This window comes from Drosophila nasuta, chromosome 3 (assembly GCF_023558535.2).
Source record: "Drosophila nasuta strain 15112-1781.00 chromosome 3, ASM2355853v1, whole genome shotgun sequence".
Lineage (NCBI taxonomy): Eukaryota > Metazoa > Arthropoda > Insecta > Diptera > Drosophilidae > Drosophila > Drosophila nasuta.
The window spans coordinates 15,381,736-15,525,914 of record NC_083457.1 but is presented as its reverse complement, the minus strand read 5'-3'; the positions used below and the strand labels follow the sequence as shown (position 1 = coordinate 15,525,914).

Sequence of the window (144,179 nt, the reverse complement as noted above, 5' to 3'; positions counted from 1 at the left end):
ATTATTATCACGGTATTAAATGGTAGCAATAGAATAAATTTTGTTATTAACAGTAGCTTATATAATTTTAACTATTGGCATTTGAGACTTTGAATTCTTCAATAAAAGTAAATAAAAGATTAAAATATATGAATTGTTGTCGTAAATATCTACTGGTTAAAACAGTTTAATATAAATAAAGATTTCATATGTGATTTTTTCATTGCAATTCATGAATGAATGAAAATGAAAAAAATCACGTATGGAAACTACAGTAGAGTGTGATCAACTATGATCACTTAACCCTCTACTAATTTTCAATAAAAGCAAAACAGTACGGTTAATTCTTAAACTATGCCAAACTAATACACCGCACAAAATACTAAAATATACCAAAGTCTATATTTGGTATATTTGTATACTGTAAATTTATATTTATATATAACCATGTGGTATTATTCTTAAAATTACCGAATTAGTAAACCACAAAAATACTAAAACATACCGATTGTTATGTTTGGTATATTTATATAGCATAACCTTCATTATATACCATAGTGCAAAATTTATTTTTGATATTACGGTTATACGAATAACTGTATTAATTTTTCGAGTATACAGATTTTTTCTTGATTGATAAAAAATCCGCTAAGTAAAAGTTAAAAAATAAACCAACAAAATATGATGCACAAATATCAATTTTACTGAGGTATATCATTGTCAAGCAAAGCAGTAGCCAATTTTTGCCGTATAATATTATTTCTTAAATAAGAAATAATTTCTACGATTTTTTATCAAAAACTTATCTAATTTTTTCGAACTAAAGATGCTTCTTTCTGTACAAAGTTCTAATGCTCTTACACCCTATGAGTCGATGGCATAAAAGAAAATGCATAAAAGTGCTATAGTAAATTTCTAATGCCTAAAACATTTACTGAGATTTAACTGAATTTAAACTGCACGATTTTTAGTTTTCTGAATAGCTATACAAAAGAAAAAACAATATTTAAGATGTTGACATTTTAGACATTGCATTTTATAGGAAATTCTTATTGGCTTAAACATTAGAGCTATAGAAATTATTAATTAGATTTTCGGCATTGTTTTAAATACAAATCTTTTTGATCACTCACATTCCCTTTAATTAAAATTGTATTCAATTTAATTTAATGTGAATGTTTAAAAGGATTCGTATTTAAAACAATTAGGAAAATAGAATTAGAAATTATGTTTTTGTTTAAAAAATAATAGTATGATAATAATTTCGTTTGACTAGAAATACTCAATGTCTCCCTCTCCCTCTCTCTCTCTCTCTCTCTCTCTCTCTCTCTCTCTCTTAGGCAATACAAAAACAAAACATATTTGATTCTTATCTATCTTTATACAATTCAATTAACCACTTTGAGTTCGGCTAGTTCTTAAGTCTTTGTATGAGAATTTTCTTCATTTTATTGCTACTTGTTATTCCGCTCGAGTAGCTGGCTGTTTTATGACCTCACAAAAGCATAACTGGCCATTTCAATTATTGAATTACAAAATAATTCAAACAATTATATGGATATAATGGCAGCGAGTTTGTGGCGCCTTCTGCGTTGGAGTGGGTGGCCAAAACAAAAGAGAGAAAAATAAAGGCGGATGTTGAATTGTGTAATTGTAATTGTTAACACAAGCGAATGAATTGAATTTTCATTCAGAGGTCGCCGCAAATAGTCATAAATATATGTTATAATGAATAAATGCATGGCAAATGAGCAAAGCCGACGTCGAAACCGGCTGAAACAGGCATTAAAACATTTTCCCATTTTCTTCTTTTTTTTTTTTGTCAGTTTCCCATTTTCACATTTTTCCCACTTGCAACAAACTTTCATTGGCAACGTTGTTGTTGTTGTTGCTGTTGTTATTTGCGGTGGGTCACAGCGGTGGGTCTCGACACCAATGAACATTATGATGACATTATTATCATTATTTTGTGCCTTTTTAATGTTTAATAGCAACACACACATAACATTAAATAAACATCATAAACATGGCAGCCAATTGAATTTGATTATTATTTCATTTTATGCAAATGCCATTGAGGTGTTTTTTTCTTCTTCAACCAGCCTCAGAGAGCTCAATGAGTGCCGCGCCTCGCTTCGCTGTGGAGTCAAAGTCGAAGACGGACTCCGATTTGGGTTCAGATTCTCATATATGAATTCGAAGCCGAGTTCGAGGTGAGAAGACCAATCGATAAACGACAACGATAGAAGCGCTGAAACGAGCGAAAAAAATAAAATACTTCATAATTATTAACTTGAACCGTGGGTCAAGTTGCGAGTGCCAAATGAAGTGTGAGTTGGTTTGGCAAAAATGTGAGTAGCAACGATTGTTTTATACCCTGTATGAAATAAATAAGTAATTGTCTCCGATATATTATATAAAATATCTATTTTGTTTAAATGTGGTAGATTTGTTGCATAAAAGACTTGATTTAAGACTAAATTTGGAACAATTTTGGTATTCTATCGGTTCATTTTTTTATTCTCATTATTTAAATATAAATTTTAAAATAATCAATTTGAAAAAGAAATTTACAATCTATATGAGCCTAACACATATTGTAAACGATTCCTTTCAAACTGCTTTATTTTGGACTACATGGGAAATAAAAAAATTAAAATTGGTGAAGTTATTCAAGAAAAAATACTATACGGCAGTCGGGTCTTAGATTTAGTTTAATATCTGGCATATTTTGTACTCTTTGATATATTTTTAGTGTAATAGTATAATATCGATAATGACTTTAGTTCCTAGTTCCTATGAAGTTTTCTTAATTTCATTTTGCTTAATTTTGTAGAATAAAACGCTTGATTTTAAGCTAAATTAGAAATTAGTTTAGCATGTGTTGCTTTAAGTTGATATATTTTTATTTATATCTTTTATATTCTTCGTTTAATTTATCGTTTAAAAACTTGTCACTAAATTGGAAAATATAAAAGAGTATTAAATGAAATTCTAAATACATTTTTTCATTTTTTCTTATGCCTGCACTAATAACTATCGGATAAAAATTGTAAAAGTTATTAAAGAAATACTTTGGTATGAAAAATAACGCATACTTAGGTCTGAGCTGCTTTGTCTGACAATTACTCTCTATGATATATTTTGACTGTAATACTATATCAATATACCAATATAGTACAATATACTCTAGGTATATTTAGCTTTGTCTGAATATTGCACTCTATATTTTGACTGTAGTATATAATAATTATACCACATATAGCATTTTTTTTTTTTTTAGTATTTTTTCGGTATTTCAAATGTTTGTTTTTATTTAAAATAAGTAAGTGTGTGTAGCTTTCTTACATCTTTTATAATAATATGAAGTTCAATCCTAACTTTATTGCGATTCTCTTAAATGAATTTTTGTACTTTGGAGTATTCATTAGTTAAAAATGAATTATTTTAAATTTAAGATGGATTCTACAATTCTGAATCTTTTATTTAGTATTTTTGAACTTATTTTGAGAATTTGGCACTTTTCAGACTTATGTTCTTAGTTTTAAACATTTGTTCTTAAAGTGATCTTATTTTAAGAACGCAATTTTTAAAACAAATGTTTTTGATTTTAGAATTTCGATTTTTTTCGGTGTAGAAAATAAAATGAAACATTTTACAATAAATCACAGCAGTTTAGCAATTTACGACTTAAAGTTCTATCCATAGCACATAACGAGCTGGTGAAATGCCTTTCGAACCTTTCAATTAAAACTTTATGATTGGTTGTTATATCGTGTGTGTGTTGGTATTAGGGTATAACGAGCTTGCCACCCAGGCAGTTGTTGGCAATTGAAATGCAAAAAAAAGTTGCATATGCATTTGGCTAATAAGCTGATGCCACATTGGTCTGCTCTCAACGAGGCCTGACTGAGGTTATTGACTTGATCGTGGACTCCAAATGCATTAGCCATGGCTGAAAATGTGTCGCTTGTCTCTTGTCTGTTGTCTGCTTGGCCCCCCAGGAGACGATGGCAACTCCAACAACCAACAACCAGCAACCAACAACATTCAAGATTCAACATCAACTCCAATTGCAAGACAAATGATCGTCAGGCGACTGAGCGAGAGTCGCATCCCGATAATGACAGTATTTTCTTTTTGTCGTTTTTTTTTTTTGGCATTTGAATATGACAAACAATGAGTTTCAACTGCGGCAAAGTGCAACGGAAATTTGTCATTTATCATGCGATGAAATTCGCATAATGCAAACGAACAACAACAACAATAAGTGGAGAAGTTCCCGAAACCAAATTCGTCGCACATTTCACTAACGATCTTTCTCCCCTCATCGAAATTCTGCTGCGATCATATATCAAAATCTCACGTAAGCATCGCGCTTTGTGGGTGGCCAACAACAGCCAAATTTGGTTTAATTAATGAATTAGCTATGCAGTGGAGAGAAGATAGTGAGGAGGAGAGGGAGAGAGGGAGTCGAAGTTCAAGGACGAGGCCGATTGCGATTGCGACACCCAAGCTGAAGCTGGCCTTTAACACAAGTCAATCGCTAACTGACCAAGCCCAAGACAAACAAATTTCGTGCACAAATTAAATCAAAATATTTGCACAATGAAACAAATTTGTTTTCGTATTGTTTCAAGCAATTCATGAACTTTACTTAACGGGTAGCTCAGCTGAGTTACGCATTTTGTGCAGGGAGAATAGAAAAAACTATATACATATATAAAAACTATTTTATTTATTTATCTCATCATCTTTACTTTCGCCATTAAAAAAGTAAATATTTCAAAAATATAACTTAGAATACAAAATCTAAAAAATTATAGGAAGTAAACAGAAAAAAACACTAAATAATTTAAAAACTATTTTAACATATTTAATGGAAATTAAAAGATCTAATTCTCAAAGAATTCATTTTTTTTGGTAAGTGCACAATCAAAAATTACAAATTATTATTGTATTCATTAATTGTTAATATATTCTATTCTATTTATTTCTAGTCATGATATCATAAATGAACTTTTTGCAAAAGGAATTGAATTCAATTACAATATGAGTACAAAATTCTTCAATGTTATTTTTAATTAGGTACTAATCAAAAATATATAATTTCTTTTAAATAATGATCTCAGATTTTATTTTATATATTACCTTTTTGATTTTTGAACGTTTTATTTCTTAATATTCAATTTATAAATTATTTGAGGTCCTTAATTTCAGTTCAATACTTACACGGTCTTATTGATGAATTATAATAATAATATAATGTGATGAAAGTATTTTTCAGTGTTGAATATTCAAAATCTACTTTAAAATAATTAGTTTTATCGAACAAGTAAATAAACTTCTTACCCTGACTTTAAATTGTATTATCCCATTAGAAATCAATCTGTTAATTTTGTTTTTAATTTTTGTTAAATGTATATTATATATAAATAAAAACCATCCTTCAATCTATTTACTTCAAAAATATGATATGTTATACACTTTTTTTTAAACAATAAGTTAAATAAATTTTAAAAAATTTTACAAATTGTATTGATAATTAAATCATATATTCACTTCATATGTAAGTATCATTTTTATCTAGTTAATCAATTTTTTTTTAATAAATAAAATTTCAGGAAAAACGGACACAAATCAAGAATAGAATCTTGAATCAAGATTATTTTATGTCAAAATTAATCCAAGAAGTTTTTTCTTAAATCAAGATCGAAATTCTATAAAAAATCTAGATTGTCCAATCTTAAAATTCAAGATTATACTCTTTCTGCTAGAACGGAAAAATCTCAAAATGAAGCCAAGAAAACAAAAACTTTAATTTTGTTCAATCTATTATAAATTTAAATTATAGGATAATATAGGATTTCATTCTAAACTAGATAGAGAAACTTAACGTTACGGCTAATTCTATAAATATTTCGAAGAGAGCTTGTCTTTCTAAAACCATTCGGTAGTTCTATAACAATCATAAAAAAATAATTTTCATATATGTATTATTTAATTATTAAAACAATCGTAACATTTTATCCTTGTAAATATTTCTGAGTACAACAATTTTGTAAGAGTACTTGACATTCGAATACAACTGAGTTGTTGTTGCTTCTCGTTTTTTTTTTTTTTTTGTTGGTAGTAAAACTTGTTAGCCGGTGTCGCAGCGTGCATAATATTATTATGTATTTCTTTTTTTGCGCAAAACGCGGCCAAAAGTGTTGCGAGTGTCAAAACAAATTGTTTATATGCAAAGCGAGTGCAAAGAGTGAGAGCGAGAGAGAGAGAGAGAGAGCAAGAGAGGGAGACAAGGGTTAATTGGTAAATGTGCGGGCCATAAACAAATGTGGCGCTGATTCCGCTGACGCTCAAACTGAAAGCGATGCAAACAGCAAAGCAAACCAAAACGAGGAGAACTGAAGCGATGAGCAACCCCAAAACAAGAAGAAGAAGAACAACAAACAAACAAACAGCCCTGGGTAACTGTCAGCGGCAGCCAACGAGCACTTGGCAATCGCAATCGCAGTTGGAATCTGTTATTTGGCAGGCACTGTCTGCGCCCTTAACCCCCTTTCCACCCCCTTTCCACCCCCTTACCCCATCTCCATCTCTGTCTAGCAGCCCCTCGGAGTTAAAATAAACATTGTGCGCGCAAGTTGTAAAATTTCAAATTAAAAACGTGATCTCAGCGCGAATTGGAAAGTAAATTATTTGATTCTGCACTTTTCAGTGTACCAGGTGCCCTCCACTTCCCTCCCCTTCACCTTCTCCTTTCCACTTCACCCCAGACAAGCGAAAGTGCTGAAAGCTCAATAAAGCAACAGTGAAGAAACGAAAAAAACGCAAAGGCACAAAAAGTGCAGCTCGAACATTGGCGCAATAAAAAGGAACTCAAAAAAAACAGACGAAAGGATGTGTTGTGTGTATCCTGGCGAAATGTGTTGAAAATAGCGCCCCGCCGTTGGTTATCTCTCCATTCAGCAGACCCAAAGCATAAACGGGAAGCAACGCGAGGCAGGACGCAAGGACGAGGCAAATTTGCCAAACAGTTTTTATCTGCGTTCGTGCAGCGTTGCGAGCACGAACCGAGGCCATAACTCAATGGAGGAAGGAGCTAAGCGGGGACAGGGGAGATTGAACCTTGGGCCGGAAACGGAAATGCGCCACAAGCAAAGTTGAGCTCTTAGTGAGCAGCTTTCGCACCACTGTGCCATGGCAGCCAAGCCAAGCAAAGCGACGCGACGCGACGACGCCTTAATTGAGGTACAAATTGAGCTTTTGCTGCTCGGCTTCTTTTGCTCCTTTTGTTGCCGAGAAATATTACCCTACTACTAGACTACAAAAAAAAGAAACAAGTAAGTAAAGCTACAGTCGAGTGTGCTCGACTGTGAGATACTCGCTACCCATTTTGAATAAAAGCAAAACAATACGGAATTATTCTCAAAATATACAAAATTAATATACTACATAAATACTAAAAACAATTAAGAAAGCTAAAGTCGAGTGGGCTCGACTGTGAGATACTCGCTACCCATTTCGAATAAAAACAAGACAATGCGGTATTATTCTCAAAATATACCAAAAGTAATATACCACAAAAATACTAAAAATCAAACAAGAAAGCTACAGTCGGGTGTTCTCGCTACCCATTTTGAATAAAGGCACAACAATGCGGTATTACTCTCAAAATATACCATAATAATATACCACAAAAACGGTATATTTGGTATATTGATATGGTACTAAATTCAAGATATACTACAGAGTGCAAAATATACCACCTTTTTTAATCAAAGCATCTAAGACTCCTAGTAAGTAGGCATTTTTGCCCATACATGAGTGTTTCTTTAATATCTTCGACTTTTTAATATTATCGCAACCAAATTTTCAAGAATGTTAAAAACTATTGTTATTATTGTATGAAGCAAAAGCGCTGCTCTAGCTTTAAAATTACGCTTATATGTTAATTCAATTACTACTAAATTTGCGGGGGCGGAAGTGGGCGTGGCAAATATTTGAAATAAACATGATCTGCGTGCAAACATAACAAATGCTGTCGAAAAATTATAGCTCTATCTCTTATAGTGTCTGAGATCCAGTGTTTCATACGGATAGACGGACAGACAGACAGACATACGGACATGGCTAGATCGTCTTGGCTGTTGACGCTGATCAAGAATATATATACTTTATAGGGTCGGAGATGCCTCCTTCTACCTATTACATACATTTCCTGCCGGCACAAAGTTATAATACTCTTTCACCTTATGGGTATGAAAAGTGTACTTCACTCCTTGGGCCGCCTCCTCAACCCACTTTGGGAGGGGCGTGGCATGCAAATGCAAGTGAGATTTCGCCAGCGAGATTTAATGTCCATTTTATATGTTGTTGTTCCCTTTTATTCCTCTTTTTTATTTTTATGCTCGATCTGCAGCGGGAACTAAACCTAAAAATGGAACCGAAACAGAAACAGAAAACGAAACCGAAACTGGAACTGGAACAATAAATTAAAGTGCCTCCCTTTCTGCATATGCGGGTAATTGCACTTTTATAGCAACTAGTTTCTGAAACGGATGCGATTGATGTGATTTTTATGGCACGTAATTCACAAGTGCAGCTCACCCAACAGGAGAGAAAAGGAGAGAGAGAAAGAGACTAAGAACGAGAGCGAGAGCGAGACAGAGAAAGGTGGGGAGACAGAGAGTGCGAAATAAGTACTCCAAATGTAATTGCTCCTCGTGCGTTGAATTTTCCTATTTAAAACACTTAAATCATTTAATTCAAGGCAAAGAGGAAGTATTTATTTTGTGGATTTTTAATAGCTGCTGTCCAGGTTTTCATTATATAATAAAATATAATATAATAATAATATAACATAATATAATAAATTAATTAGACCTTCAATTTGGATTAAGTGAAGTGATTTTTGTGGAAACCAAAATTCGTTTTATTAAATCATGATATGAACAAAATGAAATGAAATGAAGTTGAACAAAATGAAACTACATATTATTGTTTTTCCTATAACTAATATTTCTTTTAATAAATATTCCAAAAACTTATTTATTTTGTATAATTTAGTTATTCCTTTATATAATATATTAACAAGCAATGTTATGTTACTTAAGTGATATTTCTTTTGGAATTATTTAAAAAGAATTTGTTTTAAATATTAAAGTTTTCCATATATAATAAAAAGCTAAAAAAAAAAATGAATTTAATAATGTTCTATGTTTAACTTCAATTGATATTATATTCATTCTTTGAAAATTAATGAAATTGTCTTTTGCGTACAATTTTAAAATTATAAATTTTAATTGGCGTCTATTAAGTTCTGCTTACATTTACATATTTGTATTTGGTGCAATCTTAGAAGTGAATCCCGTTACAGTTCTGAGGTGTAATAAGTATCTTTTATTTTAAACAACTGATAAGCAATAAAAGTATTGTTAATGTTGTAATACACCCCAAATTCAAAGTTTTTAAAAGGCTGTAGAATGTATTTATTAAAGAAAATATAAAATGATTCAATGTACACCTTCTTCGCTATTCCCTATACCATCCTCGCTATACCATCCTTTAATCCTATTTCAAAATTCAGTTGTAATGAATCAGTTTTAGTAAAAAATAAAAATAAAAAAAAACAAAAATTTATAAACGATTATCAAATAAAACCAACATTTATAAACGATTATCATACTTAACAAGTAATTAATAAGTAATATTTTTATTTCGTTTTTTCGTTTTATTGGAAGACCAAAATTTGGGCGAATGTGTAAACGTCTTTTTTAATAAAACATTAGTAAACACCGTTGCAGTTTTCTGATTAAAATCTTACTTAACATATCTGTTTACAGCTATGCTGGACAATCAACTTGTGCAATAAGTGTAGTATAAATTATCGAACCATTTGCAGGTCGACAACTTGAATGACTCCATTGCGAGTTACTAAATCTATTTGGCAGATAAGGATTCAATTGTGAAAATATCCCCAGTGCGTCGCTCAATTAACTGCATTTTGTAATTACCGTTGAGGCTGATGCCCAATCCGTGGATCAGTGCATGTTTCCTGGCCATTTTCCAAATATCTCATGGAGCAATTAATCCAGCTGAATGCGCTTCAGTCGCTCAATTTGTCAGTTAGGCAGTCAGTCAGACAGTTTAGCAGTCTTTAAGTCTAGCAGCAAGAGCAGCTTTTAAACTCGAAGTTGAGCTCAAAACTCTAAAGGAACTTGCTCTCTTAGGCTGCTTCTCTTGGGGATTTCTCTTGGCTCGAACTGATCTTTACTGTCTCAGTCTTTGCCTCTGTCTTTGGCTTTGTGGATTGCCTGACTGAAGATCATAACAGCTTCGCCTGCTAAACGTTGTTTTACTTTGCTGCAATTTGGCGCCGCACCGCGACGATCATCATGATGATGAAGTGGATGATGATGATTAGGATGAAGTTGCAGCTGATGAAGATCGTAATGATCATGATGATGAGGTTCCATTCACAGGGGAATGAGGCAAACGTAACGAGCCGCAAAACTACTGTGGCTCCTCTTCTGCTTCTTCTCCTTGTTTGTTGCCTGTGGCGCAGCTTTGGACGTTGCCTCGTCTGTGGCCTGGACCTGGACTTTGTTGGACTTCGTGTGTGGTCCACAATGTGGCAATGTCTTCTTTTGAGGCGAGCGCCTCTTTCTTAAGAGAGAGAGAGCATTAAGTAAAGAGCGGCACAGTGATGTTGCCACACACAGTAGCACGTTGCACGTAGCAAAGTGTCAATAATTTTAAGTGCTGGGCATTTTTGCTCTTTGGTGGCATCTCTTCGCTGTTGCTGTGGCATGGCAACGCTCTGCGCTTTCGAATCGCATACATATTAATCACTCCTAATGGACTGCAATTGAATTTCAAGTAATCATCGAGTGCCTCAACTTGGGGCAAGCTTAATAGCCGCTGCCGTGGCTGCTGCTGTTGTTGAACGTCGCAACGTTGCAACGTTGCTGGGTCTTAAGCCAGCTTGCAACTTGGGTGGTCCAGTTGCTGCGGCATGTCCAAGAACACACACACACACCGAGATGAGAGGCAACTGTGGAAGAGGCAGCGACTGTCTTTCGACTCGATTTTGTTGCTGCTGCGCCTTTTGCAACAGGGCCAAAGGTTTCGTGTGCTGTGGAAATGCAGCCGCATGTCCAGCTTTGGACACACTTTTGGAAAACTCAATTTAAAAAAAAAAGATACTACAACAACAACAAAAAAGTCGCATTTAATGATGGCAATTTTTCATATTACTCGCAGCTAATTAAGTTTGGAATGTTTCGGTTTTATTAACTCAAATTAATTTTCATTCACTGTCGATATTCCACGGAAAAGTGATCAGCGATCATCAGTCGATGCAGATGCAGATCGAGATGCAGATACATTTTACAGTAGCCGGAGTAGCTGAGCAACTGATGAGCATCATTAGTTAAGCGTCGCGATTCCACGTAAAACTGAGAATTCAGAAGTGGAAAGAGAAAGGGAAGGGAACAAAGGAGCGGAGTGGGGGCAGCTCACCTGCACAGCGCATGAACTTCTTCTCTGGGGACACCTTCGCATATCGTCGTGTGTCGCACTGGACAACATGTGTGTTGTGTCCGTTCGAGAAATTGAAAAATTTGAATCGACAGCAACAACCACTAAAGATGCAGGCAGGAATAACAGCAACAGCAGCTCGGTAACTTCCTGCAGCTCATGTATTCGCATCGATCACAAAAACCTACAGCAAAAGCATGTGAACCAGCTGCAGTGGAGTGTGCACGACTCAGAGATACCCGTCACATATTTAAGAGAAGTAATAGAATTGGAATTTGGATCTTGATTTAAGAAAAAACCTTCTTGGTTTATTTTGACATTATATAATCTCGATTTAAGATTTTAGTAGGTTTTTTTTATGTGTAGTTTTCAAAAGTTTAGGTTTAGGTAAAAGTAATATTTTAATATAATCAGACTATATATAAATATAATCAAATAGTAGCCAATTCGACTGTAATATTTTCTTCATAATTATAAAATAAATATAATATTCTTTTTATGCTCTAAGGATAGTACAATCTTCTTTTATTTCATAAGAATGTTGACTAGAAATTTCACCTCTGTAGCTCTAATAACAACTGAGATCTCATTATGAATACCAACGGACAGACAGAAAGACAGTCCAAGAGACGTACACAACTTCATTGATCTGCTGGTGCTGCTTGCTAATACCTTCGACTCTTTATTTTCGAACTTTCAAATACTTATGAGCCAATCAGAGTGTAGATATGCTCAGTAATATAGTCATTATAATCATTTTCTTTAAAGTGAGAACTTCAACTCGTTTTATTCTCTTTGAGCTAATGAGAAAAATGGGACCAAGTTCCTATCTTTCTTAAATTCATAATAAGCTTTAATGTCCACTGTGATCTCGTTATGAGTATAAACGGATAATCAGAAAGACGGTCTAAGAGATGTATTTAACTTCATCGACATGCTGCTGCTGTTTACAACGGTCAACGATTTATTTTTGTTTGACTCCAACAAAATACTTGAAACCAATCTATATTTAATTTTAATAATATGGTTCTGGTTACTGATACCTTCGACTCTATATTATTTAACTTAAAAATACTGCTCAGCCAATATCATCCTCATAACTTTTTACTTTAAATTGAGAACAACAATTCGTTTTATTCTATTTAAGGTTATATGAAGGGCGACTAAAATTTACAAAAATTTTATATCTTCATTGAACTCATTAGAATGTTGTCATTAAATTTCAGTACTCAAGCTCTAATGACAACTGAGATCTAGTTATGAATACAAAAGGACAGACAGATTGGTGAACAAACGTAATTAACTATATCGTCTTGACTTCTTACTGAACTCGATACAGATATATAAATCTTAGAGATATATATACCCTACAAATATATATACCTTAACCTTTGTAAGATTACAGTTGCCTTCTACTTGTCTGTTCAATAAGTACTCAGTAAACACTAAAATGGCATGCCCTTCTCCCTTATTATCGTTGCCGGGTATAGCAAAGGGAGCTCGAGCCTGAGCAAGTAACATGACATGCTTGCAGCTTCCCCTGAGGTGGCCGCTTGTTGCAGTCGAGCTAATTGACAAGATGATTTCTAATTAGACCACCCGAGTTAGTCTCAGAGTTAGCCTCAGAATTATAGCCATAGTTCGAGAGCACGAACTGCGGCGGTCTTAGCCAGGCTTTGCATATGGCTAAAAGTGTCGCATGCTGTAATTGCCAAAGCCAAAGTCAAAAATGTGCTGCGGCCAATTTACACGCGCAGGTGTCAGACTGTCGACGGCCCAAAGCGAGTTCGAGTTCGAGTCGGAGTCAGGCTAAAAGACAGAGATAGAAAGAGAGGGGACAAAGGAGAGAAAGAGAGGCGACGTCGAGTGTGGCCCTTTTTTTTTGCTGGGCTGCGTGTCCGCGTGCTGTTGGCCATAAATTATGGCTTAATTAAACTAAGAACAAAAAAATGTTTGTATTATAGTTAAGTATGCATAATTTGCCTGCCTCTCTTCCTTTCCCACTCTTTCTCTCTTTCTCTCTCTGTCTGTGGCTTGGCTTCAATCGACGCCTAGCGCAATTATAGCGTCTAGCTGCAACATATTAATCAGCCGCTTATCGGCAATTAAATCGCTGCATGCCCTGCGACAAGCCAATGCACTCTACTCTGACTCTGACTCTAACTCTGTCTCTTTCTCCTACTCCTTTTTCCACTCCCCGTCGAAGGCAACAATTCGTGTGCTGTCAACGATGCCAATCGTCAATCGTCAATTGTCAAGCGTGGCTCATTGATCAATCAGTGACCAAAGTGCAGCTTAAATGGACAGCAATGCATCAATTGTCAACTGCTAATTACCTAACGAAAAGTGTTGAGACTCGGTTCGTGGCATGCCACAAGTGAGTCACAGTTTTGTTGATCGGCCACTTATCAATTGAACCGATCGACACAAAATCTAACTAGATCCTCGGCCCAACCCAAAAAAAAGAGAAAAACATATCACTTTGATGCGAGTTTTGTACACTGACAAATGGGCGACAACTAATCACAGTCACTCGATGGCTCGATCATCATCATCATTATGCGAGAACTCATTTAGAGGCTTCTCAGAAGCACATCTGTGAACAGTCAGAGGAATTAATTTCTAGCCTAATTTTCGCTTATTTTGAATATTGCCAAATATAAAAGAGTTTAGCAGACTGATGAACTACAACTTACTCTATAAGAAAATATTGTTGTGAATTTGAAAACTGTTGTAGAATGATAAGAAAGTAAACATATTTAAAAATTAATATAGAAAAAGAGTACAATCAAATTTGGTCTTTCAATAGTAGGGAAAGCAATTTTACATGAAAATTAATGAAGAAAAGGAATACAGACAAATTTAGTCTTTCAAACTTAAACAGCTTAAATTAATGGGGGAAAATGTAAGGGGCACAATATATAATTTTAAAGGTTGAATATTTGCAAGAACTTTATAAATATACATTTCTAAATAATAATATTGAAAATATTCATCTAGTTTTAACTATTCGCTGAAGGATAAAAATTGCAATTTATAGCCACATATTGTAGGCTTTAGAGTTGCCATATATTCATAAGAGATAAAGCAACAGTCGTGAGTGCTCGTCTATTAGATACCCATTTTCAATTAAAGCAACATATTGAGGTATTATTTTTAAAGTATACCCAACCAAAAAGCACTTAAAAATACAAAAGATTATATTTGGTATATAGATATACTGTTACATTCAAAATATACCATAGGAAATTATACAAAATATCTAATATATTTCAACTAAGATTATTAAGACAACCCGAAGCAAACGGTTTCCCTATATCAAATGATGTCCTGAACAACTTTTATGATTTTTATCTATTCGCAACCACATTTTCAGGAATCATAAGAATTGTAGATTTTTTTAAGCGTTCAAAATTCATATTTAATTTTATATTAATTTATTCATATCTAATTTTATTTTAATTCATTTATTTTTGTATATATTTGTTTTTAATTTTATATTATTGATTTATTATATATTAATGTTTTTTTTATCAATTTTATAATCATTTTTTTACTTTTTATAGTATCTATATATAACTTAAAGTGTTTAAGAAATATATCATACTTCTGTGCACTTGTCTACGATTCCCTTTTCGCTCAACGTATTGCCGTTAGGGTATTATTAGAGGTGGTCTACATTAAAGAGGCCACCGAAAGAGCTATCTATAAATTTCAATCACTGACCGCTGATCTGTGAACTTGTGATCTACATTTCGTGGCAACTTGCCGTGTGGTCCTCGCAATTGAGCCATCAGCATCAATAACCAAACAGCCGAGCAAAAAGGGAGAGAGAGGTGAAGAGTGAGGTCAACTGCCAGCTTTGATTAACCCAGAAGACAGCAGACAGCAGACAGCAACAGCAGCCACCACAATAGAGGCAGCGACAGCGTCAGCAACAGGGAGTGGTCAAGCACTCAAGTGCCAAAACATGACATGGCACATGGTCCCCAAGCAAAGAAGCAAGCAAGCACCCAGCTCCAGATCGATGATCCTGCAGTGCGCGTGTGGCCCTGCGATCGCCATATGATGATCGAAGCGCCTGCTGCAAAAGTACCAGGAATCTGGCACTCAACGGCTTAAGTGTGCGCCACAGAAATCTTAGCTCTTTACCCAAAAAAATAAACATAAAGTAACCAAAATTCCCAGCCTTGTTGAAAGGGAACGGTAACATAAAGTGGACTGAGCGAAAATTGTAACAAGAATTCTTCAATAATTAAGGAAAATCAAACAGCAGTCAAATTTAAATACTTTTATTGAAAATAAATATTTCAATCAATATACAAAAAAACTTTGGAAAAAATTTCAATCTTAAATAGTTCTTGAAAAAAGATTTTAGTCGAATAATATTATTCAAATTATGTAACGAGTTTAACAAGAATGAAATATTCTTAAAGAAAAATCTTAAATTTTGTCAATTTTAAATTATATAAAACAAATATTCAAACAATATTTCAATATTACAAAAGTTATTGAAATCCTGAAACAAGATTTAAATCGAATATGTTCTAAAACTTATTATTTAAAATACATGTATAGAAATCCTTTACCTTTACAATTTTCTGGAATTAAAATTTCAATCTAATTACGCAGAGTAGAAAAATACTTTTACTGAAAAGTTCTTAAAACAATATTTCAATCAAATCATATTATAAAATTTTTGAAAATATTAAAAAACAATTTTAAATTTAAAATTTTCAAAAAATACCAAAAACCATAGAAAAAATTTAAATCTTATAAATATCTCGAAACAAGATTTCAGTCGAATAATGTTCAAAATTTGTAACAAGTTGTAGCATTTCGTAATTAAATAAAAATCTATAATTTAACAACTTTAAAATATGTAAAATCAATTATTCAAATAATATTTCAATATTACAAATGTTCTTGAAACAATATTTAAATCGAATTAATACCCATTATTTAAAATATAATATATACAAATCCTTTACTTTATCAACTTTCTTGAATCAATCAATCAAATAACGTTAAAAGATTTACTTATATTTCCTCCTTAAATGATTTTAAATGGATTCCAAGGTAAATAATTATTTTCATTTAATTAACAATAAATAAAATAATAAAAATGAGTTTCCTAAATCGTTTTTATTTCTTTTATTTCTAATTCAAGTTTTTCCATCTTTTGAAATATTTTCTTAATAAATTCATTTGGTTCTAGTAATATTATGAATCACCTGAAACGAACTCAATTAAAATCCAATAGAATTTTTCTCAGTGTAGAACAAAAAAAGTCGCACGATCATCGACTTGGAGACTGGGCGATCGACGCAAGCAAATCTCAGCCAGCTGCAGCCTCTTAATTTGACACAAAACAAGATCAAATGTCACTCATCATAAGTAAGGCAACCCTGCCTGCCTCACCTGCGTGTGGGGCAACCCTGTCGCTGCAGTATAGAACAGGACACGCATGCATATGAGCACGATGTTGTGGGTTCAGTTTTAGTTCTCTTTTTTTTCAATATATACGCATATTTGTGTGTTCTTTGTGGTTTTCGGTTTGGCGATCATCGCCTCTTAATATGCAGGCGCGCATGCTTCGACCGACTTAAGATTGTCATTGTCATTTGGCTTGCAACTGCCACAGCGCAACTGCTGCAACTGTCACTCGCCGGTGGGTCTTTGCACTTGCCCCCAGATGTGAAGAAAGGATCGTGCCTCGCGGTCTGCTTCTAATGCGCACGCCCTTAGCATAATTAATGCAACAAGCGCATTGGGGCAACTCTACTCATCATCAGTCCGTCCTGTCTGTCCGTGTGTCTTTGTGCTTGCCACTCGCAAACCTGAGACCCTAGTGAAGTCAGCGCAGTTGAAACCGAAACCTGAACCTTCATAATTTTTGGTGACATTTCCTTTTTGTTGGCTTTCAACGACTTCCACAGCCGATTTATGACTTTTCATTTGTATGTCCGACTCGATGCCGTTGCCGTTGCCGTTGCTGATGTCGATGTCGGACTCGATTAATTGGACCTCCACGAAGCGGCAGCTACTGTGCATATCATTTGCAGCAAATGCTTGAGGATCTGTCGGCCCTCATTTAGGGCTCATTTTTATTATTTAATTATATGCAATGTGAACGAGGAACACAGCGCGACAAATGGACAGACGAAATACGAATAGATCGATTCGAGCTCCAGCTGACTAGCTAATTGACTGACTGACTGATTGACTGGGAAAATTGTCTATTCTCGTTCTAAGTAGTTTATTCTGATGGTGAAAAGTGACAACGGGTTGTCTTGGAGATAAGGCAAATAACTTTTTTATTCTCTGAAATGTGACAACGGGTTGTCTGAGAGATAAGGCAAATAAGTTTTTGATTCTCTGAACAATTAGAATCTTCATTTGACTATTGATAATTTGCTAATATTTCAGTATATGACTGATTGACCAATAGATTGACTGATTGACACAATTTGTTATGCTTTAGCTACTTTATTAAGTTGCTAAGAATATACTAAATTATTTGCTGATTGAATGATTTATGTACATATTAACAAGCTGAAAACTTCTCTTCCTATAAATAATCTTTTACTTTAAATGATTGAGGAACAGTCTGCGTGATTGATCGATTTAATCGTTGATTCATAAGCTAAAGAGTTCCGCATTTACCAGATGAAATGTCTAAGTATCTGAATAGCTACTAAACTATTGCTGTATATTTCATGAAATATATGATTGATCTATGATTGACCGATTCAGCAACTTCTCAGCTGCCTAAATAAGCGGTTGCCCAAAAGATTTATTTGCTGACACACATTATTATTAGCTGTAAAAAATAGCTAAGAATTTGGTTCAACCATCCTTACTTCTCGATTAAAGAACGTACAAATAAAAAATTGATTGTGATTGAACAACAATTTGATTGACAATGAAATTTACTAAAGTAGATATACATTTACTTAATACTAATTACAACTCAAATATTGAAGTATTCTTATTGACAAAATAAACTCTTTTCTAGGTTGATTGAATGGGAAACGAGTCATTAATAAAATAAAACTGATAGTGATTGAACAATAGTTTGCGCGATTGACGAAGAAATTGACGATTTGAAAATTAAATTTGCAGTGGAAAATATTATTCTTAATAACTGCTTATTACTGCTTAACTATTGGTGTATTATTAATGACTAAATAATCTGTGATCAAGTTGATTGACCGATTGAAAGACTTGTCCACTGACAAAGTAAACAACTGATTGATGAATGCTTCTTTTTTACTAGAACTGATTGATTGACTGACTGCCTGGGAAAGAGTTTGGCTGCCAGACTGTGTGTCTGGGGTGTGTGCCATTAAAACCGTAAACAGTTGCAGTTGCAAACTATTCTAGGAATACGTGCAACATGTCTGTGCCTCACACACACGCACACACACTGCCTGCTGCGACCTTGCCACTGTTTTGTGTTGCAGTTTCGATTCGCTTGCGGTTCGCATTGTTCATAATTTATGCAAGTAATGTTTTGATTTCAGGTGTGCACACCCACAACACAACATAGTACTTGCAACATGCTGTGGCAAGGGCAATCCCCCAATGTGTCCCATTGCCATTCCCAATCCCAGACGCAATCAATTTCTGTTTTGACAGTTGCACAGTGTCACCAGGGACTTGAAGTGTGTCTAATTGATGTTTAGCACTGCGATGCATGCCACAAACAGTAGCAACAACAGAGGCGGAGGCGGGGGCAGGCAGCTGGCTGTTGAACTGTTTGTTGGTTTGATCAGAAACCAATATCAAGCAAAAGGACATCTGGTTTGTGAGCTCGTTGTCCTGGTGACACTTTTATAACACTTTAAATGTGCTTTCGGTTTTGCGTTACGTGTTTATTGCCTGTTCAAGCGGGGGGGATGGTTGGGGGAAGGGTGAAAGGGGTTGCTGGTCGCTGGACATGCGTGTCCAATCGCGTTAAGCTTAGTCAACAGCTAGACTAAAGGGTTGATAGCAAAGAGTTTTGGGTTGGGTCGCATTGATACAATTAAAATTGCTGCAAATGTGGCATGAAAATGCAATCCTTGGGCTGGGCCACATCGTTAGATTTTACGATGCGGCTGCCCATAACCTTTTATCCCCCGTTCCCCTCCCCCTTGCACTCCTTTTCTAATTGAATTGAAATCGAAAGACAGTTAACAACTGGCAAACTTGCAACTAACATATTTACTTACCTCGCGTTAAGCTCAACAACAATGGCAAAAGTATTTACGTTTTGGCAGGTTCATAAACAGCTCCCGAACCCCCCCACACTCCTCCCTCTCTCCGTCTACTGAGGCGCCATTCGACTCCCCAGGTAAATGGCTTGTTTTGCATGTTAACAAGATACTTCCGGGCCAATGGCAAACGGCAGTGTTAGCCACGTTATTTGTTGGCATTTGCTCAATGGCAATTCAACTAACGAGCCCTCTTCCTCTGCCTCCTCGTTCGAATGCAAATGAAAATGAAATTTTCACATTTTCATATGTCCCTTAACAACAATGAAGTATTTTTATTGCATAATTAACCCCGCTCCCAACACAATGCTTATTGCCTATCCAAATAGAGGGTGTAAAACCCAAAAGGGTAGCAAGGGGCACGCTTTCTGCTTCTTTCTTGTTGAAATTTCGGGGTTACTAAAGCATTAGTAAACATATCAGACATATACAAATATTTTTTGTAAATTTTAAGAATTATCATTTTAATTATTCCGAAAACATAACGAACGCTAATAGTTTTTTAAAGTGCATCGAAAATGTTTGTTCGATTTTTGTAGATGCCATGAAATTGACGAAACAACAACAAATAACTCTACCCCAATACACACTGTAATATGATAATTGTAATATGTGAGTTAGACAAGATCAGCGATTTATTGCCTCGAGAATTGACTATCGCGCACTCGTTCGCACATGCACCTAAACTTCGTCGTTCTATTCCTCTTTTGACATTCTTCAAGTTGGACATTATTTGGAGCAATTGGTACCTTTATCCAAAATTGCATACATACATAAAAGTACTTGGCAAAATTTATTAGTGTTAGTGAGCTTCACAGAATCTAATTCACGCGTACTTAAATTCCTTCACCATTTCCCTGCTCAATACATACATACGTACACATAATAATATACAAAAAGAGTAAGTGACTCTCACAAAACAGTTGATTCGATCGCAGAGCAAATATCCTTTTCACAATTGAGAATGTGGCGACAAATGTCCCAATAATGCAGTGGGGCAATTTTCAAGGCTCAGTATTGGATGAAAAGTGAACGTGAAATTAACTCGCTCCGTGTTTTGTTAAAAAATTATTTATTTATTCAAATAATAAATTGCCAGTTGTTTGTTATTTTTATTAAGTGTTGTGTATTGTGTTTAAATCGCAAAACTCGCGTTAATTTACACATCAATTTTCAAAATTTGGCGCGGCGTCTCCTTTCGTCTCGTTCTAGCACGCAGCTCCTGATGGAAGTTTGTAATTGTGTTGGTGTGAGTGAAGTTCTAATAAATTCATAAAATATTTATACAAAATATTATATAAATCGTTAATCGTTTTGTTTGTATCATGTGTTGTGTATTGCGCTTAAGTTGCAATCGCCTTAATTTACGTGTCAATTTCCTTTTATTATTCGTTATTTCAAGAGTGCGAATTTTAAAGTAAATTTTTTTTATATTTTTTTTTCTGTGACAGTGCAAAAAGTGGCGCGGCGTCCCTTTTCGTCTCGTTCTCACACTTGGCTCCTGCTGAAGCTTGTAATTGTGTTGGTGTTAGTGTTGCTCTAAATTTCATTTCTTCTTTGCTCCACTTGTCTACGTAGAAGCGAAAAAAATATAAGAGTGACTCGTATACAGTTTTTTTTTTAATTTTTGTTTGGTGATTACAAGTGTGTGAAAGTATTGGCAAATGCGAATTATAAGAGTCTGTCTTATTAATTTTGAGGGTGAGTAATTTCAAATATATTAGTATATATGCACATCCGAAAATTATGTAAAATTCTCTTAGAATCTTTTAAGGCTAGGTAAAATCAAACGAAAAATTTAATTTCAAATTAAGGACTTCAAAATATTTCTCTATTTATTTATCAATAAGACATTATATATTTGTTTTTGTGTTATTACAGTACTATTACATTTCAATTTATTTGTTTATTTTTTTATATTGTGTAAATTTGAATGTCTAGGAGAATATATAATTTCTGTTTCAGAAACTACTTAATTAAAAGTTTTTATGATATTTTCTTTTTAAATTCCATTCGATCTTTAAACTATTTTATTATATATTTATTGCCATTTGCAACACATTTTATAACACAAATTTTAGTAAAGCAATATTTCGAAGCTCTGATTTGCCTTCTAGCTAGTTTAACGACTGTCTGAGGTAAACGAACTAACTGCTCTATAAATACAAGTTGTAAACTGATATGTGCAATTGGATTTCTTAGTTAACAAATATGGCCAAAATGACATTGATGTTCGCCAAGTCTTTAAACGAGAATCGAAAGACAAGCTATCGATGAGTTTATGACATGGGCAAAGTACTTACGAATATGGCTCAATAATCGCACGCTGCAAAAATAAAATAAAGACTCATTTAGTCTATCGAGTTATCGACGAAGTCGCTGTGGCTCCCACGCCACGTTGAGGCAGCAACACTTTAAGCGAGTTGCGAGTTGTTATTCTTTCAAGATTCTTGTTGTTGGTTCTGTTTGTTGTTCTGCGCAGGCGTAATGAGACGAAGGCAATGTCAAATACGCAGATCTGAGAGCGTGATTGGCGCAACAGCCAACAGCCACGTAGGTGGTCTCAGACAGCTAAAGGAGCGGGGTGTGGAGGAGGGGAAGGGATGGAACTACCACGCCCACGCCCACATGCGTATATCACTGGATCAATGGGGTAGAAGAGATAGAGAGAAAGAGATTTGGCTTGGATTTGCATGCGTTTGCCTAAAAGCTCATTAAAAGCTCCCACGAATTAGAAGCGAGCGAATAAATCTTGTCAAAAGGGAAGCCCAAAACGAAAGACAGAGTAAGAGGGAGAGAGCTACTAAGTGTGAGTGAAACAAAAAGAGGGACCCAGATCCAGTTATTGTGGAGCAGCAGCAGCAACATCGTTTGTAATGCCGGCACTTGAGCACATTTCGTTGTAACTTTGTGTTTCATTAATAATCCCGAGCAGCGGCAGAGAGGAAGGGACAGGGAGGGGAGGGGTAAGGAGGTGGGTCAAGCGGAGGCCGCTTCATAAATCTTGTGTCGCATAATTACAGTTAAAATTTATAAGCTTATCTCCTTAGCCGCAAATTTATTAGCGTGTTACAAGGCGCGACGATGCCTCGACTCCAAGTTGGACGACGACGACGACGACGACGACGACGCTGCAGTTCGTCAAAGTGGCAATGATGTCGTTGTCGGCTTTGTCTGCTCCAAGCTCTCCACAAGGAGAGGCAGAGAAGGCAGGTGGGAAGGAAGAGGAAGCATTCGACTTGGATGCGGACTGCGCGAGTCATTATGGCCAAGTATCGAAAATGTGTATTTAAAACGGCGTGAAAAACAATTTGTTGCCAATTTTATGACGCCTCGCGCGCCTTTGCCACAACTCATCCGGCTCGACGAGGACGACGAGGCAAGTGAAGCTGCCGAGCTGCAAGGCAACACATCGTGGGGCATGGGGCATGAGGCAGCTCGCTGCCTTGTTGTTGCAAACAAATTCATTTGAAGTCCGTGGCCGTCTGTGGTCGAAAGCGGTACTAAGTGTCAACCCCATAGATTTATGCGTATTGTCTTTTTTCGGGTTACTTGGGCTCGCATTCCGGGAAGAGTTGCGACTGGAACTGAAGCTGAAACTGGAACTGGAACCGGAGAGACCAAGGCTGCCAACCGACTGCCGAACATTAATCATTGGGGGCACAGGGCGAAGCACACACACACACACACACACATACACATACAGATTGTAATGTGCTCTGCCTGCGTCGGGATTAATGTACGCGAGCAAGGTATTTTGAATGGGCTTTTTATGGTAACATTTATTGAATTTATAACGTAATATACTCGCGCCATGACTCATGCTTAGAATTTGCAACGATGCATTCGCATCGCCTTCCATCGCGATCCACTTCCAGTTTGAGTTGAGTTTCAGTTTGGCACGGGCAATAAAAAATTATGCTTAAACAAAATACTCAACTATAAATTCAACAAAATATTACTAAACTTAAATTGACTTTTTATGCCATCATCTCTGCAGCTCAGCGCGTGCCATAAAAATTCACTTAACGCCGAAACTCCCACGCACACAATTCACAACGCGCAGCCTCACTCTCACTCTCTACACATTAATCCCCTCTCTCTCTCTTTCCGCTCGCTTGCAAAGCTCAGCTCACATAAAGTGCCTTTTGTTATGCACACCTTTCGAATTCGCCAGCAACTTGCTGTGTCGCCCAATTCGCCGCACAACAAAAATGTCACCAACAATGAAATTCAAAACCAAACTGTAAATCATCCGCAAAATTAAGTTGTTTGCGCAGTCGTATTCCCTGTTTGCTTGTTGTTGTTGTTGATGCTGCTGCTGCGTGACAGTTTATATTTCTCCAAAAATGCTCTCAATTTGTTACAGTCAAAATTGCTACTCAAAGGTGACCAGGGGTGCAGAGTATTAAGAGACATAAATAAATAAATATTTGGGAAAATAATTCTGTTGTATGTAGCAAGTAAATAACACATTCTGAGTATCAAAATATTTGTAATCAATTAAATGTTAACATAATAATTTAAATTTCACTGCAGCCCTAACTTTGCACTTCATGCACTAACGTATGCTTCACTAAGTAGAAGAGAGCAAAATAGAGTGAAAGAGTGCATTGCATTTACTCCACGGACATCTTTGGCGCACACACAAATACCATTGCAAGTCTGCGTGTGTGAGCAAAGCTTAGCTGCAGCTGCGACAGTCACAGTGGGCGTTAATTGATTTCGTTAAGCTGCCGATTTATGTATAACTATTTTCTCCTCTAATACTTGTATTACATTAAAAATATTAATAACGAGGCCGCAAATGTCAATATTCAACAAGCACTGTGCACATGTGATCCACTCGTATTCAAACGTTATGATCATCGTCATCATCATCACCGTGGTCGTAATTATTGGTGTATCGCATATTTTGGCGTCTCGCACTGTCCTCATGCTCAACATGACAGACACTTTTAACACCTACGCGACGCTGTCGACGTCGCTGTCTGCGTCGTTGGCGTCGCTGCACTTCAAGCAAAAGTTAAAAAAGCCTCCGACGTCGCCAAGGTGTCAATTTGCGCCGTTGGCATGCCAGCGCACACTAACACACAGACACACTCACTCACACGTGCTCACATATGTGTGTGTGTGTGTGTGTTTGCCTTGTCTTTGTGTGGATTCTTTTTTGTTGCTGTGTTTTGCGCGTCGTTTGTTTTTTTCTTCTTCTGTATGCAAATTTAATGGCTAAATTAGACAGAGAGAGAAAAAATACACAGAAAAACGTTGAGGTTTCGGCCCGGTATGGGCATCTATTAGGCGGTGATTATGGGCCCAGATTGCTTTCAAGCATAATTTGCATAATGAATTTAATACGATTGTAATGCCAGCAATTGTCGCTCTCCACCCTTCCCATCACCCCCTTCCACCACGACCACCACGATCTTGATCGTCGCCTTCATTAATTGAGTAATTAATGCCAACGCCCACGGCCCATTATAGCGACAGCGCAGTCAGCAGAGGCAGCAACAACGGCTGATAACGAGCTAATCAAGAGCTGCAGATCTGGTTAAGAGAGTGGAATGGATGGGAGGGGGGGGAAGACCACCTACCTGGCAACCATTTGATTTGAAATTAAAAGCGAGCGTTGTGTATAATTTAAATGTTTATTAAATTATGTATTTTATTTATGAACATTTCATCCACTTCTCAGCTGCTTCTCCTCTTCTGCTTCTACATCTACATACTTCTCCATCTTCTTCTTCTTCTTCTTCTTCTTCTTATTGTTGCTTTATTTATGTTACAAAAACACGCAGCGCAGTGCGATTGAAACCCAAAAAGCCCTTTTCGCCATATTCGCCATGTTCCAGCTTCGCTTCAGTTCGGTTCGCTTCGAACTCGAACTCGGCTTGTGTTCGTGCTCAGCTTGTTTGAATGTTGGCAAAGGGGTTGCGGGGAGGAGGGGAGAGGCGTGTAATCGCGTGCGCCGACGGGGGGAGACTAGAATATTTTACAACTTAATTGTTTAGCAACTTTAAGCACTAAACTTACACGCTACGCTATAAATATTAATGTTAATATTAATTATAAATATTGCCCTATGACGGTGATGATGACGTCGCAGTCGCTGCCGACGCCGCAGCCGCCTCCTGCAGCTCCTGAAGTTCCTCCTCCTCGCGCGTCAACGGCACCGTCGAGTGATTGTAGAGTCCCTGCGCCATCAGCTGCAGCGCCAACGGATTCTTGGTGCCGCTCGACTTTTTCAGCTTGGCCCGTTTGTTCTGGAACCAGATCTTGATCTGTGCCTCGTTGAGTCCCAATTCACCGCTCAGCTGCTGACGTCGCTTCTCCGTCAAATACCGATTCTCATTAAACTCGTGCTGAGAGAGAGAGAGAGAGGGAGACAAAGGGAGAGTTCATGAGTTGTTGGTGTGGTGAAAGAGAGCTTTGGGGTGCGGTACTCACCTTTAGACGTGCCAGCTGCGTGCCACTAAATGCGGTGCGAGGTCGTTTATCCTCCGGCACACCGCTGCAACCGGAGCCACCATCCGCATCGGACTTGTCGCCGCTGCCGCTGCCCGCTGCCCCCGTCGTCGCTGGCTTCTTCGGTTTGCGCGTTCGCGGACCTGGCGGAAAAGTAGAGTAGAGGAGAAGGTCATAAAAATTCCACGACGCACATAATGGCTACAACATGACTGGACCCCGGTTGTGCTCTTAGGTCAGCCTCCCGGTACAACCTCCCGGTAATAGCTCTCGCTACTGCCCCTTGGATATGCTGCCAACTCATCGCGCACACATAAATCCTGCTGCTCATATATGCAACGCTTTCGGTCAGCAATTAATTCACATTTAAATGCGTCTCCAGACAACCCCTGGCAACCGCCCAACCCCTCACCAGTCGACAACCCTGCCTGCAAAACAATTAAAGTTTTTTGGGAAATTTGCGCGCGTCATTTTGAAAAGTAATCAACGCAATGACTTTTCACTGTGGCTAATTCCGCGTTCCATCCCCTTGAAAGGACCTCTGCCACCCCCAACCGCCCCTCGTTCTTGACGACTGAGAGGACGCTGTCAGGGCTTTGACTCGACTTGAGTTGTCTTCCTTTTAATTAACAGCAAGTCGAACAGACAAGCGCAGAGAATCAACGCCTCAGACATCTCAGCAAACCGCCCACTTTTCCGCCTTCCCCACATCCAGTTTGTAAAACTTTTAACAGGGTTGCGGGGATGTGTATCGAATTCGAGGGAAATACGCAAATACTCGAACAGTCATTAAAGGGTTGCCACAACTTGCCCAAAAGTTGAGCTCATTTCAAGAAATAGTTGCACTGAAATGAAGCAATTATGAGGTTTACTAATGGCCATTTCTTTGGGGGCATCCCGAGGACCCTTAGCAAGTGCCAACACTGACCGCAAGTTGTTGCGGTCCCTGCTAAGGCAGTAAAATATTTCGTAATTTCGGCTATCATTCGTCATAAGGAATAACAGTGGACAGCTTGAGACGGGGTCTACATTTTGGGAGTCGAATGTCACAGGAGAATGTGAGAGGGGCGGAGAAACACTAGAAAACTATTCATATGTGTGCGTAGTACTTTTTTAAGGAGCAGGCGAAAGAAAGTTGTATGAAGGGAGGAAAACTCTAAAAGCATTGTTATAGAGAACTTTTTAGTAAGTTGTACGTTATTACTTCGTATCCTAATATAGTTTGGCAGCCTGACGATATAACTATCCATCTGATTTCTAAGTATATCAGATACCAAGCGGAAGAGGTGAAATAGATTTCCTCTGCAATTAAATTAGGGAACTTAATTATAAAAAATTAGATCAACTCTTTGCAAAGAAACAAGAATCCTTTTAGGGAAAAGTTAAGTCTTTCATTAAATTTCTCTTTAATAAATGTAATGAGGACATTTCCGAAACTAATTAAGAACTCTTTTCTTTCTAAGAACCTATCTGGATTTACTCTGCAATGAAATTAGAGAACTTAATTATGAAAACTTGATTTAACATTTTAAAAAACTAATCAATTCTCTTAGGGATTAATAATATGTTTCATTACATTTTTGTTGAATAAATGTGATGAGGATTAATTAAGAACTCTTTCTTTTTTTCTTTCTAAGAACCTAACTTGTATTACAAAAAGATATTCATAAGCAGTGTACTAAAAGAAATCCCTTAGTTTACTTTACCCTTAAAAAGTTTGTTAAAGACATTTTACTCCTACTTCACAGTTTCATTTTTTTCTTATACTTATTGTGATTTTCAGTCCAATCCAGTTTGTACTTACTTCGACCTGCAACGAGAAAGAATGAGAAAAAGAGAAAAACGTTATTAAATTGGTTTTTAGTTAGGTTTTTCGTGTTGGTAGACGATTGAAAATTAAATTTACTTTTAACGCGAATCAATAAAATATCGAGAAATTGATGAAATTCCACGACGCCGAAGTTGAAGTTGCCTCCTCCAAACGTGTTGGAATTCCTCGAAACCCGAAGCGAAGAGACCTATTCTATCTAATGTAGACAGGGTCTTGGATGTTGTTGTTGTTGTTATTGCTGTTGGTCCTTTGCCACTTGGTTGGTTGCAACAACCTTCAAAACAAATGTACCGACACTAATGGCAACCCAGTCATGCCCCAAGTTAAATCGTTGGAAAAATTGAACAAATCAATTTTGTCAACAAAATGCCAAAGGCCGAAAGCAAAAAGAGGCACGAAATTAAACCAAAAACATTAACAGTACACTAGCAACGTGTCTGCACGTGTTTTCCAAACATACAACCAAAAACAGGGCGGGGAGGGGCGTGACCGGTGAGGTGTTATCACGGTTTTAAATTTCACACGCAGCGCGCGACAGCAAAAAAAAAACACACAAAAAACAGAAGCAGAAGCAGACCTTGAACCTGTCAGACAGTCAGGAGACGACGCGACGTCGACACTTGCCTCGTCATCGTCAAGGAAAGGTGGAAAAGGGCAACGGGGAGGGAGGGGGAGGAAGAGCGTGCTGCGGGGGCGTGAACTTAGAGAGAGGACCAACCACTCAAGCTGGCCGAGAACGCATGTTGCCGGGCAGATAAGCCGGCACAAAGTTGCATACCAAGGCGTCCGCGTCGCAAGGACATTACCAAAAGGGGTTGCCTGCTTGGCTGGTTGCCAGTTCCTGTTACCCCCTCACTCCCCCCTCTTCTGACACTGACAAGCTGCAACATTTGCTAGCGTTAAATCTGTTGCTGGGCCACGTCTCTCCTCCTTTTGTGAAAATTTGTGATTTATAGCGTGTTAAATTTTTCATTGCTTTCGGCGCAAATTTGACACAATAAAAGTTTCAATGTTATCCTTGCGATGCTTGCGGAGGATTGAACTTGGGAGGAGGGAGTTGGAAGGATTCGGCAAATTGGCTTTAATAGAAATTATATGAACTCAATCAAGAGCAACTTAAGCTGCGATAAAAAGAAATAGCGTACAAGAAGAAGGAGACAGAAGGAGAGCAAGAAGAGGAGCGAGAACTAAACAGAAAAATAATTAGAGAGCTTTCTGGAAATATTTTAAGATTTAGTAATTATTTTACTTTTCAATTAAGTTCTAATTTTACTCTATTTTCTTTTTTCATTTATTTTATTAAATATTTTATTTTGATTTTTTTTTTTATAAATTATTAATATTGCTTTTGAATATTTTCATTAATTTATAATAATATGAAATTTTTTAAAGATTATACATACATGTAATACACATACATGTAATACATTTTTATACCCATTACACATATGGCAGAACTTGATTCGGCAAGAAAAGTATGTAATGTATGTTATGGTATATTTTGTACTCCATAGTACATTTTAAATGCAGTACTATATCAATAAGTATAGTCTTTGGTATATTTTGATATTTTTGTGGTATATGAATTCAGTATATTTTAAGAGTTTATTCACAGTTGAGCACACGCAACTTTTTTACTTGTTTTATTTATTATTTTTATTATATTTTTATATTCTTTAATTATATTGTATTTATTTATTTTCTTTTAATAAATTCGTAAAAGAATATACAGAAAAAAATATGATGTACATTATGTATTTATTTCATAGTAAGCTAAATACAAGGACGCTTTAATTCCAATTGCGAATATTCACAATACACCTGCTAAAGAAGCTTGTTTTATGCCAAAGGTTCTGTCTATTAATAATTGACGATTATATAGAACAGAAGATCTGCAGAGTTACTTAGCGTTTAAATCCAGTTAACTCTCGTTTATTAACCGTGCTTATTTGACTGCATAAAAAGTGCAACTAGACGCAAGACATGCAGACAACAACCACAATAAATACGACTGCAACAACAACTTGGAACGCATTCACATAAATTGTTTTCTTTTGCGAAAGCGAACTCATCATAAAACAACAGAAGAGAGCGTGTAACCAAGAGAGACAAGAATATGCCGCAAAACGAAAAAAAAAACGGGAAGATGTCTTCATCATCGGTTGTTAAATGCAATGACCCAAGTTGGTAAGAGCCCGCTGCCAACTGCCAGCTGCCAACTGGCTAACAAAATACGAAAAAAAGAAGCAAAAAACAAAAACAAAACCAAGTCGAAGACGAAGTCGCTGTCCATTCGGGCATATGTTTAAAATAAGCGCATTTGTTTTATTTATGCTTAACATGAGTTGCAAATGCCAAAAACAGACAAAAGCCAAACTGAATTGGCAACAACAACGGGAACGGGAATGGGAATGAGAATGGCCAAGACGATGGAAACGGGACTGCGAGTGTATCCGTAGTAGCCTGGCTAAGACTCGAACTGAGAGCCTGAGATGAGTTACCATTTTGGCAGCAACTGAATAAACGTGAATGAGTGCGCAATTAAATGTCAAAGCCAAGGCTACGGGAGGAGGCAGAGTTAAGGCAACTTGTCCGTACACCAAGAAATTTAAGCAAATTAAATAAATTTTAAGAACTTATGAAGTAAAGCACAATTTACCAGTAAGAACCACTTTATAGGTGAACAAAGAGATAACTAACAAAAATTATAAATAACAGCAAATTAGTAATTGATTTATAAAAATATTTTTGTTCATTGCGAGTAATTGTTTTGTAATTAATTAAATTCTTATATTTTATAGAATAAAAACCATTCAACTTAATAAAATTAAGAAATAAACTAAACGAAAGCCATTTAAAAATCGTAATACAAAAAAAATTAAAGAAAAGATTATATCATATACTAAATATATGTTTTTCATTTTTAACTATTACATTCGTATTACAAAGTTTCACAAAGAAAATCTTTTTTATAAAATGAAAAATTTATATATTATTTAAATAAACTATTTTGATTTCTATTTATTGCAGATCAACGGAATTAAATTGATTTTCAAAATAATATATTTATGTATAGTTTGATAACGAATAAAAAGGTTAATTTTCTTGCTGTTCAGAAATTGTGCTGAATTTAAAATCAAAAATTTTAATGTTGAAAAAAATGAACTATAAAAAAGCCATATAATAATTGTAATAAAAAAGATATTTTCTACCAAAAATCCTAAAATATAACAAAAATACGATTTTAGTTATAACGTATTTATTAATAAAAACCTCCTCTTTAAAAATAAATATTTAAATCTTTACTTTTTATATTCGTTTTACTAATAACCAATTATAGTACTTTTATTTTATATAAACTATTTTAATTTTAGTTTATTGTAAATCAATTGACTATAATTGATTTTAGTAATTAATTAATATATTTACATATTGTTTGATAACGAAGGAAAAAATTGAATTTTCCTGTTGTTCAGATATTATTAAGAATTTAAAGTCAAAAATTTTAATGTTGACAAAAATTAATTAAAGTAGTAATTTATCAGCCTCTCATTAATCATTTTAAATGTTGTCAACTCAAAACAAATGTCTAAGTATTTTCTCTCAGTGTATAAGTTGCTCTCTTCACTTCGCTTCCCCACTTCCACTTGGCAAGAGGGCGCAGCGATCTCGACTGAAATTGACTTATAAAGATCTCAAACTAACGGGCCACACACAGCCACAGAGATTCGATGCCGTTCACAGGGGAGCCCACAAATGCCCCCTTGCCCCCTTCTATGCCCCTCGATGCTCCACTTGGTCGAGAGCTGGCCAGAACCAGCTGGTTAACTTGGCTTTTAGACAGCGTCTGAGCCGCATGTAAGCGATATGTTTGACAGTGTCGATGGGGCATTGCTTCAGTTTTTCTCTCGTTATTCTCGTCTCGAGTTGTTGTTGTTGTTTTTTGTCGATGTTGTTGTTGCTGAGAGGGCCAAAGCTGATATCGGATCTGTTGTTGGCCAATCTAATGATCAGTCAGCTCATTAATAAGCCATAAAAGCAACACGTTGCCAGGGAAATTAACGCATTGGAAAAGTGAAAGTCAGATCCATAATGATTACAAAGATAAATCGTGGGCAGAGAGAATATGAACGGACAGAGAGCGAGAAAGAGTTAGTAAAAGAGAGAGAGAGAGACAGAGAGGCAGAAAAATCTTTTAAAAATAAAGAAAATTATGATTAAATTGGAAGATTATTAGCGGAAGAGACACGAACATTAAGGCAGGCACATTTTATTTATATCAAGACAAATAAAAATTAATAGAAAAAGTGAAAAAAAAATTAAGACAAATTTAAATTAGTTAAAAGATATGAAGCTTAAAAGTTTGATAGAAAAAGAATAAATAATATAAATTGAATTTGGTTGAAGTGTTTAAACAATTATAGAAAAAGTTGCTCAAAGTATTACAAGGACAGATCCACAGAAAGATATTAAATAAAGGACCTAAACTACAGCAAAAACGAGTAAAAATATGGTATTACTATTAGGATTGACAAATAAAATATAGTATTGTATTAAAGTTTCCTAATCTATTAAAACAAGAAAATAAGTGCAAAATATATTATAAAGAACAAGAAGTTTGCGAGTATTATTGTGGTATAATTTTGAAAATCAATTTGAGTATCTAAAACATAAATTATAATAAGAATTTTCGATTCAAATCTATCAATTTCATTGCTTAACTTCCTCGCAACAAAATCTATTGTTTATATTGCAATTTTCCATTTCCTCTCTCCACATTTTCTGCGCACTTTCCTGCATCGCGTTTGACAGGCAAATTAACGCTGCGGTTGCCTGTGATCATCGATTGTCGATCGACGATTGCTGCTGATCTAGCGTCGATTACCGACTACTAACTGCCGACTGCCGACTGTTGATTGTTGGCTGGTAAAGCGTAAGCAATTGTCATCGACAATGATGATGATTGACACGCCGATTGATTTGATCGCACGTTAATTGAAATGATTGACGCGCCGCAAATCACAAAACGCTGCGGCAAACTTGCAGTTGCAGTTGCAGTAGCTGTGGCTGCGGCAAGTGGCAGTCATAAGTCACAGTGTCTGCAAATAGTCGGCGTATGCGTCTCTCTTATCGATAACTGTCGGCGACTGACAAACGATGGCAACGACAATAGCCAATGGCCAATGGCTAATACCAATGCCAATGCCAATGCCAATGCCAAATGACGTTGGCCTGGCTAAGAGACAAAGCTGTCAACGGTTTTGTCTATCGCTCAATCTTGAGGCGACTTAACTTGGCTCAAATCAAAAATAGTTATTTACTCGCCACATGGCTAAAAAGAGAGTCGACTTTATTGTTGCCGTTGGCATTTTCCTTGTAACAACTTGCAACATTGCCACTTGCAACGTTTAGAGGCAACATTCCAGCGCATAATTTGCGCTGTCACATGAAAATATGTATTTAGATACATTTTTAATTGCTTTATCAATATTGTTGTTGTCTTTCTTCTTCAGTTGCTGTCTTCGCTTCGTTGCCTTTTGCTTTGTTGCCTGTTTTGCATTTTGAGCCTGCCTTTTTGCATAGCAATTGGCCAAGTTGTCGTTGCCTCAAGCAGCCAACTTCTTTCATCCTCCGCCTTTGCTATTTGATGGGCTGACTGTTTGCATCGTGTGAAAGGCGTCAAAACATGTAGCTAACAACTGATGTCGACTAAAAGGAAAGTGAGCTGAGCCTTTGCAGCAAAAAAACTGCAATTGTTGAACTAAACAAGTTACGAGCTTTTCCCTTTCCCTTACATAAATAGCAATGAATGCTCAAGGCATTGCTGTATTAATTATTAAATCAGATCAACATTTTTTTAGAATAGTAAAAAAATTGACTTTTCTTACAAATTACTTTTGTCAAATTGTACATCAAATAAATTTTATATAATAAATTCAGCATTTTCAGATATAAGCAACATTTATACCTCAACGAACTGATAAATAATGATAAGATCAAGCCAAAATTTATAGGATAGTTAAGAAATAGACTTTAAGTTAGAGCTTTAAGCGCCAGTCTTTAGACTTAAAGAAGAATACACCTTCTAATTCTAATTAGATAAAGAATATAATAAAAATCATGTATCAAAACAATGGTTTAACAATTCTCATTGAAATTATTATTATAAAGGGTTGCAGCCGAAAACAATCATCAATTTCCCATATAATCAACATTTATTTCTCATGGAACTGCTAAAATAATTATCAGATCGAGTTGAAATTTGTATAATACATGAAGAATAGATTGTAAATCACTTATGTCAAATTGCAAATCAATTGCTTACAAATTCTTATTGAAATCAAAAAAAAAATTGTAAAGGTTCTTTCCCATATAAACCACAATTATATCTCAAGAAACCATTGAAATAATTACACGATCAAGCTGAAAGTTTTGGGATAGTTGAAGAATATATTTTAAAGAATTTTTGGCACCAAAAACTTTAACTAATCTAATCTTATTCTGTACAAAGTTAAACTAGCATTTATAAAATGCGGGATCTAAACAACTTTACACACTAAATTTCATCAGAGTTTGTCTTTCAACACATTTATGATGCAAAGTTCTTAGCCACAGACTCCCGCTGTTGTCTGGTAGCTATACAAAGTGTGTAAGCGCCTTTGGTCTGGCAAGGGAATGGATTGGTTTCAATTTCACATACATATGATTAACATTGATTGGGTTCATGATGGGTCGACGATAGACTGTGATCAGGGCAAGAGAAGAGAGTGAGAGACCGCACAGCGATTGTAAACAAATTGTAAACCGCATTTTCCGCTGATATTAGCAAACAATTTCATTAAGAAACTGCAATCGATACGAGACGCCAGCCAAAGGCAACACCATCATCAGGTGGCTGGAGGTGGAGCTGGAAGCTCGATGCTAAAGCTGAAGCTACAGCTAAAGTTGGCGACACCGATACGAGTGCGAGTCGAGATTAAGTATCTGAAAAAGTATCTATGACTGAGACTCAGACTGAGGCAATACAGCTGGCCTAATAGACTCGTCGCACCGCTTTTTTTTTTTTAATACGAGTATATATTTTTTTTGTTGCTGCAATTGAGGTGTGAACATTTTACGCTTCCATGGAGATTTGGTCTAAATGAATGCTGACTGAGATTGCAATTGAAACTGAGACTGTGACTGAGGCCACTTCTATGGCCTCTCAATTAACGCAATCGCAATGCGTCGATTAACGAGAATTCCTATTACAAAATTTGTGCTGGCTTTCACCTCGAATAAACACATCAAAGCTTTGGATCTGTACCGAATGAAAAATGCCTAAAGTATATAAAACACAGTCGTAAAAAAAAGTGCACTTTAAAAATTGAAAAATTTTAAATCAGAGATTACACAAAGAATTTGTAATTGGGCACACATAGAGTTTAAGTTTTAATAAAGTATTTCTTTGAATTTTGACGGAAAATCACCATATTTTATGTTATGAATTATGAATTGCAATTAATCGTTTTATATCTCTTATCATCAATTTAAAAATTTGTTGTCAACATAATTTTGATCAGCTTTTTTCTCGTGTATTTATTATCTAAACAATGTTTATGTAAAGGACTAAGTTTCTGTATTTTCAAATTTCCCCAAGAATTTTTGAGATGTGCTTAATACGAATTCTATATCAAGGAAAAATCTCCCAACAACTTTTTGAGTTGTGTACATATTTAATTTCGGTTTATATTAAATAAGTATTTTAATTTTCTCCTCAATAAGTCTGAAAATGTTGTAATTCATAGATTCTTATTTCTTTTTTATTTAAATATTTTATTATAGATTTAAATTTAATCAATTTTTATCTTAACTTGTGTCAGACTTTTTCTCACAGTGTGAAGACCACCCCAAAAGCTCATTTTGTTTATTTGTTGCGGTAGTCAAAATAAAAGCAACTCTCAATTCTCAGTTCACCATTCTACTGTCTAAATGATCGCGCCGACTATTTGCCTAATGAATATTAAGATTACGAACGCGTTCAAAGCATTGTTCGGGGCGAGAAGCGAAGAGATGGGAGAAAACAGAGCAAAGCAGAGCGACTAAAGCAGCGATCAACTTTTGACCTACCTGAAGTGAGTCGATCGCTTGGCTTGATCGTTGGTTCGTTGCCTGGCGTCAGCCCCAAATAATTTGTAGATCAATAAATGTTCGCTTTATGGCTCTATTAGTGGACCATTCCGCGTGATCACGCTCTCTTTCTTTATCTCTCTCGCTCTCTTTCTATCTTGACTGCACATTTTAATTACGATCATCGTGTGGGGCAGCCGTCAGCGATCCACGAATTGAAGTCAGGGCCACAGCGCTGAAGTTGGAGTTGAAGTTGGAGTTTAAAGTTGGAGATGGAGAAAACAAATATGCGAATAAGTATGTTCACACCAGTGCCCACCCAACATTAACATCAATCTTCCACGGATCAAAGATGCAAAACACTTGAGGACCACACCGATCATTTGACGGCAGACAGCTCAAAAACTTAGCTCAAGCGACGCCGACACATCGCAATCATTGTTATCATCATTATTGTGATGATCATTATCATCATATCATGATCATCCATGGCATCGTGATGATGATCGCACATGCGCATTGATGCAGAAGACGCCGTCGACGACGCCGTCGACGATGATCAGAAAGAGCAAAGCGCAGACTGAAAGACAGACAGACGGAAAGTCGCAGACCGAGTGGAGGATGGAGGAGACAGTTCAAGCTACGAAGTTGCCGAGTACGAGACGAGTATCACTGTCTCGACTTGGGTTTGGCTCTGGGTCACTCAGTGGAAGCTTCACAGTTGCGCTACACTTCAAAATGTGGGGCACATAAGTATGTGCAGAAGACAGAAGTAGCAAGTGTAGCAAAAGTTTAGGGAAGCAAGGTTTTTTACTCATTTGATAACAATTTATAGTTTGTGTGTAGTGTGGGTCAACAATCAAATCATAATTTAAGCTATATGATACAACAGTAAAAATTTTCTAGGAAGAATTTGTAATACACTTTAGCGATATGACTTTAGTAATTAGATTATAATTTTTTTAATTACTGTATATGAACGTCTTGTTTTATGTTCCTTACATTATTTTTATACCCGCTACCCATAGGGTAGAAGGGTATTATAACTTTTTTTTTAAAAGGAACCAATATTCTATATTTGTAATAAAAAACTGGTTATCTTTCACATTTTCCTATAATTCTAATAAGTTGTTATAATTAAAAAGTAAATACTAATAATAACGAAAGTCTTTATATAATACCAGCTATTACTTTATAACTTTGTCATTACGATATGTTAAAATATTTTATAGCAAAGAGCATCACTAAAATTCTTACTCTGGTAATCTAAATTTAAGTTAGTTGTAATTTGATTTAAAATTTTTCTTTCTTAGTTGAGATTTTTCCATTTTTAAAAGAAGATTACAAACTTCCATTTCAAGGTTGAGCAATTTCGATTTCTTATAGATTTTTAATAAACATTCTTGGTTTCATTTTGACATTAAACAATCTTGATTCAAGATTTTATTCTTGATTTTTGAACTTTTTTCTTTCTGTGTACCAAAAAAGTGTCTAATATTATACTCAATTAATTATTAAAGAAGCTAATGAAATTCTTACACTAAACTATCTAATATTATACACCATTAATTAGCAAAGAATCTAATAAAATGGCTTCACTAAAATTTAAATAGAATTTAACTCATTTTACTTCAAGTCAACAATTGCCAACAAACAAACAAAAAGTTACTTCAACATTGAATTTAAGCTAATAATTCACTATTATTTAGTTGAATCGCAATTGCCTTTCTCTTCAAATCCAACTACAAAATATGAATAGTCGTTGCAGCCGATATTATCGAGTGCAGGGCATGAAGCATGTTAAATCTGAAAATGTCTTAATAAAACAATTAATAGCACAGCTGAGCTCATAAGTTTCTTCAGTGCTGGAGCTTCAGAGCACATGATCAAGAAGAAGCTCGCATCGCACAGGAGCGCATTCAGCGGCGCTTTCGGTTGAGGCCGCTCTCAAAGTGAATGGTGCAATTAATATGCTCCGCTCCTGGGCGAACAAGATTTGGAGACGCCGCCGCGCCGATCGTATATCGTGTACGTACTATAAAGTAATTGAAAAGCACAACAGATTGTTTTAAATATCAGGCGAGCCGCCCAAGTTGACCACCTGTGCGGTGTCCCCCCCTCTCACTCCTCGTCTTCTCTCCTGTCCAGAGTGAGCTTATGGCTTTTGCGGATTTATGGTCGCCAGTTTTGTTGTCTCCATGCAGCTGATCCGCTCTTTGGGCCAAAGAGACACACACACACACACACACACATACTTTAGTGGAGTCTTCTCTCTTTCTGCTCTTATGCTAATTTCAAAGTCCCAGACGAAGACGCAGAACGAGACTAAGTTGGAGATGAAGACGGTGACTGAGACTGCGACTGAGACTGAGACCCATGTGGACCACACACGTTGAACGATTCGCATGCCACATGCCTCTGTTAGAGTGTGGAAGAGAAGCGAGGGAGAACGGAGGGGAAACGGCTTTAGCTGTGGCTTTGACTTCGACTTTAACTTTTCGCTTGTGTGTGGCTGCGGGGCGAACGCTGGCTGGCTTTTATGGGCCCAAAGTATTCGCCACTGGGTTTTCGGTTTGATAAATTATCGATAAAATGATGCGATCACTTTTAATTTGGTTTAGTTTACCTACCGCATTCTTGGCCAAATTAAAAGCATAAAACATACACACACACACACACACACACACGCATTGAGAATGCAGCGAACTTTGATTCGAGTTGAAAGTTGGTGCCGAACTCTTGATTTCATGCATTCGTTCTTCGTTTCTTAATTAAGTTATCAAAGTTTTTATGACGTCAGCAACTTCTCAACGGGTGTGTGTGTGCTTTGAATGTGTGTGTGTGTGTGTGGGAACTGACGCCAGCGGCGCATAGAAGAAGCCAAGCAGCAGGAGCTCAAGTTTGTTGTTGTTGTTGGGTAGATATTGAGGATTGAAGATTGGGAAATGAGGATTGGGGAATGCGGATCGTTTACGCAGAGACTTGACAATTTGTGCGCCATTTCCGCTGACTTCTTGGCATGTTGGCAATGTGACTGACATGCAAGAAACGCATGACAACCCTGGCAGATCGAATTTTAAATGCTCTATTATATAAAATTCTATGTTAAATATACTTTAAAATATATTCAATACAATAATAAATCGTTTCTTTACTAATATAAAACATTTTGCTATCTTTGATATTACTAATAAATATACCGAAAGTTTGATTATGATTGATTATCTATTGATTATCTTTGGTATTACTATAAAATATATCTGAGATTTGATTATGTTTGATTATACCAAATATGCATATATTCGAAAAATACTAAAATATACTAGAAGCTATATTTCCTATATCGATCTACTAACACACTCAAAATATACCATAGAGTGAAAAATATACTAGATTGATAATTTGCGTAGATAATTATTACTGTATTACAGTACTTTTTCTACGATATACTACCACATTAAAAATATACCAAAGAGTAAAAAATATACTAGATTGATAATTAGAGTAGATAATTATCACTGTATTACAGTACTTATTCTACGATATACTACCACATTAAAAATATAACATAGTGCACAAAATATACTAGATTGATGATTAGATTAGATAATTATCATTGCGTTGGAAATACAAAATAGTAATACTTGATATAATTAAAATGTTTTAGCAAATACTATTTTCTATCGTCAAATTAAAATATGTCTGGAAGAATATAAAGCTAAAATCTCCACGAAATTATTTTTTCAAAAGTTGCAAGTTGCATTTAAAAAAACACTAAGTTCTCTTTGATAGAGTATTTGTGTAAATAAACAACCTGCTGGCAGGTAATACAGAGTTTTCTTTTAGTTGGGGATCAACTCTATCAAGGGAGCACTATAAAGGGGGAGCTATTGATAGGAAGGGGTTGGTGAAGAGAAGGGGAATCGATCAATGTCAACACGAATCGGTTTGTTAAAATTCTCACGCTCCTCGCTTGGCGACTTTTAATTACGTGCTCCTTCGATTGAGGTTCAGGCAACTGTGGCTTTAATTAAGTAATTAGCGACAGAGTAAGGAAAACAAACAAATGAATAAACAAAGCGAAAGGAAAATAAATAATACCAGAGACAAAGCAGAGAGGAGAAACAGCAACAGAAATTGAATTCAATTTTCGCTCGTAATCTGTGCTTCAATTTCAACTGTCATTCGAGCTAAAGTTGTACTTCCCTCACTCTTTCTCTCACTCTCTCTGTCGCTCTTACTATGTCTGTCTCTATCTTTTGTTATCCTTTCCGCCCTTCGCACACACACAAAAAAAAACTGTCATTTGTCTATTTTTAACAGACACGCCGACATGAAGGATTTAATTAAATTCAACTCGAGCTGACAGCTTCCATGCAGCTTTGATAGCTCTCAACCCAGTATCTGTGTCTGTACGTCTATGTGTGTGTGTATCTGTATCTGCAGTTGGGTGTGGGTGTGTATGTTTATGTGTGTGTGTGTGTTTGTGTGGGTGTGGCTGTCTCGTTGCAGACTCTCAATTTTCGATTTGTTGACTTTTGATGCATCCACTTTGACTTTTCGCTTTGTTTTCATTTCATTTCATTGCAATGCAGCTTCAACTCAATTCAGTTTAGTTCTCTGCTCTGCATTTGATGTTTTTGAAGTGCTGCATGCAAAATGAGATTCGAAAATTGATTTGGTAATTGAAAAACTAGCTGAATTCGAGACAAACTCAGGAGTGAGGCTGCGTCTCACTTTGTCAGCTAATGGTGATAAAATGCAGCCTCACATTGTCAACCATGTTTTTGTTCCAAAATTTGAGTTAAAAGTAAGAATCTAAAAATTATCTAGTACAATACACAAATATTTCTATCAATATTTCAATTCTATTTTCAGTAATTGAACTGAAATTCTTTATAAAAAAATTATTTTCCAATTTTATAAAAAATTTTAATTCAAAGTTCTTCTATGAATAAGTTTTTCTTTTAAATTGTTGACAAAAATAGAGAAAGAAGTATTACTTTTAAGTAGAACTAGGTTAAAACGGTTTTTGAGCGCACTTAATATATAAAAATATCAAATATACAATATTTTCGGTATATTAATTTGGTATATTTAATAAACTTACTTGAATTTATTTGCGCAGAATTTTAATTTTTTTTATTTACTAATTATTATTCGCAGATAAGATAAGATATAAATGTCAAATATACAATTCGGCATATTTCTGTATTTTTTTGGTATATTAATTTTGTATATTTAAGTACTTTACTTGTTACTATTAGCACAGACTTTGAATTCTATTTTTTTTTTAATAATTATTATTCGTTAATAAGATATATAATAATGTCAAATATACTACTTGGTATATTTTCGATTTTTTAGTATATCAATTCGGTATATTTAAAAAATAATACTGCAATGTTTCGGAGTTACTTTATTAGCAAAAACATTTTAATTATTATTTAATATTTATTCATTAATTATTACCAAGGATATAAAGTGCAAAGAAAGAGCAACTGGGTTCCCAAGCCTGTTAACTAAATTTTCTTATAATGAATTCCCCTTCGAAGTGTCAAAGAACTTTTGGAGCCATTTTAATCAAAGTTAATGCACAACACAATATGATAATTATCAGATTATGCTGAAATACCTGGAACTTCATTGAGATGCTATCACCATATCATCGTCATTATGATCATCATTTAACTCTTGAAATAGTTTTCGACAAATGTCGTGTCAGTTGGTTGTCATTGTGAGTGTGTTTTGGCATTATTCATATGGCGCCATCAAATCGCTGCTAATGACTCACTTTATGCTAATCTATAATTGCATTCCCCACATTCCCTTCCCTTCATCTAATCCCTTTCCCCCCTTGACATCGTGTTACTCTTTGTGTGGCAATTAGCTGAAATGAAAATGTCACAGTCATAATAATATCATGAGCCAAATTGGCTGACTGCCGGCAATTTGGTTGCAGTTGCCAGTAGTTGTTGCATGCCACAAGACAAGCTTTGCATAGAGCGTTGGCAGCATAATTAAGAACACGAATTGGCCAAGTTAGAGTGCTTGCAATGCAGCCGACTTTGTTGGCCGCGTCAATCAGTCAACAAGCCAGCAATTTGGTGGCTAAAACGCCGACTCTGTATTTCTTTTTTTCTTGTGTTTGTGGTAGCAATTGCTGCTTTGTAGTTGTTGTTGTCGTCGTTGTTGTTGTTGGTTAGGCAAGACGACTCTCAATGCGAACAAAGTCGCCAAGTTGGCTGTGGCCATTTATGAAATTAAGTTATTTTGCTCTTGGGGCCAAGTTGCAGCTGCTGTTGCTGTTGCTGCTGCTGCAATTGCTACAGCAACGGCAACAACAACAACGATGTCAGCCACTTTTAAATGAGTTATTAGCCTCAAGTTGACGATTTTAGCACTGAAGCCGAAGCCAACAAGTTTTTCGCGACGCTGTCTCGAGGTGCTTGTCTATGAGTTATGGCAACGCCCATTTAAGTGCGCTTCCTTGCGCAACTCAGCCACAAAATGGCCCCCTTTCCACCTCCCCTCCTCTCGCTATTCCCCTCTCTCTCTCGGCATCAGCATTAAGTGTCGCTTGAGAAGTGGATGACACGCCGCAAGCCGATTGAGAGTCGTGTTTATCTTGCATGCTAATCATAAGGCCATAAACCGTAGCAACATCAACCCCCTGCTACCATCCCCCTCCCTCTCGCAAAAACTACACCCTCCTAGCTGCCACCCTCTGCCACCCTCTGCTTTCCTCTGCTCTGCTTTGGGCTGTGACTGTGTCGACAAGATAAGCCGCACTTAAGCACTTCAAGGCAACACGTGCCTCTTCCCGTCACTCGCCTCACCAAGACTCTATTGCCTTATTGAATTAGCTGCGAGTGTTTGTTCTGACAAGTGGTGCATGTAATGCTGATACCCTGTAATAAGTGTGCAATCTTAATTGTCGCAATTCAATTGAAAACTCTAACAGACTCATAAACTCACCAAAAACTAATTGACCGCGAAGTAGGATAGCATTTAAGAATTTAAAAGGAATTACAGATTCAAATAGATCTTTACCATACTATATATATTTTATGTCCACTCTCGTTTACTTTTAACTCAACATTAAAATATATTTTTTTTTAATTGAAACAGTTTAAGACTATCAAAGTGTTTTAGTAGGAAATTAATATTTCAAAGTTGTTCATTAACAATTAAATCAAGGAACATGTCCAGTATTAATATTTGATTTTTATGGTGTGACTATATAAGAATTATTATTAAATGTAATATTCGTTCACAATTTGAAAATAGTGATATTGGAGTACTCCCAATATGAAGAAACATATCAATCAATTTTTAATCAGAACTACATACAAAACTTAACTTATGTTCTGGCTCTGGAAATAACTCTTCCTTAAAATCTAAATTATATGCTCTATATCGATTTTCATTTATCATATGATAGCTTAAATATTCTGAAAATATGCCGAATTAATATACCGCAACAATACTAAAATAAACCCAATGCTATAATTGGTATATTGATATAGTACTACATTCAGAGCAAAACAGCGCGGTTATATTCTTAAAATATACCGAATTAATATACCACAGAGCACTAAAATATACCAAATACTCTAATTGGTATATTAAAATAGCAATACATTTAAAGTAAAACGCTGAGGTATTATTCTGAAAATATTCCGAATTAATATACCACAAATATACTATAGAAATATATATACTATACTAAAGACTATAATTGGTATATTGATATAGTACTACATTCAAAATATACCATAGAGTGACAGCCAAAGCTACGAACAGACGAACATAGCAAATAGTCTCGGCTGTTGACTTGGAAATATTCAAAAAAAGTTTGATATATAAATTGAGTCCTTAATACAAATCAAATTTAAGTGTTGTGCGACTCTTATTGCTCTGTTTAAGTGCGATATTTTATAATCGTACATACAAAACTTTTTAAAGCAATTACTCGATAACAGCCAACAACTTTCGCTCAATTAAAGATACAACTAGTAAAAACAAAACATTAAAGCAGAGTTAAATTTAAATTTTAAATTTTTTTCTTTCTCACTCTCTCTCACTCATTTCCTTTTTTTTCGGCATTTTCGGTAAAGGAAACTCGCGTCTCTCGTTTAATTTGCATTGATTGTCGAAGTGAAATTAATTAAATTTGGCAACTTGAGCAACTTGTTGAGCAAATGTATCGCTTATAAATGGTCGCTCATCAATTCACCAGCTGCCAAGCATCACATTTCACATTCGTAATTCCAGCTGTCCCCCTCCACCCTTATCACACGCTTAACCCCCCTCAATCATTCGTTGTGCTTTGTCACGTTCTGCGAGACGAGGGAAAGAGCAAACTTTTCAACTGACAACAAAATGAAATTGTTTTTCATTTGTTACGTTTGTTTTTTTTTTCCTTCTGTTGTTTATTTAATTTTTGATTAGAATGCGCAATCATTGCAGCAACCCTCGTGTGCGTGATGAGTTCGAATAGAATGCGCCATTGTGCAACACTGCGTATGCGCAATATGTGAAACAAACATTTAGACATTCAATTAAAAAAACTGTTGCTCAACTAAACCGTAAATCGTAAATCGTAAATCGCAAAACAAAAGACAGCAATTACATATCAATTAGTCGAACGAAAAGTCAAAAAGTTGACATGAAATACGAGTACAAAATGTGAATGTGAATCAAAGTGTGAATACGAGTGTGAGTAGTCGTGCATGCTACTGTTTTGCACTCATTATTCAAAGGGTAAAAGTGTATGATGAGTTTGTGGTAAGGTGGGGAAAGAAGTATACAATGTTGGAAATACTTCTTTTGTGTTAATAAAAGAAATTATGAGAGTAAAATTTGTTTTGTCATCCTTTTGTCTGTCTATTCTTTAAAATTCCTAAATCTTTTCAACTATTATAAAGAATATATATAAAGAACTCAAAATCTCAGTTCAAATTTCGTTTTGGCGTTTTATCAGACTATTTTTTAACCTTGTGAAATAAAAATTAAGTTATTAAATCCATCTTCAGATTAGTATTATTAATCTATTATATATATATATTATTTTATATTATTATTATTTTCGATATAGTAGTAAAATATGATATAAAATTTTAACATAATAGTGAAATAAGATATTTAATAAAAATATATAATTAATACAAAAATCCTATAAATATAAAAGAAACTTTTTATCTTACTAGAAATTCAAATATAACTTTATAACAATTATAACTTGAAATAATAAACATCGAATTGAATACGTTAACAGTATTTATAGAAAAGACATTTATATTTTATATTGCGTCAAAGTATTTAAATATTGAAATGTTAATTTATCAAGAAATTTTGAAATATTCACAACAATTTATTAAGCAAGTATCTTTGTGTCGATCAAGCTCGTGAGCAGATTTTGTTGCTACTTGTTTCTATTCGGAAGCCATTCATTATTCAAAGTTGGCAATTGTCACATGTTATTTTTGTTTTTGCTGCTGCCACTGAAAGGCTTGTTAACACGCTAATGTGCCTGCTACACACAAATGTATCTGTAGCTGAAATGTATCTGTATCTGCAGCTGTTTCTCGACCAAGTATCTGAGTTGCCGAGTAGACTGCACGGCCACAGAATATTAATTACAATACTCGAACTCAATTCGATTCGATTCGAATCGAATCGAGTCTGAGGCTGAGTTTCTCACATTGATTGATGCTGAACGATCTGGGCAGTTGTGCAACATTTTTATTGAAATTGAAACAATTTATGCACGCAATTAAGACTAAGACAAAGAAAGAGAGATAGAGAGGGAGAGCGAGAGCGAGAGGAGAGACTCGGGGTGCCACACGAAGGACTTTGTGGCATGCAAGTAAATTTGTCTTTGGCTGCTGCATGTGCTGCATCCACAATGTGCAACCTGCCACACTCATTAAGAGGCAGCCAAAGCGAAATGAATTTCGAGGCGTTTGTTGCAACTTTTGCAAGCTTGCAACTTGCCTCTTGTTGTTGATGGCGCCATGAATAAAGAAATTAGCGCCATAAAATATGCCGGGAATTCCGCATAGAAAGTAAATGTTATATGTCTCTCCGTCTCTCTCTCGCTCAGTCTGTCTCTGTTTGGCAATTTATAACCCCAGCCACGTTTGTGGGCCACATCAGCCGGAAAATTGGAAAATCCATGCAATATTCAATCGCATTAATCAACCAAAATGCATGAGAGACAAACGAGAGTGCATCGTCAGCATTCGAATAAAGCACAATGAACTAGATCGGAATGATGGCAAATTAATTTAATTTTTTACGACTTTGTTAAATCTTTTTTATGTTTCCTGTAAAATGCGAAAGTTTTATAAAAAACTGCTTTTTAGTTATTTGATTTATGTGAAGTGTGGGGAAGAGCAGCAAAAATGTACATGAGTCGAAATAAATTTGAAGCATATTCAAAAAGATTTTGTAATATTGCAAAATAATAGTTACAATAAAAGGACAAAAAATCACAATTGTTAAAATTGTTTAATATTCGCTGGTATTTATTTTATGGCTAGACAATAAATTCAAGACCAAATCTGCTGATTTTTTATACATCTTTCTAATTTATAAATTGCCAATACTCTTGGGTAGAAGGGATAGAAGGAATTTTGCATAACTTTGTGATTCCCTTAGCTTTAGTACTTATAATTCCAGAGCTCTTTGGTGGCGATCAAATAAAATTCTAAGAGTTTATTTGATAAGTATTCTGATATGACATAAAATTAATGCTTCAGTTGGGTCTTTGTTGCTTTGGTTGAATTTGTACTTGTATCTTATTATATTTTGAATGTAGTAGTATATAAATACACCATATTTAGCCTTTGGTATATTTTAGTATTTTGTGTTTTATTAATTTTGCTCATTTTAAGAATAATATCGCACTATTTTGCTTTAATTTCAAAAATAGTCACAGCTGAACACACCTGTTTTAGTTTAATATGGGGAAAAACTCTTACTGCAATGGCGTCTTACTTTCTTTAGCTGACAATCTGGTATATTTTTCACTCAATGATATATTTTCAATGTAGTATATACCAATGAATATGTTAATATCTTATTTTGGTATATTTTTCACTCAATGGTAAATTTTGAATGTAGTATATACCAATGAATATGTTAATATCTTATTGCAATAGCGTCTTACTTTCTTAAGCTGACAATCTGGTATATTTTTCACTCAATGATATATTTTGAATCTTGTATATACCAATGAATATGTTAATATAATAACTAGAGCATATGGTCTATTTTTAGTATTTTTGGGGTATATTAATTCAGTATATTTTAAATTGAATTGCTTTTATTCACAATTTACAATTGAGCACACTCGACTTTAACTTTCTTTTTTGATTGTACTTAAATATACTTTGACCCAAAATGTAAAAACAAATTTAGTCTGTGTATGGCATGGAAAAACCTGCAACTGATATCTGTATTATTATTGACCATAAGTTAAAATCAATAGCACCTTATATATACTAAAAATATCAATTTGTTGAAGCCTGTTTAATTAAACTCAACTAACTTCATAGGAATCTCTGTTAGATCTTTAGAGTTCAATTCAATTAGATTTTCAATGGCTGAATGCACTTTGCTTATCGCATGGAGTTCAATTGTCATTAGCATTTCATTAATGGATCAACTAAGACATGACTGCCACATGTCGCATGCCGCATACCGCATGCCACTGCCACATACTTTCTCCACATTCCTCCCCCCCTCCAAAACTCTCATTCTCTCTCTGTCTTTGGGTGATCCCAACTAATTATGTGTGCATCGTCATGACAATAATTCTTAAAGGGGGGCGCTGCATTTTCTCAGGCCGGCGATGAACATGTTCGATAAGATATCAGATACATCTCGCTCTACATGAGAGTATGTAAGAGTGTGTGTGCGAGTATCTCAGTGTCTGTCTGTGTGTATGTGTGTCTGTGTGCGATCCGTGTAAGCCAAAGACACAAAAAGATGTCTCATCTTTGGGCTTAATTACTTGCACGCGTGCTAGAAATTTATATGAGCAGACGGCTGTCGCCTTGCCCCTTCCCCCTATCCCCTACTCCACACTCTCCACTCTTCTTGCCACCTCACCTCTCCTTGCCCTCTTGGCCCTGACGACACTTGTACTGCGAACAGAGACTACAGACTGGGTCTGGGTCTTGGTCTTCTGCAGACGAAGACGTCTCACTTAGCCCTGGCAAAGGCTGAGACTGAGGCAGAGTGGCAAGTGGCAGCTGCAGCACGGCTAAAGCTTCCTCCTCGCACTTGAATACCCTACACTGGTTTGGGCATATTGCCAAAGACGAGAAGTTAAAAAAGTTTAGTGTTGATAAGATACGAATTGAAAGAAAAAATAAGTATGTGTGGAACTTAAAAATTTATAAAAAAGGAGAACACTATAAACAACGATATGGATATCCATATAAATGAAGAGAATATATTATTTATATTTATATCATATTTGAATGGGCATAAATAATAAGTTAATGAAATAAAATTGATAATAGAAGAAATAAAACTTAATATGAGTTCAGAAGAAAGTTCACGAATTCAAGTTCTCTAAGCTTTGCATTTTCTAAAAATAAGTGTTTAATTTATTTCACTCGATTTTTAAGATTATTTACGTTACGTTCATTAAATTAAATAATGAAAAAAGTCCGTTTTACTTATTTTAAAGTAAATTTTTGAATTCTTTATTTACAGCTAAAAAATTCATCAACTTTTCTTCAATCAAAAATTTTATAATTTCCAAAAAAAGTTTTGTTGTAATAGTGAAGGAGTAAAAGCCACGCAAACTTCACTAAGAGCAAACCAAACTATTATATTTACATAGAAATGGACAATTAGTGAAGGTAAGGTAATAAAAATAAATTTTAAAAATATTCCAAACCCTATATGAATTTATAAGGAATTTAGTAATTTAGCTTCATTCAATACCCAATGTTTTTTGCGTAAAGAGCAACTAAAGGTCGCCTATGCTCTGTTATAATATCTCAGATTCTGGGACATATGTTGAAGGTTTTCGGTTGAGTTGTTGTCACATCTGCATGTGCTGCACTTTAATACGAAATCTCAAATTATGCTTGTTGCCCTTTTCTTTCTCCTGCTTCTTCTTATGAGCGACCTACAGCAAAGCTGTTTGTGACATGCTTAATTAACACATTAACATTTGGCAGCTCACAAGTTTAAGTTCACAAAATGCAGCCACAAGGCCATAAGCTTAGTGTGTAGAGTATGCCTGGGGTGAGTGCGAGAGGGACAGACAGATAGTGCGTGGCTGCTGCTGCTGATGATGAGTTCATTAGCGAACTAATTTCAACTTAAATTAAACTTAATGCGAAATGATCGTCATCAGCAGAGCAAACAAAGAATCAAGGCGCAAAAAACAAACAAAACGACTGGCGGACAACAAGACAAAATAATAACAACTGTAAAAAGGGGATCAGCAACAACAACAGCAACAGCAGCAGCAACAGCAATACAAACGAACCAAGAGCGACAACAACATCTACAACGTTGAGCGCAAAAAAAAATGTTTTAATTTGCAGCTTCTGCCCATTTGAGCGGAAAAAATCAAAGGCGTAAATGCCGCGGCAGCCCCAAAAACCAACAACACAAAGCAACACAAGACAAGGCAACTACAGTAACTACAGCCAAGGCAAGCAGAGCAGCAGCTACAACTACAACTACATACAAGCACAACAACTACACCACAACAAAAAGGGGGGAAGCGAGAACGGCAATCGTCAAATTGAGTTGATCGTTAAAGCGCGCTCTCCTCTGTCGAACATGCGCCTCGAACATGTTCGAAGCCCAGCGAATGAGTGCAAGAGAGCGTGCAGATTACGCGCATATGTATTGTAGTTGTTGTTGTTGTTCTCCTTGCTGCGATGTTGCTGTTGGGAGTGCACATCCGTTTTGTATTGGCGACAGCGCCCGCTGTCTCCCCGCCGCCGCTGTCGCGCTCTTGCTGTTATTAATAAAGACCACACATTTTGACAACGAGAAGACCACCCAAGTTGCAGCTGCCGCTGTCGCTGCTTTTGTTGCTGCTGCGACGACTGCAGCGTCTTATAGCTCGCTGCCCTTTGCATGCTTTGCAATTTAAAAGGCTGCGCTTAATTATATGCGACCAAAGGGGCCAAAGGGGACAGAGGAATGGCTAGCAGCGCTGTACTTTGAGGAGTTTGCGTTGTTGTTTAATTCCCCAAAGCGCGCAGAAATGCAAATTGTTGCGAATGCAACCCCCACAAGTTGCGAAGAGCGAACGCAACGCACACACAGGAGAGCGGAGAGTGGAGAGCAGCAGCGAGAGCGAGATGCCTATCGGTGTTTTGTAATTACAATTGAGGGTAAATATTTATGGCCGCTGCTTGCGTGTGGTCAGGCATGGTTAGTTCTCCCCCCTCTCACCAGTTTTCTCGCCATCGCGCTCGCCATCACTCTCCCCTTCTCTTTTCCTCATCAACACTAGTAAAGGGGGTTAACGATAACGTAACATTTCGTAAGCTTACTTCCATGGCGCCCACCAGTTAATAAAAATGTCAACCGCAAATGGTATTATGCAAATGCAACAAGAAGAGCACGCAAAAAAGAAAAAAAACAAACTCGGGCACAAAAACAAGCAACAACATCAACAGCAAAAGCAACAGCAGCTAATCCGCAATCAATCGAGAATGACAAAACAGCAAAAAACAGAAGCAGCTCCAACAACTATCTATATCAGGTGAATTACACTGCGCTGCCATAGAAATGTTTCGTTTAAACAAACGAAGAGTGCATTGGGATAAAAAAAAATATGATACTTGTAGTTCAGTTAGTATCTTCGATTTTAAAATTGTGTATAAAAATTCTCAGGGAATTTTAAATTAAATTGAGGATAGTTTTTCTTTTGAGCTCTTAATTTACCCCAATTTATTTTAATTGCAAAAATTTGGTATTTCATTTTTATGACTGTCTCATAATTGTATAAATTTAATACTAAATTGCAGTATTTTCAATATATTCAAATTTCACAATTAGAAAACCTTTTGAAAAATTTGCCTTGTTGTCTAAGTAATGAAAGGATGAAAGAAATTTCTCAACAAATACGTTTTACCTCATAATTGTATGAGTTTAATACTAAAGTTTAGTATTTTTAATGTATTCAAATTTTCCAATTAGAAAACGACTCCAAAATTTACCTTTTTATCTAAGTAATTACATGAAAGTTGAAGGAAATTTGGTTTTTATGTTCCATACTCTCTAAACAATTTCATTTTACCTAATATGCCTATATTTTACAATAATAAATTATGTATCCATATTAATATTCTAACATAAATTTAAAAATTTAAAACTTAAACTTCTACATGTGTTAGGTTTAAACTTTTCTTAGTTTTTCTCAAAAAAGTTAAATTTAATTTTCGTCATTCCCTTAGATTGTCTTTCAAATCTTTCCCACAAGAAGTATGTAAATTAATATTCCATTTTAAATAATTGTTGCACAGTGTAGATCGCTAATCTGGTCATCAGTAAATGGTTACACGTAGCGAACACAACACAAACAACAACGACAACAAAAAACACTGCTCAAAGCATATTACAATAGTTTTTGTGTCGCACAGTGTTTTGTGACTATCGTTTGCGGCCTTCATTTACAGCCGCCAGTCGAGCAGCGAACAACAACAACAACAACATCAGCAACAAGAAGAAGGAGATGGAGAAGAAGAGGAAGCAGAAGCAGAGCTTGGACCACCCCTAAAGCAGGCTGATGCTCAGCTTGCCAGAGTGCAGAGCTTCCTTGGTGGTCCTGAGACTGAGATCGCGACTGCGACTGGAACTGAGCTCAGTTTGCTGCTCCCATTGTTGGCGGATTTGCCAAAACTTTGACGCCGACAGCTCCCGAGTCCGGTTTGTCGTTGGGCTCCCGAGTGAGTCACACGCTGGCGATGCAGAGAGGGAACTCCTAGCTGGGGCCATGGACATGGATCTGCTGGTTACTGTTGTTCTTCCTCTTCTTCTTCACTGTGTGTGGACATGTGTGTGGTCCGCGCTGACGTACTGAATCATCGAGGGCAACAAAGCAAGCGATGATCATCAGCAGGCCGATGATGCCCTCGCTTATCTTCATTATTATGTTGTGTTGTGTTGCGGGTGCGTCTTTTGGTCATTGAGACGACGAGTAGCTGTGGCAAAAGGCACAAAGAGACAGCATCAGGGAAAGGGATAGAGAGCGGGAGATGGGAAAGGGGATGGGGATGGGGAAGGGACAACGTAGGGAAACTTGGACTGGGATCGCGGCACAGATCTCCAATTAGCCTGCCTTCTGCTTGATGACTTAATTAAGTCGCTCTGGCGCCTCACTCTTCTGCATTGTTGTTGTTGTTGTTGTTGCTGTCGTTGTTGTTGCTCGTTCTCAATGTTGTTGCCACTGCTGCTGTTGTTGTGGCATCGATTTCGATTGATTTGAGGCGCACACAGTGGCTGCCAAGGCGTAGATACATATATGCAACAGTAGAGCGAGTCTTTTGCCTAGTTAATTGGAGACAACTGCCACTGCAACTGCAACAACCTGATTTATATGCGTGTGGCATATTTCCCTAGTTCCCTTGCAGTCTTTGAATACGCTGTTCTCTTAGGGTAAGAGTGCAATAAACTACGAGTAGAGTACAATATATTCACATACACATATTTGTAAAAGGAAGTATTGAAAACCTTTGACAACTATTCTTAATAAATACACAAATAATATTATATAATTTGGTATAAAAGGTGGCATAAATAAATAAGGATTTCCGTATTCTAAATAATAGATCATAGTAGTTAGTATTCTATAATAATATGATCTTATTCTTATATGTCATCATAAATAAAATCAAATAATTCTTTTGTTATGAATTTCTTGAGATACTGAACAAAACTTTTGACTCAAATAAGATGATATCCAGAAAGCATTTTTATGACACTAAAATATATTTTAAATGCAATTTCAAAAAGTATATTCAGCTCTGATCGCTGATCTTACCATATCTATAATCATTCCCTTTTCTAAAAGAGTAATTGTTCTATGCACATAATTTAACATTATAACAATTTATTTTCTATATAAAAGTCCTTACTTAATAATTCTTGAGCAAACCTCAAATTCTGAGTATTTCTTTCATTGAAACATGAGTTCAAAAAAACATTTGTTTTAAAACGTTGTTAAACAATTGTATTCATCAAAATACAAAGTTTGCTATCAATTGAAAAATAATAACAAAATATAAAAAGTCAATATGAAATAAGAAATTTCAAAGAGTGAAAATGTATTCAATAACTAAGTGACAATTGGAAGCACATTAAAGTTAACACTACAGTTTTTTTTTACAATTTCAAGATAAAACTCACGGAAAAGTTTACAAGATATTGCGCCAATTTTTGTTTAGAGGTGCTATATGATAGATAGGCTTTAAATTTTGATAAATAACAAAACACTAATGAAGTCCAAAAATGTTTAAAAATATGTTTTAGAGCTCTTCAAGAATTCTAATTCAGTAAAAAGTTCAATTTGATAATGTGGAACAACAAAGAATATTTAAAAATTACACTATTTTCCTATAGTGCACTGTTGAAGTTTTAAGTAACATATAGTAAATACTATATGCATATTCTAGAACAGTGTCACTTCATGAAAAAGATCTAGATCTATTCAACTGCTTCTTCATCTCTCTCCTTCTCCGTCTGTCTGTCTGTCCGTTGCCCTTTCCTTGGATATACGCTTTTCTGTTCGTCTCCCTATCTATCTATCTAGACACACATGAGTCTGGCTGTCTGTCCGTCCACTGCAACTGTAACAGCTTGATTTATCTGCGTCTTGTCTCCCCCCCCCCCACACACACACACACACACACACACACACTCAGTCTGCAATCTTCAGACTGTTTTCAATCCCCATTCATCGTTGGGCTTTAAGTGTTTTCTGCATTTTGTGACATCTTTTGCGTCACATTTCTCATGTTGTGAAATACTTTTGCAAATCTCTGCGCGGTCTGCTTTGAAGACATTCAGTCCCCAAAGCATCGTTGTGGGTGGCCTCCTCAAAGAGCACTAAGAGTGGGAGTCAATGCAAAAAAGAAATCGAGACGAAGGAAGAGGAACATAGAAATACAGAGTTGGAGTTGGATATGGATATAGCTGGCAGCACTCTTTGAAAACGTTTTTAATGGCTTACTACGAAAGTGGAACTCAATTGGAACTCATTTGGTGGTCGACTGCGGGCTTCACTTGCACTTTTTGTTTAGTCAGGAAATTCTTTGCGTGAGTCAGCTGACCACACTCTTTCACTCTGTTTAATAGTTTCTCAGTTTTGGGCCTTGACCCAAGCTGTCGTATTTCTTCTTCTTCTTCTTCTACTTCAGCTTGCTACAAGCTTCTTTGACGACAGTTGCGGGCGTTGCCGGTTTAATGGATTTTTAATGACAAACATTTGGCCACATTCGCTGCCCGCCAGTTGGCCCAAAGTGAAGAATAACTCATTTTACGTGTGGTCCTCACATTAATGTCTCCCTCTCTCTCTCTCTCTCTCTCTCTCTTAATCAACAGCCATGTAATCATATAATCATAAAGCAAACTCGCCCCCTTCTCTGGTCACCCAATTCTACTTTAGTCTCCTCCATTGAATGTCAACAAATCGACGACAATTTTGTTACGCACAACATTTGCCGCCCACAATTTAGTCGCTATCATTGTCGACGAGTTGTCCACCTTGGGGCGTAGTTGGGGCAGGAGAGAGTGGGGAATGGAAATGCGAATGAGAACGGGAATGATGCGTTGCGTTTGCGTTGAGTGGAGTTCAGTCGACCCGGTTCCACTTGCCTGCGTTCTCAAGCGTTGTTTATTCGCTTGCCGTTTGTCAGTTGCGCATAAAAAGCGTTTAACATTTATCTGCCTGAGCAGGCTTTTAAGTTGTCCCGCATACCCTGTAATTAAGGAATCCGAAAGCGCTTTTCTGCTTAGCTTCTTAGCTTTAAATAAATGTTAACTTCAAATAAATAGGAAAATTATTTACTATCATAGAAATTCTCACTTTAAACAGTATCATGACAATATTCTTTAATAATTTAGAGCAACAACAAATATTGTAAAATAATTAAAAGAAAAAAATGTGACAGAAAGCTACAGCCAAATGTCTTTGACTGTGAGATACCAATTTTGAAAAAGAAAAAAACAAAGCGGAAAAATATACCAAATTTATATACCGAAAAAATACAAAAATATATCGCTACCAATTTTAAAAAAGCGGCAATATTTACCAAAATTATATATAGAAAAATATTGAAATATACCACAGGTTATATTTCTGGTACATAAATTATGGTCTCCATGGTATATTTTTAATGTAGTAATATATCGATATACCTAAGGAAGCCTTTAGTATATTTCAGTATTTTTGCGGTACATTATTTTATTTATTTATTATTCATATATCATGAATATGCTAATATATAAAATGCGTAGCGAATATTTCACAGTCGAGCACACTCGATTGTAGCTTTTTTACTTGCTTTCAAGTTTATGTGAACATTTTTACCATTTTGCTTAGCAAATAACATATTTATTAATTTACACAGATTTTTAATTACTAGAATACTAAAAGCAATGTAAAGTTTTAAGCCTATTTAACAGGTTTTTTATGGTAAACTATTAAAAACGTTGATAACTAATCATAATTTAACTTCTAAATTACAGTTTTCTAAACTTTTCAACAACAAAAATTTGGCATTTTCAGGGTATCTCCTACCCAATCAGTAAATACTTCCAATAAAGCTATAAATACTGCATAAATACCGAATAAAATATTGGCCCCGATATTCTTTTTAATTTATATGTAATTATTCTTTCCTTATATCTCTTGTCTATAAGAAAGCTATTTAAATCTTTTAATTGTCTCACGCTCTTCAAATTCTTAAATATCTATTATGTATATTTCTTTAAAGAGTATTTTCTAGACTACCAACTTTGCGTAAAATCTTTAACTCGTTGCACTACGAACGTGCCTCGTTTGCCACATGCCACAGGCACAGTTGTTGTTGCACTTCTTCTTCTCTGCTGCGTCTTCAACGTTGCTCTCTGCTGTTTCTTCTTCTTCTTCTTCTGTATTTGCCTGCACTTGTTCAACCCATCAACCTGCCTTGCTCCTTTCCTCCCCCCCTTCCCCAACTGACCCCTCTAGATGAATCGACTCGTCGCTCTTTGAGCCATTGGCCGCTGGGAATGCGACGCTTAGACACACAAACAAACTGTCAGCTCGCCGTTTAGCCGCTGATGGATTTTACATTGCACACATACACACATGCTAACACACACACACACTCACATAGCTCACACACCACAAATTGTGTTTACGTTCAAGTTAATTGAATGGGAAGGTCAAATTCAGCTGTTGGCCAAGTTGAAACTTACCAAAATGCTCATTTCAAATTTCCAAAGAACTGCAGTTTATACGAAATGTTTTGTTAATTAACTGCGCTGCAATTTAAAGTAGAATTAAAGCTAAAGTTGAGCTAGTTCGATAGTGAAATACTTTGTTGTGGAAACGTAAAGGAATTTATTAGGTAAATGCTAAAGAATTTGAGGCAATTAAAATAAATAACACATAGAATTCAGAACTTTGACTTAAATACTATATGAAATGAATATGTTTAAGTATTCGCACTGACTAAAAGACGGACCTTTGGCGAATCCTTGATATTTATTTTAACCCTTTGAATTGGATTGAAGGCGTATTAAAAATTATAAGAAAATAATACTGTATTATAAAAATATACTATATAAAAATACTATCCGAAAAATAGAAAGAAGAAGACAAATTTCAAAGGGGTCGACTAATACAAATCAATGATACTCAAATCTATTTAGTATAACGATAAGTTTTTGATCTTTAAAAATATGTAAAACAAGTAAGAAAGTTACAGTCGAGTGTGCTCGACTGTGAGATACCCGCTACCCATTTTTAATAAAGGCAAAATATTGCGGTATCATTTTCAAAATATACCGAAAATACTAAAAATACTAAAAATATACCAAATGATATGTTTGGTATATCGATATAGTACACCATTCAAAATATACCATAGACGGCACAATGTACCAGATTGTCGGCCAAAGCAACTCAGACCCATAGTAAGTAGGCGTTTTTGCCCATACAAAAGTATTTCTTTAATAACTTCGACAATTTTTATCTGATCGCAACCAGGAATCATAACTACTATAGTAATTATTGTATATACCAAAATTCGTAACTCTAGCTTTAAAATTAGGCTTGTTATTCGATTTTTTTTATTTGCGGGGGCGGAAGTAGGCGTGGCAAAAATTTGAAACAAACTTGATCTGCGTGCAAACATAACAAATGCTGTCGAAAAAAATTATAGCTCTATCTCTTATAGTCTCTGAGATCCAGTGTTTCATACGGACAGACGGACAGACACACAGACGGACATGGCTAGATCGTCTCGGCTGTTGACGCTGATCAAGAATATATATACTTTATAGGGTGGAGATGCCTCCTTCTACCTGTTACATACATTTCCTGCCGGCACAAAGTTATAATACCCTTCTACCCTATGGGTAGCGGGTATAAAAAACAACTAAGAAATATACAGTTTAGAGTGGAATAAAATAGAAGCAATGCAGTGCTGTAGTATATACCATATAAATATGCCAAATGAATATACCAAAGATAAACCGAAGGCCTTTGCAGCCAGTGCTTAAAAAATATGTTAATGTTAATTTTAATTATATCTAACCTTTTAAAGAAATAAATAAATCTAACGAAAATATACTGAAATATACTAAAATATATATTTGGTATATAAGAAAAGGTTTAAAAACAATTACAGCTAAATCTCTTATAGTCTCTGAGATAAACGAACAGATCGACATAGGTATATCGTCTCAAGAATATATAGAATGCACTTCACTTCCTCTCATATTTCTGCTTACCACAATCTTTACAAACTATTTTGCGCTTTGATTAACGAGTATAACAAAGCCAATTAATTGGCAACCAATTTTAGCTGTTGATTTAGTCAAAGTCGTGTCATTTGTGATCAAGGTTCTATTATAATTGCTCGATTGTTTTAATCACATTAATTATGAGTGATTAATAAAATGAATTGAGTCATTTAGCAGTTGATTTGTTGTAGTTATAGTTGTTTTTGTTTTTTTTTGCTGTGGCAATTCAACAAGACGAACGATGATTAATGCAACAAATAATTATGGCGACAAAAAAAAAACAGAAAACGAGTGACTTCAACCTCCATTTTCGAATCACAGTCGAATGTGGTAATTACATGTGTAAGCCAAAAGAAATGTGTGGCACATACATTTTAACATTTGAGTGATGGCCAACTCTTCAGGTCTTCAATTCGAAACTGGAGTTGGAATTGGAGTTGAAATTGGAGTTTGAGTTTGAGGTTCTTGCAACGTGAACAATTAACACCTGTCTCTGGCTGCGAAACGGCAGCGACAACAATAATAAATAATAATTGCTCCAATGGCACAAAACATGGCCAACAAACGCGTTTGTCAAAACACAGCTACAACACACACACTCACACACACACACGCACACCTGCAGCAACTGGCTCAACACCTGGGAACTGGCAACTGGGGATGGAGATGGAGATGGAGAGCTGAAGTCGATGTTGTAGTTGTAGCTAAAGTTGTTGCTGTAGTTGAAGTTGAAGTTGAAGTTGGGAGATGGCGACTGGAAAATGTTCTTCAGCTGCTGCTCGACTCGACTCACGACACACGACACAACAACAACAACTTTACATACTCGCAACAACATCATTAAGTTTAAAACATTGCCAACAGACAGTCAGAAATAAATAAAACGTGAAAATGCAGGAAAACATAAATACATTTTCATATGGAAAATAAAAAAGACAAATACAATGCAATAAAATCGATGCAAAAACACCATAAAAAGACATATGTATTCAAGTATAACACGAATACTTTGCATTGAATATAGCTATATTTATATGTAAGTTGAGCAAATATTATTTAAGCGAAGGTTTTTTCTTAGTAATCTATAATTTTGTAATATAAGATAGATTTTGAGCTACTTTCATTCTCATTTCTCTTCTTTTTTTTTTAATTTTAAAATGTGGTGAATTATTCTTTAATCCCTGCCAATTAAAACAAAGATAAGAAAACACAAATGTCTCTTAAATAAACACTTCTAATAAATAATTTAATTTCTGCAAAACACATAGAATATGACAAAATTAATAAGTTTAAGGTATTTTTATAAGAAACAATTTTCAGTAACTAAATTTAAAAGGCACGTGAGTTATCCTTACTTTGTGCTTTATGAATAATTAAAATATAACACAACTCTATATGTTTGAATATTATTCTATTCTATATTATTCTATATTCATTTTTTAATGAAACATGTTCAAAAAGAAGTAAGAAAGCTACATTCAAAATACCAAATAGAGCACCTAAAAGTTCAGTCAAAGCTTAGTTGTTTTCTTAGTTGACCCATTGTATGTAGATTTTTTTCCATAGACAAGTATTTCTTTAACAATTTAGATCTAGGTGTTCATACAGCCAAACGGACAAGCGGAAACAAAGTTTTTTAGCGATAATATCTCAAGAAAAGGATTTCAGTAACTGAGCTTAAATATATTATAAATTCAAGAGTATATTCAATAGTTAATTAAGCTCTAAGATAAGCTTACTTTTAAGCTTCAACAATACTTAGAATACAAAATCAATGAATGTGTTTAATTCAACACTTCAGAAGTTTTCCAAATTATTGAACAAAACAAAATGAAATCCGAAGCCCGAAGTGGATTTTTGCAGCTTAAGATTTCAGCAAATAAAATTTACAGAATTCTAGTTTGCTGCATTAAATAAATAGTTATAAACATTATGTAATATGTGTGGCCTTATCAATAAAATAAACTTTATTTCAATCTTTCCCACAAATTTGTTTTCTTAACTACCCAATTTCTTCCCTGCAAAGTTTTCTATGCTCTCTCATTTTTACCAACCCTTAAGCCAATTTCCATCTAAGAAGCAAACATTTTATTGCTAAGGCGCGTAACACTTTAAAAGTATTTAAATTTGTACATTTACATTGGAAAAGAAATTAAAAGTGTTAAAAAGAGTTGTCGTACATTTCTAACACGTGTTTCAAGCCAACTTTCGAGTTGTTCCAACTAAAAAGTGAAGACCACCCAGAAGGCGAATGTGCGAAAGAAACATTGTTTGTTTGTTGTCTTTTAATGGAAGCCGAAAGCTAAAATTGTTTGATTAAGCTGGGATTATCATAAGAGCTTTATCTTAACAACTACATTAAAGCTTTCTTTAAATTTTAGAAAATTAAAAACTTTGTCAAAATCGTAAAGTTTATTCTTAGAATCGCAGAAAGATCTCACATAAAATTGCATCAGCTGAACAACTTTCAAAAAGAACTTGCAAGTTAATTCAAAGAGCAATTTGCAACTGAATAGTTCTTGATTAAGTTGTAGTTTAATTTTGATTAATTTTGAAATTAAATAAATTGGCTTAAATGTGATGTGAAGTGATTGAAAGCAGATCAAAGAGAAACGAAACTGCAATTAGTGTGTGAAACCGCAATTTGAATTGCAAATCAAAAACTATGTGGAGTCCAGTCGAGAGTCGAGAATCGAGAGTTGAGCGTTGAGAATGGAATGCGGCAATAAGTTTGCCCCCAAGGGTAAAACCACAAATCGTACAACTAAAACAGTTGCTTCCCACAAATGGGGATGCGATAAACCGCAAGCGAAAAGATCCAAATGTGAATCAAGTTTAAGGCAGGCGCCAGTTTAAAGCTGCAGCTGCATCTTAAAAGGCGCCACAAGAAAGAGAAAGAGAGAGAGAACACTCTGGAGAACGTCAACTAAATGCAGATGTGGGTCTGACTACATCATTCTGAGCTACCACACGCATATCCAATTATTTAAATCCCCAAAAAAACCAAAAAAAAACTGAGACCCATCAGCAGGAAACAAAAGGAAGCCTGAGTACTCTCATCTTGTGCCGTCTCGTCTCGTAATGAAATGTTTCAATCAAAGGCAGTTAAATCATTTAAATTGAGGCCCCAACCTGGCAACATGAACTGAAAAACTAACTGCGAATAATAAAAATATGATTACGATGTATAAATGCAAATGCGCACAGCAGGAAGCTGTTAGTCCTGACTCCCTTTCCCCTCTTTACATTCCCTTTTCCATTCCCTTTCCAGCTTCATCTCAGGCAGATGTTTCACAAAACCATGACAATTGCCAATTGCATTCAGGATCATCATACAAAAAACAGTAACCCAAATGATTGACTCTGGGGACAACTTGTTAATGGACAGAAAACATTCCTCAGCTCAACTCATTTCACTCAGCTGGAGTTTCTCCTCAGTCCTTTTCTCTCTCTCCGATCATATTCGTATTAATTGAACAATCAGAGTCTTGTCAACAAGATGTTCTTGCATAATTTGCCAAGCACAAAGTACAGTGAGTATTGACACTAAGTGCACAATTAAGGTGGCTGAAAAAGCTATGGAAAATATTCTTCAGAATTTACGCGACAAAAAAATGCTTAGAAATTTAAATTTAATCAATTTTAAATTTGAGTATTTTCTTTCTTCTCTAATATATAAATTGCTTATAGTATACAAAGTACAGATCATACTTGTATGGGAAAAACCCATTTTTTAATGAATGTTTCATTAGAGTGATGATGATAAGACTATTTTGTTTCTGGTTATTTATATTCTTTTTACAATGTGCCAAGTAAATAATGAAGTGACTATAGAAACTTTTATTATAACAATAAATGTGAATACTTTTTTCTGGAATTATATATATTTTTTATATTTTTGCTCTTTTATCATTTATACTTATATTACTTTTCATTGTATTATTTCTTGATTAGTTATTTTTAGCATTTTTTTAATATTTCTTAATATATTATGTATTCTTGATTAATTATTTTTTCCTTTTATTACATTTCTTATCATATTAAATTTAAATTTATTTTTTTTTTATTAATTTTTACAAATTTACTAATACGTATTTATTTTTATCTTCGTAAGTTCTTTCGTAAGTTTTACTCATAGTTATTTTTAATTTATCATTTTATTTTTCATATTTTGTTTAATTTTTATGTTCTATATTGTTATTCATTTAAAATTAGTTGTATATAAATTTGTTTCTTCTAACGCAATATAAGCTTTCTTTATTTGCGTATTGAAATGCTTTATATTTTCCCTCATAGTGCGGCTTCACTGTACTCGTGTGACCTCATCAATTAGAACAGATTTTGGACAACTGTCATAAGAATTTCGTCATCTTCTTTTTGCCACTCAAAGTACTCACACTCATACTCATACTCGCACTCATATTCGTATTCACAATCGCAATCGTATTTCTATTTAGTTTTTTATATAGTATGGTTTTTTTTTGCGTGAGTTTTGTGGTTAAACGATTTGATTGCGGCGATTGTGCACGACAAGCCGCCTTTTTATAGACATGTTAAAAACATTATAGCAAAAAAAGGAACACAACGAAAAAAAAACAAACAAAAAGAAACGGAAAACGTAAAAAATAAATTCCAAAATTTCAGTGATTGGCCAATTTTGGGAGGTAGAGTCAATTGCAATTAATCAATACCAAATATAAACATAAACTACAAAATAATTTAACCTTTAAAAAAGGCAATTAAATCGTTTGCGGCAGCAAAACACAATTGCTCAGCGCAGCTCAACGCAGCTCAGCTCAGCTCAGATACATAGCTCTCTATACAGAGATACACAGATACAGATACTTACGAATAGGAATTGGAATTGGAATTGGTATCGAAGTTGTTGTGCACATAAATTGTCTGACTGCAAGTTGTACAATTAATTGAAGTTGAAGGCTCAGCGACAACATCAACATCGACATCAACATCAACATCGGCAGCAAGCAAACAATTAAATAAATAAATAAATAAACGCCAATTACCTGCAAAGATACAGAAAAAAAAACAGAAAAACAGAAGTCGAATTAATGACCAGCGGCAATATATAAACAAATGCGAGTAAAACTCGCGGCACCTGCAACATTAGTTTCTAATTAAGCAATTCGAAATCGGATACAGATACAGATACAGACTTGAAAGAGGAATCGAGTTTAATCGCTTTTAGCGTTAAGTACGCGCTAATTGAACCCTTCTCTTCATTCCGGGAAGCAAACGCATTGGATTCTGATCTCAAGACATTGCACTAGGAGCAGACGTTTTTGTCTGTCTGTCTTTTGAGTCTGTCATGCAGTCAATCAAATCAGCTCAATGTCAATGCACTCGAGACTCGCCGCCGAGTGAAAAACATTTTAATCAACTTATCAAAAAAGTGTCAGTCAAGTCGGCAATCAACATTTGCCGCCTGTGTGGTCCACATCGTCATCATCCAGCCTCTGCCTCGGTTCCAGCTCCACAAAGTGACTGACACCAAAGTTAAGTGGCACACACTCACACACACACACACACACACACACTCGCACACACGAGTCATCCACTTTGTGTGTTCAATCCAGTTTCAAATGCAACTTCGTCTCTATGTGTTCTCTGCATATCTTTGAGCTTGAAGCACGAGTACTTCGACTTCGACTTTGCTGTGGCTCTGACTCTGACTCTAGCTCTGAAGCTCTGGCTTCCAGCCATCAATCTTATTGACACCGTTTTCAGGCCGAAAACAAAACTAAAATTCTGCTTCATCTTGCGACTGCCCCGCGGCACATTCAATGCAAAAACTTAAGAGTCTAGACTCCATCGAGCTGTCGAGCAGGCGTGACTTCAAATTGAAATCGCGCTGATTGCAAGTTGCCAGCTAATAGATCTTTATTTGCACAAATCCTGCTGAACTGATTAGTGCAACGCAGAGTGGCAACAGTCACTACTTTGTTATATATCGCTTGTTAGTTATAGCCTAACATATATAATCAAAAATTAACTATTTAGTATAATCTTTAAATTGAAATTTTTATCATATTATATAAGTGTCATAAAATTGTAATGTAATTATTTTTGAAGTAATCTGAAATGCAGTCATTTAATTCAATTATTAAAATAAACTTCACCTCTATCTTTTAGTGTCTCTTTTGTTTTAATCTAGTATATCTGAATTGTGCAACGCAGAGTGGCAACAGACAATACTTTGTTATACCAGAGATGGCAAATTACAAGTTACTAATAGCGTAACATACATCATCAAAAATTAACTATTTAGTACAATCTTTAAAGTGAAATTTTCATCGTATAAGTGAAATTATTCAATTTAATTATTAAAATAAACTTCACCTGTATCTTTTAGTATCTTTTGTGGTTTAATTTGTTATCTAATAGATCTGATTAGTGCAACGCACATTGGCAACTAGTAATACTTTGTTATACGAGAGATGGCAGTTACTATTAGTTTCTTTAACCTCTTCTCTACTATATTATCTTATTTCTACTTTTAATCTTTATCTCATTTGTAATAACATGAATACTTCTCGAAGAAATTTTTAATGGAATCATTCAAACTTTTTCTTAAAATACATTTTAATTTAATATGAGATATTTTTTTTCACATATTTTAAATTTTAAATTATCACATCTTAGATTTTCATGGCACAATTCGTGCAGAATAGTTTAGACTGATAACGAGTAATACTTTGTTATGCAAGAGATTGAAATTCTCTAGTTTCTAGTTCATCCTCTTTATTACTGCATAAAAGCTACATTGTTGAATGCAATTGTAATCATATGATATTCTTTATTGACTTGTATACAAATACAAATTCCCATGATGATGATACAAATGATGATGATACGATGATGATACAAATTCTATGATGCAATTTTAATGTCATTTTATTTAAATTACTTTCAATTTTTATGTTAAAATAGTGTACCTTAAATTAAACAATTTTTTATAGTTTTTTTCTTCAAAAATATTTTTAAATTTTATTATAGTTCAATATAAATTTGTATATAATTCTGCATATCTAAAACTTGGCATTTTTAATGTCACTCACTCGCATGAGTTTCTTTTTTTTCTGTATTTTAACATAAAATAACTTTTATACTGGTTTGAAATGCTTATAGTTTACATTTTTGTAAAATCTTTTTTATATCTTATATTTAAAATTTGTCAATAGAACTTTTTTGTATCCTCAGTAAAAATTTCAACTTAAAAATCGTGTCATCTTTTATTAGAGCTATAAAGTTAAGATTCTTTTTAAAATGATGTATTACCTTTATATTTTTTACAGAAAAATATCTTTCTCTAACAATCTCTAATCCAAGCTATTATTTTTTGCTATAACCCATTTAAAAGTTGAGTGTGAAATTCCGAAATGAATCCATTTCCTATACCTGAGATCAATTTGGGGTTTCTGCAGCTGAATCGAAATGATTGATTATAAATCAATGTTTACACAATTATGGTGACAACACTTTCACAAGACTCGAAATTTCTGCATAACTCAACGAGAGCTCCAAAGATGTGAAGATGTGGGTGGTCTCAAGTCTCCGAGTTGAAGTTCGAGTTGATGCGATATTATTTCTGAATAATAAATACGTCATTCATCATTCATTTTAGTCAATTGATTTACATAATTTGAGCTCAACGCTGCGATCGGCCCTCAATTGAAGCCCAACGATACGATGTCTATAGATTTGTTTGGATGCCATTCGCATCGCATCGCAATCGAATGAAATGGAATCGAATCGAATTGAATCGAATGGAGCTTGCAATTTAATTACTGCAGTTGCAGTCGCATCAACATCATTATCATCTTGATCATCTTGATCATTGCGTGATTGTCAACAGATGTCAACTGCAGTTCCACTCTCAGTTGCAGTCGCAGTCGCAGTCGCAGTCGCAATTCCATTTCCACTCCCGACTCGAGGTCGGGTTTGACTTTCCAGTCATTCTGTTTGTCACAATTATTACGCACATAAATCGCAATGAAGCCGTAATGATCTCCCGATGATAATGATGTTGATGATGCAGCTGATGATGAGCTCGCTGATAACGATGATGACCTTCAATGATGGACGCTCACGACTGAGACGTTGCGTCTTATATATCAACATTATTGAAACGGGCAGGAAAATAAACATTGCATATACGAGTATTTCTCTCTCTCTATCTCTATATCTTGCAAGTCTTTCTTACGTTTAATACCCTGTAGTATAAAGTATATTAACTTTCCGTTAAACAACGAAGTTAAAGAGTCCTACAACAATTTAAAGAATAAATATAAAAACTATGAATAAACGAGTAAATGAATCTCTCTCTTTCCCTACTATAGTATGTTTTTTGAGTTCAACATATACTATACAATTTAGTATATTTTAAATGTATATCGCTATCGATAAACGAAATGTAGCCTTCGGTATATTTTAGTATTTATTTGGTATATTTTTGGTATATGTGTAAAATATGGTTTAATTGGAAATGGGTGGCGGGTCTCTCGACTGTAACTTTTTTCCTTGTTTAATAAGCATTTCTTTTTCTCTAATACAAAAGTCCAATTTAATGCGACACTTTTCGTAAATGTTATATAGAACTCAACTCAATTCCATTTCACATTCATTCATATAATATGAAAATAAATACTAAATAAATTGTATATTTTTTTTTTATTTTATATAAAAACAAGAAATGTGCAGTTTTCCAGAACTCCTTAAAATGTTAAATTCTTGAGATCTTTAATTTTAATTTTAGCAAATATTTTATTAGATTTACAGCATTCTCAACAATAAGATACTTTACAGTTATTATTATATAATAATTTATAATCTAATAATTTATAAAAAACGACAGTAAATATTCGACTTTTAATAAAATAATACCTAAAAAACATACATTCATTTTATTTTTCATAATTTTCGATTACTAAACTACAGCTGCCTTACTTAGTACCTTTTACAGGGTATCTCTAAGTCGCGCTGCACTGCTTCTCTCGCTGACAGACAGCTGCGTGAGTTCATCATACGCAGTTATCACTATGCCATAAACTGCATTTCAAGATCGTTCGTTTCTAACTGCTTAATACAATTTATTTGTATGCTCTCGCAGCTGAACATTCGAGCTTTATTAGAGCTGGCTCCTCGACGGCTCTCCAACAGCCATTCCCTTCTCCTCCACTCCCTCCTCTTCACGCTCTTTATCTCCCCCCTCGATTGCAGTCTGAGTCTGCTTCTCGATCAGAGTCGCAGTCGCAGTCGCAGTCTCAATCGCAGAGTCCAAGTCCAAGCAGCAGGACAAGCTTAAGCGCTGTTCGTGTTCGCTGTCAACTTGGGTGGTCTCAGTCCAGTGGCAGCCACAACAGCAATAACAACAGCAGCAACAACAACAACAACAACAGCAACAAGAAGAGCGCGAATCTGTATGGCAAAGAGACCCAAGACCCGAGACCAGAGGCTGCAACTTGCGCAACTTTTGCCTGGAGCCGAGAATCGACTTAATTTTATTATGCGCCACAACTCTGCGAGTCGCCGTTGCAGTTGCAGTTGCAGTTGCATGAGGCAAGGGCATGCAGCTTGAGTGGGCATTGGGCTTTTGGCTTGGAAGCACACATACTCGTAGATCTGAGTTAGACAATAGCTGATAGCCTTGTGGGCTCAGAGAGCTTGCTTGAGTCATCAGACTCGCCATTATCGCTCGCTGACATTATGAGACTTCAACGCATGCCCCTTCAATTGAGTCGCCCCCGCTTTCCTGTGATGTTTACTACTTAGTTTTCTATTCGCATGATTCCTTTTTTTAGTATATTCAATTAAGAATTTCTCGCTAAATATCTCCTTATATAGTTCCATATTTCTTTCCTCAACTTCCTCTTGTTTTTATACGATTTGATCTTCTAGTTTCCTTCTAATTTGTCGATACATCTATCAGCACTTTTGCTTCTTAAATATGTCCGTATTTAATTTCACAGTTTTCTTTTGTTTTTATGCCATTTTTCTTATAGTTTCTTTTCAATTTGTGTACATATCTTTCAGCACACTTTCTTTTTAAGTTTTCGTTCTTTAATTCCACAGGTTTCTCTTGTTTTTATGCGATTTTCGATTTTTCCTTATAGTTTATTTTTAATTTGTCTACACATCTCCAGCACTTTATACTTCCCAAACATTTCCTTATTTTATAATTTATCATATAATGCGTTTATTCTTTTCCTCATCCTTTCCTTAATTTTATCTCAGTTTTTCACATAACTTGGTTACACCATCTTTCGACCCTTTTCCTTCCTAAATTCCGCCTTAGTTAATTCCATATTCTTCTCCTTAGTTTCTTTTTGTTTTTCTCTAATTTTGTACACATTTTCAATATCTGACCTGAATATTTTTCTGCAATTTTATCTAGTTTTCCTATCCTCAAATATTCTATCTCAATTTCTTTATTTTGAAAATTGTCTTCAATATCATATTCTTCTTTTTTCCTGGTTTATTTTTGCGAATTTTTAAAGCTATTCTAAGGCATTAGTTGCTCAAGTTTTTTTCCTTATCGATACATCTTTCAGCACTTTTTTTCCTTATTTCTTTTGCCATATTCTTTTGCTCATTTTCATCTTCTTGTTTTTTGAGTTTTCCATTTAACTTATTTCCTCTTTGTTAACTCATTTATCGGCACTTTTCTTTCCTAAATAATGTGACATTATTCAATAGAATATTCCAAATGAAAAGTGAGGGAAATACTTCTGATCTAAATTCTTTAGGGGTCATAGTTTAATCTGTTATACCTTGAACAAACTTCTCATTCTTGTTTAAAGTAGATCAAATCGAACTGTTTGCCAGATACTAGTCGGATAGTCTGTGATAGTCTCTGGCGCCCCCTTTGCGGCACTTTGCAGCACTTGCGCCTCATTATTTCCGAGAAGAAGACTTAGAATCTCTCAATTATCGTTGCGCTGCAAACTGAATATTTACAGAGCACTCGAGGCCTGATGGCAACACGGTTTGTGCCACAGTTTTTTTTCGTGCGTCGTATCGAGTTGAGTTGCGTTGCGTTGCGTTCAGTTCAGTTTGAGCCGAGTTTGAGATCAGCTACAGTCAGTCTCTAGTAAAGAGCGACAGGCAGAGCGACAGCTTCAGCATTTTTACGTTTTCAGTGTTTTTGTTGTGTTGAACCCGTTTATGTGGGTTTCCGACTTTACACGCAAACGCACCACGAACTTTTTTTGTTTTTTTGTTTCTCACTAATCTCAGCTGATTTGAATTTGCTGGCTGGCCACACAGCTTTGAAGACCTTTGAATGGCACTCAAGTGTCAAGAGATTATGAGTTGGCCAACTCCAAGCGAGCGAGTTGAAGTCGCAGTCGCAATCGCTGAGTTGGAGTTGGAGTTGGAGATGGAGTCTGCTCTGATTGGACTGGGAAATCGTTTCACATGATAATGAAGCAGTAATTCCAATAAGTGTGACTATCGGTTTTACTGCGGACCGCACGACTGCGGAGAACAACTCATCCTCATGTTGATCATCACGAACAAGTAATTAAAGCGAAACAAGTAATAAACAAACAATAAGCAAGCCAAGACGCCGACGCCAACATATGTCTCAAAAGACGAGAGTGAGATGGGAGGAGAGCGGGGGCTATGCAAAGCGGCAGCAAAAGTGAAACCACAGTCGAAAAAAATAAAAATAAGGCAACCAAAAGCCCAGCTCGCTTCCCAATTAAACTTGACAAATGCGGTTGACCACACACACGCATCAAGCAGCGAGCATTGCTCACAGAATGCGACTCAGAATGAGTGAAAGAGAGAAGGAAGAAAGAGAGGAGGAGATTGAGCAAGACTGCGGCCAAGTGCATATCAGTTTTTGGGCCCTGCTGTCGTGACCAAGGCAAGATGCCTGCCCGTCACTCACTCGCATAAAATAATCAAAGCTCCCCCATCCAGCAGACGACAGACATGTCAACTGTATGACAACCACATCAGCAACAGTCACAGCATCAGCAACAGCATCAACCACAACCCAACTCAATATCATCATCTTTTGCCCCAACAAATTCCTGCCAGCAGTCTCTTCACTAGACCCTCAGGCAATGATCCGAAAGGGCGTTAGTTATGTGCCTCAATTAACGCCAAAAAGCAGCCGTAAAACTCGCCTACAGTGTGACCTACCGAAACATGACTGAGGTTCAGATTCAGATCAGCAAAGCAAGCTGATTCTATGTGAAATATAAAGCTAAAAAAATGGCAAACGAAAGTAATAAAAGACGTACAATTTATGATCCCACAAAGTATTCCTTTTTAATATCAATTGCTTAAACTACATTACCTTATCTCCGTCTGTCTGTCTGTCCATTCATATGAAAGTTTATATTTCGGAGACTGACATAGCTAGAGCTACCAAATTTTATGACACTTTGTCTAAGTGCTCTATGTATATTAATTTCTATTTTGATTTTGCTAACGCTTCACTCAATTCAATAAAACTTATTTAAAGATAATTTAGATTGAGGAACTTTGACTATGAGCGAGGTTTTCAAAGCAGTAACTAAAGACAGCAGTAACTAAAGACATAAATATCAAAGATGTTTTTAATATAATCATTCTATTTTAGGTTCTAATATGGCAACCTACTTCTATCCTATTATTATTGGTAATGCATATTAAAACCGATTCATTCAACTGCTTTAAACTATAACAATTAAAGTCAACTTTACTGACTAAGTCACACATTGTTTTAACGACTTTTAATAATAATAAAGTTAGCAAAACCAAACTTTGCACAAACGAAAGTTCAACTGGCGCCCGAATGTTATCAACAACATTATCTAAGTACTACAAACAGCGCTAATAAAATCACATTTCATATATTTAAGGTGAAATCTGCTCGGAAAGCAGTAGAAAGTATTAAATTACATGTGAAGCCACAAAGTTAAAGTTATTCTCAACAAAATGTTGTTTAATCTGAAGTTGGCAATCTTCAAACTTTTACTTAATATATTCGTTTTGATGTTCATTGAATTAAGTGGAGCAGTTTGGAGCAATCAAAGTAAATGTATCTGCAAGATACAAGCGATTTGTCATTATGGTATCTCAATTTGATTGCACAGCGAATGTGATACTCGCATTTGTGAACCAGATTCGAATTCGCAGGTGTCAGCGACAATGTTGAACTGCAATTCAATTATGCGCTAACAAATTAGTTGTTAGTTAAACAAATCTTTCAAATGGGGATCGACAAATCAATTTTTGAGAAGAAAGATATAGATATAGATATAGATATAGATATAGATATAGATATAGATATAGATATAGATATAGATATAGATATAGATATAGATATAGATATAGATATAGATATAGATATAGATATAGATATAGATATAGATATAGATATAGATATAGATATAGATATAGATATAGATATAGATATAGATATAGATATAGATATAGATATAGATATAGATATAGATATAGATATAGATATAGATATAGATATAGATATAGATATAGATATAGATATAGATATAGATATAGATATAGATATAGATATAGATATAGATATAGATATAGATATAGATATAGATATAGATATAGATATAGATATAGATATAGATATAGATATAGATATAGATACAATTCTGTATCAGATACATTTCAGACTGAGAGCAATAAATAATCGATTAAAAAGAGCTCTAACAAATGAATTGTGGCTGCCGTCAGATTTAATTAGTTTTCAATAAATTCTTTGTCGACTTGTTCAAGTTGTTGTTCTGGTTGTTGTTGTTGTTGCTGCTGTTCAGGTTGTTGTTGATGTTGTTGTTGTAGTGACTGTCGTTGTCGTTGTTGTTGCAACAACTGTCTGCAGAGTCATAATGAGGCTTATTTTGATTATTTGTTTATTTGTGTTGCCCGCTTGGCTTTTAATGCATGTTTATGCCCTCTGATTGACTGGCTGACTGAGCAATTGGCTGACTGACGGACTGACTGACTGACTGGCAGTCACCTCGTGCCAAAGATTGATCGCATTTGTTGCCGTGTCATAAGAAATAAATACGAAAGATACAGACAGACAGAGAGAAATATGAAATACCTGCCCAGCCCACATTTTCAGGGGGGCGATACTCAGGCTCTCGGCATCGGGTATGCTGATGAATGAAGTCATTTGCTTGTAGAGAAATATTTTGACAGCTGTAAATATTGACGGCAAGCGGTAAAACATTCCGCTGCGGCTTTTGCCTCAGCGTCTCGCCTCGCCTCGCCTTGTCTCGTTTTCAAATTAACACAAATGAAGTTATAAAAATGATTTTTATATGCCAGCAAATGCTTCGATTCATCTGAATTGATGTCGAATGTTGAATGTTGAAACCAAATGCGGAAACTTGTCTCGATCTCAGCTTTACTTTGCTTTGCTTTGCTGTGGTCCACTATCTGGGTGGTCCCCGGGGCACCGCTGAAGCGAGCTCAAGCTTTGTCTTTGGCAGCGACTGTGTTACGTATACGCACAGTGAAACATAGTGAAACGTCAATACATTCCGCAATTTCGGCATGTCGTTGGCCTCCCCACACAACGAGAACAGTATCAGCAGTTGGTCAACCGACTAGCACATACCCTGCAAACTGACGAGTGAATTTTACAAACTTGAACTGATTCTCAGCCCTAGCTTAACCGGTTTCTTACAAAAAACAACTTGTTGTAATCATGCGAAAGCTACGTTTTATGTATGAATTTCATATTTCAAGATCAACCAAAAATAGTCGAGTGTGCTGTAGGTAAGTGGATTTGATTGAGTGATACCCTACGTTACAATTTAAGAAAAGTATCTTATCTGTGCCACATGAGAAGCATTAAAAATATTGTTTACTTTATTGAAGTAATCAAAATAATAAATATATTTAAATGCATTTTCTTCTACAAAGAATAGCTTGCTTTAAGCAAAGTTAGTATTTGATGGCACGTAATATATATAAACATTGAATAACAAAATAAAGATGTGAACAACACATTTTCAATCAATTCAATATCTACCCGTAGCATTTTTATATTGTTAAAACAGAAAGACATTCTGAACGATGTTTTCTTTGGTTTTTATTGCATCAATATGAATTTTGATACAATAATGAATTTATTCGCTTTTATTGTTTAAATTATTTTGGAAATATGTATTCAAATAACTATTAACAAAAGGTTTGTTAATTTAATATTTGAAGCATCACTCAACGATAGCTTAGAATAAAAACATCGTTAAAATGTGCTATAAATTTGAAATCAAACTTATTAAACTTAGAATGATGACAAAACTGAAATAAGACATTTTATGAAGTATGCGAGAAATGTATCTCCAATTTTCATAAGATTGTGATAGTCAAACAGGTTACTTAAAGTGCTTGATGGAGTAGAAAGTGAAATACGCTATGTATTATTAAAATCTCAATATGTTATGCAAAGTTCTGACAAACCAGAAGATAAGCAATAGGAGATGGACTTCGATACTAGAAATCAGAGGATCAATTCTTGTTACAGCAAGAAGACTACACAATTTTTTTAGAGTACTAAAACACAAACGCCTCTTTTATATTTATAATATAATAAATTCATGAATTGTCTTCATTTAAATTATACATATATGAGCGAGAGAGGAGAGCTTAAAAAACTTCGTGTTCTTACGTTGCATTTTTTTTGTACAGTGACGCTTAAAATTCAATCAATTTTTTGATAAAGTTTCTCATAGTGTTGGTTAACATATTATAAAATAAAGAAATAATGCGGTTACATTACAGGTTCTGCTACGATTTTATTCTACATTTACCATTTGAAATTTTGATTTAATATTTTTCAAATTATAAAATAATTTTGACGGCAATAGTTATATTTGTGTTATATTATGAAATAAATAATGAAGATAAATACAGTCATGATTTATTTCGTTATGCAATACAAACATATGTATTTTTTTCGTATATTTATTCCTCTCCTTTCTAGTAAAGTTTTATAAACAAATAATGAATAAATAAAAAATATATGCGCAAATATAAAACAGTTGTCTAATAAATAAATAATAATATTGACTAGTGTACAGCAGTCTTGTCGAGTCGTTGCTGATTACCGATTACTGGGTACAGTACAATTAACAGCATTTGCCTCAACCTCAACAATTTGAGACCATATCTGCGACAGGCCCAACACCAGCAGCAGCCACAACTGTGACAAACTACAGCAGCAACAGCAGCAGCAACAGCAGCAACAAAAGCAATAGCAGATCACATTAACCAAATGCGGTCAGCAGCACAGTTTAAACGACATTTTTGCTGGCTGATATGGTCTCGTTTTGGACCGGGAACTCTTGGCCAGGCCCAGAGTGGACAGTTTTATTGCCAGTGCGAGGCGCATGGCAGCAACAACAGTTGCTGTTGTTGTTGTTGTTGTTGCAGCAGTTGCGCCTTAAAAGGCGCTACCAGTTACAGTTTTGTTGCAGTTGCAACTTGCAGCTTGCTGCTTGCTGCAGTTTGCAGTTGGCGATAACTTAACAGTTGAAATTAATTTTTGTCACTTCATAAATCGCGCCTCGAGCTGATTGCCATGCCTCTGACTCTGAGGCGTTGAGTTATGCTGCTTTTGACCCAAAACCCGAGAGCTGAGCATAACTTCAGCGAAAAGCAAAACATTCTCTCCTCAAAGAAACACGCACAACAACGAACACAGAAAATTGTTAGACAAGTTTGCTGCCTCGCTTCAATGGCTCAATTTGCCTTCTAAGGCCAAGACTGCCAAGTGTGGAGAGAAGAGAGAGGAGAAGGTGGAGAGTGGGGAGTGAAAAGTATTCCCACTGCGTCTATTGCCCATATCGTGATTATCATATGACGTGACAGCTTCGCATATGCGTAGTTATGAATGCATTTGGGTCATAAAGCATGTCCATGTTAAAGGCCCATTTCAGTCTGCAGTGTTTTTGCCTTTGTTTTTGTTATTGGTCTTTACTTTTATCGTCATGAAGTGGGCTTAAAGAAATTGTCCTAGTACCACAAAGCGAGCGAAGGCGCTCTTAAAGCATTTCTTATAGCAATCAATAATTGATTACAGCCTTTAAAAAGTGCATATTGTCTTTGAAAAGTTAATAACAACGTTCATTAAATAAATGAATAATTAATATAATAACCGTAATTTATTAATTGCAATCATTTTCTTTTTCAAAACTGTTCGAAGTACAGTATTTATAATTACTGAATTTTTATGCGATTAGACAAAAATTGAAGAAGTTAAGAAATACTTTTGAATAGCCAAAAAACGCCAATTGCAATCGGGTATGGTATATTTTGCATTTAAAGTATATTTTGATATCATTATACCAAATACATATAGTCTTCTGTATATTCTAGTATTTGTGTGGTATAATAATTCGGTATATTTTAAGAATAATACACTTTTTTACACTTTTTTATATATCCACATTTATTTATATTCAACATTTATATTAAAAAATGACTTTATGAGGTCTTTGCAAATATTTTTCCCTAAAAAATGAAAAAGTTGTGTTTTTTCGTTTGTTTAAAATATATTTGTAAATACTTCTTCACATCTTCTTATAAAGCTAAATTGAATATTTTTGCTTGAATATTCACTTTTTTAATTATTTGATTTATTTATTGATTTATTTTAAATACTTTAATAAACCTATAGCTACAAATGTTTTATTTTATTATTTAATTTATTTGTAATTTTAACTCTGATTAATGATCTAGAAATGTAGTCATAAAAAAGGCTTAAATATTTATAAAAATTGGGATTCCACATTTATCTTACACATTTTTTATAGTCAATTTCATTTTCTTTATTTATATAACTTATTAACAAGAACCTATAGGCATTATAGTTGTTACAATACAAAAAAAAAATCAAGTCGCAATTTATTGCTTGATATTTTGTTATTTTTTTATTTTATCTTTATCCATGTTCTATATTTTAATCAGTTGTTTTAATGTCTGAATTTAAGTATTGTGATTCAATTCAATTCAATTTTGAGCTTAACATTTTTGATTTTTAAACAGTTTAAATATAATATTATTATCATTCATGTGATGTTTTTGCAGTTTCGATTTAAGCAGCAATTACATAATAGAGTTATATTGGCATTTCATGGCCAACAAAGCAATTGGTCAGCTAAAGTGCTTAGACACTTGGCCAGCTGAAGCTGACTAGTTGCCACAGCAGACACACATGCAACGCATGCAACACATGTCTGTGGCAAGTAGGTCGCCTGTGGCAAGTATTGATTCCAAAAACAACGCCCAACTGGGTGGCTGAGATTGAGAATGAAGATGATGATGAACCTAAAGATGACTTGAGGTTGAAGTGGCAAGGAACATCAATGGATGGGCGGCCCACTCAATCACAATTATGCGGCAGAGTACTAAATTATTTTGCTGTAGTTTCAATTGCAAAGATTGTGATAAACTGCGCAGTTTAATGGGCGAAAGTGGCTGAGAAATGCGAAGAGAAATGCTTTCAACGAAGAAGCGAGGAGAGAAAAGAATTTGTGCATCTTCTTCTTCTTCTAGTTAATGTTCTGGTTTTGCATCTGGCAAATGGCAAATGGCTGTGGCCAATTTTCTAAGCACATTTTCCATTGAACGCAAAAACTTTTTCCAAGTCAATTTCCAGCGCGGAAAATTCTTTTGCCGCTGCTGCTGCTGAGGAAGGGAGGGAGGAGAAGAGAAGAACTCTAGGTAATTGCAGGCTGGCTGATGGGTAATTGAAATTCGTTTGTTTACGTTGTCATTGTTGTGGCAGCCACAGCAGCAGCAGCCGCCATGCCACACCGCACTCCACTTCATGCCTCATGCCACACCGCTTGCCGCATCGTTTGTTGCCCGTTTGCATTGTTGTTGTTGTTGTTGCTGTTGTTGCTCGTTCTGGGCAAATTGAAAATTACTTAATGGTTCAGTGGCGATCGCTGTTGTTGCTGCTGCTGCTGCTGCTGCTGCCTCTGAGGCTACTGTTAAATGAGCGCCAAGTGCTGGACAAATGCGAAAATTGGCAGCCAGAAGTTAGCCGAGAGTTTATCGAGTTTTGTTAGCTGTCTCTCTCTAACATAATTGGCAGCCCAGCAAATCGCTGTTAAAGCGCCTTTATCCCCCCAAAGTGTTAACATTGCCATTTTAATAAAATACTCTACATGAAAACAAACAACTTAAAGCTTGCAAGCAAAGTTTAAAGAGTAAAGAGTCAATGGAATCCACTGAAAAGTTCCATTCAAACTTAAAACAACCGACGAGTTTAAGGTAATAATAATGCTTGACAAACATTTGCTTTTGAACTAAGTTAATATATTATAAATTAAGAAAAATTTAATAAACAATTTAACAGAACTGTGACGAATTTAATTGCAATTTTATTTGTGTTTCAAATGTTTTTGACTTTTCGTCACAAAATAATAAAAAAAAAACAACTACTTGAAAAATCAATAATAAATAAAGGGACCTGTAATAAATTTAAATGAAATTTGAATACCATATTGTCAGATGCTTTCAAAGAAAATTTTGATCACAGCGTTATGGAAATATATATTTTCTCTAGTATAGTATCACATTCAATAACTCTTTTTTAGTCCTAAGTAAGAGTTGATATATTTTTACTCTTGCAAACTATACTATAATCATGGAAAAGCAATAATATTTTAATATTTTGAATTTTAAGAAACTTTCGAGAACTCTTTTATTCACAAAATTATGGAAATATGTATATTTTCTCATTTAACAATCATCAAAAATGTTTAATCATGTTTACATAAACTCTAACAAATTTAATAGCATTTTTATTTTCACATGTTTTTGATAAGCTCCAAATAATAGATAATATAAATATTTACTTTTACAAACTATTATTACAATGAAAAATCATTAAAGAGAACCATAACAAATTTTATAGAAATTTTATGCTAAATTTTAATAAGTTTTCGACAACACTTTTGTTCACAAAACTTTAAGACTATCGCTTTACTCCAATGACAAAATCAATAATAAACCTTAACAATACTCTAACAACTTTACAGTGAACTTTACAAGCAATCTAAGCCATTTATGAGCTTTTGAAGGCAAGCCGACATAATGTTACTTTAACAAAATATTTAATAATCGACTTCAACTAGCATTCAAGGTGCTTTTCGAACATGCTGTTATATCGTAAAATATTTTGTTTGAAGTCAACCGTTTAAGAATATTGTTATTATCATGTACATACAACTTTAATGTGCTTTTAAGTATTTTTTGAACTGACAACAATAGGCAAACAACTTTCGTTTTGAAGTAGATTATTAAGTCATTTATATTTATTGTGCATTAACAATGCTGTAATAGCTTTACATGTTGTTTGTACAACTATTGCATGTAAAGTTTAACTTTAATAGTGCTTTTAAAGATTTGTAGCTGCACGATTTTCCCAGCTGACAGAAACAATAAAAGTTTTCCTTTCTTTGAACATAACTACAACTATTTTTAAGACACTTTCAATTGCATTCTTCATGTAAGCTTACGTTTTAATGTGCTTTCGATTATGCATTCGTTGAAAAGCTTTAAATAAAGTTTTTAAACACGATTAATAAAAAGATAAATCTTAATGGGCTTTCAACTATAAATATTGTAAAACCACTTTCAATTACAAGCTAACGTTTTAATGTGCTTTCGATTATGCTTTCGCTGAAAAGCTTTCAGTTTTAATAATGTTTTTAAAGCCAATCAATAAAGTGATTAATATTAATGTGCTTTTAATGATTTTTGAATCCATAAGAAAGCTGTCAATTTCATAATTATTTGATTAAATAAATATGTGCTTCAAGTTTATTATAAGCAATAAGGAAGCTATGAATTTAAAAATAAGCAGACTAGTTTAATGAACTACTTCTAGTTTATAATAAATTTAATCTACAATGTGCTTTAGCTCAAATATTTAACTATATGTTTCCTTGAATCTAAAGAGCATCCATGTCTTAAAATACCAACTAATTTTTATTCTTTGCTAAAGACTGGAATCTAGTTTCAAGTCAAAGCTTTAAATGTTAGTTCTCAATCTAGTTCCATGTGCTTGCTAGGAATTAAATTATCTTGGCTTTATCAAATCTTACGTCACGTCGCATTAATTTGTCAAATTAACACCTTTTAATAATATTTAATAATATTTCGTGTCGCTTGGCCGTGGCAATTTTTCAAAAGCGTCAGATTTATGAGTTTTATTTTGGAATTTTGTGTGTGCATTTCAATGATACTTTTTTTGTTGCTGTCCCATTTTTTGTTTGCAGTTATTGTTGTTGTTCAAATCTCACGCTAAATCATTGTTTGCAGCTCCAACTCTGGCTTTAGCTCAGGCGAAGTTTCAAGTCGAAGTCGAAGTTGGAGTTGGAGTCGACGCCATCGCCTACAACATTCATTCAAATTATGGAACCGCAAATGCGATCGAGATCTCGTTTTAGTCACGCTAAATTTATAAACACAACAACAGCAACAACAAAGAACTGCATAATACTTACAATAAACACACCTCAAAAAAACAGAGAGAGATGGCAACAACCCAGAGTGTGAGAGTCAGAGAGGGAGGGAGAAAAACGCTTCGTTTCGTTTGGTTTCGTTTCGTTTTTGTGGTTAATTAGCGAACGCGACAAACCCACCTAAAAGCGTAGATTTATGCACTCGACTCTCGGGATTGGAATGAATACGAATACGAATACGACAACGAATATGAATACGAATATGAGTATGTGTTTGAGTGTGAGTGTGAGTGTGAGTATGAGGATAGATGGGGCTACGACTCGGTTGACAACTGAGTGCCCGCAATTACTCAAATGGATGCCTGTGACATTAATCAGTGTAATGAGCAAATTGCCGGAACAAATCGTATGAGTACACTCGCAAGTACACTCATAAGTATTCGCTTATAACTAGCGACAATGAATCAATAGATCATTTAGCAAAATGATTACCTAATGAGTACCTAGAAAAGTTCAGGTAATTAAGTATATACTTTATAAGATAGAAACTTCCTTCCAGGTTTCTTTCCAACTTCCAGATTGGAAGGGAATTATTTAGAATATTTGCAAAATTTCATTATCTGAACATCAGCTTAATTTAATTCACCAAAAACTGAATGGTTTTATTAAATTAAGTAATATTCCAACTAGCAAATAGTTTGGAATTTCTTATTAGGCTATTTTCCAATGATATTTGAAATATTTAAAATTCCGATATTTTCTTTTTGATTTTTAATATTTTTACGTGACAAAGTCGAAATATTCTTTATTATAAATTCTCGTTTACTAGTGAAATATATTTTGAAAATATTTTGAAAATAAATTTAAAACACGTAAAAACTTGTAAACATTTTTTATATGCTCATTGATTTCATTAAGTTTTTAATTTCATTGCATGTAATCACAAAAATTTATAATTTTAAAAAAGTATTATATACTCAATGTAAAAATGTATAATTTAACATTTTTTTATTCCAGGCTTTTATTGGATATAATTACTTTTTCCCACATCATAAACTTATGTAAGTCAAATACTTTTTTTTTTAGTATTAAGCAATTTGGGATTGAAAATGGAAACATTTTTGGAGTCTTCTCAATAATATATGTAATTCTTCAATTCAACTTATTACAAATATTTTTGTAAATTATATTTATGAAATGAATTTAAAAATTTTTATGAATTTGTTAAGTATTTATTTTTGAAATTTTCATCAATATATTAGTTTCCATTTATTGGAAACAATTGACAATCATATACTAAAGTCAACTACTCTGATTATTAAACAATTGTGTAATTTTCTAATCTTTAATAGAATTGCTTTGGAATCACTTCACTAACAAGTTCATCATCTAATCAACAAATTGATTAAGTATTTATTACCGTTTAAATGAATGTCATATTCCAGCGTTTTATTGGAATAGACAATAGACTGTTTTCCAATCATACACTTAACTCAAGTACTTCCATATTATAGTCGCAATCGGCTTTTATCCACTTTGATTTACTACTTAATGGTAGACATATGGTTTTGTGGGGCAGTGTTGGCTAATGACAAGTCAAAAGTGACTCTGCAACTGGAACTGGAAGCGGAAAGGGAGGAGGGTGGCGGCAAGGGCAAGGATAATGTTGCCTCATCAAATTATTAGGCAAACGATTACTCGAAAATTCTCTGCGGTGGCATAAACTAAATTCATGAGTGCCATGATTGTCAGCAAGAGAGAGAGAGAGGGAGAGAAGAAGAGAGGGAGGGAGAGAGTCAGGGCGCATAATGAGCTTAAGTTATGTTACATAAGCCATAAGGACATAAAAACCACTCGAGCAGACACTTCATGAGCCCCGAGTAAGTGCCTGTGGATGTGGTTGAAATGGATGAAGGGAGAGGGAGGCGGCAGAGCATTGTGGGGTTAGACTACACACTGGAGTGAGGGTGCTCAGTGTGTGCTGTATTTATGTGTGTGTGTGAGTGGAGTGAGCGTGTGCGTCCCTTTTTTTGGTGGTTGCAAACTAATGAGCTGCAGATTGACGCCACGACAAAAGGCAACAGCAAAGGCAGTCGGACGTCAGGGCGTCAGCGAGTTCTCTCTTCTGTGGTTGCCACTTTGTTTGCTCAACTGTTTACGAGCCACTCAAGCCACTCCACACATCCAATACACTAACACTCTATGAGTAGTTGAGTTCAGTTGAGTTGAGTTGAGCTTAGCGCAGTTGTCAGCAGCCTTGTCAGGTGTCTCACATTTGCTTTGATTTCCGCACTTTGTTGAGGAATTTTTCGGACTTTTCTGTTCCTGTTTTATTTCCTTGTGTTTCTTAAGAATATGGTTTAAACCTATAAAATGCTTATGCTTATGTTTAATTGAGAAGAACGGACTATAAGGACTTTCTTTTTCATACATATGTGTTTCATTTGGTTCGATTTTCTCACTTTACTGGTCTTTTTCTAATGTAACTCTAACTTCTCTCTCCCTCATATATTTTCCTAGAGAAAAATTGTCTGTTCAGGAATTCAGTTTTGTATGAGGACTTTTCTGTTCCTGTTTAATTTCCTTGTGTTTCTTAAGAATATGGTTTAACCCTATAAAATGCTTATGCTTATGTTTAATTGAGAAGAACTGGCTTCTTATCTTCTTTATTGTATAAGGACTTTCTTTCTCACACAATTGTGTTTCATTTGGTTAGATTTTTGCAATTTGTTGGTCTTTGTCCGATGTAGCTGTTGCTTCTCTGTCCCTAATATATTGTTGTTGTTGTGTATGATTTGAATGCTAAGGAATTCATATTTTTATGAGGACTTTTTTGTTCCTGTTTTATTTCCTATAAAATGCTTTACTCCTATGTTTACTTAAGAAGAATTGACTTCTTAGGAGTCTTGTTAGTTGTAACATATAAGGACTTTTTGTTTCATACATACTATGTGTTCGATACTATGGGTTCGATTTCCGCACTTTACTGCCCTGATATATTTTCCTGTCAACATATCTTATTTAAGACGAGTTTCCTCCTCGGACTTTTACCTTCTATTCTGTCCTGTCCTTGTGCTTACTTAAATTGACCCTTGATTAGTTCTATTTTCTATGGGGACTTTTTCCGTCATAACTCTAACTATTATAAGGTTTCTTCTTAATTTGTTCTAGGATTTAAAGTTCCCTTATATAAATCACAATATAAATCACACTTTTCTAGATGTAGAATTCAATTTAGTTATCGTCATGCTATGATGAGTAGTCGGAACTGTTTCCTTTGCAAGTTGCGTCCTTTTTAAAATGTTCGCTATATAGTCAATTTTCACTCTAATTTAGAAATAGAAATTTAGTTTCTGCAATTCAATATAAATGCAATTTCTGAAATTTTGAATGCGATATGAAACCTATCTCATTATCTCATTAAAATGTTTCCTTTGAAAGTTGTGCATAGCTAATTAGATCATTATTTCTCGTCTTCAAAATTTGTAGATTATTAACCTATTAATATGTTCACTATTTATTCAATTTTCATTCTAATTTATCCGAATATTTACAATAGAAATGCAATTTCAGCCATTTTGGATGCAATTCGTTTCCTTCTAATCTTATTATTGTATATTATTATTTCTCATCACTAAAGTCCTCAAAGGGTATCTTCGGAGGGTATTGTTAAGGTATTAAGCTGATTAATTTTTCTCTTCACTAAAGCTTTCATAAGAAGCGTTCGAAGTTAAGATATTATAACTTTTGCTCGTTCAAATTTTTCATTGAACAAAGTATGAAAAACCGCTTTAGAAATTTCTACAACTTGATGAGTTATCTCTAGTTTATCAACTACTTGAACTCACCTGAACTGGGACGATCGCTGTAGCGGGTGCAATAAACCCACGCTGGCCAAACGATGGGCGTGGAACTGTTTCCCGTTGTTGTCGTTGATCCAGTTCCCGTTGCTCCCGCTCCCGCTGCTGCTGCTGTGGCTGCCTCCTCGACACTCTTGGCGGGTGCTGGCGATGTGGCATTGGGCGACTTGACCAGATCAATGGCTGGCGCATTGTTCGCTGTGCTGCTGCTGGTTGCGGTGCTATTCGAATCGTTGCTGTTGCTGCAGATGTTCGCCAGGCTGCTGGAGAAGCTCAGACTCGGTTGCGATTGCAGCTGAACGGGCGCCAAATTCAACGGTTTCGCTGACTTTCGTGGCGCCTTCAGGCTCAAGGCTGCTGCTGCTGCTGCTGGCGTTGCAGCTGCAACAGTTGCTGCCGTTGCGGCTGCTCCGGGAACTGCAGCCAAACGCTGTTGCAGGCGGGAGCCAAAGTCCGCTTTGAGTATGTTGTCGATGCTGAACTTGACTTCGCGCACATTGTTGTTGTTGTGATGCTGAATGTTGTTGTTGTTGTTGTAGTGTTGTTGCTGCAACTGTTGCTGTTGTTGCTGCTGTTGCTGCTGCTGGTACGAAAGCGGCTGCAACTGTTGCTGCATCAGCAGCTGATGCGGATGCGTCGCACTTCCAATGCCCAGCGCCGTTGCCGTTAGCTGCGCCAACGCATCCTGCCCCGTTGTGGGTCGCATGGCTGCCGCTGCCGCTGCTGCTGCAGCCATCTGCAACTGTTGCGACACCTTGGGTCCCCTTAAGCCACCCAATGGCATCACGGCCGCTGTTAAAGCATTCACTCGAGCCGCTGCCATCAGCTGCATTTGCTGCTTCATCAGCTCCTCGGCATAGAGTTGAGATTTACGGAGGAATTCCTCCTGAAAACTTGCAGCTGGAGCCGCCATCTGACCAGCTGCCTCCTCTGCCTCGCTGGGCGAATGGGGCGTGGTAACGCTGCTGAATGCCGACGGTCGATAGAGCTGGCTCATGAGTAGCCGCTGTCGCGCTTGAGCGGCAGCCACATGCGATTGCTCCTGGCCGACGCTCAACACGCTGTTCTCGCTGCAACAACTGGCGGCATCATCGAGCTCCTCCTCCGCATCGGCCTCGTCCTCATCGGGCGGATCATCCAGGATGTTGACCATGTGCTCATCGCAGGCGGAACTGGCGTCCTCCATGTCGCCATCGTCGGGCGGCCGCAGCTGTGGACTGCGGCTGCCGTGAAGCGGGAGGGGCAGGGGCAGGGGCAGGCAATCCGGATGCATTGCATCCGCTGTGGCTGTGGCAGGCGACTCCAACTGCGGCTGGAGTTCGTTGCTGTTGTTGTTGTTGCTGCTGCTGCTGCTGCTGAGGCTGCGCTTGAGGGTCAGATTCAGCGTCGGATGGCGACTGCTGGCCAGCGTGGACATAAGTGCAGCAGCCACTGTATGCAGTTTTGTTCTAGGGCACGCTGGTGGGGGGGTTAGAGTGAGGGGGTCAGGGGAACGGGGATCAATTTAGCTAGCTAGCCCTGGCTGCAGTCTGGTTTGCCCGCTTGCAAAGCCGTCGGCATTTTCACACACAAATTGAACACGCACACACACGCACGCACGCACACACACACACGTACGCAGGCAAGCACACGCGCACAGTTGCTGGCTGCTCGCCGCTAGGTGGCGTTCGCTGCTTTCAAGTTTTCTGTATAGGCGAGCGGCGAAAAGCGGTGTATAGATATAGTAGATAATAAAAACTATTAAAAAGCGCTCGACGACGGTTGTGGAGAAAAACAATAAAAAGTGTCTCGCCCGGGTTTCCGCTACGTGCGCTCTGCCAGTCAGCTGAACCAACTGAAGCTCCCGCGAACTTGCAACTAAACGAGACGGCAGAAATGAGCAAAACCAAAAGAGCGAGCAGTCGCTTCACTCGCAGGGCCTAAAAACCGGAACGGCAATAAGAACAACACACTCATACACAGACACACACATGCACACAGTTGTCTCTCTCTCTCACTGCGCTCTCTCGCATTTCGAACATCCAATAAGCAACGAGCTGCGTTGCGCTTTGCTTATGTGTGTGTGTGTGTTTGTGTTTGCGAGTGAGGGTGTGAGGCATTTGGCTGACACACTAGCGTTGTCTCGCTCTCGCGAGCACAGCAAACTCACTCACTTACTCTTCGCTGCCGCGGTCAGCCTGTCAGTTGAGGTTATGTTAAGTGTTTGTATATTTGTTAATTAAGTGCACTGCCAGCGTCGCTGCCTTCGGTGTTGTTCCTTCTGCCGCTGCCAGCGTCGACTGCTCCTTGTGCGCTTGTCTTTTTGATTATGCGCTGCAGCATTTAAGTCGTAAATCTCCAGCGTACATAAGTTTCTGGCTTGTGGCTGCGCATCTGCAGTCCTTTTAGTGGCATCCTCCATCCTCTTCTCACACACACACGTATACTTGTGTGTGTAACACATGCTGCTCCTCTTCGTGTCTTTTGCTTTTTGCTTATTCAATAAAATACAAAACAAAAAAGAAGTAAAATTGTTTCGCTTTTTGATGTCATTGTTGTTGTTGTTTTTTGTTGCTGTTGCGCTTTATAAATCACCACCACAATTTTGTTTCCAACATCTGCTGTGATTTCATAATTGTTTTTGATGCCTTTTTTGCTACACACATCAACACTCACTACACACATGTGTGTGAGCTTGTCTAATTGGCCACCGAACTGTGCGTGGAAAAGTGAGGTTAGGTTTGCACTTTGGCTGCTGCACTTTGAGTGTTGGGTGTGTGTGTTCCAGCTATTCCAGTATATTCCAGTGGAATAGCAATGCGTAGGGCAGCTAATTAATAAGCCGCATTTATCTTATCCACATCGATCTCTCAAAATGGGCCATTAAAACATTGCTTTTAGCTCGTTTTTAGACAACATCCGTTGGCCATAAAATAGAAATTCCAGTGCTTTTATTTCTTTCTTGGTTGCTCGCCCAGCATCGCCCAGAAAGCTGTCCACGCTTTATTATCTGTGGCCGCAGTGCCACGCCCCAATTGCACACCCAATCCAGTTTAATAACTTTGTTGCCCCTTTATATACAATTTATGTACATTTTTCTTTTTTTTTGGTTTGGTGCCCAGGTCGCGGCCTCTGTTACTGATGCCGACGCGTCGATAACGCAGCCAACAAATTAATCAAGCTTAATTTCAACTCCGATCACAGCACAGCAAATGAGCGAGAGGAGGGGGAGCGGCGGGAGCGGGGGGAGGTAGCTACAATTATACAGCGATTAAAAGCGGTCGAGAAACCCTAGACACGAATTATGAATAAAATTAAACGCAATTGCTCAAATGTCTGCGCAATGCGAATCGCAATCGCAAATGTTTTGCCCCATTATGTTATACTCCATTACCCCCCACCGCACCCCCCGCACCTACCACCCGCTCTCAGTGTTCATGCGTTCCATGAAAAGAGACATGATTAAAGCTGCGCACGAAACGCTTTTCACATAAAAGGCGCCGCGTAAGGCGATCTCGCCAGTTAATCGCGCAGAAAATCTTCATCAGAAATGGACGGCAGCAAAAAAGTAAAGTTACTCAAACTAAAATAAATACAATCAAAACATGAAGCGTACAACACAAGCAATAAGTAACGACAACAGCAGCACCAACAACAACAATAACAGCAGCAGCAACAGACACCAAGTCAAAGAGACCCAAAGCAAAAGCAACAGCAAAAATAAAAGCGCGCCGGCAAAACATTACAAGAGAATCGCAGTCGCTGCGCTGCCGCTGCCGACTGCGGGCAGCGGACTGCAAAGTCACAGCAGCAACAAATAGCATAATCGCAAAGCGAGGCGACCGGCGACGAGCGACGGGCTCCCCACACAATTTAGATGCGACCCAATAGATAAACTTAAAGAGGCTTTTATTTAAACAAAGCGCAGCGCAGTCTATGGATCCCCTCGCATACACACACACACACCAACACAAACAGACACACAATACATCGCGAGAGAGAGCGTGACAAAGGGAGAGCGCGAGTTGACGCGCAAAAATGTATGTAGCTTACAAACAAGCAACATAAAGAGAGCAAGCTCAGCTTCAACTGTAGTCCAGGCTGAACTATTGCTTGCTCGCTTGCACCCGCGTTCTAGCATATGCTGTCGCAGTCGCCTTGATGGCAGGCTCGTTAGGCTGCTGCGCTCATTGTCAATCTTATTGGAATTGCATGCGATTTTTCGTCGTTGTTACTGTTGTTGTTGTTGTTCGTATGCTTCTCGTTTGCGCTGTGATCTTTTAATCGAATCGTAGCATTTATTATTGCGATTGTGGTCGATTGTTGTCGATTGTCGAATGTCGTTTGTCGTTTGTTGCTTGTGGTTTGTCTAATGTCGTTTAGCAAACAATGGACATGACTATGTCATAAGTCAGCTTTACAAAATGGCTACAACTGTTGCGCAAATTAATAATTTCAGTTGCGCAATGCCAACCCCTTCCCCTTCCCCTCCTCCACCTCCTTCTTCTTTCCTTCACCCATTAACTGATTTAATTTCTTGTCTCAATTTATGTTTGTCTAGTCCATTGACAGGCAAACAACAAAATATGCTAACGTCTCGTTATTTGAATACCTAATAGACCAATACACACACACACATACAACTGTTTAACAAACATGGCTGCGTGCTGCTCTAATTGCAATTAACACATGATGAAAGCCGTCGATTGCCCTCCAACGCAACCAACGATTGAGCACCTCACTTATCCTCTCCCTCTCCCTCTCTCTCTCTATCTCTCTTCTCTTCTCCCCTCTCTCGAAAACCAAACGTGGTTCGTTTTCGTTTTAGCCGTCAACAAAAAATCAATAACAGCCATGTGGAAATTGTATTTAATTGACAGCTAAACGATTTTCCACTTGCCATGCAAATTGATTCTAATTGGACATGGAATGGGACTCGTTCACTCGGTTGTCTCTGATTGGACTGTGCAACTGGCAATTAAACAAACGTACGTTTTAAAAGGGGGAGTGCAACTAATTTAAATATACAGTAAACTACACTAGTGCCGTAATATTAAATTAATTAAAAACTTAATAATACACCTTAAACGGATTTTAGATGGGTTTTGATTTGGTCAATTTATAAATCAATTAAAGGCAATGGAAAATTTAGATAATATCGATGAAATTGATTTATTAATTTGGTAAATAAAAACGATTTCACAATAATACTATAAAAAAAGGTAATTTAGAACACAATACAATTAAAAAATATATACAAATAATTGAAACAAAAATTTAACTATGTGTTTAAAAGTAAATTTTTGTTAAAATGTAAAGACAGTTTTTATTGATAATATAATTGCTTATAGTATTTACCATTAAAAAAAAATATATATTAATCTTATGAATTTAAATAGAAAGCAACTTTGCAAAATTTAAAATTTACTTTTATTTTTAGTCTTAGGTATTACAAAAATGTTTATAAGAATGAGACCAACAATAGTATACTTGGCATATACCGTAAATAAACATAATCGATTATATTGAACCCAATAGATTCTTTCATACGTTTAAATAATATCTGTTTACAAAATAAGTAAGACAAATATGCAATTGTGAGTAAAGGCTTATTAAAATTTATTTCTTTTAAGTATTTATTTGATTTTATGAGCAACTTTTGAAAACATTTTATATTAATGATTACAACATAAGTGAAACAAATCATCGTAATGGGCTCAAAATAGTTAAAGCAAAAGTTAAAATCTAGAGACACGCTTTATTTGATTATATTATAATATTTAATAATATTAAAAATCAAAAATATATACTTAAATCGATTATATATAAATAGACAGAAACTTAGCAGAATTTAAAATACTTACTTGAATTTGTATTTCATTCTTAAACTTTTATTAATTTCTTACAAAAAATAAATATTTTTTATTTTAGGTCTTTTCCTGAAGAACTAATAAAGTTGTATGACAGATGAGATGCCAAAAGTAATCTATTATTAAATTAATGATGGTATCTAAAGCATTTGATCTGTTCATTAGCTAATTGTAAATCACACTATAGCAAATCGAGACATACGCAATATAATCAGTTTGACTAGTGTAGGGGAAAATGATAGGGGTAAATAAATGATAAATGTCACAATATCCACCCCTGAAATTGAATCAAAATGAGAGACTGAGTGTACATAACATATTTATTCATACAGTTTACATTCAATCAAAGGCTGCAATCAACTGTCATTAGTTGCAAGTTGTCGCTCCGCCTTAACGATCACTCTGACGCTCCATTTCCATTTCCAATTCCCATTCCCAGTTCCCAATTCCAATGTCATTTCCATTGTACTCACAAACACACACACACACACACATGCGTGCATGTAAATATGTAAGCAACAAAAGAGCGTAGCGCACACGCGAATGGCAAACAAACAAACGCGACATTTGAACCGGGCAGACAATCAACTAATTACATATTAAGACAGACAGAACGAGAAAAGAGTGAGAGAGAGAGAGAGAGAATGAGCTTTGCAACCTCAAGCTTGGGAAAGGGTAATTGCAAGGCGATGGCCTGTCGTCAGTTGGTTGCTTCGCTTTTTGTTGTGTTGTTGCCTAAGCAAATAGCATTAAATTAAAGGTTAATAAATAGCACACATAACAGCAGCAACAACAATGAGAAGCAGAAGAGGAACCACAGGCAACAACAGTAACACTGCATGCGGTTAAGCTTTTAAGAGAGAGGCGCACATCAAGCAAGCAGTGCGAGAGAGAGTGAAGCGCAATATGGCCGACAAACCAAACAGAATGCGCTGACAGCAGCGCAGCGCAGCAGCAGCGACAGAGGCAGCAACAGCGACAGCGGCAGAATGAGCGCCCATGTGACATGGACATGTGTGTGATGGCTGCGCTGCTTGCGTGCATTTCTGTTATTGTCAGAGTGACTGTGTGTATGTGTGTGTGAACAGTTTGTAACGCCTGCTTATTTATGCATGTAGAATTGTATTTGTATTTGTACTGGCCTCGGGAGTCCTTTCAATTTAACCGACGTCGCGGCGCGGCCTATGCAAATGTCAATTGTCAGTTGGCGTTTATAACAAACTCGTCGTAGTTGTTGTTGTTGTTGTTGTTGCCGCTGCTTGTTTATTTGCTTTGTGAACAGCAATCAACTAATTATGGCTTGTTAAATTGCAGCCATTGAAATGACCATTTAAACCATTCAATTTCAATCGCATGCCCCTCCTCCAGCTCCTTCTGCTGCCTTCTATCCCTCCCTGGCCCCTCTGCATGTCTGTCTGCCTCGCCTGTCTCATGTGTCAATTGCTGTCGTGGCCTGCAGCATGCAAATGTTTGATTTATCGCTGATAAATCTCGCCTCGTCTCGTATCGCTTTGAAGCTTTGCCTCTCTCTGCCTGCAGTGAGCTTTCACCTAGTCTAAGCAGCATCTATTGCCGTCCCACTTTCTCACCCGCATTCAGTCTGTGCTGTGCTGTGAGACGCCCACGCGATCTGGCAATCTTTTTCGACACATCTGGCCAGATCCTGACGCCTTTGCAATTTGTTGTACACGAATTGCAATTTGCTCAAAATTTATCGCAATTTAATCATCAGCATGGAAATATGCCAGTTGCAACAACAGCAACAAAACTATTAACGCCAGACAATTGCAACGTTGCGGCACAGAGATGGTGATGATCTTTCCACCTGCTTCGACTCTTACAGCCCCCCAGGGCAGCAGCAACAACAACAACTACAACAACAACAACTGTTTTCATTCATCGCCATCGGAAAAAGCAAAGGTCAGACTCGGTCGCCGTTGTTGCAGTTGCAGTTGCAGGAACTGAGAGAGGAGCAGAGACAGGGACAGGGACAAGTCGTTGCCATAAGCAGGAAATTTGCATTTTTAGCACATTTAACGGTCTTTGAGGCAAACAGCAAAAAAAACAAAAGGTTCAACGCGCACCAAAATTGATTTGTTCATGACGAACTCATTTTTGAGGTTATGCACAAATAAATGCAGATGCTGATGCAGATGCTGATGTAAATGCAAATGCAAATGGAAATGCTGATGCGGATGTGGACAGAAGGCAACTGATGATCTGTGAGCTTGTTAAACACTCAGCGAAAATTGGCAGAGACTATTAAAATAAATATTTATTATTATTTTAAAATATATATGAATGTATTATTATTGATTTTAATTGTAATGTTGTAAATAATCTTATATTAATCTCATTGATAGCAACCGATTTTGCATTGGAAAAGCTTTTACTAAACTCTGCACAATTCTATGTACTATATCATAATAATTATTTTATAATCATTGATTTGCCTAAATTCTTAAATACTGTAAAGTTCTATGCATTTATATCATATTTATAAGCTTATGATATGCATAGAGTTGTGTAGAATTTAGAAATTTAGAATTTAAGCAAATTTATGTAAGATTATAAAGCAAATAAAGTTATAATTATGATATACATAGACAACTTGTAGTTAGAAATTTAGAATTTATTCAAGTCAATGTAAGATTATAAAGCGAATTTATATCAATAATTCGGTTACATAGATTGCTGAGTAAGAAGGACTTTATTAAAAGTAATTTAAAGGCCTTCGATAAGATGCTTTAAATGACAAATTAACTAGGAACACTTTTGCCCAAAACAAACTTGAGTTCTTATACAAATATTTGTGAAAGTGTTCCCAAGCCATGCTTACAGAAAACTGTTCTTAAAACGTCGCAAAAGAATGTGTTCTCGAAGTCTGCTCGAAACCTGCCCTATGAGAGTTCAGTTCATAACATTCTCTTAACTTTATGGCAAAAAGAGTTCTCGCTAAATATGTTTGCAAAAAGTGATCCTGATTTGATTCCCAATATATTTCTTTATAAAATGATAAAAAAAAACCCATAAAATATTCCCAGACAAATAAAATTTGGAATGTTTTTAGATTGCGAAGTTCTCAAACTCAAGATTTTGATTCTTGCTCTTAAAATACCAATTTTATCTTTCCTTATTAAATAATTCCCATAGGTTGTGATCAAAAACACCTTTGAAAAGTTCACAGAAGTTTAAAATTAACAAATTTCATGCACTTTTTCTGAGAATCCTTTAATAATTCTGCACTTTTAATAGATTTTTTGATGCTTGGGCAATTAAATATCTTTATGTAGTTAAATGTAATTTAAGAACTAACAAAAGTCATTTCTAATTGAAGTAATATTTTCAAAAATTTCTCACAGTGTAGTAAGATAACAAAGCGTTTGGCCCTCGGCTCCAGCTGCATAACAAAATGCGAAATGCGAAGAAATGAGAAATGTGAAATGTGAAAAGTTAAGCGCGAAATGCCAACGATGAAAGCGACTCCGATTTGCAATTAAGCGAAATGTTGCTCCACACTTAATGGCCAACAAAGAGTTAACGGTTAACGGTTAACTCCGAAGCGGTTAATTGTATAAACGGAACGAAACGGAATGGAATGGAATTGAAAATTAGGGTTAAACTCGGGTTCGAAGTTGAAGTTGCAGTTGAGCCTCATTAAAAGCATCAGCGAAGGGTCACAAAATGGAGGTTTCGACGTGCAAATCGATCAAACTTCGGGCCAAAGCTCATTTAACTTTTGCCTTTGCTGCTGTCCTGGCCAAAAGATGTCAACAAAGCAGAAAGCAGAAAGAAACCAACACAATCGGCATTCTATTGCTGTTTGCATAGAACTAATTCGTGATGACAACTCGATGACAAGTCGACGATTCGATGCAACTGACAGCTGCTCAAATTGCGCTGCTAATCGATAAATCTGTCAAGTCGATAAATTTGTGTTAAATGTTAAATGTGTTTAATCCCAACGAAAGTTGTAAAGACTTTCGCTTTATTTGTATTTTAATTATGTAAATTTGTAAATACTTTCGCTTTATTTGTATTTTAATTATGTAAAGTTGTAAATACTTTAGCTTTATTTTTATTTTAATTATGTCCTTGATTAGTTTCCGAAAAATACCTTTCGCCTTTTATAAAGTCTTCAAATGTTTATGATACCTGCTTTCCATTGCAATCAATTAGTTAGTTAATTACTGAATGAATTTTTATGCACAATGTAAAGTATTTATTGCCAAAATCGAAGTGAAGGGAACTTTTGGTATGCGCATATACTAAAACCTGAGGTGTTTTAATTTGTTCGCTTTACAACACTGAAATTTTTATTGAGATAATTTGCTTTGTTTAACTTTAATTTACAATGCCATTGGCTTTAATTGGCTGGGATTGAGCTCTGCACATAAAAAGCGGAATTGTTTCCTTGTCAGTTGGAAAAACAATGTGGGAAAACATTTCTATGGAATTTCGATTGTTTAAATAGAGGAAAACTATTTAGGATCACGTTTTCTGATTTTTTTTCTTTATTGAGGCGCGATGGAAATTAGAAATGAAATATTTTGCATATTATATATTATGTGAATCACTGTTAAAGTTGCCTTTCTTCAAAGAGTTTCCCTTACAACAATAAAGTTTTGGATTTTCTTTGAGATCAACTTGATAATATTGAATTTATCAAAGAAAAGAAAGTAAAATCAAGATAACATCTGTCATCATAATGAAATTTTGTCAAAATGTTAGTCAAGAGATTGATTATTCAAGAAATCAAAGAAAATATTATCTATTCAAGAAGAGCAATATATTAAAATGTAACAAATCAAAACAAGAGATAGCAAAGAAGCAAATCATTTGTTTTATATTTGCCTAATTAATGTATCAACAATTTACTGAAATATACTAAAATATATATTGATACAAGGACTATAAAAAAAAAATATAGGTCTACTCGCTTCCAATAAAAGCAAAACATTGTGGTATTATCATTTAAATATGCCTAATAAAATACTAAAATGTACTGTAATATATATTTGGTATATTGATATAACAAAAGCTGTAAAAAAATCATACTTTTCATACGTTTAGGGTCTCTAAAATCTAGGCATTCATACGTACAGGAATATGGCTTTGTTATCGGTATAAACATAATATTTAATTTATTTATATAAGAAATAAATAAGTCTGTTTCATTATTTAATACTGCATTAAATTTGTAGTAGCCTTTGACTAGAAAACAAATATCTTTGCTTATCATAAAATAAGTTTAGTTTTGATTATACAATTGGGAATTTTTAAAAGGCGGAATGATACCTGGGAATCAGATTTGGAAACTCGAATGCTCTTTAATTTTAGACAAGTATCAAGAATATGATCCACGGAAAAAATAATTTTTATAATCTTACCATTAGTAGTCAACCCAAATAATAATTCTCACCCAAATATAGATATTCTTTACCCAAGATTATGTGAAGCATTAGATTTGGAGCAACCAAGTTAGTTATGTTAACACTTGTTTTGTGCGCTATGTGAAGGCGACTAATAAATTAAGCTGGGAAATATCATGAACTCGTCGAGCTGAACCGCGACTAAACCGTAGTTAAGAAGAGCTGAAAAAATGGCTAACAAAAGTGGCTTAAATCAACTCATGACAACGCTAACGAAGCAGTCAGCAAACACCAACAACAACAACAACAACGACATGAGAAACAGGAGAATCAGCGTTGCTTAACAAACAAAACAAACTAGGGAAAATCGGGGCAGCAGCAACACCTTCTTCTTCTTCTTCTTCCCAGCTAAAGGAGTTGCAAGCAGGAGATTGAGAGGAGGAGAGACGACAGCAGAAGGAGAAGGAGGAGGAGCTCAAGTTGAATCTGGAATTGAGTGCAAAATATGGCGCAGAGTCGAACCAAACCAAAAACACACATCGAGGAGACGGAGACGAAGATGGAGGGGTGAGGAGAGGAGAGGAGAGGAAAGGAGAGACTGCAGCATGTCTTTGCATTGTGGAATCCATGTTAGTTGGCGTCCTAGGCGCAGTTGGCACGTCATGTAGCCAATTAAAAGCGAAATACGACAAGCGAAAATTGTGGCAAGCACTCGAGATGCACCCGAAAGGAGCAGGAGCGAAAGGCAGAATGTGGGGAACAGGAGCTAAAGCTGAAGCTAAGTCTGCAACTAAAACTAAAGCTGGGATAGTCAGGCAGGCAAGCAGGAGACAAGCAAATCGCTTGCTTTCCGGCCCAGGGCCAACTTCAAGTCACGTTTGCCAAAAAGCCAGACACAAATCTATGGCTCGCAATCAAATTAGGCAAGGCTCCGTTCCTCCCCCTCTCCACACCTTGTCCTCCCACCGAAGACTGCAGCTTGGAGCTCCCAGCTCGCAGCGCCATTGTGTGCTTCTCCAGCTGTGACCCAGAGCGAGAGTGACTGTCGAGGATGTGCGCGAGGGTTGCTAATTAAGTTGATACAAATGAGAGCTGAATGAGAGGGAAGTGAATATAAAGTTATCAAGATTATGGTATATAGAATAGATGGAAAGAAGAAAACTTTTGAATGAGAGAGGACTTCATATAAAGTAATATAGATTATATAGAATAGATACAAAGAAGAAAGCTTTATAAAAGGCAGAAGTATATAATCTAAGTAAATACAAAGTTTATTTATATTTCTTACTGATCAGCATCTGAGTCTATTTTAAACCATGCAAAACAAGTAAGAAAGTTAAAGTCGAGTGTGCTCGACTGTGAGATACCCGCTACCCATTTTTAATAAGGGCAAAATATTTTGGTATTATTTTCAAAATATACCGAAAATACTAAAAATACTAAAAATATACTAAATGGTATGTTTGGTATATCGATACAGCGCACCATTCAAAATATACCATAGACGGCACAATGTTCCAGATTGTCGGTCAAAGAAACTCAGACCCCTAGTAAGTAGGCGTTTTTGCCCATACAAATATATTTCTTTAATATGTTAACTTCCACAAATTTTATTTGATCGCAACCAAATTTTCATGAATCATAACTACTACTACAATAGTTATTGTATAGCTTTAAAATTACGCTTGTTATTCGATTTTTTTGATTTGCGGGGGCGGAAGTGGGCGTGGCAAAAATTTGAAACAAACTTGATCTGCGTGCAAACATAACAAATGCTGTCGAAAAAATTATAGCTCTATCTCTTACAGTCTCTGAGATCCAGTGTTTCATACGGACAGACGGACAGACACACAGACGGACTTGGCTAGATCGTCTCGGCTGTTGACGCTGATCAAGAATATATATACTTTATAGGGTCGGAGATGCCTCGTTCTACCTGTTACATACATTTCCTGCCGGCACAAAGTTATAATACCCTTCTACCCTATGGGTAGCGGGTATAAAATATGGACCTTCCATAAATTAAGGAGTTAAACTTTTAAAAAATATGATAATGGAAACCAAATAATCATTTGAAATAAAAAGAAGAGTCTTAGGAAATGGAATTTAGGAAACTTAAGAAGACAATTTAGAAAATGCCTAATTCTATATCGTTACTTTAAAAACAATGATAGATTTGTTTGGCTAAGGAATTAAGTGGATAAATTCTCTTCGCTCGTTTTCGTAGCCACAACTTTACGAGCCGCCCTCGCAAGTGCCCGTCACTCAGCATATGTGCTCGAGCATCTACTTAATTGCGACCTAATGCGACCTAATCAGTGCATGAGATTTCAATTGTGGATTGTGGGCCATATGCTAATCAGGTTGCGTTCAAAGGTCACTCGGATTTACATGTGCTACATCTAATGGGTGAAGAGAAAGAGAGAGAAAGAGAGAGGGGGGAGAATATGGGAAAAGGGGAACACATCTTGATATGAGAGTGTCAACGTACCGTTAACGAATTTCATTTTATGGCTGATGGCTTTTCCTTTTGGCCAACTGGCAACTGGCAACTGGCAACTAGCAATTGGCAACTGGAAACTGGCAATGGCAACCAACAACCAGCAACGAGCAACCAGCAAGCAGCAACTAGCAACCGGCAGCTGGAACATTGGCAACATGACACCTCGACATGACAACAAAATGAGCTTCTGTTGCCTTTTTGCGATCGCAACAGCAACAACAACAGCAACAAATAAAACAACAACATCTATGACTGACAACTGCAACGAAGTTGCTTTCAAATAGTTAACACTACACGCTGAGCCAGAGAGCCATTAGTTTTGGCCGGTTCCAATGCGTTTTGGGCCTTCAAACGCACCAAATGCATGCGAAATCAAAATCGATGTTAGGCCCAAAACTTTGCACACGAGTCTGCTCGACAGTTAAATACTTTTAGTTTGTAGTTAAGAACTGATTGTTTAAATAAATATCTAAAGTAGAGAATGTTACTATACTGTCTGGTTCGATACTTAAATAAAGAAACTAATTAAAAAAAAACTATACTGTCGCAATGTTAATATCTCTCATTGCTTATGTATTTTTCTGCTTATGAGTTTCATTATCTGAGAAAGATTGAAATTAATGCTATGATTAATAATATGAACGAATCCAAAAGTGTTTTGATCACAAAGGAAAATGTTTTGAGGACCACTAAAATAACTTTCTTGAAATTATGTTTAGTTTTCTTTCTATACTAAAAATATGAATATGAAGTACCCCTATTATTATATCGTTTGCTCACTATGAAACCGTCATAACTCAAAAAAATTATTTATGATTTTTCACCATAACTTTTTAATGTTCGAATGTTTTATGTATCTATTCATAACAGTTTTCTTGAATCAGAAAATTTTAAAATTATAACATCTTCACATTAAGCAAACGATGTATAAAATAAAGTATTTTTATAACAGTATTTTTTTCTGTATATTAATCTGGTATACTTTAAATTTAATACCAAACTTTTTGATGTTATGAAAAATGCTTTTGCGGATATTTCAAACTCTAGCATTCTCGACTACAACTTTGTTACTTGTTTCTATATCTTCTTGCAAAATAGAATAATATTTAAAAACCGTTTGGTAGTTTTGTTTCTGTCGGACTGCTATTTCAAAGTTCACAGCTACATATATGTTGTATGTCGATCTAAACTTTGAAATAGCAGTGCGACAGAAACAAAACTGCATGACTGTTTTTTTTTTGCATATTCCTTTTTGTTAGTAGATCGCTTGCACAATGTTTTTATAAAATGGATCATAGAGATAAGAAACAAAGCAAAAACCACGCTATATTTGATCTGTTTTTATGTTGTTTACGTATTTTTAAACACGTGAACAAATATTTGGCTGCTGTGTACATAAGAATATGTAAATAGTATGTATGAAAATATTCCTTGTCCGAATAAAGAAAACTCATTTTCATATTTTGTAGCTTTACAAGGAAGTTGGTCAGCCTGATTTAAAAATTGAGTATTCAAAAACGTTCATTCAATGTCTCTTCCTTCAGCCTTTTTTTTTATATCTTGTCACTAATTTATCACACTCATTTTGTCGAATTCAACAGCGTGTGCGAAAACGAACAATTTTCACACCCGAAACAAAAAACAGAGGCGGACATACAGTCAGACATTCAGGCAGCTGGACAACACTCCAAACTGGAGACGGAGTCCAAGTTAAAGCCGCAGCTTGGGGCATGCAAAGCGCCTGCGTTTCATTTTTTTTTTTCTCATTTTGATTTCGACTCAACTCGACACTTTGGCATTCATTTATTCACAGTTGAGACTTATTCACATTCGCATTCGTTGTCTCAGTTTCAGATTCGGTTTCGGGTTTTTTTGTTAATGTTTTTCGCATTGCCTTAATTGATTTTGGCGCTTTAACGAGGCGCTAAGTAAACAAACAGGTTGGCAGCTCCGTCTACGCCTTTCGTGCTGTCTCCCTCCCTCCCGCGACGAGTTAATTGATCGCTGCTGTGCCAAAGACTGTTTGAAATTTTAATTTGTCAGCGCCAAAAACTGTGAACAGTTGCAACTTCGTTAGACTTCGACTTATCTGGCACTGGAAAATTACCGTAAAACGCATCGAATGCAGAAGTGGCGAAAGTTTCATTGAGAAGATGACCGACAGTGTATTTTAGGAAGTTTCTCCATAAAGCTTTTTCTTTTTTTTAATTATATTATTTTCCACTTTTGCAAAATTTCAGAATAGTCAAGGATGCTTTTCACACAATCTTCCCGTTAAGATATATTCCAAATTTATTCTTCTTCATTGATCCTTCAAAATCTTCCCCGCTAAATGAACTTATATGAGCATCAACCCAATTATATATATAGTATAACTATGTAGACCAAGTCAGTTTCATAGATTTATTTCGCATGCTGAAGATTGTTTTAATTTAGCGCTTTCGATCGCTGTCGATGAAATGAACGCGCCTTGATCGAAGTCGAATCCTTAATTACGAAACGTATATAGACATCTAACGTATATCTATATGAACTATTGACTATATTAGGAGTATTAATGATACTATATATATTTCAATAGATGTATTTCTTGTTCTTGTTCTTGTTGCGTTTTTAGGGGAAACAGTTAAAATCGCCTTATCCGCCATTCGTTATTGTTATAAACATTAATTTATTTTCATTTCACATACGATTTATATGTACTATGTATAATAATGTTGTGCTTTAGTTTTTTTTTTCTTTTTCTTTTGTTTTTGTTTTTTTTTTTACAGTGTTCCAAGTTTATGTCGTCTCTATAATATAGATTATCATATGAGATATTTTCTTTTGTTTTTCTTTTTGTGTTTCCATTTTATTTTTCTTTTCTATATTAATTGTAATTTCTTATGTTTTCTTCTTCAGTTTTTTCGTTTTCGATTTGTTTCTTAATTACCACAACAAGCGTTTCCAGTTTTCTTATTTAATTTACTAACAATAACTATATATATATATATACTTTTTATATATATATATATTTTTATGTATACTTATAAAACAGACGCGTTCTGCAGATTCCAATAGCATACTCTGTGTAGAGACTCTGTGTCTTCTGAGTGCAGAAGAACCGAGCAGAAGAACTGTTCGACAGTCGGAAAGTTATGGTATGTTTTATTGGTGAGAGATTTCGAGTCGCGATTTCGCAGCTGAGAACGTCTGTCTGCCTATACATTACAAGTATATATATATATATTCTATATATGAAATGGTAAATAGTTGAAGATTTTTATACAGAGAGACTATATGCATAAGTTTAAGCTATTAATACTCGTTTGGTAAATTTTACATATCCGTTTATCCGTTTTTAGTTAGAGAGAGCTCTAATGTGTGTGTATTTTGGGGAGAGTTTTGGGATCTGGGAATGGGTTAAGAAATTGCAACTGTATGTGTGTTAGTATGTGTGTGTGTGAGAGTTTTTCGCTGTAAACAATTTGTAAATTGATCGTAACGCTATCGCTACGGTTATCGTTATCGATTGAATACAAATACGCAAAATGGCTGTATCAATATCGATATTGTTATTGTAATCGTATTGGATTTGTTTTCTTTTTGACTGTGTATCGGTTTTTTTTTGTTTTGCTGATTTCTTCATGCAAAAGAAGAAGAAAAAGTTAAAAACTGTTAAGTACATATAAAAAATATTACATTATTCTTGCCATTCAATACATATGTACATTTAAGAGCTAGAGTTACGCTTCGATCGATCCCCCGACGAGCGGCTAGTGAAAGCTATTTATCGACTTACATAACTAACGGCTATCGACTATCGACTATCGATTATACAATTTGCTGAATGCTGAAAGTAATCGGAGAAAACAAACCATGCAACAACGAGAGAGTTCAAATCTAATATATTATTTAGTTTTGCTTTTTTTCGTATTATTTATTTATTTATAATTTTTATTTTTGTTTTTCTTCAATTGAATTTTTAAACAGTCTGTGTATGAATGTGTGTGTGTTAATGTGTTTAGGTTAAGTATACGCAATGTTGAATCGATTTTGTTTTTTTTTTTCATTTTTGTTATCGTGTTGTTGTTTTATACCCGTAATTGTAGTTGCAAATTTCAAATCAAAAGAGTACACATCACAATGTTCATCAATGGAGTAGGAGAGAATCGAACAGATGGAACCCAATGGATAATGCATGTAGTATGAATGTGTGTGTGTGTCTGATTAGAGTATTATAATTCCTTAAAGGGTCGTCGATATACTACATACATACATACATACTATATAATCGCTAGGTATGTGTGTACTATGTATTTGATGTATATTAAGTACAGTAGTATGTAAGGTAAGGTACAATATACAAACATGCATTCAATCATCATTCGCATACGACTAACTACAAATGTATTTTAGAGTGTATGTGTGTGTGTTTGTGTATAGACAAAGAGACATTGGTTTGCTATAGCGGAAGTCTGGGGTTCATTTATTTTTCTCTCAGTGTATAAAGCTTTTTCACAAATGCCTTCGTTCGAGTTCAAATATTGTTCTCAACTGAAAAAGTTCCAAAAACACAAAAAATAATAATGAGCATAATAATAACAAACAAATCAATATTGTGTTTTGTTTTTTCTTTTCTCTTCATTTCTCCTCGATTTTCATTTACTTGAATTATGCATAAAGTTTTTTGTTGTTTGTTTAAATTTCTTGCTGTTTGCTGTTGTTCTTCTAGTTGTTGTTTTTTTTTTTTTATTAATTTGTTGTTTAAGTTGCATTTTTGTTTCCAGTTTTATTATCGCTTGCTCTTACGAAGCTAAGTTACAGACTAAAGAAAGTACAGCTACGTATATTAATCATACTTTATTATGCATTAACTTATCGTTACATACATATTTATGTATATATTTGTATATATATACGTGTATTTATAGGTGTATAATTAATTGTTTTTGTTTTTGCATTTTGTTTTGGATTTAAAATATGTTCGCTGTTGCGAAAGTCGCTTCTTCGCATTTACAGTTACAATTAAAAGTATTACCTTGTATAAAAATAATAATAATAATATTAATAATAGCGCGTTACATTAATAGTGTATGTGTTTGTGTGTGTGTTGTATGCATGTATGGGTGTGTATGTATCGATGCAACACACGATCGATGATCAGAAGAGTGATCATGATCGATGTTGTCGCCTCGTTCTTTCATTTTGTGTTGCGTGTTCTCCTCCATAGTTAAAATAACTAAATGTAGTTTAATGTTTTTTTGTTGTTTTGTTTTTGTTTGTTGTTGTTTACAGCATAAGTTAATTTAATTTACGTACATTGAAAAATGTTTCCGCCCTCTCTCTCTATCTCGGTCTCCCTATCATTATTATTATTACAATATTATTACTATTATTATTATATATAATTTGTTTTTTTGTTTTGTTTTTTCTTCTTCTCTTTATATTTTTTGTTTTCTTCATCTTCGTTAACGCACGCTGCCTACGCCATTCGAATGGGCGTGGCAGTCGATGCTAAAGCGCGTGGTTCTGAAACGGCAAAACAGCTCAAAAAGCCAACAATGCCAAGTGTTCTCTGTGTATGTGTGTGTGTGTTTTAGGTGTATGTGTGTGTGTGTGTGTGTGTTGTTGTTGAATTACATTTTTGCTTTTTGCTGGATTCGCAGTACTAAACATATTTATTAGCATTAGCATTATCATTATCATTAGCATTTCAAATTATTATCAAATATGTACAGTTTGCTATTTAACACTTGAGTTTTCTTCTTCTGTTTTCTGTTGTTATTTTTTTTTTTAGGTTTTTGTAGTTTTTCTCACTTTTGCTTTTGTTGTAAATTAATTTAATTGAAAATAATTTAGTTGCTTGCTGGCTCGCAGAGCGCTTCGATTGGAGGATAATGCAAGAGCTGAGCGCGATACTATTATTATTATTATTATTATATACGATAATAATAATAATTATTGGGTTTTTATGCTTTAAGTTGTAGTTAGGGGTTAGGCGATCTTGAAAATAAGACCTAAATCGTTACACACACATATCTAAAATTAAGCGAACTTTGTTATTGGTGGCTTTTCTCTCTTTTCGTTTGTACACACTCCTCTTTCTCTCATTCTCTGGCGATGTGGCATCTGCTGTGTTTAGCAAACAAATCTACAAAGTACAATTTACATTAATAATCATAAGAGTTACTAAATCATCACGCTCAGCTCTCGCTTGCCGCCAGCGTCAAGGCCAGCCAGCAGACAAGAATTTTGCAAAGAAAATCTACCGAGGATTGTGTGGCGAGCAACAGGCAGGCAGGCTTAGCTATATTCACACACTGTGGAATAAGTGCTATATCTATATATATCGGTTCTATATAGATTGCCATCTAGGCAGACGCCTGCTTGCCGAGCTTCACCAGGCAGAGCGCACAGCAGCACTGCCCCAATGCCAGCATTAGCGGACTCGATCTCGCAGACGACGACGACGACGTTGACGAGGATGATGACGACGACGACGATGTCGATGACGATGACACCGATGTGGGTGGCGTCGCTGTCGCTGTGGAGGCCAGACTAAGCGAGGTGCCGCTGGGCAGATTGAGTGTGCAACACTTTGCTGCACATGCCATCGCCTTTGGCTGTTAGCTACCATCCGTGTCTCATCTGTTGATCGCCGGTGTCGCATTCACTTGACTCGTCGTCGCACTTACACCTCCACCTCCTCCTCCTCCCGCACCGCCACTGCCTCCTCCTCCACCTCCAGCTGTTGCCACTGTTGCTCCACTGCCGTTGTTGTTGTTGTTGCTGCTGTTCGCATTATTGTTATTGTTGTTGTTATTATTGTTGCTGTTGCTGCTGTTGTTGTTGTTGCTAGTGGGCAACACCACGCCTCCATTGTTCGCAGTCGCTATGACATGCTCCACCGTCAGCTGCGCTTTGCCCACATCCTTGGGCCCCGTCGTTGTCACCACCTCGCCTGCCGACGACACATTGTTCGCATTGCTGGTGACCAGTTGCCTTATGGTTGTGGGCGTGCCACCGCCTCCGCCGCCCGTGCTGTTCACCGTGGTGCCCAGGGGCAGAGTGCGTGTGAGAATCGCCGAGTTGTTGAGACGTCCACGCAGCACCTGCTGCAGTCCAGCGCCCAGTTGCATCTGCATCTGTCCGCTGTTGTTCTTCTGCAGCGGCTTCACGTTCAACAGACTCGTGTAGAGCACCCGCTTGTCGCCCGCCGAGACGGGAACTTGCACCGCCTGGCCACCGGTTGTCTTCAGCTTCTGGTGCTGTTGCTGCTGCTGTTGTTGCTGCTGCTGCTGTTGCTGCTGCTGCAGCGTTGTGCCCGTCTTGCTCAGCACCACGGTGGTGGCGCCCAACTGCTGCGATGCCTGAGAGACGAGCTGTGCTTCGGCAGTGCTCACAGCACCGGCGCTGCTCACAAAGTTCAGCTTGAGATTGGCATTGGGCAGCTCCTTGTAGTGCAGCTTCTGCTGGCCCGCCGCATTGCTGGCTGCCACCGCTGCCTGCAGCTCGCTGGCCGTGGCAATGGTGAAGTTTCCACCTCCGGCTCCGCTGCTGTTGCTGCTCGTCAAGAAGATCTTGTTGGCCTGCTGTGGCGCCGCCTGCGATGTGATGATCGCTGTCGCTGGCTGCAGACTGTAGTTGTGATTGGCGGCAATGGCTGCCGCCGAATTGGGCTTCTGTTGCTGCTGCTGTTGTTGCTGCTGTTGCCCCGCCTGCTGTTGCAGATTCAAATCGGAGACAAGCAATGGAAACTGTGCCATTTTAATCACCTTGCTGAACTTGGGCAACTGTTGCTGCTGCTGCTGTTGTTGTTGTTGCTGCTGCTGTTGTTGCATGCCATCGCCGCCATCCTGCAGCGTCAGCTGTTCACCACCTCCACTGGCTGCCACCAACTCATCCTCGTGCAACACTAGCTGCTGCAACTGCTGCTTCGTCAGCTGTATTTGCTGCTGGGCCACCGCCTGTTGGCCCACTTTACGCTGCGAGAACTTGCGATTCAGCAGCAGTTTGTTGATGTCTGTAAAAAAAAGAGGAATGGGAAAAGTTGTAAATAACAGTTTATTCTATGCGTTGCCTTTACTCATTAGAAGGGAAACCTTTTCAGAGCACTCTCACTTTCCGCAGAACTCGTCCTGCAGCTACCTGCTAAGCCAACCCTCAGCCCATTCTAAGCTGTTTGACTGCTCGGAATTCTGAAATACCCGCGAAATTGCCAAGGCAGCAGCTGAAGCTGAAGTGATTAGCTGCAGCTAGGTAGTTGCAGCAGCTGCCTGGGATATTATTTGCTATATCAGCTATAAAGGCATTAGGATTGACTTGCTGTTGAAAATATTCCATGAAATTTCATAGAATTTCGTCAGCTACTTCTACTTAAATGGCAAAAATACGCAAATGTAATCAGCATTATTAAATGTGTCGATTTTAACCCCTTTTAGTTAATCCGTGCGTCACTAAGAACGTGCTAATTTCGTCGATAAATACAGCACGCGTTTTTCTTGGTACTATCTTGATATTTGCCGATGTCACCTGGTCTCTTTTTATACCCGCTACTCATATAGTAGAAGGGTACTATAACTTTTTGCCTACTTATGTGCTTTGGCTGACAATCTGATATACTCTGCATGTTGTAGAATTTGATAGTTTTAGTATTTTTGCGGTATGGTAATTTTAAAATTAATACCACACTGTTTTTGCTTTCAATATACCAACTATAGTTGGTATATTTTTTTTTAGTATTTTCGTGATATATTATTTAAATACCACACTTTGTCAGCGAATATACCAAATATAATATTATGTGTATTTGTGGTATGTTTGTGGTACATCAATTCGGTGTATTTTTCAATTATTACCGCACTTTTTGAGATTCAATATACCAATTCTAACCTTTGATATGTTTTTAGTGTAATAATTTGATATATTTTACAATTAATACCACACTGTTTTGCTTTTATTGAAAATTGGTAGCGGGTATCACACAGTCGAGCACACTGAACTGTAGTTTGTTCATATTTACGTTCTTCACACACTTTCATTTAGCAATAAATTTCCATTGCAAATTTTTAAAATTTTTAAGTTCACTTTGTAATTTTAGTCACTAAATTAAAAACGCCTCATAAACTCCCAATATTTCTACCCATTCAAAACATTGTCATAACTTTACATTTTGCAACTTATTCATAAAATCAACAAATAATTACTTTCCCTTGCTATTTACCGACTAAAGATACAGTCAAGATCCCTAAATACAATGAAGATCTTTAAGGACATTATCACTGGCGATGAGATGTTCACCGACACCTACAAAATGAATCTGGTGGACGATGTGATCTACGAGGTGCAAGGCACCCTGATCAGTCGTAATCAGGACAACATTGTGCTGTCTGGTGCCAATCCCTCAGCCGAGGCTGATGAGGAAGGCAACGACGAGAGCGTCGAGACTGGCGTTGATATCGTATTGAATCATCGTCTGCAGGAATCTTTTGCCTTTGCCGACAAGAAATCGCTTACACTGCACCTCAAGGGCTACATGAAGAAGGTGCTTGAATTGTTGCAGGAATCTTCCCCGGATCAGGTTGATGTCTTCAAGAATAATATGAACACAACAATGAAGGGTATTCTGGGACGTTTCAATGAATTGCAATTCTTCACTGGTGAATCAATGGACATCGAGGGCATGGTTGCCATGTGCGAATATCGCGAGATTGGAGACGAAACTCTGCCTGTCTTTATGTTCTTTAAGCACGGTCTCATCGAGGAGAAGGTCTAAACATCGACTGCGATTTTGTGGCGTATTGTAATTTATCAATTTTGTTGCATTAAAGAGAAAAAGCTTCATGCAAAAAATTTGTGATTGAGTGAGGTATTTAATTGCACTCTCCCTATAAGTATGCTATGGTATTATTTAAATACTAAAGACAATTTGTAGAGGAAAAGCTGAAAATATGAGCTGGTTAGCTAAGCAATAGAATGAAGCACCTTTGTTAGGTTACTCATTCTGGATTGAATATAAACAAGAAAGCTTCATTGCTACTCATTTTCAATTAAAGCAAAACAGTGCGGTATTCTTATTATTCGCGGCAGTTGAATACATTGCTGCCGTCACAAAATTATAATACTCTTCTGCCATTTAAAGTGGGTAAACAAATTTGTATATTTACTGTCAATACCTAAAATTGGTACAGCATTCGTTAAGAATGATAAATGTCAAATCAAATAACAATCAACACCTCGAATTCCTTAGCGAGTACATAGATCAATATGTGCATCGACTTCTACACATTATATTAATTGTAGAATTCACTAATTCACTGACTGACCACTTTGCTTAGTCTTCTTCACTTCACTCCTCACTCATTCCTCTTCTGTCTGTCCATTTCACTTTCTTCCACACTTCTTCTCTGTTCAATCCTCTCATCTCTCAACACTCATTGCTAAAATGCTTGAAAAGTGTTTCAACAATTTGCTACAATTTGAAAGCGTTGACCACGCTGACTCACCTGTGTTTTCGGGTCCATTTAGCTGTCGCTTCTGTGTGGGACGTCCCGTCCAGAGAATCTTGTTGCCCACCGCAGTCGCGGAGTCCGATGTGGTGCTGGACAGCACAGCTGTGGTAGCGACTGCCGTATTGGTGCCGCTCACTTGACGCCACACATTATTCCGGGCCGAGGTGGTCAATATCAAGGGCGTGCTTGTGGTTGTCTGCTGTTGCTGTTGCAGCTGCTGTTGTTGCTGCTGCTGCTGTTGCTGCTGCAGCCCCGAGATGCTATGCACCGCCAACTGTTGTCCGCTAGCAGTATTGATGATGTTCACGCTCGACGGCGTCGACGACTGCGAGTTGCTGTCGTCGTTCTGAAGCTTCACATTCGACAGCGTGATGACCGTATTGGGTCCGAGGGAGGTGCTGCCACCGCTGGCGCTCTTCTGTATGGCATAGGTCACCTTCTGACCGCTCACCTGGCCGGCAGCAGTCATAATCTCGCCGCTGCTCGTCGTGTAGATCATGTGGTTGCCACTGCGTGTCGTCACAATGCTCTGCGACGAGATGACAGCTGGAGAGCCGCCCAATTCGCGTGGCATTTGGAAGAGCAACTGTTGCTGCGGCTGCTGCTGTTGTTGTTGCTGCTGCTGTTGTGATTGCTGCTGCTGCTGTTGTTGCTGTGGTGTCGCCTGTCGCTGTTGCACCGTCACATTGCGCAGTTGCGCCTGCGCCAATTGGTGTTGCAGCTGTTGTTGCTGTGGCGTCAGTGTTGGCAACGTGGGCAACGGACTGCTGCCCGTGTGCGGAGTGATGGTCACAATATCGCCCACAGCTGCGCCGCTGCTCACAAACTCGGTGCGAGCAATCAGTTGTGTTGTGTTGGGCGCTGCAATTGTGGCAAACTGATTCAGCAACTGCTGCGAAACTTGCACTTGTTGCGGCTTCTGCGGCATCAATTGCTGTTGGTGTTGTTGATGCTGCTGCTGTTGTTGTTGTTGGGTGGTGATCTGGGCGGGAATGCTGAGCAGTTGCGGATGTGCAGCAGCAGCCACTGTTGCATGGCTGGCAATCAGCGGCGTGGATGCTGCAACTGGCACTGGCGCTGCCACAGTGACTGCCACAGTAATCGGAGTTGCCACGGGGATTGGGGCAGCAACTGCCACTGGCGGTGTGGCTGCCACATTAACAGGCGGTGGGGTGGCAAGTCGTGCAATCGCCGTTGCTGATGCAGTTGCTGTCGTTGCAGTTGTGGTTGCTGTTGCCATTGGCGTCTCCAGCGTTTCCAGCTTCACTTCCGGCACTGCGGCAGCAATGATGGGCAATGATGTCTCGGCTGGTTCCTCCTTCACGGGTGGCGTTTGACTAAAGAACGCCGCTGGACGTTCGGCCACCGTAAAGCTGGAGCTGCCCAACGGCGTCGAAGTGCCTCGCAAGTGTCCGCGATTGCGTGAACTGCGCTTCAGGTCGCTGGCATTGTTGGGTTTGCAGTCGAGCAGGTTGTCGGCATTCTCCACCTCATCGACGGCCGCCTCGCCGTCGAGAATGCCGTTCCAGAAGCTGGTGGCCTGATTGAGCGCCTTGGGATCATCCATGCTGCACTCCTGTAGGATGTTGACCAGCATGTGATCGTCGCCCAGCAGATTGTTAATGTCATTAAGCGAATCGCCGCCACTGAGATTGAATTCCAATGCCGAGCCGGAGCCCAAAGCCGAGCCCGTGTCGGAGCAGTTGCCGTTGGCATTGTCGGGACTGCGATTGCTGCTGCCACGTGCGTAATCCAGCGCGTAGGCGGTCTGCAGCAGCTGTGCATCCGCATCGAGATCCGTGTACTTGAAAGCGCTGCTCATGAACTGTGCATCGTCGCCATCATCGTCCAGGCACTTGCCCAGTCGACTCAGCTCTATGCTAATCGGTGTGTCCTGTGTCCAATCGACCAAGGCGCCATCGCCGCACAGTTTGCCCGTCTCCTCCAGCTCCAGATTGCTGTCCGACAACTCATCCGTGGGCGTCTTGGGTCGAAAGTGCAGCCAATCACGGCGAATCTCCGACAGCAGCTCGTTGCAAATGTCCAGCCGCTGACTTGAGGTTGGCGACAGTCCGCCCATGTAATCGTAGGCATCGTAATCGTCCTCCGTGACAGCCGGCGAAGCGCCACCAGCGCCGATAGCATCAATGTGCAACTGTTTGTTGTGCAGCCGAATCACGTCGGGCATTTGGTTGAAGCAACGCTGCTGATCCAGCTTCTCCTCCTGCTGTTGTCGCCGCTGCTGTTGCTGCTGCTGCGCCTGCAACTCCTTCTTGACCGCCGTGTGGCGTATGATGCTGCTCAATTGAGCCAGATTTACATCATCCTCCGCCTCATCGTCGTCCATCAACTCGGGCTGACTCTGCATGGACGCCGCTGTGCGCTGGATGCTGCTCAGCGGCTCATTGGAATCATCGGCATCGATTAGCTCACGCTTTATCGTCTTGGCCACCTCCTCCAGCGTTGCTCCAGCTCCGGCAGCGGCAATTGCTGCTGTTGCTCCGGTTGTTGTTGTTGCTGCTGCTGCCGCTTCGGCGGCACGTGCGGCGGCCGCTGCTGCCGATGTGGATGCCACCGGCTGCTCATCGCGCGTTGAGCCATTGTCGTCGTCATCGTGGTTATCTGCAGTCACAGCATTCGCATTTGGATTCACATTCGCAGTGGCATTCGCGTCCGCTTCCTCCACTTTTATCACATTGAATTTTTCGCTAATGCTAACATTCTTATTCATATTACTACTACTACTATTACTATTGTTGTTGTTGCTGCTGTTGTTGTTGTTGTTATTAAACACGGTGTTGTTGTTGTTGTTACTATTACTGTTGTTGGAACGGTGGTGCTGATGATTGGCGTGACGTGACTGCTCTACTAACTCATCGCAACTCATCTCCTGCTTCACTTCCAGCTCCGATTGCTGCTGCTGTGGCTGCGATTGCAACTCCAACTGTTGCATGTGCTGCTGCTGCTGCTGTTGTTGTTGCAGCTCTGTAGCCTTGGACTGCTCCTCCGCTGGCGCCTTCTGTGCCGTCGTCGCCTGCAGCGCCAGAGTCAAACGATGCAAGTAGGCGCGAGGCAATGGTCGCAGTGGAGGCGGGGCAGCGCCTTCATCCGTTGCCATGCCACCTTCTTCGCTCTCGATGGCCGCGCTCTTCAGACGCTTCACAGCATTCAGTTCACGCAGCTGCTGTTTCTTACGCCTCAGCCGACGACGCTTCAGGCGCACTTCCTGCGAATTGTGCTGCAACGTCACTGCCGAACTGTAAGCGCCCAGCCGCGAGATATTCTCATCTTCCGACCACAGATCGTACTCGGCCTCATCCTCGTTCTCATCGTCATCGTCCGCCTCCTCCTCGGGCGCCAACGGCACCGGCAGCTGTTGTTGTTGTTGTTCCTTCTCGCAGAGCGGCTCCACTTTGACAACGGGCTCGTTGCTTATCGCAGCGCCATCCGTTGTGGTCGCTTTGCTCGTGGGCAAATCCACGACGGTGGGCGGGGAGCTGGGCTTTGCCAGCAACAACTGTTGTTGGCCATTGCTCTTGAGCGGCTTGCCAGCCTTCACCACACTCTCGAGCACCGTGTAATCAAAGTGTGACCACAGGTCATCGAATCGGCTGGTGGCACGATCCAACAGCACACGACCGCCACGTCCAAGACGACGACGCGCAAAGCCAATGCAGCGAGGTCTGTGGGAGAGCAACAAGTAAATTAAAAAGGCTGCAACAGAGCAGAGAGAAGGGGAGAGTCGCACCTGGGATAGTTGATCGAGGTGAGCGTATAGCGATACTTGGCATCAGGTCCCAATGGCCGCCGCACCGGGCGGCAGCTCATCCTCCTGCTCTTCGGTCTCATCCGGCGACTCCCAGGGCCAGCGACCAGCACGATCTCCACGCATCTACATAAGTGGAAAGTATTTAATTAAAGAAATCAAATCAAAACTAATTTCATTCTCTTCTCGATGCTTACCCGCAGGTAGTTACAGCTGACTTTGCGTCTAAATGCAAACGGCGCCTCCTCCTCGCTCTCGGAGCCCAGTTTGTTGCCATTCTGTGCGCCTCCACCGAGATAATCGTCCTCCTCGCTGTCCACATTCGACTCGACGGCCGCTGGCGAAGCGCTCTGGCGATGCAGGTGATGCAAATGGGACAGATGTGCCGGCGAAACACCTGATGCCGATGTGGCCAGGCCGAGACCCGGCAAATACTGTTGTTGCTGTTGCTGCTGTTGGTGCTGCTGGTGCTGTGGGTGTTGCTGCGCTTGGTGTTGCTGCTGCTGCTGTTGCTTTTCGCGTGGCAATTTATGCTTGCGCTTCCGATACGGACGCTTCTCCTTTCGACTGCTGCTTCCATTGCCGCTGCCTGCGCTGATGCCATCTGCAACAAAAGATGAGACAAACAAGATTAGCAGATAGTTACAAATTAATAAATAATAATGCAAAATCAATTTGGTATGGTTTAACAATGAATTCAAATTGCAAGCAAAAGTGTTTCTATATAAACGTTCTTTATCCTGACTACCTTATCTTTATGGTTTAACATTGAATTCAAATTGCACGTTACAAATACGAGGCAAATACTGAATTACAGTTGAAATGAAATTTAAGACGAAACAAATAGGAAAACTTGCAAATTGATATACATAAGTAAAGAACAAATCGAATAATTATTCAGTGAATGCTATAAAAGAAAACAACAAAGACTCTCATTGATAGCTAAGCATACTGTGCTCCTTTTCAACCAATTTAAATATAATTAAATGTGACATTTCAAAAATAATTGTTTTGAATAGATTATAACTTCTGGGAATTTGTTAGCTAGCAACTTTTGTAAATTACAAATGCGAAGCAAATACTGAATCACAGTTCAAATGATAAAACTTGCTAATTTATATAAGTAAAGAATGAATCAAATAGGTATTCAATGAATGCTATAAAAGAAAACAGCTAAAATTTAAATATTTAAATAATTAAATGCGACATTTCAAGAACAATTGTTTTGAATAGATTATAACTTCATTCTGGGAATTCTTTAGCTAGCAACTGCTGTAAATTCCGCACATAAAAATCAATTTTGCACATTTCCAGGATTACTCGCAGTTGAGCTACCTGCTTAGTGGACTTACCCATTGTCATACTCGATGTGTTCAGGTACTGCGACGCCTGCGCATAGACGGACGTGTTGCCAACACCGCCAGCGGCCAAAACACCCGATGGAAGAACTCCACCGGCGGCCAGAAGAGCAGCTGTGCCTGGTTGTCCGCTTGCTGTGGCGCCTTGTGAGTATTGATTCGTATACAATGAATTGTACACAGGTCTGCAAAACAAAACAATTTGATATTAAATTCATATGCACAATTAAATTACTTCATTTATATAAATACGCACCTTGAGCTCTTGTATTGCGCATTGAGCTCAGAGTAGACGGCACCATTGAAGTCACGCATCTCGACGCGTTTCTCAAAGATCTCTATAGTCGTCTTGAGATGATCACGCTTCGCATCCTCGCGTCGTCGCACCATCTCCAGCATTGTTGTGGCACGCTGCAGATCGCGTCTGTAATGAATTTAACCATGATTAGTATACAATTTAGTTGAATAATCTTTGACCACTTACCGCAACTTGAGCATCTTCTCGTAGGAGGCTTCATCGTTCTTGCGATTCTTGCGTGTTTGCATTTTCTCGGTGCGCCGTCGAAATGCCAAATAGGGATTATTGGAGCTGGCGCCAGGTCGACTTTCCGTCTTCACCGTAAGTATCAGCGGATGTTGCTGTGTGGCAAACAAGTAAATAAGTTTAATAAGTCCAACTTTAAGGATTTTCAATTCAGTTTCGCTTACCATCTTGAGGCGTTTGTTTAGCCAGTAATCGTACACCGATATGCTCGTCTCATCGTCCTGATTGAGCAGCGTTCTGGCCTCGTTAAGCGTAACAACCGTTTGGCCCGAGCTCTTCTCCAATCGATCCATCATCTGCTCGAAACGCAGCTCCGTCAACTGCAGACGTTGCTGCTGTTCCAGCCATTCCATATCCGCCCTGTCCATATCATAATCCGGCACTTCTGTATCCAAGCCCAGAGCTGCGCAAAGAGTAAAGTTTTAGTTAGTTTAGAGATCTCTTTATTCGAGGGGTTCAACTTACGTTGCATGTGGATCATTTGGCGCGGCATCTTGTAGTCGGGCGGATAGTAGGCATCGTAGAAGGGCTGATCCGTCTGCAGCACTTCGGGCGTGGGGATGATAAGACCAGTGCAAATGGCGCGTTGCAAGTGATGCTCCTAATTACGGGAAAGACAAGAAATATACATAATTTAGAAATGTGTTACACATCAAATATGAATATGGGTTTGTACTATTTCTGTATTATTTGAAAAACATATTGGAAACAAGAATGGAATAGATCTCTTATTATACTATATTTGTGTTACTCTAAGCTATAACATTATAATTTCAGTTAAATCATCGAAATTACATACTTTACTTTTGGCTATAGTTGTTTGTTAGTGTTTTAGGTTTCAGGTAATTGATTCACCGACTTTAGCAACTCACCGACTCTTCCTCTTTCTCCATGCCACTTGGCATTTGGGGCACAGCGCGATTGATGGCCGAATACTCGGGCAGATCGGGCAGCTCCTCCGCCAAGTAGATGGGCATCTGCTTGGACGGATCCAGGTGACGTGCTCTGAACGATAGTTTCGACATTTTGTGGCTGTTTTTTTGTTTGTGTTTTGGTTTTTTGGGGTGTTTTATTTGTTGTTGTTGTTGTTGTTGTTGTAATGGAACGTTTTGCTGATAAATATGTGGAATTATTTGTTGTTGTTAATGTAGCTGTAGTGTTTTGTTGTTGATGTTGCTATTCTTCTTGTTGGTTGCTGTTCGTTTGTTGTTTGTTGTGGGTGTTATTGTTGGTGATTAGTTTTAGTGGCTGCTGCTACTTCTAAGTTGCTAGTTTCGCTATGCAGCGGCAACTGCCAACAAATGCCACTTGCAACGGCGGATTCTTGCTGCTTCTGCTGCAACTAACTGCCTCGACTCGCGTTGCTCCTGTTGTCGCTTTGGCTAAACACACTGAGCTCGTCAACAGTTTCGTTGTTATTGTTGTGGTGACTGCTGCTGTTGCTGTGCTTGTTGTGGGTGTTGTTGCTAGCCTCGCGTTTGAAGCGCTTCTGGATGGAGGAGATATGCTGCTTTTAAGCGTATGCAACGGCGTCAACGTTAACGCCGTACGAGTCTTATTTGTTGTTGGTGTTGCTGTGTGGTTGTTGTTGCTGCTGTTGTTGGGTTGCAGCACTTGCTTCTCTACCTGCGCCTCCGACTGAGCACCGGGGCTGCGGTGGCAATGGCTGCTCTGCCAGCTAATAAACGCAGCCCCTGTGCCCGTTGCCCTTTCCGTACCCACGTCCTGGCTCCGTTTATTGCCGCTCTTGCTGCTTTTGCTGCTGCTTAGCTTCTTCTTCTTTTTAGTGACAACTGCAGTTGCAACTGCTGTGTATAAAGTTGCGTCCAATGTAGTACTTGCTGTTGACGCTGCCTCACTTGAACTGTTGTTGTTGTTGCTACTTCTTCTGCTGCCGCCGCTGCTGCTGCTGCTGCTTCTGTTGCTGTTGTCGTCCGCCGCTGCCTCTGCTTCTGCCGTCGTCTGCTGCTGCTGCTGGTGCTGTCGTTGCACGTTGTATGCGAACAGCGCTGAGAGCAACAACAGGGCCAAAGAGATTAGTTTATTGCAATTACGACGACAACGCAGTGGTAGCAACAACAATAACGATCGCAGCAATTGTGTCGACGACATTTTTCACGTTGAAATCGAAAAAATTATGTGAATTGGCATAATTACGTTGATCAAATTTGCACATTTCAGTTCATCTTTATTCCTTATTAATGTTGTTTTTTATTTTTGTTTTTTTCCTTGTTTCTTTACTATTCCTTTTATTGTTATTCCTAAATTATTGTTGTTGTTGTTGCTCTTCTTCTTGGGTTTCCTGTACTTTTAGTTGCTGCAGCTGATAATTATCTGCAAGACAACAACAAAAACAAGTAAGTAAACAAATCCCACTCACACTCACGTAAACGTTCACTCTACGTTCACACACATGCACAGGCACCGACAACTGATAAAAATAAAATGCGCGCGCGGGAAAAATGTTTTGCTCTGAAATTTTGAATCGCAACTATACACACGCATATAACCGAACACACAGAATCTCCCACATATACGCACACACTCTCACACCCATTATTTTTGTTTTTGTGTTCTTCGGCTGGTTTCAACAACGTATGATCGCGATTTCGATGTTGCGCGCTATGATGATGATGAATCATTTTCACTCTTTTTTAGCTTGGAATTAATGCACAATGCGTTGCGATTAAATCACATATACTTGTAGTTGTTTTTTTTTGTATCTATTATTGTGCATAGAACGACAACACCACATATATCACAAAAAAATGCATAATCATAGGATAGGCGAGTGTAGAAAAGATAGAAGCAGAAAAGCCGCGCCGCCGATGCGAGCGTAAAAAAGGCGGCATAAACAAACACACACGCGGCGAGTTCGCCCAAACAAACGCGGCGAAATGACCGAAGAAAAAAAACACGAAGCCTATGCGCAAAATACGATGAAAAAACGTAGCACTCGTTCATGTGAGTTTTGTTTTTTACATTTATTGGCGACAGCAGGGCTTTTCGTTAGCAGCGATATATTTGATAGCGTTTTAATTAATTTTTAACACAATTTACCGCGCTTTTCACACACCTGCACGCACAATTTTGTTGATAATTCGATGAAAAATTTACACAAATTTCACGAATTTTGCGTATAGCGTGGTTTTGCTGGAAGCAGTAATGGCGGCCACAGCCGAAGACTAACGACGACGCCCAGCACTCCTAGGCCGCGAATTGTTTGTCATTGTCGTCGGCGTTGAGAGCAACGGCTTCGAAACTACAAACATAAATTTTATTTACACAGTGACTAATAAAGCAAACAATGCATGCTAAAAAATTAATTAAGCACTACAAATTAATTATTTATGTTAATTAAGCGCGCTGCGCATATAAAAACAATAAATATCGGTATAGTACGCAACGGCGTCAATTAAGATTAACACGGCATAGAACTCTGCGACTCCGAAGCGTGCACCAGTGTCGCCCTCTAGCGAGCTGAACACGAACGAGTGGCAAACGCACCGAAAAGTTTTTTTTCACAAACAAGAAAATCGATTTACATTTTTCACGCACATTCTTTTGCACTAAATTTGACTTTATCACGTCAGAATTGGGTGGAAATCATGTGCTTTCACTGTATTTTCGTTTTCCGCAGCGATATTAGCAATATTTTGACAGTTTCGTCAACAAAAACGTTTAAAATTGTTTTTTCTTCTGCGGACACGTTTTTACTTAATGGCGGGCGGCCATCACGAATTGATACTAAAGTGTTTTCGGAGTTGAACGCTCGTCGTAATGCTGTGGAAATTATTTTGGGTCGCTCAAATTGCGTTGCATTTGATGAATTCGAATGGGGTTTTTGCTAAAATTTGTAGAAAATAATTCTAAAATTAATGCATACAATGGGAACATAAACACATTCGGCTGGAATTGTTTAAATTGTTATTACCAACACCAATACCTTGCCAGCGTGTAATAACAAGCGTACGATATGGCAACAACAACAATAATAACATAACCTTGCTGTACGTCAAACAGCGATAGCAATATAAAATTTCTGTTAATTAACAGCGATTAATAATTAATTCGTGAACACGTCCGTTACTTCTTAATTTATTTATTTTTTAAATTTAATTGAAATACAAATAAAAAACATATTTTTAATTTTTTAATGTCATCGGATTTATAAAACACAGCTGTCCTAAATAAATATTCATAATAATCTGCTGTTAACGCAGTTTGTCGTCTCCAAATGTTAAAGGCAGCGCCACAGAAACATATTTCGATTTCTCCACAAAAATTATGAATTGCGGGTAAAAAATTACATTTAATTAAAATTGTAAACAATAATTCTTTTGATATTTAGACTTTATTGCGGTTATTTTTTGTAAACTGTCTATCGATTTTTACCATGGGAATATCGAATCTGCTAGTTAACACACCCTGCACAGCAGGGCTGCCGACTCGATAACGATAAGCAGACACGATAAACGTTAAATTTGAATTTCCAATTATTTGAGTAATCTGCTTAAGCATCTACAATAACAACAACGAAATTTACATTTAATGTGCTTTATTTGTAAATTATGAAAGTTGTTTGGTAATTATCTTAATTTCCAACAATTTTGCTAATAATATTTTTAAATTATATTTGGTGATATTATATTTCTCATATTATTTATTTATAATCTTGCCGCGTATAATTAGGTACAGTAATTGAACTTTATACATTCAAGAAGTAGAATAAATCTAGTGCGTTTAGATTAATATAGTGCTCAAAGAGTGACCTGATAATGCTAAATAATGTCTTGAGAAACACTTATAGAATAGTGTATGTAATTGCTGTTTCAGTTTCGGGTATTGTCTTAAAAAGTATTAAGAATTTAAAAGTTATTTCTTGATGTGTAATTTAATTGATTACATTTATAATGTTTAATACTAATCAATAACTTAATTAAGGGTATCGCAAATTTTTTCGGAAGATTTAAGGCTGGCTTAAACAAAAAGCTGAGCAATATGAAACACAAAAAAAATGAAAGCATATTAATGCTCGTACTAAAATATATTGTATATGTTGTATGTGTGTAATTGCTTATTGGAAGAAAGAAATTGGAAAGCTTTATTGTCAAATAGCCCTCGAAAAGCACATTTAAAATAAGCCTCAAAGCTTTGTCTTCACTTGTTGATCTATTTGCCGGTTAGCATTTGTTTCCATCGCCGCTTCCTGCCACATTTGCTGTTGTTGCTGCTGCTGATGCTGATGCGGCAATGTTGCTGCTAGAGATGTTGTTGCTGCTGTTGTTGTTGCTGATGATGATGCTGCTGCTGTTGGCGTTGGCGTTGGCGGTTACGGCAAAGACGTACACATTTATACAGTAACTTGAAGGCTGGCCCTGTGGCCGAGTGCGCTTGCCTCGCACTATTGATAGCATGACAGACGACACACATTTGACACGCACACACGGGCACAGGGCCGTGCCGACTGGACGCAGTTGCTCGGAAATGGGCGCGCGCAGTTTTGTCCACAATCGGGTGACAATCGGTTTGGCAATCGATTGTGGAGCAGCTGTCGCGCCATTGCGGCTACTGTCATGGTATGCGATGGCGTACATGATGAAAAAATTTAAGTCAGACAGTGGTGGCGTATGTGAAAAAGCACCATTAGCGTATATAATTTGTTTGTTTTTGTAATTGTAATGGAAGCGCCTTTCGCGTGAGTGGGCTACAGCGCAAAGGAGTGGGAGGTGACAGAGACAAAGAGAGAGAGAGAGTAGAAGGCAGCAGCTGCGAGAGAGCTTTTTGACATTTTGACTGCAGCGCCTGTGCAGCTGTTGTTATACTGACCCACTGACCGAGGTATGAAGAGAGAGAGAGACGGAAAGCGACTGTTTTGGTTGGGCAAACTGAACGCAGGCCTTTGTTATACTATACGGGATGTACAATATGGTAGTATTAGTGTGTTTATGCATATGTGCGTGAGATGTTGCTGTTATTGTTATTGTTGTTGTTTGTTTTGCTGTGCCGAGTAGTTGAGAGATTGTGCTTTATCAAAAATCATACAAATCATACAAGAAATCATGATCCAACGAAAGCTGCGCGCTCTGCGTTTGTGGCTTAAGGGGGGCGGGCGAAGAGGGACTTGGACATAATACTCGTACTTAGGCGCTTCTGAATGAACTCAACTAAGAAAACAAAATAAAAGGAAATGTTGGTTTTTCTTGAGTTCGTTTTTGGTTTTTGTTTTTCTTTTCGTCTTTTTGTTTTTCTTTGTTTTGTTGGTTTTCTTTTTTTTTGTTTTGCAATATTCATCAACCAATACCAATATCATTGAAATATTAACTGTTATATTGGTAAAGTCTTTGATATTAATTTAGTGCTTTTTGTATTGTGAGGAATCTATGGATGTGGCTCCAAAATGGGTCTGAACTCGCTAACACTCGCATCCTGCTATTGTATTGTATAACAGTAGTCACGATATTATGGAAATTGAGAGTTGGTTTTGTGCTTGTTGTAGATCAGTTAAAAGTGGTTCGGTTTTTGTATTTGTTTTGTTTTATTTTTCGTTTTTTTGAGTGGTTGGATATGCACTTGAAACTAAAGAAGCGGATCAAACTGTCTGACAAGCCCATGAATATATATACATTTTGTGGTCTATAGAATGGTCCTTTCATGCTGACTCAAGAAACTATATTGTATGTATGTACATCCCTTGTTTTGATGTGATATCCCAATCTCAGAGTCACGAGTGCATATCCCAATTATGGAAAGTGTGGCTTGTTTTGTTGTGTGGTTACTACGGAAGAAGAAGTGTCTAGTTCTATGTTTTATATTTGTTTGTGGAAAATATATTAGAAAAGAAAAAGAATTTGTAAAGTAAATATTAATAGAGAGAGATAGAAATATGTATACAGATAAAGATAAATAGATAAAGAGTTGTAGAGAAAGAGATAGAAAGAGAAATAGATCAGAGATAGAGAGAGAGATGGTTTTGTTTTTTTTTTTTTAACTACAAAAAGTACTAAACTAAAATGATATTTTTCATTTTTTTATTGTTTTTTTTTTGCACTACAAATCTGTGTGTGGTGATTGCATTAAATTTGGTATTTTGTTTTGTTTTGTTTTTTGATAGAAACTGGAAAACGCATTAACTTTCAATCAAATACTGGTTATAAGAATATTGTCCACATTCACAAACCGAAATTGGTTATTTATATAGTATATATATTGATATATATGTTAATGTTAGTATATATATGATAGAGTCAAATAAACCAACATACCAGAAAGTAACACAAACTCAACTCAAACGAAAACGGAAACCGAACAATACTAGAAACGAAACGAATATATATGGGGGAATAATAGGGTTGCCAAGTGTAAAGAGTTATACAAATCTCTGGGGTGTAATGGAGTAGTGCATGTACTTAGTAACAACTACAAGTATTGTATATTTATTTATGTTTATATGTAGGCCAGGTATCATCGCTTGAGCCAGGGGCAACGAAATCGTAATCGTAATCGAAATCGAAATCGAAATCGAAATGAGAAGAATATGGTGCAGAGGAGAAAGGCCCGTTGAACTTACCTTTCGATAGATGATGAAAGAGCACGACTGGGCGAACGATCATTTATCGATGATCGATATCGGCTATCGGTTATCGGTTATCGGGGACTATTGAGATACGAGAGAACATGCGTCACGCTTGGACGGAGATGAGTTTTGATACAAGTATTTTATATATTAAGCATGTCCTAGGGTTGCTGATTGTTATATTGTTGTTGTTATTGTTGTTGTTATTTATACAAGAGTAATTAATTAGTTGAGCAAATAGTTAGTAACTAAAAGCCGATACTAAGTTGATAATTAGAACTATATTACAGATGGATAGTGCAAGTGGAGAGCGAAACAGAGAGAGAGAGAGGAGAAAAGTGAGTGAAAGTTGAGAAAATACAAAGTATACAAAGCAAGTACAAATACAAATGTCGAGATGAGATAGTATTACAATGTATTTAGTAGTATTGTAGTAAAAAATGTTTATTTCTGCCAATTAGCCAATTTGTTTTTTTTTTTTTTGTTCAATTACATAAATCAAAATTGTATATAATATGCCTAAAATACAATTTAAGAGTAATCGAATAATCGAATGATTAAAAATCAAATCAAAAGCTACATTATAATCGTATGTTTAAGTACAAATTGATGAATTGATTTTTAAGACTATCACTAGCATGAATAACAAACATGAGGACCATCATTATGATCGAGCTGCCCGACCTCAAGATACCCGGTACACAGCGCTACTCGTGACAATTGAATGTTATCGATAGTGCTTTAATCGGACGCAAAAAAGGGTCTCCGAGAGCCTATGCAAATGGGGTAGTTTTCTTTGTTATGGACTGCTTACTGGCTAATTATCACTTGTTGTGGGGCAAAATCAAGGGATTGTGAATTTGGATGAACCGAAAGCATACTTTATACACTAGTTGGACATGGAAATTATTATTAAAATTTGATGTGTTTAACTCGTAGCTTGGTAACTCCTGGAGTTTGAAGTACTCGTTGATGATATGATTGGACAAAGAGCTTAGCTTAAACTAGAGACTAGAGATAAGTATCGATAATAATAATAATAATAATAATAAGTAATTATAAGGAGTATTAAGAAGTACGAGTTGGAGTAACATTTGATGTGTCTGTTTTTAGTTATTTGTGTGTTTAGAGTTTTGTTTTAATTGTTCGTATTCTGTGAAGTTCTGTGACTTTGGAATAAACTTGGATGAGCAAATTTCATTTGAGTTAATGCGGCAATTGACATTGCACAATACTTAGATTCCTTTCCATTCGTTTTCCGCTTTCGAATCGATTCCCGATGTGGGTGGACACACAGATATACTACAGATACAGTATATATAAGTAAATATATAGTATGTATAACATATATACAAAACAAATTTATACATTTGCTTAGTTAAAGTAAATATCCTAGAAGCTTACTTATAGAGTAGGTTCATTATTTCGGTTATTTTTTGTTGATAATAATGTATAACTGATTTTCATATTGGTTTTTGTTGGGCTTTCTATAAATGTAAGTAACAAAAGTTAATGAAATGTAACTACAAGATACGAGTACCTACTTAAGCGCTACATGCTATAGCATTAACAACATGCATTTCAAATTCAATTCAATTCAATTTCAAAATGTCAAATGTCAAAATTTCAAATTGCAAATTTCCAAATCGTATTCGATCTCAACGTTACGTGTGTGTGTGTGTGTAGCAAACATTCCAAGTATTACGAGTTATGTTCTATGTGGCAAGTGCAACAAGCGCGCATACGAGTACTTCTCAAATCTTTGGATATTTCATTATATACTATATATATATAGTATTATATATTGTATTTTTTGTTGTTTAACTAAACAGAGTAGCAGGAAGAAGAGCAAGAAGACTCTGTGTTTTATGCAGTTTCTTCATTCTGTAGAAGTTTCGTATGCATCGTCATCGTCTCATTATTGTTATTATTTTATACTGAATATATGTAGATATATATATCATTTTCAATATGTGCGGATCTACTCGTTGAAGATTCGATTAGAGAACTGTGCTTGCAGAACGAAACTTAAATAATCAGAAGTTGGCTACAAATCAAGTTGAAAGTTACGAGTAGATGTTATGATCTATAGATAGATGTGTGTGTGTAGGTGTAAGAGTGTGTGTGATGTCATATATGTGTGTGTAAGGTGTGTGGTAACTCTATGTTCTTTTCAACGCTTCTTTCTTTCATTCTTTCTGTTTCAACATTTGTTCTGTTCATGAATTTGTCTCTTGTTGTGTTCTGTCGGATTAAGTAGTCTTTTCTTTTTCTTTTTTTTTTGTTGGTTTTCTTTTGTCATGTTCTGTATTCTGTCTAACTGTGCACAAACTGTACTACGAGTCGATGTATTAGCCATGGCACTGTGATGATCATGAGGTAATGCTGGTAACCGTGGCTTGCGAATGACTTGAAACTTTGACTAGAATTGCACATATCTTCCTCACAAAAGCACATATGTCCATTGCCTGAACTTTCCATCATGCACACGTGATCGACCATGAATAAATTGATTTGTAACTGTGACGTACACATGCGTCGCACCACCTCGTACGCTGCAAGGACAAGAAGCGAGAAGATCCGTTACATCTGCACCGAAGAATGCTCTAGTCGAGTCTGCTCGACTGCCAAATACGCTGCGCGACGCCTCTTGATAACAACACTTGAGTTCCTAACTCACATTTATGTTTTAAATGTAATACTTACAGCTGTGAACTTTAAATACCTAAAAAAACTAAATTTCAAAGTTCACAGCTGTATTTGTAAACTTTAGAGATATAAAATATAGGCAGTGATATACCTTATAACTCGATGACTGTGGATAACAAGTATCCCTATACTCATTATTTTTAAATGTTTTACTTTCTGTTGTGAACTTTGAAATAGCAGTGCCACAGAAAAAGAAACTAAACTGATTTTTTGCTGTGAAGCTCAAATAGCCAATAAATTCTATGCAATAAAATGTAAGATCCTGTTCAACTCGTAAATTAGTAGGATTAAGTTATTTATATTTTTATATTTTTCTTTAAACACTGTTATTTCAATGTACTTCAAAATTGAGAATTTTTCTTTTGTTATCCATATTTTCTAAAATACTGAGTTACCAATAACGAAAAAATGGTTGAATTATTTAAAAATTAATACATTAAACTGTTATAACTAAATTTTGTCTAGAAGTTGCGTTTATAATAATATTTTGGATATAAACGCGTAAATCGTAAGCACTGCTATTTCAAAGTTCACAGCTGTATTTGTAAACTTTAGAGATATACAATATAGGCAGTGACATATACCTTATAAATCGATGACTGTAGAAAAAAAGTATCCCTAAACTCATTAATTTGCACAATCTTTTTGTTATGTTTGAATCAATTTTCGAAAGATCTGATTTTGAACATAAATACCTGTTAAATACTTCAAATATATTGTCATTACTAGTTCCTAGTAATTTCGTACTTTTTCTCTTGTCTAAGGCATTGCAATGAAAGTTTTACTCATAAAATGGGAATCATCTTATAAATCTTATAATATGAAAATCTTTCTATATGAAACTTTTTGCTTTTACTGAAATTTTGAATATGCTAGCTCTCATTTTCTTTGAGAACAGCGAGTTTAAACAGACGGACGGACGGGCAGACAGACGTAAATTCATTTTAATAAAAAAAAAGAATACAATTTTGAAAAGATTTTAGGCTTATATCGTATAGTAATCACAAATATTGTTCCCCATTTGTATAATTAGATCCAAATCACACTTCAACTTATTCAGATGCTGAACTATTTCTCAGAACACTTACGTGATCTCTGATGCCGCACCATTTTCACACAGCAGCCGTTGCAGGTCATCAAAGGCGGCTGATCGCGGGGCAGGGCGGTGTAGTTGAAGGGATCCTTGCAGCGTGCATCCGTCCAGGAATCACACTCGTAACAGTAAATCGAACGCGCTGCAGTATAAAGCACAGATCTGTATTATTATCATGTTCCAATAAGTTCATCAATCAGTTTGATTTGCCGCTTTGTTCAGTCAAAGGCTGGAAACCTATTTAATAGGTATTTGTACATTTCTAAATGATCTACAAGTAACACGGGTGTGGTAATACAAATGAAACAAAGGCAGGCGCTAAAAACTTGCGTGGAGATCAAGCAAAAAAGCTTTTTAAAAAAAGTGTGTAAAACTTGAAATCGAACTCTTGCATGAAATGCGTTCGTTAAATGCGTTCTAGAAATGATAAAATAAGTGTTTAATTGTATTGAACAAAAATAAGTGTTTAATTGTATTGAACAAAATTGCTTTTAGAGACTGCACTTTAAAAAAGAGGATAATAAATTTAAAATCATCTTCAGAAAATCGAAGAAAAATGTTTTTAGAGATTTCACTTTAGAAAAAGAGGAAATCTAAAATTTTTGGATTTAAAATTCTAAATTTCATTGAAAATAATTTTTATGTAAATATATAAAAAATGGTTTTCGAGATTTTACTTAAAAAAAGGTTGAAATTAATAGATCCAATTTTAAATCTGAAATCTTTGGATTTATACAAAGTGTTTTAACTCCTGAATTTCATCGCAAAAAAAAAGTTTATAGCTACAATTTTATTTCAGAAATATATATTTCAGGTGACAACTTCAAAAAATTTCAATCTAATTGGATGCTAAAACTTTCTGTGAGTTAAAACTATTTTATTTGAATTTTTTTAAAGATAAAGATTAAAATAAATATTATAGAAAATCGTCCCTAAAATGTATCCTTAGAACTTTTTTGACTCTGCATGGAATCTATGTATATTTTATGCTAAATCCAAATAAATGCTTAATTTATTCATTAAATAAATATTGTTTATAAAAAAAATACAGTTTGCTTATTTAAAAGTAACTAAAATCAAACATGCTGCATTCAATAAACATTTTGCAGAGCTCAGTGCTCAATTCAATTGTATAATTGAGTGCAAAATTCAAGTGCTTTAAATAAATGAACAAATGTCTGCATGCAAAGTATCACTTTGAAGGACACACAGTGTAAAGGATAAAGGATGCTGCTTGGGAGTGCCTCAAACATGCAAACACACACACAATAAAAAACACACACAGCACACTCACACACACACATACACATACATTCACAAATAAAGATAAGTCAGATAAGAGAAAGGTAAAGAATAGTTTAGGATAAGGATGGCGTCATGAGGTCTAAGGATTGCGATTGAGATTGCGATTAAGATTGAGATTGAGATTGCGATTAAGATTGTGTTTGCAGTTGAACATATGCTGGCAGGTTTATGCCATGAAAGAAATGATAATAGCTCGAGATAATTTGAATGGAAATGCAGTTCGAATTGAGGAAAGCGTTAGCTTAATCTTTTGCAGGGATTCTTTTGAAATAATTGCTTTTGCATATATATATAGAGACATATGTAAATCAAAAGATATGGCCGGGGGCCGAGAGGAGAAATCAATTAAGTAAGTTCGTTATCAAAAAACATTTATAGTCAAATTTGTTTGTTGCGTATTCACAGAGCCTTTTGTTTTTGTTTTTTTTTTTTTTGTTTTGTAAATATAAAAGTCTCGTTCTTCGATTAATTTGAGAGTTAACCGATTTTTGTTTTTAAAAAATGTTACAATTAGAATACATATACTTATGCATGACTTTTTGTATAATTGTTATTTTGTATTTTTGGTATTTTTGCAAAAAAAGTTATTATGTAATAGTAGTATATTTAAGCAGTTTAATATAGGCAAAGGATCAATGGATTCATACTTTGACATTCGGCTGAGGCAGATGGAATCCATACGAATGTTAGAAATCCAAAGATGGCTGCAAATAAACAATGAAAGGAAGAGCAAAAGTAGAAGACAGGAAAATGAAAATGAAGTTCAAAAGTTGCGTTGGAAAACAGGTGGAAATTACAGACATTTATAAAGAAAACCTCGGCACGCGGCGTCAATCAATGGAGAGCGATCAAAGAGGTTAGGATTAGTTATAATTTTGTGTAATGCGTATTTAAGAATTCTATAATGAATTTAATTCATAATTGAATTGGAAATGATTAGGAAATTGGGTAATATAAATCTTTTTGAAATAACTCAAATAGAAACTAAAACTTTTTTGTTTTAATTTCCTTGATCACTCCAATGATTGAGGACTCTGTTTGCCGAGGGGACTTTTGGACTTGGGGGGACATACAAACTCTGGGGATGCGCGCCACACACAGAAACACAGTCAAGTTTAGATAAGATATTTAACCTCACCTACGAGTTAACTGAAGTAAACTGGAGTTAAGTAGCGAGTGTAAAGTGGTAGAGCAGCTCTCGAGGATGGGGAGGTATCGAATTTTTGGTTTTTTTTTGTTTGTGATACAGTTACGCTTATAAGTAATGCTATACATAGTTGTTGGCAATGCATTTATACAGTGTTTTAAACGAGACGTCCTTCATTTTACAAGGTGTAATGTTTTTTTTGTTTTGAATATTGTTTTTTTTTTTTGTTGCAAGACAAGTTACAAGTACGAGTACAAGCACGACACAGTTGTGATCCAACGCACTTTGAGATGCGGAACAGAACAGAACACGTGTGTACAGGACACGAGACTGCTACGAGTATTTACGAGTATCAGTAATCGTACCAAACTAAATCGAACCAAACGAAACGGAACGGAACGTAATGGAATAGAACGAAACGGAACGGTACGAAACGTAACAGAGTCGAACGCAAACGCAACTGATGGTGGCACTTACGATTAACGTTTATTTTACAAGGTGTCAACACTGGCGATTACAAGGCGCACAGCAAGCTTGCAGTTATCGATAAATATTGGCGATCACTAGTGCTCGAAAACTATTAGGTATTCAATTCAATTCTAGTTTTAAATCGTTTTTTAAGTCTAATTATCTCATTTCTTATTAGTAATTATTATATTTTCAAGTTATCGATAAATATTGGCGATCAGTAGTGTTAGAAAAGCAAAAAATATTCAATGTATTTAGTTTTAAATCGGTGTTTATGTCTGATTATCACATTTTTTGTTAGGAATTATTACATTTTCAAGTTATCGATAAATATTGGCGATCAGTAAAGTTGGAAAAGTAAGAAATATGCAATGTATTTAGTTTTAAATCGTTGTTTAAGTCTCATTATCATATTTCTTATTAGTAATTATTACATTTTGAAGTTATCGATAAATATTGGCCAACATTAGTGTTGGAAAACTATTAAGTATTCAATTCAATTCTAGTTGTAAATCATTGATGAAGTCTGATTATCCCATTTCTTTTTAGTAATTATAACATTTTCAAGTTATCGATAAATATTGACGATCATTAGTTTTGGAGAAGCAAGAAATAATCAATGTATTTAGTTTTAAATCGTTTTTTAAGTCTCATTATCACATTTTTTGTTAGTAATTATTACATTTTCAAGTTATCGATAAATATTGGCCAACATTAGTGTTGGAAAACTATTAAGTATTCAATTCAAAACTAGTTTTAAATCGTTGTTGAAGTCTGATTATCTTATTTCTTATTAGTAATTATTATATTTTAACATTTTGTTTGCAATTTCAAATAAATCTTTATAAATTTAAATATTTTAGAGTTATTCTTTAATGTTAATAAACTTTGAAATATAATAAATGTGATTTGCAGAACACTCCGTCGCCAATTTAACTGCAAGGTTGCTGAAACCTTTGTCACGCCAGACAAACTTAAACGTATTAAGGTTTCTTTATTTTGTTTTATTTTTTTTTAGTACGAATACGAAACAAACTCAAAAGAAATATGCACAAATAGTAGCTTAGTACGAACGCAAAAGTTGAAAAGGAAAATAGGAAAGGTAAACGGAAAAGTGAAAACAAAACGAACGGCTTAATTTTGGAAACGGAAAGTAAAACTTACTTGGAAAACAATTATCAGCCGTACCGAATTTTGCCAATGCCAAAATAACTTTTATTTGTACAATTTATTTTATACATACGTCGATGGAAAATATGTGAAATGAAATTTGTAAATTAATTTGTAAGCCAATAAAGTGTGAGAAATGTTTAAGTAAAGTACGATTATCAAAATAAAGTCTCTTGTCTCACAATACTCATTATTATTTTTAATTTGAATTCAGTTGTTTATTGTTTAAATTTGCTTGTCACATCATCACTCATATCACACATCGCTGATACGACCCGTTGGCCAGCCGCGATCGCGAAATCTCAAGTGTGAATGTAAATGTGAATGAGAATACGAATGTGAATGTGAATGTGAATGCGAGATTGTGAGTCTATGAAGACGACCCTCTTCGGGGCGCTGAGCTATTTATACACTGCACACGTTCTATATTGGTCCACGATTATTGTAAAAATAAAAGTCCATCTGCCAAGTGGTACAATTTGATTATTGGTTTTCTTTTTTTTTGTTGTTGCTTTAGTTTTCTTCGGAAATCGTAAACAATCTCACGCTTTGGCTTTGAAGTACACCCTTCGTTAGAGCTAATAAAACTTGATGGCCCATAAGACAAAAGTGGCCTTAATTATGCATTACGCAGTTCGTTATGTCGAGTGTTTCACTGTAGTGATTACCTGCCAAGGCCAGCAGCCACTTGCTGGCTGCGTTTTCTCTAGTCCACATTTTGCTTTAAAGCTTCGCTCCTCCTCTTCTACCTCTTCTCTCTGCAAATGATACATTGTCTAACTGAATGTATAATACTTATTAAGGGGGAAGTACAGACCTGGTACTCCAATACGATATGGCTTGAAATTGTGAATGGTTTTAGGGCCGATTCGGCATAGATGCGCTAAGTTCTGCAGCGTCTCAACCTCATAGCGAATGCCTGATTATAACGTCATTGTCACTGAAAAGATACATGAAAATATATATTAAGTATTTAAAATTACTATATAGTTAAATTAAATTTAGAATATAGTTAAGAGTTCTATATTAAAATGAATATACAATATGTATATCTTTAATATTAAATAAGAATTTATGGTTGAGTTCCAGCCTCCATTGAGAATTGAAATAGTTAAATTGTTGCTATATTTAAACAAGTAAGAAAGATACAATTGAGTGTGCTCGACTGTGAAATACCCGCTACCCATTTTGAGTAAAAGAAAAGCTGTGCGGTATTAATATTAAAGTATACCAAATTAATATTATTAATAAAAATAATGCGGTATATATATCGGTATATTAATACCGCAAAAGTACTACAAATACACATACGGCTATAGTTGGTATATAAATATAGTACTATATTCATAATATACCATCGAATTTTAAAATATACCAAATTAATATTAGTAATAAAAATAATGCGGTATATATATCGGTATATTAATACCGCAAAAGTACTAAAAATACACATACGGCTATAGTTGGTATATAAATATAGTACTATATTCATAATATATTATCGAATACAACTAAATTGTCACCCAAGGCAACTACAAACGTATTTCTCATACTATAAGAATTGTAATTTTTATGCGATTGCAACCAAATCTTCAGAAATCATAACAACTATTGTTGTGTTGTCTGTACCAAAACTCAAGCTTCAAAATGACGCTTGTTTTTCGATTTTTGCCGTTTTGCAGGGGCGGAAGTGGGCGTGGCAAACAATTTGACGGACAAACTTGAACTGCGTGCAAACATAATAATTTCTGTCAATAAAAATTATATCTCTATCTCTTATAGTCTCTGAGATCTAGGTGTTAATAAGGACGGACAGACAGAAAGACGGACAAGTCTATCTATATCACTTTAATGGGTTTGAGATGCCTCCTTCTGCCTGTAATAATACCCTTCTACCCTACGGGTAGCGGGTATAAAAGTGAAAATATATCTTATTCTAATTAAATAAGAATTTATGCTTGAGTTCCAGCATACACTAAGAATTGGAATAGTTAAATTGTTGCTTGCTCCCATTACAGTATTTAAATTTCAGAAAAGAAATCCAAGAACAAAGTCCAAAAATAAAGGGTGCCATAAAAAGTTGATTCCGAGGGATTGTAAATTAATCTTTCAGCCTCCGTCGACTTACATACATGACTCTAGAACTCAGCAGACTTTATGTACTCATGATACATATAAACCAATATGATACATTGGAGGCTGTAGCTGAGTAATTTAAGCATATTTCATGGCAAGCAGTTAATATGACACATTTACGAGCCATAAATTGGGCTCGAGTGAAGCTGAAATCGCGGTGTTGATTATCAAATTTCCACCTCACTGGCCTCACTCTTCAATGCGTACGTCAATATCTAGCATTGTTTATATATAGAAGATATTCATACACATATATAGTATATGGACATATATGTTTTTTATACATCTACACTAATAATAGCGAACGCATAACCTCTAATAAGTGTTCTAGGTCAATGTGTGAGACCCGAGAGAAAGAAGAAGACCAAGTCATGGCTACCGTTGATGTCAATCGAGTGTGTGAAACAATTCAATTTGCGACCACAGCGATGTGAACATTGAACTCATCCACTCTATATATAATCCACACAAATCAGTATATATGCAGTTAATATTGTCTTTGGTCATCAAAGTTTGCTTCCCACTTTGATTTGCTTATTTGTATACTACATTTTAATCTGTCGAGATTGTCGAAAGATTCACGTTGTTTGATTCGCATATTTACTACAATGAACTTTGGCAAAGTGTCAAGAAATGCGCCAATACCACAACATCATCTACATCAACTACAGCAGCAAAGCGTTTTTGTTTTATTTATTTATTTTATGTGGGACACTGTGCGTCGCAATTGCAGAAGAATGTCGCACATTTATTTATTGATAGTTTCTTTTTTTTTCAGGTTAAGGTTTTGAATACTCTTGCGAAGAGGGGAAGAGATAGCATAATATTATATATAGCGTAGCATACTTTTCGGACATTATGCCAAAGTATAAAAGAAGTTGTAACCTACAAACTATATAGTTTTAATGTATGTAGATTGAGCTTGATAAGTTGCCATATAATGTGTTCTCATGGTACTACGATGCTGTTTTTGTTCAATTGCTTAGTAAATCTTTAAAAACTAATTGGATATTAGATTCTAAGTAATACAATTTTCGTTAAAATATAACTAATATCTGCATAGTAAATACTATTAAATTTTTTTATCTAAAAACTAAATGGAAATTGAAATCTGAATATTACAACTTTTCCTAAATACAATTTATTCTATTTCTTATCGAAATAATCAATTTTTTTTAAATATGAAGAATATCTGCATAGCATAAAATAAATATAAATTTCAATTAAAGTCAAATAAATGTAAGAAAATAAACTAAAATTTGGTATTGTAGTTAAAAAATGAAATTATTCATTTTTGATTTTGTTAAATTACATTATCTATATGTTAATCAAAGATTTGTTATCCTGTAAAATTTTATTATTTCTAATTTATTATTTCTAATTTCTAATTATAATTAATTTTCTTATTTCTCAAAAATAATTATAATTCATTTTTGGTATTAGACAGGAACCTAAACTACAAATTAACGGATACGTAATAAATGAAATCAGCTGTTGCTTCAGACAAATACAGATTAACATAGGAACGAAAAAACTGTTTTACATAGTTGTTTTTCTTAGTTTTTCGTTAGCAAAAAAACAAGCAAAAAAAACAATGCGAGTTTTATGTCTTATTTTTGAAGCTTCCTCTTTTGGACAGTGTTCGACTTAAGTATGCGAACAAGTGTGTGTAGCTTAGATAATTAACGGTTATCACATGGTCGAGAGAGAGAGTATGTGATTAGCCAAATGCTTTAATTATTTGCTGCAGTTAAATAAATGCTTAATCCCCGGTTGCTCTTTGTTATTGCTGCCGGTCGGTCGGTTGGTTATTAGAGCTTACGGTTCACAGCTCACACACAGCTGAGATGTGAACCAGGCGAAAAAAACAGAGCAAGGCGCAATGTAAACAACTCACACTCACACACACACACACACAGAAACGAGCACGCACGGCAATTGCAATGCGTTCGCTCTCTCTTGAAGCTATGACACTCTCACTCTCAGTTGCTCTCTCCGCTGGCTGGCTGCGTGCTCTCCCTTTCAGCTCTCACACTCACTTGCAGCTACTGTCGACGTCGCTGTCGCAGTCGCAGTCGCAATGAGTTCACGCATAGAATTGTTGTTGTTATTGCACAGCACTTAAAAAAGAGGCGAGAAGAAACTGCATTTTGGGTTGCGTTGGTTTATTGAATGAAACTTTGGTTTACCTTATGCTCGGCTGCAGCTGGTTCTATTGATTAACACTGGTAGTGCAAAATGCCGTTAACGTTAACACTGTCCTGAGGGCAGCTTCAGAGGTCACAGTGGTTGTCGCGCAGGTGTTTCATAATATTTAAGTAGAAATCGATTTGGCAGCTAAAGTGGGCCAAAACCAAAACCAACACCTAATGCAAATTTAAACTCGAGCATGCCACAACACACACACACTAACACACTCACGCACACACAGAATGCGTCTATTTTGGCCGTTTTATTTTTTCTTTCGCTTTTCTGCCCGTTTTGCCGTTTGCCGTTTTGTCGTTGCCGTCTCCGTTTTTCCTTTTAGCCGTGTGTTGTGGGCGACACAGGCCTTGTTGGCTTTTAACAAGCTTGACACTGAATTTGTATTGATTGGATTTTCTTCACTTGACATTCATCAATACTTCCATTCGTCACCTTCAAGCGACAATTCACATGGCTTTCAGCATTAGCTGAGTGTAATTTTGATTCACTCCGTTTTGCGTTTTTCACATATTTAATTTGGACACAAGTTATGTTAATTTCGTTTTTTATTGACTTTCTTCGCAACGGACGTGAAGGTTGTGTCTTTTACGCTGGCAGCCAACACGCAACGACGTCAACTGAGGCTGTGCGCCGAATTTTCCGATTTTCCTTGTGTTCCTCGTGAGTTTGGCGCATGTCGCTTTGGGGCTATTTTCAAACACTGTTTCACACACTCATGTGCTCTCTCCCCTGCACAATGAGAGCTTTTTGGCGCCAATGCGTTTTAGTGTTGGTTAACAATGTCGAAAGCTTTAAGCTATTGCCCGGTTATTTAAATATCCAATATGATTGCCTAGGACTCATTTTATTACATTTATTTAGGTGCCGAAAAGTATGCAACGAATTTATTTTGCTGTTTGTCATTTGTTGCTGAGTAACGAATATTTAATCATTTTTTGTAGCATACTTTTCAGCTGCATAAAATAAATCACCTTAATCTATCAAATTATCTCCCCGTGATAATTGTCTAAAAACAAAAATTTGTTAAATATGTATTTCTTGTTTTTTAATTATGTGTTAATAATTTTTTCAATTAATAACATATTTTCTCACTGGTGTGCAACTCGTTTTTACTGCTATAAAAAATTCCCTCAATAAATTTTATTCATGTCAGCCCGAAAGTCTGCAACAAATTTTACTCCAAAGATTTTCTATCTCTTCAGTATTCTTTTCTTCACTTTTCATTTGACTCCCAAAAGTAGGCAACACACTTTAAGTAAGAATTCTTCTATTTTCGGAATTGTTGTGGTACTTATTTGCAACTTCCCATTCATAAAAAAAAAGTATTTTCGGAGTGAGTTTTGATTTTTTTATTATTATGAACTCATGATGTAAATATACATAAATAATTTGTTGTTGGTTGTGTTAAGCACAGCTTAAATATAAACAGGTATTAGTTTAAACAATGAACTCGCATAAATAAATACATAAATACTCGTACAAACAATAATTAACACGTATACGCAGAATTATTCAAGACGAAAACGAAATGGAGTCGAGAATGTGAGCTTAATGCATTTCTACTCGATCTTGTATTCCATTTAATGCAGGTTAATGAGCATTTGAAGTGATGACAGGTAGAGGTGGATATTAGATCCTTAAGCGTAGTCGCGAGTTCCTTCCAACTTGCGTAGCTGTGGATGGAAACAGAAAAGATAGCAGTTAATCGAAATGGGAAATACGCTAAAGTAACAGTTATCAATGCAGTATTTACAATCATTGTTTTCTGAGTATCTGTGTGTGTGTGGGTGTGGGCGTAATGTGTATGTGTTGGGTTTCAGTAGAAACTCTTATCATGCCAAGCCGCAAAAGCTCTCACCTCACGTTCGTCGGCATGTGTGCGATATTTTTCAGCTGCTTCGTTGTTCTTGGGCAACTCTTTGGCCTCCAGCACCTGAGTGTAGAGCAGAGCAGCCGCCACACCGCCCAGCACTGGACCAGCCCAATAGACCCAATGAGCACTCCAGTTATCGGTAGCAAAGGCAGTGCCCACTGTGCGAGCTGGGTTCATGCTGGCGCCCGTATAACGAATGGTGCCCAAGTGACCCAGAGTAACAGCCATGCCAATGGCCAACGGAGCTGTGTAGCGGGAATCCGGTTTGTTGGCATCACAGGCACCAAACACGGTCAGCACCAGGACGAGTCCGAGGAAGAATTCAATACCCAAACCCTGCAGCTCGGTGATGTTCTGAGCCAGGCTAGTGTGACCCAAACCATTGTGATAGTCCACATCGAGTAAAATCTACAAAGGGAAGGAGAGTGTAGAGTTTAGCAAGTCTAGCGAAGACAAACACTATGAAGCGCGGACTCTCACCTTGACTGCTGCAGTGCCTGCAATGGCGCCCAGGCACTGGAAGATGATGTAGAAGACGGCGCGGAGAACGCTGATCCGACCTGCTACCAACATGGCAACGGTAACAGCTGGATTCACGTGACCGCCACTCAGATGGCCAACAATCTAAGGAGCAAATACTTTTCTTAATTACACAATTAATGCGGTAATTTATTTCTGCACTCACTGTGATGGCCATGAAGACACCCAGGCCAAAGGCCAGAGCCTTGAAGGTGCCATCCTCGGGCTGTGTGCAGGCACCGCAGGCAAAGAAGTTCAGTATCAGATTGCCAACGAATTCGCCAATGAGCGCCTGCCACAGTCGCAGCTCCTTTGACTTGAACTCATTGAGGCCCAGCGAGTACTCGAATTTGCCCATCTTCTTCGGTTGCGGTTTGGCTCAACAATGATGCACTGCAACGCGAAAAGAAAAGTCAGGCTGTTAATTATGCTGTCGACTTGGAAGTGAACAATTGTTCAACACGAATCGTCGTTGTCTCTAAGTGATCGCTGACCGCATTCAAATGCAACGCTTAATAGGGGCATGACTAAACTAGTCGCAATGGTCTGTACTACATAACATACATTAATATGGAGTGGACACGATGGACAATTAGAGAGGAGGCGAGACATTTGTGACAACCACTTCCGTTAGTTGACAGCCACTTCGCTGACTTGACACCCAATTGGCTCATCAAACACCTCCAGACTACTTCATTCGGACTGAACTCTATTAATAGCTCTGAATTGTGTTTAATTAGTAAACGGATGCTCAACAACTGATTATTTTATTGTTATTAGTGTTATACTTAATTCTCTTCCTTTTTAGCTCATAGTTTATTGGAATATCTTTTCTTTTATAAGATATTGTTTATATGAAGTATTTATAGCAACTTTTAGACTTTCTTTCGCTCAAGAAATGTAATTTATGACTAATGGTTATATTATTGAGTTATATAGTAGTCATTGGTCTTTCAGCAAATAAAGTAATATAAATACTTCATATATAATTGGTCTTTAAATAAATAAACATGCCTTTACTGAGTTCTTAATCTGTAAAGGATAAGAGTAAATAAATAAATCAAAACAACTAAGAAAGCTACAGTTGAGTGTGCTCGACTGTGAGATACCCGCTACCCATTTTAAATGAAATCAACACAGTGCGGTAATAATTTTAAAATATACCGAATTAATATACCACAAATATGCCAAAGACTATATTTGGTATACTGACATACTGCATTCTACATTAAAAATATACCATAGAGTGCAAAATATACCAAATTATCACACAAAGCAACTAAGGCCCGTAGTAAGTGAAGTTTTCTTCCATACGAAAGTATTTACTTAATATGTTAACTTCTTGACTTTTTATCCGATTGCAACCAAATATTCATTGAAATTATTATCTGTACCAAAAATCGAGACTTGAAGCTCCAAGCTTCTGGCTTCCAAATTACGCTTCTTATTCGAATACTATCGATTTGAGGAGGCGGAAGTGGGAGTGGCAAAAATTTGAAACAAACTTGGTCTGCAAACATAACAAATGCTGTCGAAAATTAAAGCTGTATCTCTTAGAGTATCTGAGATCCAGTGTTTCATACAGACGGACGGACAGACAGACAGTCATGACTAGATCATCTCTCTCATCATCTCAGGAATATATATACTTAATAGGGTCGGAGATGCCTCTTTCTGCTTATTACATACATTTCCTGCAGGCACAAAGTTATAATACCCTTCTACCCTATGAATGGCGGGTATAAAAATGTCATATTCTTTTTCTTCTTTCACTTTCACATAATTTTAGTCATATGAAATCTTGCTGGTGAAAGCATCTATCTTCCTTTCTTTAATTACTTAATCTAAGCTAAACGTCAATACAATTATTATTCTTATTTTCGCACTAGTTATCTTAGCTACTACACAATTAAGTTTTATGTTTATTGCTGCTTGTAAAAGTTTTGTCATCGCATTACTTCATTCTAACCAAGTAATTTCAACTTGGCTTCTATCCGCAGCTCTTTAAACAATTAACTGCATTGTCTAGGCATTATCCAATTGTTGTAATCAAAGCTTTATCTTATCATTTGAAGTGAGTTCTCACAGTGCACATAAGGCTTTCTCCCGCAAGTGGAAACCACATTTAATTGGCAACAAGTCATAAAATCTGTGCAAATATTTGGCCACAAACTGTATTGGCAACATCAACAACTACTTTAAGCCGCAGCCTCATCGCACACGCCAGGGGGATTAGCACTGTTGGCCACTTTGGATAGTTGGCCAAGGCAAAAGGCCTACTCATGATATGGCTACAACTGTGGCAAGATTCGACACAACTCTCTACATATTTGGCGCAAGTGTTGGACGCAACGCGGTCAAGTTCAGTTTGCCAGTCCCCAAAATGGGTTACAAGTGGTTGGCCATGCCCCCACACACAGCTTACAACAACAACAACAAGTTAGGCAACATCAACTGAGGCAACAACAACAGATGATCTATGCATTCTGAATTTAATGTTTTAGCCATTAATATCAATCAGCTATTACGCAATGATGTATTACAAATGAAAACTTTAGACTTGCTTCGCTAACAAGTATATCGAGTTGTTCCTATTTGAATACCCTATAATATTAAGTACTATAGAGAAAGGGTAGACAGCACTTCAATAATAACTAACATAATTATTTTGTCATTTACAATTCAAGTTCAAATTTGTATAGTTGCTTTAAGATATGATTAATTTGTTAATCTAGAAATTGAATGATTATTATTAAAGGCCTTAATACTAAGCGAATATAATAGATTAATGTTGAGCATTACTTTTTGTTTATAAGTACATATTAAGCTTTTTCTTATCATTCTAAAAGTAATTCCTATATTTGACAAAACAAATACTGGTATAACTAGTTTGATATAGATACTTGCTTTGACATTGAATATTTGCAAACAAATATGACTTGCTACATCACAGATTATTATTTAAAAGTGTTGATTATAACTTTCACACGTTTTATGTTTAATATTAATCATTAAATTTCTAATGACAGTTATAGTATATCAACAATCTACATCAAAATGATTAGTGCAATAAAATACTTTCCCTACTTAAATGTATTTTTAAATCTACACAGAGAGAAAATAACCTAGATTGAAAAATCTTGATATTTAAATAAGATTTTTAGATTGAAAATACCTTCAATCAAGCTTTTTATGCTAAATTTGCATTTTAAGATAAACATCTTATTTTAAGATTAAAATCTTGATTCAAGAATGGGGTTTTCTAGATTAAAAAAGAAAACTGCAAATCTTGATTTAAGAACTTTTTGAGCACCAAAAAAAAGATTTTATTCTTGTTTCTTAAAATTTTAAATATAAGATTTTGCCTTGTTCAATTTTTCGATTTTTCCATTGTTGAAACAAGATTAGAATCTTAATATAAGTTATAAGTTTTGTAAAATTTCGATATTGATGAACCTTCTTGGCTCAATTTTGACATTATACAATCTTGATTCCAGATTTAAATCTTGATTTCAGCACATTTTTTTCTTGATGTGTATAATTATCAAATCTTTAACCATACAGGGTATCTGCTAGTCGTTGTCTTTCACGCCTTTCTTGAGTGTGCTTGTGGGCTATATATCAATATCAGACAAATGATTTCAAGTGCTCTGCTCTTTTGATATCGAAACCTATGCCGCACATCGTTTTAATTGACAGTGGCCACTTTTATTGGGCAATTGGGACTGAAAGGGGTCGTTGAAGGGGTTGAAGGGGTGACATCTTGTTTGAGGTTCGCCATAAATTCAACTGAGAAATTGATAAATATTTTGTAATTTAATTGACAGCAGGCGCACCCGAAAAACATTGAGTGCTTTTTGTCTCGATAGATAAGTTGGGATCGCTTCACTTAAATGTAAATTTCAACTTGTGTTTAGGTTCAACTCTGATGTCATCGTAATCCGATAGAAGACCACAACATATAAATCTTCAGAAATGTCGTTCGATCTTGAAAGTACCAAACGAGTTTGGCTGGAAAATTCTCGACTCGCATTTGTCATGAATACTCAGAGTATTAATCACTTAACTTCTCGAAATGGTGATTAAATTAATTACAATGTATAGAACTACACATTTAATGAGATTTCCCCAATGAAAAGTCATGGAACAAGCTAACGGCATTCCAAAACTAAAAGCAAGTGAGAAAACAACACTCGACTGTGAGATACCCGTTATCCACTTTTAATAAAAGCAAAACATTGTAGTATCAAACTATAAAAATCTACCGAAAAAATACTTAATTATGACAAAGACTATATTTAGTATATTAATATACTAATTCATTTAAAATATACAGTATAGTACAAAATATACCGGATTGCCAACTATAGCATTTCTATAAAAGCGAAAACATTTTAGTGTTATACTTTGAATATACTGAAAAAATATTGAAATATACCAAAGACTACATTTGGAATATCCATATACTAATGCTTTTAAAATATACTATATATTAATAAATATACCAGATGAATATTTTTCAATATATCGAAAAAGTATTTAAATGTAACGAACGCCACATGTGATATATTGATATACTAACACTTTTAAAATATACTATGTAGTACAATGATTGTTACATTAATAATACTGGAATATACCGAAGACTACATTGGGTATATTGATATACTAGTATAATAATAAAACACACATTAATAATACTGAAATATACCGAAATCTACATTTGGTATATTAATATACTAATCCTTACAAAACCTACCAAATTGTCAACCAAAGCAACAGAGAATGTTACACACATTTATAATAACCTTCTACCCTGTGGGTAACGGATATAAAAACACCTGTAGATAGCTAGTACACCATATAACATATGATTCGAACTAAGTATAGCCATGTTTTGCCAATTGAACTGAAGTCAAGTGGTAGCACAAATAACTGGCACATGGATGATAGCGTGTAATTAATCAGATGCAGCTTATCTGATAATGATTCGTTTTTGGCAAATAATGAAATCGACGCAGGCTGAGCTGATTAAACGCGTTATTTGATAGCGTATGATCCCATTTTTATTACGGCAGCAAGCAGAGAGTGCAGAAGAGTGAATACGAGTAGTCAATTCCGTAATACTTCGTCGTCTTGCATTCGTGCGTGATATTTGCCATAAAATCCGATCGCCCACGTCAAATTGAAATGTTTGTTCGACAAATTAACGCAAACGCTCTGAGTGAAGCACACAAATTAACTGAATTCTTGCACACAATGCAACAAAAGACGCCGCTCCATTTAATAATAAGTAACATATTAATAACAATATTCGTTCGCATTTGCATATAACATTATTACACACTCGATTGTACAATGCATTCTGACACCTTCCAAGCAGCACAAGCTGATCGAATAAATTCCAATTAACAAAAAAATAAATGAAAATATTTAAAAAAAAAAACACCTCAGATATAACTGATGAATGCCTTTTTAGCTCGTAATTAAAGCCTGGGATTATAGCTTGTTAATTAGTGTACTAATTAGTAGTAGGTAGTAATTACTAATTAGATCTGTTGCTGTTGTTCTCATCACTTCAATGTTAGCTGGGTGATCCTCGAATTTTCAGAATTCAAAATTTAACTAAAGAAGTACACTTTCTCTATCTAGTTTATTAAATAATCGTCAACTTATAACCTTATCTACTTAAACAACGTCAATTAAAAATATAAAAATAAACTTTGAAGGAAAGTAAACATTGTGTTGACATAATGATCTAATTTTCATGATATCAAATGTGTGCTTCCACTCCTCCCAAGCAATGAATCTTGAATTTTAAATTAACACAAAAACACAACCGCAATCCCAAGTTCATGAACTTGTCAAGTCATAAACCAGACTAGCGGCAACATTAATCTCAAGCTGAATAATAACAATAAAAATAAAATTAATCAAACAAAGTTGCAAATGAAACGAGATTGTTTTGTTTTCTAAAGTAATTAAAGGCATTAGACAATTAATGTGGCTAAATTAATTGCGAATGAATTTCATTAGATGCACTCTACGAAATTTACACTCAATTGTGTGAGAAAATGGAAAAGAAAAGAGTTTTCATTGGAAATAATAACGACACAATGTAGGTGTCATTTAAATTTGCAAGCGCTGATGCAATTTCTACGGGATTAGATCAATTTAGCAAGTGTTATACACAACTGTTATACGCGCGCAGATCTGTCGCAGACATGTCGTCGTCGATCGTCAGCCTGATGACATGCTTTGATATCATCGCCGCATTTCTCTAGCGCAACTTTATCACTTAAAAAGACATAAAGTTCACTTTAAATTGAAATTTGTATGCAGTACCGAATGTTGTCCAACTAAAAGTAGAGCTCCATATCTGGCGTAATCGATCATACTCAGCATATAATCGTGGCAAAGGCCTTCGAAAGTGGAGACACACTCTGTTGGACGAATGAGATACTATATAATAAGTATAAAGCGCACTAAAGCCAGAGCCAAATAATTGTAGTAACTATAATTACTTACAAAATTATTAAACACATTTATGCACGCTATGTTCTGCTTCGCTCATTAGCTCTACTTTGTGTAAATATATTTAGTTTTGTGTACCCTTTAAATTCTACGAGCATTTCTATACAATAGATGTTCGCATCATTTCACGCATCGCCGCTTTGACAGGGGAAGCTGTCTAAAGCTAACTGAATAATTAGAATATATATGACAGGGGAAACAATTAGTCTCTATTAATTTTTCTTTCTTTCAATTCAAAGTAAACTAAATAAATCAAAATTAGACATAAATTTATAAAGAATCTAAATTTTTATATTTTATATTTTCTTTCATAAGTTCAATCACATTGCTAAAAGCGTTTCCTCAAAATTGAGTCTTCACTGTACTTGCAGTGAATATGTCTTTATTTTAATATTTTTTGGCAGCTCTGCATCATTTTTAAATCAAAGCATATATCTTTTTATCTGCAACGCAAAACACAGCGCTATAAAAGAATAGCTGTAATTTCTCAGAATCGTTTGTGGTTTATTTTATTTTTCGTCTCATTTTTTTTTTGACTCACAAAAGTAGAAAATATATTATGTTTTCCGTTTATATTTAATGTTTTGTGAACACGTGTGTTTTGGGCTTCAAATTTGTAAGTTTTGTTGAGATCATCTTTTGGATTTCAGTAGTTAAAGAGCAACAAAGTAAAAAGGTAACAAAGGTAACGAAGGTGAGGCACAAGGTCAAAGAGAAATAAATATAAGGTACAGCGGAAGGCAGAGGAGCCTACATTGATCGTAAATCTAGTGAGTTATGCGAAATGTCTTTGAGTATTTACCTTATTTAATAATTAACTTTGATAAGCTCGACAGCTTTTTGACACCTTTTGGAAATGCTATAAATGCCACCTTTTTAAGTAATATGCAAAAAGGTGTTTGCAATAACAACTAACTGAAACACCGAGTTCACTTAACGACACTTATTAACTTTTAGCGACACGCTTACAGGAGTTCCTCTTCCTCTCTTCTAAGCGATCCGCGCACTTTGACTCAACAACAAATACTGTGCGCACCGCGAAAATCGAAACGCTCGAAGACGGTGAAAAAAAAAGCAAAAGCGGCAAGCGCAGTGCGTCGCACAGTGGGAAATGTCGGTGTGAAACTGATCATTACAATATTTTACAACTAATTGCGAGTGATTAATATGAAATAATTACCATTCATAGGTTTTTTTTATTGCCAATTTGCAAAAATAAGTGTTAAAAAAATGAATTGTTAATAGTGAATCAGAAGATAGTTAAATATTATCGGCACATTACTTGTAAACACCTACGTTTTAAAAGTTGTGAAGTAAGAATGGAAAATTATGCACTTACATGACTACAGATGCATACATTTATATATTTTTTTTGTTATTGAAGTAATTTTGTTGTTACGGGTATTCACTTATTTCATTATTGTTTCTTAATTTACTAAAATTATACTTTTAAAATATATTAATAATTTTTATTTATTGTCAATGAGCACAAAATTATTTTATTTTATAAAAAATGTAAAAACAAATATTATTTTGTTACATAAGAAATTAATTATTTGTAAATGCTTTAAACAAATTTATTTATTGCCCAAAAAATTTAAGAAATTAATTATTTTAAAATATTTTAAACAAATTTATTTATTGCCTAAAAATGTTCAATGTAAACACATCTAATTTTGGTTATAAAATTGTTTGATTAATAAATAATTAGTAAGCAAATCTAATTTTGGTTTATAAAATTGTTTGTTTAATAAATAAACCCTTGAATAATTGTAACATCGAAGGCCCAAGCAGCCAGTACTCTTTTACTCTTAAATGTAGTATTAAATACTGGATATAATATAACAAATAAAAAAAATTTAACATCCATAATTGTCAGATATTTATATATTTTTTTCTCTCTAAAATTAACCAAATGTATTAATTACTAAATACAATAAACATTCCTCTGTATAGTAATTTCTTAGCAGCGAATTAAATGCGACACTGTGCGCTGCTACGACGTACGACGCAATTAGCAGAGAGCTAAAAACAA

At 36.2% G+C, this 144,179-nt stretch overlaps 5 protein-coding genes across 13 annotated transcripts; 1 reads left to right on the top strand and 4 right to left on the bottom strand.

Annotated features, from left to right (window-relative positions):
- Positions 1-25,426: 25,426 nt before the first annotated feature.
- On the bottom strand, positions 25,427-85,369 carry LOC132791960 (homeobox protein invected). 4 transcript variants are annotated; one of them, XM_060801114.1, is made up of 3 exons: positions 83,513-85,369; positions 26,229-26,389; positions 25,427-26,143 (listed from the first exon to the last, which is right to left on the bottom strand). In XM_060801114.1, the coding sequence occupies exons 1-3, from the start codon at positions 84,939-84,941 to the stop codon at positions 25,862-25,864; spliced, it is 1,872 nt and encodes a 623-aa protein (XP_060657097.1). In that variant the 5' UTR covers positions 84,942-85,369; the 3' UTR covers positions 25,427-25,861. The 4 variants fall into 4 exon arrangements, with proteins under 4 accessions (XP_060657097.1, XP_060657099.1, XP_060657100.1 ...); XM_060801116.1 differs by lacking the exons at positions 25,427-26,143; positions 26,229-26,389 and adding an exon at positions 27,980-28,056; XM_060801117.1 differs by lacking the exons at positions 25,427-26,143; positions 26,229-26,389 and adding an exon at positions 36,396-36,421.
- A 16,319-nt stretch (positions 85,370-101,688) lies between these two features.
- On the bottom strand, positions 101,689-116,653 carry LOC132793607 (uncharacterized). Its single transcript, XM_060803604.1, is given in 12 exon segments — positions 101,689-105,253; positions 107,736-111,424; positions 111,490-111,542; positions 111,544-111,633; positions 111,705-112,111; positions 112,860-113,050; positions 113,122-113,289; positions 113,350-113,504; positions 113,574-113,812; positions 113,875-114,010; positions 114,282-115,743; positions 116,486-116,653. Coding segments are annotated over 11 exon segments (6,660 nt in total). The 5' UTR covers positions 114,435-115,743; positions 116,486-116,653; the 3' UTR covers positions 101,689-103,874.
- Positions 106,313-107,082, top strand: LOC132793608 (translationally-controlled tumor protein homolog). Its single transcript, XM_060803605.1, has one exon. It carries the CDS (start codon positions 106,487-106,489, stop codon positions 107,003-107,005), a length of 519 nt encoding a protein of 172 aa, XP_060659588.1. The 5' UTR covers positions 106,313-106,486; the 3' UTR covers positions 107,006-107,082.
- A 3,275-nt stretch (positions 116,654-119,928) lies between the features above and the next one.
- LOC132789894 (protein quiver) lies at positions 119,929-133,848 on the bottom strand. 5 transcript variants are annotated; one of them, XM_060798221.1, is made up of 7 exons: positions 133,203-133,848; positions 129,695-129,817; positions 129,546-129,635; positions 128,872-128,919; positions 126,740-126,796; positions 124,783-124,929; positions 119,929-123,540 (listed from the first exon to the last, which is right to left on the bottom strand). In XM_060798221.1, the coding sequence occupies exons 3-7, from the start codon at positions 129,592-129,594 to the stop codon at positions 123,302-123,304; spliced, it is 540 nt and encodes a 179-aa protein (XP_060654204.1). In that variant the 5' UTR covers positions 129,595-129,635; positions 129,695-129,817; positions 133,203-133,848; the 3' UTR covers positions 119,929-123,301. The 5 variants fall into 5 exon arrangements, with proteins under 5 accessions (XP_060654204.1, XP_060654206.1, XP_060654205.1 ...); XM_060798223.1 differs by lacking the exon at positions 126,740-126,796 and having other exon boundaries at positions 133,203-133,846; XM_060798222.1 differs by lacking the exon at positions 128,872-128,919 and having other exon boundaries at positions 133,203-133,846.
- Positions 133,849-134,552: 704 nt separating this feature from the next.
- Positions 134,553-143,169, bottom strand: LOC132791703 (aquaporin AQPcic). Of its 2 annotated transcripts, none has more exons than XR_009632929.1 (5): positions 142,947-143,169; positions 135,777-136,003; positions 135,572-135,715; positions 134,972-135,499; positions 134,553-134,891 (listed from the first exon to the last, which is right to left on the bottom strand). XR_009632929.1 is itself a non-coding variant. In XM_060800735.1 (5 exons), exons 2-5 carry the CDS (start codon positions 135,966-135,968, stop codon positions 134,856-134,858), a joined length of 795 nt encoding a protein of 264 aa, XP_060656718.1. In that variant the 5' UTR covers positions 135,969-136,003; positions 142,947-143,168; the 3' UTR covers positions 134,553-134,855. The 2 variants fall into 2 exon arrangements, 1 of the variants encoding a protein (XP_060656718.1); XM_060800735.1 differs by having other exon boundaries at positions 135,077-135,499; positions 142,947-143,168.
- Positions 143,170-144,179: the final 1,010 nt, after the last annotated feature.

Excerpts from the sequence above, each read along its gene's own strand:
- LOC132791960 (XM_060801114.1), bottom strand. The coding sequence starts at position 84,941 with ATGTCCACGCTGGCCAGCAGTCGCCATCCGACGCTGAATCTGACCCTC. Across the intron at positions 26,390-83,512 it reads CAGCGATCGTCCCAGTTCAG|GTCCGCGAACGCGCAAACCG; the intron begins GTGAGTTCAAGT and ends CTTTTCCGCCAG. Across the intron at positions 26,144-26,228 it reads CGCAGCTGGCACGTCTAAAG|CACGAGTTTAATGAGAATCG; the intron begins GTGAGTACCGCA and ends TCTCTCTCTCAG.
- LOC132793608 (XM_060803605.1), top strand. The coding sequence starts at position 106,487 with ATGAAGATCTTTAAGGACATTATCACTGGCGATGAGATGTTCACCGAC.
- LOC132789894 (XM_060798221.1), bottom strand. The coding sequence starts at position 129,594 with ATGTGGACTAGAGAAAACGCAGCCAGCAAGTGGCTGCTGGCCTTGGCA. Across the intron at positions 126,797-128,871 it reads GGCTGATAATTGTTTTCCAA|CCATCTTTGGATTTCTAACA; the intron begins GTAAGTTTTACT and ends GTTTATTTGCAG. Across the intron at positions 124,930-126,739 it reads TGCCTCAGCCGAATGTCAAA|CGCGTTCGATTTACTGTTAC; the intron begins GTATGAATCCAT and ends TTTATACTGCAG.
- LOC132791703 (XM_060800735.1), bottom strand. The coding sequence starts at position 135,968 with ATGGGCAAATTCGAGTACTCGCTGGGCCTCAATGAGTTCAAGTCAAAG. Across the intron at positions 135,716-135,776 it reads GTGTCTTCATGGCCATCACA|ATTGTTGGCCATCTGAGTGG; the intron begins GTGAGTGCAGAA and ends TTTGCTCCTTAG. Across the intron at positions 135,500-135,571 it reads CAGGCACTGCAGCAGTCAAG|ATTTTACTCGATGTGGACTA; the intron begins GTGAGAGTCCGC and ends TTCCCTTTGTAG.